Source organism: Tenrec ecaudatus, chromosome 13 (assembly GCF_050624435.1).
Source record: "Tenrec ecaudatus isolate mTenEca1 chromosome 13, mTenEca1.hap1, whole genome shotgun sequence".
In the NCBI taxonomy this organism is placed as follows: domain Eukaryota; kingdom Metazoa; phylum Chordata; class Mammalia; order Afrosoricida; family Tenrecidae; genus Tenrec; species Tenrec ecaudatus.
The window spans coordinates 82,569,642-82,713,820 of NC_134542.1; the positions used below are offsets into that span (position 1 = coordinate 82,569,642).

Consider the following 144,179-nt stretch of genomic DNA (forward strand, 5'->3'; position numbering starts at 1 on the left):
TGGCTGAGGTAGCAACACCTCTTAGCTGTAAGGAACTCACAATCTAATATGTCCGTATGTGTTGCTAACCTCAGTTTCTATAGCGTCCCTCTCTGATTCCATATATATATTTGCTGTTCCAGATTCTAGTTTGTTCTAGCTCCAAGTTAGGGAAAACCAAACCAAACCAAAGTCACTGCCATCAAGTCGATGCTGACTCACAGCAAGCCTATAGGACAGGGTAGAACTGCCCCTTCGAATTTCTGAGACTGTGACTCCTCAGGGAGCCACAAACCCTGTCTTTCTCCTGAGTTCATGAATGGGTACCACTAATCCCCGAAGCTTTAGATGCTGTCCTTTGAACTAAGGGAGTATTCTTGACATCAGCAATCCTCTCACAGCTTTCCTCAGCAGATTAGCTGCATCTCTTGGGGAAAAACACACTGACATAAAGTTCATTCCAACCCTTTGATAGCCATCCCGACCTTCCTCAGCAATGGGCCATCTTTTGGGAGAAATGTCATTACCCCAAATTCAGTTCATTCCAACACAGCTCCCCCAGGGCAGAACTCCCCCTTTTGGTTTCCAAGGCTGCCATCGTGGGTAGGCAGTCAAGAACGCGAACCAATGTGCCACCGAACCTCCTTGTCTCTAGAGAACGCTTTAGCAATCAATCTTTTCCTGATACCACCCTTTGCTACCCTCTCTTGGTTTTGGAGTGGTTGGGTTTCTAACCACAAGTCAGCAATTTGAAACCACCAGCTACTCCAAGGGAGAAAGAGGAGGCTTTCTACTCCCGTAGAAAAACATAATCTAAGAAACTCATGGGGCAGTTTTACCCTGACTTATTGGGGCCCCATGAGTCAGAATTGCCTCAATGGCAAGGAGCTGGCTTGTTCTGATGTAGCAACAAAGTTAATTCTTCAGGCCACAGCCCCGTTGGATTTCTGGTTCACAGAAACATAAACGGCAAGCTAAGAATGGAGCTATTTTGCAGACTGCCAACCTTCATTAGTAGGCTTCTCCGCTGTGTGATCTTGGGCAAGTTCCTTTGTTTCCCTGTGCTTCGCTATTCTAGCCTGTGATATGGGGGGAAACGCAGCGCTTCCTCAAAGATCGCTAGGAAGACCAGGCAATTAGAACATAGCACACACATGTTAGATAAGCACTTGCTAAGAGTCTTTTAAAGCAGGCAAACGAAAGGTTAGATTGCTAAGTAGGAAACAACTAGTGACGGCATAGGAGAGAGTTCAAGCCTCTTCTAGAAAGTAGCCCTATGTGGAGGAGACGGGATCGGCACCAGAGGGGCTATGCATCCCAGATAAAGGCCCTACTAGGTGTAGCTCTAGACACAACTGAAAGGGTGACACACTAGCAGTCAATCTCCAAGCTTGAGTCTTCATCCCTTACAAAGGATCTGAAACTTATTTTCTCAAGAGTGTATATATATATATATTTATATATAAGTTGAGCACCTACTGAATTCAAAGCAGATGCTGTGTGCTGGGGATGCCTTAATTCACCAGCTAAACATCATTCTAGGTCGGATGAAACTTACACTTTGATGGGCAAGAAAGTTATTATACAGCCAATTATATAAGTAGCTATTTAATCACAATTGTATAAAGTGCTTTGAAAGGGTGAAGATCATTTGTAACAGGAATCTGGTCCTATTCTTGTGGATCAAGGAAAGGGTCATTAAGGAAATTATATTTAAGCCCCAAAGCTAAGAATTTATATAAGCTGGTTAGACCAAAGGCTGGGTTTTGAAGAGAAAGGGGGCATTCCAAGCAGAGGGAGTAGTGTGGGGAACGGTTCTAGAATTTTTTCTTGTGGAAGAATGAAATCATCATTGCTAGCAGACGTCTTGTAGAATCATCTCTTTCCCCAAGGGCAGACTGCATTCGTACTATATGATTTTACAGGCCTCACCTAATTTTAACAGGGAATATGGAGATTATTCTGATTGGAGACTGGGAAACCTTTTTTTGAAATCATTGTAAGGTATTCAAGGATGGATTAAGAATCTGTAACAATAAAGTAGATTTGAGAATAGGACATTTTAGAACAAATAAATTACTCCAAACTTTTTTTCAATTGGCATTGACAATTTGATAGAACTTTATTTGCTTGATTTTTTCCCCCCATTTCTTCCCCAGAGATCCAGTGACTGGGCATCACATGAAATCTGCCACCAGAATCATTCCCAATGAAACTGTCCTGCTTACAGGTTTTGATAAGCTGTTTTTATTCTAAAATAAATATGAGACCCGGGCCATTGTCCTCTACAAAATAGCTGAGGTTTTACTTAAATCAAATCTGTTTGGAAATGCTAAGCTGGTTAGGCAGAGCTAATATGCCTCAAGGTGGCCATTCTCTCTGGATTAAAGCTGGGAACAATTAAATCTCCTGTTACAAGGAAAATAACAAAGGGCCATTATGAAAGGGGACAGAAATCTCTGTTCCCAGAGGGGGGCTGACTAGCTGAAAGTCCCCTTGTACATGCCAACACAAAAGCCTGATTGCCTTGGGTTGTTTGTTTATGTAAATTAAGAGGGTGTCATTAATTCTGCAAGTGGGACTGTGGAGCAAGGAAAAGCAGTGACGATTGGCTGGATCCATGCTCTCTGGCTGGTGGGAAATCTTGCAGATTCTGTTGCTTTTGCTCTACACTCTGCCTGGATATCTGTCGGAAGAGAAGTTTGTTATTATGCAAGGAAGTGATGTTTTGAAATTACTATTCTTACAGTAGAAGGTGGCATTATAGGACTTCCAGGCAAAAGAAGTCATCCAATCAAGGTTCTGCTCGCTCATTCATATAGTTTCCCTCATACATCATGACAGAGGTTCCAGTGACCTTCGGTGGGGCTGAGTGTAATGGAGATACACCACCTGAAAATGGGCAACAACCAACCACTAAAATCAAAGAGGAAGCATCCACTGCTGAGGGCATACCACCGTACCACAGCGTGGACCCTCATCTTGGAGATGAACCCTTAGAAGAGCCTCAGGGGGAAAGTGCAACATCACAAGGGCCTTGGTTGGTCAACTCATCCCTGGATGAGACGCTCCTACAAGGTAATGTATCCCTGCGCTCTTCAATTTGCGTGCTTCGATTTGTCAACTCACCTAAGGTTGCAGTATAACAGGAATAACCTAAATATTTTTTTTTAAGTTTAAAAACCATTTTCCAAATATGGGCCCTGATTTTTACTAAGGCTGAATAGGCTAAGGACTAAACCTCTGCCTTAGTCCAAATCTGGAATGACCTGTTTGATGGCTCTATGATACTAGATAATGTTCCTAGCCTCAGAAAGTCTCCATTTTCTCAAGATGAGAATGGTTTGTAGTGCTGTTGGAAGAATTATTTAATACTTATCCACTTCAGTTGTCTACATAGAGTAAGTGTTGGCTGAATGTTGATGGTTGGTGACAGTGGTAGAACTCTATTAGCGTTATGAACAATCTCATTATTATTTGAACAAGAGGGATTCACACTTTCAAATTCTTCAAAATGTATCTGAAGATGTCTGAAATAAGGATTCTATGTTTCATGTAGATATAAAAGGGAAATTGTTATCATACTCATAAATAAATAGAACCACTCAATAAATGAGTCAAAGATATTTTTAATCAACAGAATTAAAATGAAAATGTCTACCTAGAGTCCAAATTGATAATGTATTTACTAAACTATCTAAATGCTTAAATATTAATGCTGTGGTTTCTCGCCTTCCCAGAAAACAGAGAAGAGAACCTCTTTATTGTTCATAAGGCTATTGCAGACCTTTCTCTCCAAGAAACAAGTACTGAGGAAATGGCATTCAGAGAAGGTAACAGGAGCCACCATTTTGTACAGAGAAATTGTTTGAGTGGATTTGAGTGACAGTTTTTGCATGCAATGTGACATGAGAATGGATTTCATGAGAGCCATTTGGACAAGGCGTTAAAGGCTCACCAGGCTGCTGCAGGCAGATAAAGGAGTCTTGGCTTGTCTAGGAGTTCCACCTTAGAAAGCATTCCGGATGGTGCAAGGCTGACAGTGGAAAGGCTGGCAGAGCTGACCAGAATTCTCAATCTACCTCTGATTAAGTTGGTTCACTATGTCAGCATTTAATTTGAAGTCTTTAATGTCAAATGATACCAGGCACCTTGTGAAATGTAAATGTTTTTTTAAATCGGTTTATGGAGAAAGCTGGCCATTGTCAGGCAGTTTAAATTACTTAAAAAATTGAATCTATTTGCTTGCTCTTTGATAGAAGCCCCAAATGGCTGCCTAATTCTTGTCAAAGAAATTTCCCAGGATGAGAAAGCTCATTTTACTTGTGTCCTTTCAGAAAATGGGAGAACAGAATAAGAGCCACGAATTCTTTAGGAGTCTGTTCAAAGAAGATGTCTACATTCAAGCAGGTGCCAAAATGAAGTACAGGCTAAGATGTGCCTTATTAACCATTCATTTATTACCTTGTAGTCTTAAGCAACTTATCTCAAAATTAACCATTTTATTTAAATGGTTATTAAAGTTAACTCATCTCAAAATTGAAGCCAGCTTTTTTTTTATCCAGTTTGGTTTCATTAATATCAAGGACCTCACAGACAAAATATTGAAGAGATGATAGGTTGAGCATCATACAAAATAGGAAATGCCAAGGAGAACATGGATGTAATTGGAAATTTTCTGCATTCTTCCCTTTTGCATGGATGCTTCTTAGCCTGTCAATTGACCATAATCAAAGGCTCACTGCACAGTCTTTAAGGAAGAATATCGTGACAGCCTTTGTCAAATATTTAAGTTTTCAGAGACAATTGATAAGAGGTGTATGTTCCTTAAAGTTGATCCTAACTCATATTGACCTTGTAAGACATAGTAAATAGTCCATAGGGTTTCTTAAGCTATAATCTATAGGGGGAGAGTGCAATGGTTACATATGGGCAGCTGAAGGCAAGGTTATCAATCTGAAACCACCAGTCGCTCTGTGGGGGAAAGATGATGTTTTCTACTCCCATACAACGTCACAGTTTTGGAAACTCACAGGGACAGTTGTACCATGTTCTATAGGGTATTACGAGATGGGATCCGCCTGGTCTCTGCGAGTTGAGTTGAAAAGGTAGTGGATCATCAGGGCTTTTTGCCAAGCAGGTGAGCAGCCACGAGGTGTGTATATAACCACAGAGCACCTGGTGCTGCTTTCATAAGATTTCATGATCATTTTGTCTCAGTCTTCATGCTTTCAAAGTGTCACACTCTGAGAGGAAAGAATCTCAATATTCTAAGGTGTCACTTTCAAATTTCTGCTCAGAAGAACCCACTATGAGTCTACAACAGCTTCATAGAATGCAGCATTAAACTCTAATTAAACAGAGGAGAGCAGTCTAGATTTTTATATGTGTGTCACAAGACCACTTTGTCTTGAATTAGGGTTCCCTGTTGGTGTAGTGTAGTGGGCTCAGAGTTGGCTTGCTGAGCACAAAATCTGAAGTTCAAACACCTGGAGAAAGATGAACCTCTGAAGTTCAAACACCTGGAGAAAGATGAACCTCTCTGTTCCCATAGAGTTACAGTCTCTGCAACCCACAAGGGCAGGCTTAGTTCCTCATAGATTTGCTATGAGTAGGAATAGATCAATGGCAATGACTTTTCAGTTTTGTGAGAGGAAGAATGCTTTCCATGGATGATTGAGACATGTATTTTGGGATCTTATTATTATTATTGCAATGGCAAACAGCTATAAAATATTTAAAGAGAATACCCCTGGATTGAAAAATATGACGATTCTAAAAACATTGAGGAAAAAGCAATTTCATGTGTGGCAACCCAGGCTTGCTTGAAGCATGAGTAGGAGCAAAAAAGATCCATTTATTTGATTCTTGTGGGGAAAAAAATAAATCTTAAGATTTTAACAACTCTTGAAATGTATACTTATTTAAAATGTAAGGATCATTGACTAGGCTAGGTACTTACTACATGGTAAGAGTTCTGTTTAAGTAGCTAGTGGTATTAATCCATATGGATGGCGTGTATGTGTGTGTATATATTTTTTCCTCTGTAAGTTTATAGTGTAATCCCTAGAATCAAGGAAATGAAAAGAAAGCAAAAAACCTAGTATAAAAATGGATCTGTAAACATCTTTCTGTGAGACTAGAAAATTGTGAGAAGGGCCCGGAAGCAATGACCTCTCGCCTCATTTGTAGGTCATTGGGAGCCCTAGTGGAGTTGTGGGTTGTAAGTCTGGCACATCACTAGGGACTTCAAGGGAAAAAGACGAGGCTGTCTGTCCCCATAAAGATTCACAGAAACCCTGTGGAGAGTGTTTTCCAAACCCATTTGATTATTCAGCCTGTTTACTGTGTAACAAATATTAGTAACCCACAGAATACTGTCCCATGGCAAACATGTTGGGAAAGGCTTGTACAGAGAAATAGTTTGGAGAATAAAAAGTGGGTATTTTGGAACTTATACATGTCTTACTACTAATTGATTTTACTATAGGGCATCAGTGGGAGAAAATTCCTCTGAGCAGCAAGGAGCAAGAAATAATTCGACAGACGGAAAGGATTTGTGAACAACCTGTGGGAGAAGGAGAAGAAGCGCGGAAGAACACAGCCTACCAGGCAACTGAAACGGAATGGTTGGGATTTCAGAAACCTACCCACGTTGGTGTGTTGCCTTCTAAACATGACCAGGAGCAAGAGCGTTGGGATGAAGAAACTAATGACGGTGATGATTGCGATGAGGAGGAGGATGAAGTCCGAGTGATCGAATTTAAGAAAAAAAGTGAAGACGGATCTCAATTAAAAGATGACGGAGATGCAAGTGAGGACTCCCCTCCAAGCAGCCCTAGTTCCCAACCTGTGACACCAGAGCATCCAGCCTTCGGGAAGAAGAGTGACGTCTCCAGGAATGCCTATTCCAGGTACAATACAATATCCTACCGGAAAATCCGGAAAGGAAACACCAAGCAGAGAATCGATGAATTCGAGTCAATGATGCATCTATAAACTCGCTGGAACGGAGACATTCTCATGTGCTAAAAGCAAAGGCTACTTCTTCCCCAACCCCCTCCCCCACCCTCGGATGCCTTTTTCTGAGTAATCCTCTTTAAAAACATGGAAGCCTACTTCCTGTTTTGCTGTAAAATAATGTGGGAATAGCCCTAGAAAACAGTCAGTCTGGTAACATCCAATCAAGAAGCATTATATTCACTCGAGGCATTTGTTCTTAAAAATGTTATTAATATAACCATATGGAACAAACACTGACTTGTCAGCACCCCGGGGGCATCCCTCATGATTTGGTCATAAAAAGTGGCAAGGTTTGGGAATGTAGTCATCAGGTGCTAGGTAAGACTTCCTGACATGATCCCTGTCTTTCTTCTGAGGTCTTTCTTGATGGATGTCCCAGGCAAGGGAAGGTCCACCGTGAGGATGGCAATACACTTTTCAGAACATTTTAAGTGGGTTTCCTTGGCATCTACAGAGTGAAATTCTTCAGGTCTCCCAGGCGTTACCACACACTGCATTTCCTCGCTGTGAGGAATGAGCAATTCTCAGCAGGGAGAATTCTGTTCGCTAGATGTTGGCTTTATGCTCGCATGCTGAATTACACCATTGTGAGGCTGGTACAAAGGAGGAGCCAGGAAATTGGTGGGCAATATACTAAAAAGGTGTATCCGATCGTTTTGCTTCTATGACTGAAAATAAAATCTTGTCTGCAACAGTTGAAGTCACTCAAAATGAAAATGCCAGTCTTATCACACTTTTAAGAAAATACCCTTCTCTGTTACCATACTTGCCTTTATTAACAGTTTCTCAGAATAATTTTCTTTCCTTACAAAGTTGAGACATCTGTAGTCATAACTGTACTAGTTGCTATGAACATGGAAATAATTAGAATAATTTCAAAATAGAGTGTAAGTACGTATTTTGGGTGACAAAGTTCTGATAGTACTTGGGAATATTTAATTTATGGGACTTCAGCCCAAATCAAGATATTTTAAAATGTGGTCCTAGAGCTTCCCTCAAACCAGCATTTCAAATAATGTATATTTATGAAAAAGGAGAGTATATTTATATTCTTCTTACTTTGCTGCACAATTTTTTATTTCATTCTTTCATCTATATGAACTCTTGTCACCGTAGATAAATATATTTTGGTGGGCCTTTCAAATAGAAGGACAATTCCTTATTGTCTGAATGTAATAGGGTCATTGTGCTCTTCTACCCTTTGTTTATTTCTTTCTCATTTTGTGAAAAACCCTGGCTTATCCTTTCTTAGATTATTGCTTACTTATGTGTAACAAATCCCACACTCTCTACTGGCAATTTCTTCTAATTCTTCCTGGTCACTTAATATATTTCCACAGTATCATATATAAAAGACTCAGTTTAGAGATCAGGACCCAGCACTCTTTCTATGTCTTTAGAGAACTAACAAATGCGCTGTATAGAGATTGTTAACCCAAAACCTGTAGGTTTGATCTTCTACAATGCGACTTTTTCGAACGCATCCAAGGTCTCTACTGCCAAAATCAGGGAGAAGATAATTGCCTGATTAATACAGATCTTCTAAGTCCTTTCAGTTGGACATCCTAAGTTCTTTATTTGGATGCTTGATAACCCTTACAATTTTCCACTTCACTTCAAATTCGAGCCTGTGACTGCACCATATTGGCAGGCTAACCTCAATGCAATATGCATGTGGAGCTGTTCCCGTGCAGGTGGTGCATCCTGTAGAACTGTAGAGAGTTGTGAAGTAAGTCTATGCCACAGGAAAGCAACCCATTCGCGTGGGTTTTTAACACATAGCAACCCTGGTCTCTCTAGCTTTGTACTCTGTTAACTGATTAACCAACCTGAAACTGTCTTGTTAACAAATATTATTTCAGAGTATATTCAGTTAGTGAATGCTTAAGGCTCATGGGTGAAGCAATGAAGTTGGAAAAGACCACTGAAACTGTTCTGTGACATTGGTACTCATTGCCCTACTGTCCTCTTACTCCTTAAGTAGCGTGATGGCGACGGAGGCTGTTTGGTTGTTTTTAACCTAGGAACGACAAGAGGCTCCTTTAGTTGGCAAGGGGCATTTCAATTGTTTGAAACCCCATTGGGAACTTGGAAACTTTCGTTGTTCAGGAATGGTAAGAAGGACTCTCATGCCAGCTAGGAGTAATAACTGAGGATGGGGTTCTGCCATGTCCTTGCATGACTTTTTGTTTTCCTTAGTTGTTGGAGGAACAAGTATCAATAACAGTTCTATTTCTCTGGCAGGATAAATTTACCTTTTCTATAACATTATCTTGAATGCACAGAATATATGTATAAAAACAAAACTCACTGCCATCAAAGAGATTCCAATTCACATTCATGCATGCACATATGTAACACTTTAAGTAAAGTAACACTGTGTCCAATTTGTGTTCAATAAAAGATTGTATTCTTATTTGTGGCTTCTAGACTTTTTTCCTGTGGTTTCCTATGGATATTTAGGATTTTTGCATATCAGAGCCTACGAAGTCTGACAATGGATATCTTCTCAGAGACCAAGAGAACACTCTATTTTAATTCACTTGCATTATTTATTTTAAGACGTTTTCAAAATGATTGTACATGTGGTTATAAAAATCATTTCTGGAGCATTTATATAAGTTGCAGAGGTGCTGAGATAGTAGCTTCATGCGTCTTAACTGCCACCACTGGCCTCTGTCTCCGCAGGAAGGCAACCCATGTAAACCACGGCGACACGTTTGCCGCGATTGTCTCTGCGGATTTACCCTTGGTCGCACTTTGGGCACATTTTCACACGCAGGAGAGACGTTTACGTTTTTCAAAGTGATAGAACAGAAAACCATGGAAAGGAATGAAAGAGCAAAGCACCCTCAAGGAGAACTACGCTTGACCGCATGAGAAAAGCAACTGCTTTTACGGCCTGGGCTTTCATTGCTCCATAAAAACAAGACTGCGATTAAAATGTCGCAAGTTACAGCAATCATTTCCTAATATTAAAATATCAGAGAGTTGCATGACAATAGATATGAAGACAGCGTGTTCATACTGCTCATGAAGAACATGTGATCAGGCCATAAAATCAACACTAATACTAATATTGATAGAATGATGGGCTTCCGAAAGCTCCCAGGTACGCGGTAACTACAAAATCGATGTAGTAAGTCACTACCGTCTCTGGAGAAGTCTTAGAAATAACTGTAGAAAGTGGTCTGAATTTTTCCAGAAGTTTCATATAATCTATTTGGTTCTTTTAAAAAAATAATAACTCAGGTAATCAGAGGTAGAGAAATTGGGTTATTAAAAAATATTCAAGGGGGTTAACCGATTGCAATGATCGACACATAACACACACACACACACACACCCTTACGGGGGTAGGGGGATGAACAACAGGAATATGGGAGAAGGGAGACAGTCATTGGTGTAAGATATGAAAATAATAATAACTTATCAAGGGGTCATAAGGGTGGGAGTGGGGGGAGGGAGAGAAAAAAGAGGAGCTGATACCAAGGGCTCAAATAGAAAGTAAATGTTTAGAAAATGGTGATGACAACACATGTACAAATATCCTTGATACAGTTGAGGTATGGATTATAAGAGCCGTAAAAGTCCCCAGTAAAATGATCTTAATAATAATAATAAAGTTTTAAAGAGCAAAAAATATATTCAAGTAAAATATAATCTATCTTTATTCTGTTTCAGTCTAGTTCTTTTAGTAACAAATGCTTATCAAGGAAACACTAATAAAATTCATGGATTTGATGATTCTCTTATTTTCAAGTTGACCTCCTAATATGTACAAAATTAGAGAAATTTGGGCAACTGCTTGAAAGAGAAGCATTAATCCATGTGTATAATCCTAAACTAAATTATAAGTGTCCTGATAATTTAGAGTATCCAGAGCAAAATAAAATTTAATCCACTTGAAATATTTCTATCCAGAAGTTCAGAAGCAGTCATTTAAAAGAGAGTTAAGATATTTTTTGAATTCTCTATTTTCTTTGTTTTAAGTAGAAGCCTTTAGTTTTTCTTGCTCACAATTCAGTGCCTCAAATAAAGAAATAATCACTGTATATTTATAAACATTAATTTATGTTAAATTGTCAGGTAAAGACTATATTTGTGATATCAAAATAGTTTTAATATTTAAAGTATTGATATTTATAGATAGCTATGGCCAATATCATTGACTGGCAAATATTTATCATTAAATAATGTAGAAAACTTTTGTTTTAAAAGAAATTCTTTGTTACATACATGATACCAACTGCCATCCTTAGAATCTCAGCATGTTACAAGATGTCCTATTTGCTGGAAAATGAGAATTTTTAGTTATGCTTTGTGTGGGGAAGAAAAGATTCATATAAATGTGTGAAGAGTTCCTAACTGGAATGGTGGCTATTGTTACCTATTCGATGAAAAACAGAGGAATTCGTGTGATGACACTTTTTTTCCCCTTTCTTTCTTTTACACACAAACACTGCTATCACATGCATAACCATTTACTAAGCCTCATCAGGGATGTATGATATTTTATATTGCTTGTTCAAACCTGTCCACCACCTGGCTATTCACTAAAAATAAATGTTTTGTACAATTTTTTTGGTTTGTGTGTTTTTTATATATTCAAGACTTTTCGGTTTACAGCAATCATTGAGTTACTAGTGGAAAATCAAAATCATTATGGCAGCAATCTACTCAAGTGAACTTAAAAGTCATGGCTTGTGTTTTACATGAGAAGACTTTTAACTTTGCATTCCCACCTCTGTTCAACTTTAGCAATCTGTCAGCTTTGTTTAGCATACCATGAAAGAGTTGGCACTGCAGTTGACAGAAGAACAGCCTCCTACGGATCCTCTTCTACGTGTATTTTTTCCAGGAGATGAAAAGAATGGTTCCTACATCAAAGCCTTTAGAGACAGACCGTAACAAAGCTTACGCATCAATTGTTGAGTAGAGGGCTCTGGCTTGTGTTTTCTCTCTCTTCAGAATCAATGAGAAGTCACAGGTTTTGATTCCACCTCCTTGCATGACCTTGGATCTCAATATCAATAATCTGCAATTAAGGTGCTTTAACTGAAGTTACCAGAGTTGACTTGTGTATGCGTGTGCATTTGTATGTGCATCTATCTAATAGATCCAGACACGTTTATTTGTGGGTTGACTATCTTGTTGTCCAACATTTCGCATTTATAACAATTGTAAAACAAAATCTGCCTTGTTCACTAATGAAGTTTGGTAAAGGAACGTTGAAGTGCTAGATGGGGGAAGCAGTGACAGTAGGGGCTAGGGTGATATTACCAGCCTGGCTGGGCCATGATTCTCAGTGAGTTGGCAGTTACATAGTGATCTATTTGGCAGTCTGGCGGTGAAATAGTCATCTTTTGTGACTTTATGTTATCATCTATTTTTCATAACACTAATTGATCATTTTGATAAGTGAGGAGGAAGGGTGGATGTATAAGGGGCAAGAAATATTGTGGAAAATATAATGAAAAGATAATGGCATTTTCCCACAAACTTTTGAAGCCCCTCATATATATAAATCATAGTAGCATAGCCCAGTTCCCAAATTTCTCTTCATCGTTTTCCTGTTTATATAACCGGGAGACTGAAAGTTACTCATCAAATTGTGCAGAAAACTAAATACATAAAGTACCTACCACATAGTAAGTAATCAACTATAATTGGTTCCATTTAATTGTCCTCATTCCTTGGGGTTTCTTGGATTTGTCCAAAATAAGAGGGCCTTAATCTGAAGCGTGATTTATTTCCTGTGTTCTGAATATGCAAATTAGAGATGTTAAGACAATTAAAATGCAAAAAACCAAACTCACTGCCATTGAGACAATGCCACTCACAGTGACCTAATAGGACAGGATGAAACCGCCCCTCTGAGTGTCTGAGACGGTAACTCTTCATGGGCATAGAAAGCCCCATGTGTTCCCTGAGCAGTGGCTGGTGGTTTCAAACTGCTGGCTTCTGTGGATTGCAGCCCAACGCATGACCACTACATCCCCAGGTTTCCTAGTACAATGGCGATGGTGCCAAATGGTGCACCTTGGTCCCTTTCTTTTGCATGATCAATAATTCCAAGACATTTCATGACATCAAGATTGAATGGAAGTTTATTTGCTATGCACTATAGCTGATGTCCTTCCGTAATCCCTAAAACAGTGGTTCTCAACCTTCCTAATGTCGTGACCCTTTCATACAGTTCCTCATGTTGTGATGACCCCCAACCATAAAATTATTTTCCTTGCTCCTTCATAACTGTAGTTTTGCTACTGTTGTGAATCGGTTGACCCCTGTGAAAGGGTCGTTCGACCCCCAAAGGAGTCGCAACCCACAGGTTGAGAACCACTGACATAGATGATGCCAGAAGGAAGGCCTCTTACTCTCTAGGAGAATGTTTCCAGTATGGTGTGCTAAAGATAACCACGTTTTCTGGTCACAGCACACGGCAGTTTGTAGTTCTGCAAATGAAAAACCATTGAACGTCAGCCAGCAGAGTTGAGTAAACTTGATACTGGGGGTCAAATATGACTACCAACCAAAGCTGTGCCCTTTTGGGGGGCGTGGGGTGGAATCTCTGGGTAATTGTTGAAGAGAGAAAGGAGTTCAGCACACTGACAGGTCCCCAAACACTGTAATAGACGGTAAGTTAGCTTTTGCTAAAATCAGCCGTCATATTATCAAGACTGTCCACGTGTTCAAGGCAACAAAACAAACAGACACCTTTCCAAGAAAAACAACAACAATAAACCAAGTCAAGGCAGGAAAAGTTCGGCAGCCAATAGTACAGCTCCCTGTTGAAGACTATTAAAGGTCATATAAGGACTTTCATACTCGTGTGTACCATCTAAGGCAGCGGTTCTCAGCCTGTGGGTCGCATGACCCTTTCACAGGGATTGCCTGATTCATAACAGTTGCAAAACTACAGTTATGAAATAGCAACAAAAATAATGTTATGGTTGGGGCTCACCACAACATGAGGAACTGCATTAAAAGGTCACGGCATCAGGAAGGCTGAGAACCGCTGCTCTAAGGACGTAGCATCGCAAGTATCAGAACGCCTAGTGTCACTGCTACCTTGAATAGTCTTCCGAAAACCAAAATGCTTGAAAAAAAATGTGTGAGTGCTCTCAAGGTTAGGCTCATAGAGATCCTGAGCTCGTTATTAAATCCTTGCATAGAATATTGTGTAAATACATGGTAAGAGCTGTTTTTAACATTCTATCCAAGAAGAAATGTGTGATATAGGAGAAACACTCCTTTGTTAAATTGACAGTATCGCTTCAAACATAGTTTCATGTATTATACACACCGAGGTAAAGTAGAAGAGCCCATGCTGAGGAAATAATAGAACATTATTTTTGAGAAAAACATTACATTCTAAAGGTAAATGTTCCTTCAAAACACCATTCTGTCTTTTTTGAGCAGAGTTGGTGAACTAGTTCTGAACAGTTTTCATTTTGGAAAAATTCATTTTGGTTATAGTTTATAAAAGTGGTACAAACGTTTTTCATTAATTAAATGAAGAATTATTTATATTCAATTTGGTCAGTAACTCAATTAATCCTTTGGCAATTGGTTTGTCTTTCCCCCCATAATGGCTCTATTTGGAAACGTACTCTCACTGCATCATTCTCTTATCTCATCTGCAATGTCACTTATTTGATTAAAACATCTTAAACGCGATGCAACTCTGTGCAATTCTTTCCCTTTCCCATTTTAAGTTACTGCTCTTTTTGTGTGTAATTCCCTGGGAATTAAAATGTTATTGAAAACCGGAAGTCAGAACTCCAGGTGCTCAGGTTTACTTCCGCCTCCCTCAGCAGACCAAGAAACCGGTGGTGTCATGAGTGTATCACGAGACTGTCCTTGCAGGGAGGAGGGATGGGAAGTCCCACTTTCCATGTGGGGAACTTGGGTTAAATTGCTGGCCAATGCACCTCCTGTGCAGACAGCACCCATCTGTCCGAGGAGGCCTGTGCGTTGCTGTGATGGGAAACGGGTTTCAATGGACCTTTCTGAGTAAGATGGTCTAGAAGGCAAAAGCCTATGAAGACATCCTGAAAATCAGCCAGTGAAAACGCTCAGGATCTCAACAGTGTCTGCAGTCGCTCACAGGGGTGGCGCAGAACCACACAGGCTCTGGTTGACTGTGGAGTAACGGCAACAAATCCCTAAGGGACCCTCTGCACCAAAAAGGTTGCTGGCTCTCTTTCTTAGGAACCCAGGGAAGCACATTTGCTGGGGTCAGTGGCTACTCTGGAGACGTAAATTCTAATCCTGGTGCCATCACTAACTGGCCTGAGAGTTTGGGACAGTAATTTGTCTCTTGGTTACCATGACTTTTTTCTTCTTTTATTTTTGGTACCAAAAGGAATGTAAAGGATTAGCATGGTCTCTCCAATTCTTTGTCGTATGTCCCTCCCAAATCTAAGATGCAGGGCTCAATTTGAATCAAGGAAATATTGAAAGCCATCTTTGCACAAAATACTCAATGTTTTCATTGGGTCCACACCCAGTACTTGACATTAAAAAAAAATCATAATAAAGGTAACCTTTTTTGACCAGGACTTGGGTGGTTTTCTCCCAGCCCTTTTCCTGGCGGTTGTGTACTTCATTCTGTTTCCTCTCTTTATTTCCACTTTGAAAAAAACCCTTTAGGGTCAATGTTTAGCATACTTTGTTCCTATGATTGCTACTAAGTCTAATACAGTAATTTACTCGTTTCAGACAAAAGAATCTTAACATTTTTATGTGCTCTATTTCTGCTTTATGTGTTGCAACTCTTCCTGTTTGGTCCCATATTAAAGTTTGCTCAATGATTAAAATATATTTTGTTACTGCAGTATGTTGTGCCCTAGCCCTATATGTGTGTGTGTGTGTGTTGGTGTGTATAAATTTTCTTAAGTTTAGGACATTACTGGTGCAACCATTTTTACAAGTTTTAAGTATATAGAAAGCAAAATGTAAGGAGCTAAAGCAATGCCCATAGTTTGAATTCAATAAGCATTTAAGGGTGTCTTCTCAGCTTGGAAAAGAAAACTCTGCCACCAAGTGGGATCATACCAATATATTTCAAACAGACACAACTGTAGGTGGCCTATAGGATTTCACAAGTAATGGTCGGATGATGACGTCTTCTTAACCATTAAGAACCAAAGCAATTTTTGTTGATTGAAAAATAGCAAAGACCAGATTTTTTTGATGGTACCTAACAAGTTGGACATTATCAAACACTATCATAATGCGTATCTTTGTGCTTCTTCCATATGTATTTTTGTTTTAATTTCTAGTGTCCAGTTAGATTGTATGGAGAAACACACGGGACCAGTTCCAGAGGGTGGGTAGGGTAGGAGGCAATTCAAAAGGTCACACAATTCTGAAAAAAGGACCTTAGTCTAAACTTGGATTGCTTCTTTGAGTCGTAAATATTTTAAAAATTGCTTTTTGTGTCTTAAATATTATGGCATTTACTTCCATCTCCCATTCAAGCAGTGTTTAAATGGATTGTTTCGACTACTGCCGAGAAATACAGTCACCAAAGTTGCTATTATTTGCACAGTATCTAATGGGCTTATTAAATACCCGGCTGGTGCAAATGATTTGTGCTTGGCTGTTAACCAAAGGTTGGTGGTTCAAACCCACCCAACCACATTGCAGAAGAAAGGCCTGGTGATTTGCTTCTGTGAAGATTACAGAAAGGAAAACCCTAAGATGCTCAGTTCTGTTCTGTGGCAGGTGGGGTCACCGTGAGCCAGAATGCAGGGGTTCTGTGGTTGGTTTTAATAGGTTTTCTCGATAATAACAACAGGTCCTCGTCAGTTTTCATAATAGTTTTCAAATGTCCACTTTTGATTTGGCTTCTTTGGATCACAAGGAGCTGTCTTTAGGGTCTTCTGAGGAAAATTTCCTTCTAAGCACAACAACTGATGATAGTTTTCAAAAACAATGTGATTGGCCTGTAGAGAAAAGAAATCTGTGAATGAGTCACAGGCTGACATTAACAACTGAGATTTAAGGAAATATAAACCAATAAAAATAGGTAATTATACTTTTGATTCTTTGAGAATAAAAACAAAAGATACATAAATAACATAAAGACAGGGTATAAAAGGTTTGTTTGTCTTTGCCTCAAACTAAGTCTTCCTACATCTGTATATTACCAGAATTTTTAATCCTTTGAGAACAAAAAGATGAATTTGACACTATGGCTGAAAGTGTTGTTTAAAGGAAACAATTCTAGATGGCATTTACTATATTTGATAATGATATAATTTTAATATTTACTATATTTGATAATGATATAATTTTAATATTTACCACTGATAGTAGTAAACAAACAAAAGATCATGTATCATCATAAAAAGTGAATTAAGTTTTTAATTAAATCCAGGCCTTACACTACAAATGTGTATCACAAAAGCCTAGAAATTATGTGGTTTATTTATGAATTAAAATAATTCTCAGGTTATTTCAGAAGTTCTATAATTTCTTAAGACTTATTGAACAGTCTATATATGATACATCCTGTACCAAGCACTTTTTTATGACTTCATAACTTTTCTACCTATAAGTCACTGCTATTATTATAACTTCTTAAAAGATCATCTTAATTATAAATATTTAAAATAATTCATAATATATTTAAGAATAATTAATAAATATACAAATGCAGGCTGTTGTCACAACTGTTTTATAAGTGATGCTTTTATAAAAAGATTGTTGCCCTTGTAGAATTTTTGAATTATGATAAGGTTTTGTAAAAGAGCCGATCTTGAGCAAAACCGTTTTAGATTTTCTATAATGTTTTGCAGACAATTCATAAAGATGTAACTGCGTGACTTGTCTCCAACCTAATAAAATGTTTTTTAAAAAAAGAATACATGGGTAGAGATGCATTCCATGTCCCAAGTCCTTATAGCCACCAATTTGGATCACTTGTTTTTCCCTTGTCCCTGGGTTTGTTAACACCACAACCTTTCCCCCCACCTCCCCCTCTCCCATGTCCCCCTGGAACTGTTGGTCCCGTTGTTTTCTTCTCCAGTTATTAGTGTAAATTTTAACAAATCTTTGGTGTCCAGGATCAAATTCATGGGTGCCTTTCCTCCTCCATGATGTTCCAAAACTCTTAGTGTTTTCTAAATGGAGAACTATGTTGTTATTAGACACAGTGTTGTCCTCAATTTTTTTCTGTTCTTTAAGATTATGTATCTTGGGGACCTGAGCGAGTTTAGGATAAAGGCATCTGGTAAAATGAAGAAAAAAGAAAGTCAATTGTCAAGAAGATTTATGTATATGATATTTATTAGTATCCAAAGGCAGAAGTTGTTACATGTTACAGAGCCATCTTCTGTCTGTGAAGGCACAAACAAGGTCAGGAGCAGATTTCTAATTTCTACTACCTGAAAATGTCTTCTTTACCAGATAAACCTCATATCTAGGGGGATCAAAACTGGGCCCAAGAGGGAACTTCAAAAGATTTGTGGAAGAATTCCATTATCTTTAATTCCATTTCTTCCATGAACTTCGTTGGAACCCTCTCATATGAGCTCATTAAGACTTGAGTTCTCCATGGAGCCAAACCAATTTACAAATAAGCTCTGGATGATATGAGGGCTACTTGCTTCAAATTTTCAAAACTAGCCTGAGATCTTGACACACTTCTGTAAATGAGAAATATGTCCCTATTTTCTCTCCTTTTTATCACACATCTGGTACCCCTTCCACAGGGGTAAGGAGGAGATAAATATAATTTATTCAGCATATGTCAGTATGCATCTCCCCAGAGTATGCTAACTAAAATAAATACTTTATGTACATGTAATAGTTTATTCTAAGAATATTAAATTACCTGGAAGAAATTGAAATGGAACAGAGTTATCTCATGAGAGGAAGGTTAGAGAATGTGTTGCTGAAGCCTATGACTTTTAGGCCTGGGCATGAGAAAGCAAATATATATAATCAGAAGGAGTGGGGGTACCCCATGTAAAAAAGTTTGTTTATTTTACAACCAGTTCTGGGGGAGAAACACAAAGATCTCTATATATCCAAGGCATTCAGGGATTGACATGAAATTGCTGGGTGCAGCTCTTCTGTCCTTAGTCCTTGTAATTCCCACCAAATGAGTAGGTGAGATCATGCAAATCGGTGTGTGAAACACTACTACAGGGCATTGGTCAGTTTTGCCATTCTACTGTGTATGCAAATGAGCCAGCTAGAAGCAGGAAGAAAGAAACCCCTTGTCTATCAAGAAAGAAGAGCCGCTTCAGAAACCCCAGTAGAGCATCTGTGAGATTCCTGCCTGGTGTGACGGAGGCAGCGAAGAGACACTGGAGGTCATAGCTCCAATCCCCTGAGACAGAGCAGAGAAAAAGTGCTGGAGATGATGAGGCGGAGCCATGGGCTTCCTGGCTCACAGAACGGGGCAAAGGCCAAGGACTTGAGAGAGCCAAATCTGCCGGCATTGCTGGGAAGAAGTGCTGTGGACCAAAGAACCGTCTCCTTAACATTTTGTAACCTGCTGTTAAGGGTCTTAGTGTTAGTTCCGAGTCACCGTGACCCTGTGCACAACAGCAGGAAACGCAGCCCGGTCCCACGCCATCCTCACCACGGCTCTCATGTTTAAGGCCATTGTCGCCATCGGTCCTGCCAAGAGCTTCCCTCTCTCGGGCCACACTCTTACATTATCAAGCATGAGGTCTTTCTCTGGAAACTGGTCTTTCCTGATAATATTTCCAAAGTATGTGAGACAAAGTCTCACAATCATTCCCTCCAAGGAGCCTTCTGGCTCTACTTCTCCCGAGAGACTAGTAACCTAGTACCTTCTCTATCAACTCCACACTCATGAGTATTGTCTGTGAGATCTGCATGGCTAGGCAATGCATTGTCAAACCCAGCAGAGAAATCGAGTGCATTGGAAAGGGCCGGTTCCCTCAAATAGGTAAAGGAAGTTGGAAGGCGGAGGCATGTTTGACCTCTGCGTCCTAGGGCTCATTCTTGGGTAGATGTGAGTTGGATTCTCCTTCTCCTGGTGTAGTCAGGGTAGTTCAAACATGGCTTCCTACACGAGAGTGGGCTATAAGGAAATCTGGGAGGCAGGCCTAAACTGACACTCCCCACTCCGGCATCCTGTTCAAATAAAATTGGAAAAGACAAAAAAGGACTTTGAGAATGAACCAGGGTCTTCTGGTCAACATAAACAAGCAGGGTCTTCTGGTCAGCATAAACAAGTATATCTCTGGAGAAACATGCCTGACTTATAGCACTTACCACTTTCTGTAGCATGAATTCTCCCACCGTGACTATTTTTAAGTTATCAACCTGATATCCCTGTATGTCAAGTTGGGAAGAGCAGCACGCAGGGAGCTCCTGCCAGCTTGGGCCAGCAGGCTTCAATCCACCACAGAGAGCTTGGGCTCCTGGCAGCGGAGAGGGTGGGAAAGGCTCGCGATACAGCAAAGGAACAGAATGAAGAACTGGATTCACACTTCGTGAGCAGGACTTTCAGGAAACGTGCTGCTTACTGCCACAGCCTCTCCCTATATGCCCTTCGGGCACACAGTGAAAATTCTAGCAAAATCCTTACTTTTTGCATTGTTGATTGACTGAAGCAAATCCCCCTCTGAGACCCAGATGATAGCAATACAATGCAAAGAATCTGGAGTCCGTCATTTACAGTAACTGGTTTTAAAGACTATTCATGAAAGAAAAGAAAAAAACGACCATTTGCAAAAATATCTATTCGTCTCTCTGTGCTAACTTGTACGCTGCGCTATTGTCACAAACATATTTGAAACTTCTGACTGAAGACGTTGACAATGAGCATTTTATGTCCTATCTGGATGAAAGTTGAATTTGTGGTCAAGAAGCGGCACAGATATTTTGCTTACCAGTTCTGGTTGAAAGATGGATGCTGAGTGATGCCGCCATTGTAGCCCTTTGTCTCTGATATCACAAGGATGCAGCCCTGGGGCTTCTTGGTCAGGGAGGGGAGCTAGGCACCATTCTCCATGTTTGATCAGTCTTAACCAGGTGTAGTTAAATTGTTGGAACTGTGGGCAAATGCACAAGACAGGTCACTTGAAGCAGAAGAGCAATGGGCTTTGTCAATCATTTGCTTTAATTCTCTTATATTCAAATCCTATAATGGATGTTTTGCATTTAAATCCCGGGACTGACACTTTCAGTTCTAATACTATAGACAAATTATTTAGATGGTCTGAAGTCATTTCTGTCTCTAAGCAGTGAAGTCAAGACTGCCATGTGTTTGGCACATAACCAGCCCTCAACAAAGTACACTGTAATAATTAAAATTATTTAGTACACTCAGTTCATATCTAAAATAGATATGTTTCAGATGTTCTGACTCTCAGGCAACTCATGTAGTTGAAGAAATAGAAACTTTAAACCACCGAATGACCAGGGACCTAGGCCAAAGGGGGCTTAGAGTCAGTTTCCTTGTGGGAATTAATGCACTTTTTATTTTTGATTCAGGCAAACTTGACAATCGGACTCTAGAGGATTATTTTACTGGGGCAAAGATCTGTCTTTTCTGCTAGCACCGGGAGTCCTCAACTGCCCCACGTGAGTACCCCGCATGACGCAGGAATTGGTCTGGGTGAGGTTGTGAGTCCAGTTGGAAAGTTGTCAGTGTCTGCAATGAATACTGATATAGTTCCAGGAACTGTTGTGTTTTGTTTTTAATAAATTGTTTTACTGGTGGCTCTTACAGCTTTTAGAATAAGCCATCCATCAATTGTATCCAGCACATTTGTATATATGCTGCCATCATCATTTTCAAATTATTTTCTTTCCACTCGAGCCCTTGGTATCAGCTCCTCTTTCTTTCCTCCCCACCCTTCCACCCTTGTGAACCCTGATAAATTATAAATTACTGTTTTCATGTTTACACTGTCTGCTGTCTCCTGTCTCCCTTCACCCACATTTCTGTTCTTTGTGCCCGTGTGTGGTTGGGTGTGTGTGTGTGTGTTATACATCAATCATTGCAATCGGTTCCCTCTTTCTCCCCCTTCTTTACTCACCTTCCCCCTACCCTCATGGTATCACTACTCCCATTACTGTTCCTGAAGGGTTTATCTGTCCTGGATTCTGTATACCGAAAGCTCTTATCTGTACCAGTGTACATGCTCTGGTCTACCCAGGTTTGTAAGGTAGAATTGGGGTCATAAAAACAGTGGGGGGTGGGAGGAAATAAAGAACTAGAGGAACGTCGTCGTGTACTTTGGTGCTATACTGCACGCTGGCTGGCTCATCCCTTCCTTGTGACACTTCTGTGAAGGGATGTCCCATTGTCTACAGATGGACTTTGGCTCTGCACTTCGAACCTCCTCATCTGCATGGAAGGAACTGTGGTTCTGTTACTTTCATGTGGTGTAGTTGTTACTTACTGGGCGCGATCTGCATGGCCAGCAATTCAAAACCACCAGCAGCTCCGCGGAAGAAGGACGGGGCTTTCTACTCTCTTACGCCAGTACAGGGGTCACTGGGAGGCAGAGTTGACTCGATGGCAGTGGGATGTATGTGCTTCAGTTCTTGCAATCTAATACTATCTGCCTGTTGAATTCCCTTCAAAGGTCTCTTGGAAGCTTGCTCTTTTGCAAAGTCATGTGACCCTTTTAGGAAACATTTAGAGACTGGTGGGACGAAGACATGCTTTTACCTAGTCAGACATGTGTAATGGATTTGAGACGCACTGAGTCATTTATCATTGAGATTTAATTCTGAGAGTCAGACATGTTCTTGTCCTTTGAGTCTCTGCCTCACCCTAGAGTTTGTTAGAAATGCAGAGTCTCAGGCCCAACCATGGACCTCCTGCAGAGACTCTGCTTTGGAAGAACATCTCCAGGTGATTCAAATGCGCCCTAAACTTTGCATGTCTACTAAGAAAAGCTGCATGTTACTTTGACAAAAGATATCAACACTAATTTTAAAGTTGAGTGAATGCAGAGCCTTTTTAATTAAGTTGAGGAAGGGAACTTAACGGCTCAAGCCTAGGGTTTTCCTTTCTCTCGAGCGTTATTTTAGACAAATGCTGTAGTTCCTGGCTTGGTGTGATGCCTCATTAATTCTGCTGAAAATAAGATAACATCTTTCACGTTTCTTTACTCTTTATTACTCATACAAACCACAAGAGGCAGATGCTAAAAATGAGCAACACAACCAAAAAGGGAGCTGCAGTTTTTGGAAGATTGAGGCCGCATGATTCACACTCTTTTGAATATTCACATCCCCTAATGGAGAATCCATGGGGTATGAAGAACAGAACTGAGGTTTTTGGAAGAACGACTGAATTATCAGGTGCAAACAGCCACTACAATGCCCTAGATCTTGAGGAATCGTATTATCTAATCGTTTTCCCTTATATCTTGTGACAAAATGGTGGCTTTGTTCTACAATATACTACTTTATCTCACCTTTGGATGATTACTGAGCATGGTACTTTATTCCATTGATTTTTGATACTTTATATTCTGTCTCTAGTCTCCCTTTTCTTAAAATTAAAGAAAAAGTGCCTACATCTCAGATTTACAGGCCATTGCTGGATTAGGCTAACAGAGATCACGAAATGGCTTTTCCTTTCGGGGCTGTTTCTGTGAGTTGCGGTCCATTCATCCACAGCCATGCGGGCCAGAACAGGCCCGTAGAGTTTTAGGTGTCCTGACCTTTGGGAACTAGATGGTCAGTCCTGTCTTTCAAGACACTTCTGGGTGGCTTCTACCTCCCAACCAACTGTTCATGCCCAAAAGAAGAGGTTGAGATGAGAGATCATAAAACTATAAGGAATGTCATTAAGCGAAGGGAAAGCCGTTGAGGCTTGGTGAGTCTAGGTCATCCTCACAAAGAGATTTCTCCTCCCAAGAGTGATTTGCAAGACTTTGTTCCGATGCCATCATTTCTGCTTGCTATTCCTCGGCAGCTGAACAAGATCACTAACCCCCCTCTGCCCTCCCAGAACACAGAACTCTGGGGGACATATGTTGGGGTGGAAACTCAGAATGAGCCTCCAGCATCACAGAACCCTTGTTCTGCTCTCTCTGACCCTCCCCCCACCCCTCACCAGGGGACCCGAGTTTATCAGTATTGACTATAAAGTTGCCCGCCATTGATCATGGATTCAGGGCATGCCAATTACTCCTTTACGATGCAGGAGAATAGGGAACTGTGTAGGAGAGACTTCAATTGGTGCCTAGTATACAGATTTGATGATGACTTATCACTGATTTTGATACTATTATATCTTGATATGTTATATGCGATATGTTTCACACTTTTGTTTTTGTCATTCTACAAAACAGTAACTATTTGTGGGGTCCTGAGGCGCTCTCATGGCACAGCAGGCTGAGTGTTGTGCTGTTAAACTGCAAGGTTGGTGGTTCACACTCACCAGCTCCTCAGGAAGGATCGTCTACCTGCTCCCATAAAGATTCACCCTTGCAGAAACCCGACCGAACAACTTTTGCTGCATCCTACAGGATCACCAGGCAACCGAATCCACTCATAGCGCTGTGTAAGTGTCGTTTCTGTTCCTTAAACAGCTGCAGCGGTATGAGGGGGCTTCAAAGAGTTCTTGGGGGGGAATCGGTTTCTTTCACTTCTTTTACTATTCCTATTTAACTGTAGCTTAAAGACACCATGCTTTTATAAGTTATGCAGCCAGACTAGATCCTTGGTAAGCTGACTTCAGCACCCAACCTTTATCCCCTTAATCACTGCCTTGCATTGAATGTAAACTCCCTTATCACTAACCTTAGCATTACATAGATATTCAAACGTTCATTATGGTTTCTGTTTGGCAAAGGTGAACTTCTTGAGCGATGAATGACCTGGTGTCTTATCTTGCTTTACTAGATGAAGCAGAAACCCACGGGTTAGCATACCTTGCTGCTTCCATCACAGTCTTCCAGAAGAGCTGTGGTGTTCCCAATGGAAACGCATTTACCCAGGGCCACATTAATAAGCTGGGAGACAAAATGAAAGATAAAGAACGAAGAAAACAATCAGACATGTTCAGAAAACACATACTATAATACTATAACAAGGCTAAAAGATGGCTCAGCGAATACCTTGGCATAGCTTAGCACTGTACCATTGTATCGGTTGCTAGATCTCACAGAGGCATAATGTAATCTTTCTGGAGCACAGCTTCAATCTGTCCATTTAGGTCTGTGGTTCAACCACAGAGCCAACAAACAGAAGCTTTTAATTAACCCTTGCCTGGAATGCTGCATGGAAAATGAGCAAAAGATGGTATGAAAAGGAGTGATTTTCCTGTCTCAAGTTCTTCTGATGCATATATTAGAAGTCACTGCACATCCTCACAATCTAATCAAGCCGGTGGTTAGTTGCCAGCTCTGTTCCCTGGCTGACCCCTTCAGCTATTTGACTGCTTAGGCACTGAATCAAAGACAAATTGAGTCCTTCAAAGAACAGTAGATTCAGGCTCATTCCCTGTCAGAATCTTCCTAATGACTCGGGCAAGCTACAATTCATTACAGGAAAGTCATGAAAGCTAACCCAGAGCCAACTGGAAAGGCACTTTCTGGCAGGCCCCCAGCTTTTTAATGGATTTACAGGGTCAAACATAGAGGCAGGTTTCTATAAGTCACCTTTTAATGCAGAAAAATGTTGATTCTCTTGCTCCCTTTGACATTTCAGGGCAGGACTAATGAGGTGGTGGGTTTATAGTGCCATTTAGATGTCCAGAAGAGCTCTGTCGAGCTGAGTCTATATTATATGTGTCAGGAAGGCCTCCCAAGCTGGGAGGGGTCCGGTCTTTGTTCGGAATGGCACCCTGTGTGTCCCTTGCTGGGCTCAGTGGTGAGTCATACAGAACTCAGATTCCAGGGTGTCAACTGGATGCTGGTCTTGAGGCTCACACAATAGGCAGGTATCACAACAGGGTGGTCAGTGGGTTAGTTCTCATTTTCAAACCCATCATTTAGCTTGTTAAAAAAAAGGGGGGGCAGATCTCTAGGGACTAAATAAAGAAGGCAGAAAATCTAAGACCCAGAAGGAACGTGGTCAGTCGTGATAGATGGAAGGTTGGCACTCTTGTGAACACAGGACAATAGAGGCAGATGGAAAACAGGACTCCTTTCAGTGAAACGGTGCACTGTTGTTGGTTGCTGGGGAGTCAGTTGCCAGTCCGGCAACCCCCGTCACACACTAGAACTGCTCACGCAGATTTTCAGGACTGTGGCTTTTCGACAGCCCATGTCCAGACTGATCTTCTAAGGGTCTCTGGATGGTTTCAAACCACCAACCTTTCTTTCACTTGTAGTGGCAGCCCTTAACCTTCTGTGTCACCCAGAGACTCCTAAATGCTCTACTAGAAAAACCCAATGTACCTGTGAGCATGAGGGGGACAACAGGGACACTTGATTCCATTGTCCTAGTATCCCAAAGAAGCAGCCTCCCTGAGAAGGATGGGCCTTATACCAATCTTTGTTTGGGCGTAGGGATGCTGAAGTGCAATGGTAATATAGAAGAGGACCTCTCACTTTTCAGAAAGCAAACACATGTGGAAATAGTGCCAGGTTGGTTGCTTCTGGGGCGCCTGGCACAGAAACGTCCAACCTAGTCCCCGAAGGATAGAATGAATCTCCATCAAAAATCCTCAAAGGAAGCTTTGTTCCCTATTTAAATTTACAAACATGGGAGAGAAGACAATCATCCTCAGTCAGTAGGAGTGCTCACAACATGCAGGATTCACCCACTGAGAAATTTAGAGAGGAGAGTTGATAGAAATTCATGAACATAGAAGAAAATGCGGGCTGACAAGGGGAAGTGGTAGCCCAGTTGCTCTCTGGATCTTAACAGCAACAGACAGAAGTATTAGGTATTTGTGGATGACATGGGAAGTATTCTGTCTCTCAATGAGTTTGAAAAGCTCGGAATTCCGCACAGCTCAACAGCCCCTTCTCTGGAGCTTCTTATCAGAACCTTCACGGTGCTGCCGCGCTTCCTGTTCCGAACGAGGGAATGTAGTCTGCCAAACTGATTGGACCACGGAGTCTGACTTTGGCAGTACAACTAGTAGCATTGTCCAGAGAGTAACTGGGAATCCCTGCGGGAAGTCATTTCCACACCATTCCCTCTATGTAGTCCCCCAAATCACCTGCTCAAAGCACCGAGAGACATCGGGAGGAAAGGAAAACACACTCCATTCCCTGTCTACCCCTGTCCCAGTCAGCTGACAGAGATTTGACAGAAGTTACGAGGAAATCACTCCTGATTCATATAGAAATGATGTATGGAGTGTTAGGCATTGTTGTGATTCTCTTCCTGGGAATATGTTTAATCTCTTCCTATTTTTAAAATGTTATACTCATGCCTGCTACTGTAAATAATTTTAATAATTTAATAAATTTAATAATTTTTAAAATGTCAGATAGTGAATAAATTTTAAATAATTCATTTGAATCATTTCATCTTCTAACGTAAGGGGTAGAATGTCCCTGTAATTCATTACAGAATTGTTAAACTGTAAGTTGTTAGCTGTTTAATGACGATGCTCACTTATGAGCTTTAGTATTTGTAGTTCAATCAGATATTCATTTGCATAAGGACAATGACAACCACAAAACCATTCTGCAGGAGGGCTAGCAAGCGGTGCGTGGAGGACAGAACCTGGGGACACATATAGAACTACACGGTCAAGTTTGTTTGCTCAGAACTCTGAAGACTGTTGTTATCCATGGAATTGTGATGCCCAGGAGATAAGCTGAGGTCTTACATCCTGTAACTGTGATTGTTACTTTGTTTGGCAATAAGGTTGCGCTTATGTGACCGGCTGACAAGGACATGCAGGAGTGGGCAGCGTTCTATTCCTTTATGAGTGGTGTCTTAGGAGAAAGAAGAGCAGATAATGAATTGGATACCCAGGAGGGAAGCTACCTACAAACCAGGGGACCTCAAGAAACACCGTGGGCTACCAGACACTGGAAGCAAAGAGACTCTTCCCCTAGAGCAGTGGTTCTCAACCTTCCTAATGCCGTGGCCCTTTCATACAGGTCCTCATGTTCTGGTGACCCCCCAACCATAAAATTATTTTTGTTGCTATTTCATAACTGTAATTCTGTTACTGTTGTCAATTAGGTGACCTCTGTGAAAGAGTCGTTTGACCCCCAAAGGGGTCGCAACCCACAGGTTGAGAACGGCTGCCCTAAAGCCACTGGGGAGCTGAGTGCAGGCAGAGAGAGAAAGAGGAGGTAGGAGGAAAAGGGAGAGGGGAAGGTGTAGAGGGAGAGAGGGGCAGAGAGAGAAGTCTGGGGAACTGAGAACAGACCTTTATATGCCTTGACTAGACTTGTGATTCTTAGCTTACAAAAGGACGAGAAAATAAATTTTAGTTCTTTAAGGCTAGCCTTTGGTGGAAATAAAGACGTTAGTGACTTTGAAATATGGTTTAGTTCATCTTATTCTACATTTCCTAGCAAAAGCTCCCATTTCATTATTATTATTATTTTTAATGCTAAGAATGCTCCCTACTGGTTGTTTCAGAGAGGAGCAAAAGCTGTATTTACTAAAATTTGTGTAAGGGAGGGTAACAAACCAATAACGAATAAAAAATAAGCAACCTTTCACAGCCCTTTAAAAATATATTTACTTAATTTTGATACATTATAAATCAGACGCCAACAGAATGCTGTTCATTAGTAGAACTCCCGGAAAATTCCCAGGGAAGAATTATTTAGGACAGCCTCACCGTGGAAGCAAAAAGTGGTGCTTTAGTTCCCTCTGGTGGTTAAAGCTTAGTACTGCTCTCCTTGTCATTCAGTGCAGCAAAGACAAGCCACATTAATGCGAAGTATAATTTTTCCATGCCCAGGGGATGGTGTTAAATGTATTTCACTGTTGTATGTGGCCTGTTCTTATTTGAGCAGAATATGACTCCAAGGTGCTTTCTCAAATGAGTTGCATGGGATAAGACATCACCAGGGCGTCCCCCAAACTCCCTGCCTTTGAGTCAATGCTGACTCCTAACAAGCCCCTGTGGGTTTCCAAGACTGCAGCTGTCTAAGGGAGTAGCAAACCGAGTCTTCCTCCCAAAGAACTGCCAGCGGTTTCAAAGCACTGTCTCTGTAGCTCAGTGATTTACCTCTGCACCACCAGGGAGGCTGTTCTGGCATTTGAGAGAGTGGGTCTACAAAAGGATAGAACACATGAAGGAAGACAGGACCTTGGCTCACAACCTCGGTAGAAGCAATCTCTGGGACTCCAAACCTCCAGCTTCTTTAGAAATTGCCCACCCCCGGTCAGGGTTTGGTTGATAACTGCATGTTCTAGCTTGCCTTGCTTCCAACTCAGCACCAACCAGCGAAAGTCAGTCTTGCTTCCAAACCCACCACACAGTTTGCTTTGGTTCTACGTATTCTCTGCTGACAATCTCCAGCCAGGACACAGCCAGAACGTTCCATCTTCCCTACCATGAAGGTTTTCTTACTCTTCTGACTACCTTTGAATTTCTGTCAAGACTAAGTGATGGTCATGATTCCCTTGCTGCAGAAAACTCTGAATAAATATATTTCTATTTGTTTTCTTTTTAGGGCCTACATTTATTTCCCCGGGGTTTTGACATATAAAAATGGTTATTTCATACAAACAGGCCATATATATTTATCAGTTGGATTTTCTAAAGATAGAACAATTTTTCATGCTAGTCCGATTTTTAATACATCCTTCCAGGGGATCTCTCTAGGCAGAGAGAGAGAGAGTTCAGGATGGTTTGTACAAACGACTTGCTAGGAAAAAAAATCTAAAAGATAACAAAACAAAAATCCTCAGCCCCAGAGAGCAGTCTTCAAGAGGGTCAAGTCTTGAGAAAACATGAAACCTAAAAATAACAACAACAACAAACACAGCACTAAAAATATTTGTGACTAAAGTTAAACTGGAATGAAACAATAAAAAATATTTGAAATGAAAATGGCCAAGAAAAAGTGTAGGCCAAGACTTGATTCATCATTTCAAACCATTGTATTCCATGCCAGGGACCATGCAAGCCTCTTCAAATTAAGCCTCACTTTTAGAATGGAGTCAAAATGGCTTTCCTCCATTGTGATTTTTTTAGTTGGTTTTCTCAGCCTCTGACTCCAGGCATCCCCTCTCACTTGGCTTCTTTGTTTTCTGTGCATTTCCATGTGCTCTGGATTCTGTCCCCACTTTCGTCTAACAATCTCTCTTATTTGTCCCTTTTTTGAAATCTTTACAAAGCCCTTCATAAATTGTGTCATCTCACTGTTAATGCTGCCCAATGATTACTCATGAGTCTCTGATACAAATGAAAAGGGAGAGGGAATGGGAGAAAGAGAAATTTATTCTGCCTACGAGGACCAGTGTGACAGGACCCCCTGCCTCCCCTCTCTACCTTCCCCTGGTGCTCTACGACTCTCTACACCCACATTCACATGTTTACCAGTCCTCCCTGCTCCCAACCTTCACCCATCTCAGTGCCTTTGAGTGAGGACATCCTTTGCTTACATGGCACGCATTGCCTTTCAGACCTTGGATTTAATCTTTCCTCCCCTGAGGTAGTTTCTTGATTGCTGTGATTTAGAATTGATGGCTTCCCACTTGCTCTCTCAAGTGCAGTCCTAATGGCAAGGTTCATGGTTCAAACTCACTAGTCACTCCATAGGAAAACGTTGAAGCGGACTGCTCCCTAACAGCTGAATAGCCACAGAAACCCAATGTGAAGTCACGGTGGCTTAGAATCCACTGGATGGTAGTGGGCTGGGTTTGGTCTTTTGGAGAACTGCTGTATTTGCATTTTCACTTGGGTCTTAGCATTTATCTTCCCGACTCTGCTTTATGTTATCTACTGTGGGGGTCAGGACTATTCTACGTCTACCTTCTAATCCGGTACTGTAATACTGACTGGTCTGTTGATACTTAGTAAGTAGTTAGTGACTTAATTAATGACAGCAACCTCCTTCAAGGATGTGGACATATATTTAATCCTCAACCATGCCCTGCCCCATCCACACTCATACATGCGCTTAGCAAGTACTAATGATCCTTTCCAACACCCTTTTTGGGAAGAGATGCTTTCATGCAATGGGGTTTTCAATGGGAGCTTGGACTTACCACACCGTTAGCTCTTACAAGGGGCGCTTTCAAGTCCGGAAAAACGTTCTCCAAGTACCATTTGAAGCTTTTGCATTTCAGCCTCCTGCGAAGGTCCCTTTGCTGGGTGAGGTTTCCGGCATCGAAGTTTTGGTCTATGAGGTGATCGCCGTGGGCGTAGAAGAGCTCCTTGTATTCATCCAGCCAGACCTCAGCGACGCGCACCAAGTTCCGCTCCACTGTTCTCATGCGGTCTTTAGGGAAGGAGTATGGATTGTCATTTCGGAATATATGTCCAACTCGGGAGCACGGGACAATCTCAATTTCCCCACCGCACATCCACACCTGGAACAGTTGGAGAAGCATACATCATAGGCTGATTGTCCACAAATCGTAGGCCATTAATAATCAGAAGAAAGCATCAAGCATCCCTCCCCCAAACACCCGCTCTCAGCCTCAAAAACATGCTTTGATTAGGAAATATAACTCAACAGGGTTTATTTCTTAGTGTCGTCAGGTTCTGTGGAGTCCGTTCTGACTCCTGGCGACTCTCCATCCCGCAGGGTGACACGCTGCCCTGTCCTGCGCCCACCTCCGGAGGATGAGAGGTGAGCCCTACTGCAGTCACTGGGGTGGCTGGCTCTTTGACACTCTTTCTCTTTTACCAAGTTGGCTGTCTTTCTCCGGGCGCTTCTCTGACAGCAGGCCCCAGTCCATGGAATAAAGCCTTGCTTGACTCACTGCTGGTTGTACTTCTTCCAAGGCAAATTCCTTTATTATTCTGGCTTCCGTAAAAAGGGGGAAAAAATTCCAAATACACTGCCATCTAGTCTATTCTGATTCATAGTGACCCGACAATAGAATTGCCCCTGTGGGTTTCAGAAGCCAAATTTTTAAGGAAATGGATTTTACCCATGAAGTGGTTTCAAACTGCGAACCTCAGGTTAGCAACGTACAGCATAAGCCACACACCCCCAAATAACCAACCCCCCTGTCATTGAGTGGATGGTGATCTTATACTAAATGTTTCCATTGTTTGGAAGAAACATTTTTTAGGAGAGTTATTTTGTATCAAGTGTGAACCTCAAGCAACCTGCATGGTGCTGTCCAGTAAACATGGGACTGCTAACCTCAAGGTTCTCAAGGTCAATGATTCAAACCCACCAGTCACAACAGGGCAGGAGGTTGCAGCTATTGACTTCTGTAGAGAATCTCAGCCTCAGAAACCATATCTAGGACCACAAGGGGTCAACAATGACTCAATGGCAATGAGTTTGGAGTTTGGGTATGAATTCCAAAACATCATATTCTATGCAGAAATGATGTATTTATTCTATGCTTTCATGACGTATTTATTTTCCCAAATTTAACCTGGGATAGAAAGCCCCTAATCCAGAGACTGGAACCTTTCTGTGAAATTTCCTCCCAGATGCAACCATATATCAGTTAAATGAAACCATTTGAAGGCAACACCCCGTTCATTGTTAGGAGCAATTGAAACCCTCCATGATACCTTGAACGAGAGCTCCATGTTTTCTCCACCCCACACATCCAGCCCAGGGTCATATGTCCCAAGTTCAAAAAAGTAACTTTTATCAATAGAAAATAATCCACCGGCCATGACTGGACACCTACGGGGAAAAAAAAAAGAATTTAAAGTTGGATTTCATGGGAACTCAGCTTTTGAAACGTGGGTTGCTTGTACCCTAGTGGCAGAGTTGAGAGACTCTTTTTCAGAATCGCTGTGTCTCGGATGGAGCCACCATGGTCACATCGGTGATGAGCTCACAGACACAGGGGCACCGCTCACTCAGACTCAGGAGGAGGAGGCTGGAATTGGAACTGATATTCGGCCTGTTGAATCTCGCACAGCCCTCCAGCGAATTACTGGTGACTTCAGTTAGTACAAACAGAGTGGCAGGTACTAGTCTAATTATTTTAGATGTCGGAAGAGAGACTTTCCAATAAGCTTTTCAGGAAATAAGTACTATGATTATGAAGAGACTGCAATATAAGGAAAATAAGAAACTCCTCTGATGGTACAGACTTGAACATTTGTACACATTTAGGGTTCAAATGAAAAGAATCTGTAATGGCATAGTAATTAAGTGCTGGGCTGCCAATCGTGAGGGCAGCCCCTGAAATCGACCAGCCACGCCATGTAAGGACCATTCATCAATCTGGTTCCAGGAAGAATCCTGTCTTGGGAACCCTGTGGAGCAATTCTAACCTGTTCGGTGGGGTCTCTGAAGGTTGGGATCAACTTGAGCAGTAGGTTTGGTTTGGGGTTGGCATTCAAATATAGACAGCCTGGCTTGTCATGCCCTCCACTCTGCCACCTCTCTGCCATAGCTACATTTTTAGTGCACTTTATATACATGATATCATTTAAATGGCTTTCTTAGTTTTCATTTAAAAAATGAGGCAACAAAGTCTCCGAGGAATAAATTAACTTTTTTTGTGTGTGCTCAGACTGCTAGTAAGAATACAGTTGAGATTCTAACCAAAACAGTCTGACCACAGGGCCTTCGTAAATATTATTGATGATGGAGACAGAAATTAGCATGAAGTCAGCATTTAATGGAGGCATCGATCAGTTCCCCTGGTGGTCACTACTGTGGCCAGAGTAGTTTGGATGAAGAGTGCCTTGTGTCTGAGCATATACCAATCACAGGCTCAGGTAATTCTGGCTCAAACCTGCCTCTGCCTTATATATGCACACAGACGAGCTGTACGCACTAAATGTCCTTACCAGATTATCCAGAGTGCATTGTTATACTAAATTAAGTCGACTATAATCTGACCTCAACCACCATATGGGTCCTCAAAGTGGGCATCCGAATTAAGCAAAATGGTTCCTTAGGCGTGGGATTAGAGAAAGAATGTATATTTCTATTTAAGTCCCTATTTCCCATCTCTCTCCTAGAGTTAATGAGATGTTCCAATGATTGGCACCTATGTTTTGAAGAATTGTAGGACTTTAATTTTTCTCTTAGGGGTACTGCTTCTGAAGAGCTGGAATCTGGTAATGAAGAGGTATGATTTATTGAAGGACAATAGAGGAAAACACCATGAAATGCATAGACCGGCGTCTGGCTTTCTCTTGGGCCTTGGAAGCTTGTGCCTGCTTGGGTTCTTTTTCCAGTAGGATTCCTGCTACTCTGCTGTGGTGGGTTAAGGTTTTGTGTTTTGCTCTATGCTTTTAGGGAAATAAGAAGAAGCCCCTAGTTTTGACTTCAGATCAGAATTATTTCTTAACCGAGTCACAGAAGTCTTCATCCTTCCCATGGAACAGGAGGAATTAGATCATAAAAAGAGAGTCATAACAATAGCTATTATTGCAATCATTCTATTACTGTTAGTCACTGTATTAATTTCCACAAATGTTTCAATGATAGCATGTGTGTGATAAATAACACTTCCATCTAGTTTGTGTTTTGTAAGTGGTAAATTTAGGGTAATGGAGTCCTGGTGGCCCAGTGATTAAGTGCTCAGCTGCTCAGCGAAAGGTCCCTATTTCCAACTTACCAGCTGTTTCAGGGAGAACTGACGTCACCACGTACTGCTGTAAAGATTGCTCTCAGAAACCCTACGCTGGAATTCTACTCGGTGAGCCAGAATCAACCCAACAGCACACAATTCCCAAGTTAGGGTGAACGGCAATTGGGTTCTGCACTGAAACGGATGCAGGTGACCATTTAAGAAGTGAGGTTGGTAAGGGAAGATAACTTGTCTGAAAACATTGCTTGTTTTTCGCTGTCTAGCGACTGTAATCCTGATGTTATGTTAATAAGACACTGCTTCTTCTTTTTTTTTTGAGTAGCTTTCTATGTCTTATAAAAATGAGTTCATGATTATTTCTGTCTTGAATTTCACCCACTTACCTTATAACATCCGTTTCTTTAATTTTGTTTTTTGCAATGACGTCTGGTGGAATTGTTTTCCAACCGAAGTTCATGGGCCAGACAAAGACGCCTCTCTGAAAATTGTCCACAGTCATGTAACTGATCGAGGGAGAAGAGCAGATGTGCTGTTTGAGTCATATACATTTTTAAATTCTCCACCAACTGAACTCAATGTATTGTTACAATAAACAAAATAGAAATAGGTACTTATAAAGATGATTCTAGATTATTACAACTTGTAATAATTGTTGAATATTTATGAGTTAATTTGCTTATTTTTCAGCTTATCGTTTTCTTGTAATAATGCCCTAGCTATTTTTGAGGGAAAACAGAAAACAAAGCATGTAGCAGGCACATGTATGTTTATAACAACAACAAAGAACTAAACTTGAAGGAAATAAATATTTTTTGTTTCAGTAGCATATAAATAAGAAAGAACCAGACAGTGAGAATTTGGATATTTTGGCGTTGAGGATTAAGAATATATGATAACCAAATGAACTATGGTGTTGGTCTGTCCTTCCTTTAAGATAATTATCATGAATTTTAATTTGGGTTTAAGTAGATAGCTTGTGCATTTCTTAGCATTGAAACGATGGATTCTTTAACATTGAGATGGCTACTGTTTGCTAGTGGTGAAAATGGCCTCACTGTGAAGTTAGCACAGTTTTACCTCATATCCTTGTCATTGATGACTTCAATAACCGGACAGGCTACTTTCTTTCGACTTAAATAAACTCTTTCCAGGAGAGGCTCCAGCCAACCAACATTGCATTCCACGTGAGAATCTAAGAATGTCAGCACGTCACCTGGAGAGCAACAATAACCACAGCCCAGTCATCATTACAGCCCAGTCATCATTTACACATGCAGACTGGGCGGCCTACGTGACCCAAGGCATTGGTGGTGAAAGCAGTAGTCGGTACTTCTCAGTGAATTCCTGGTCCCTATAATTTCATCCTATAATGAAATTGATGGAAATTAGTTCATCAGGATTCCTGTATGCCAAATATCATTTATGTCAGGCAGAAATTGATTAGCTGCTTAGGATAGGTAGCAAGATTCCAGAGGGAATCCTTAGTGTTAAAGGTAATTGCTAATGTCTCTTCTAAAGAGGGTGAGCTTCAGTACCTCTGGGTGGCTGAGACTCCGTTTTGTGGAAGATCAGGATACCTTTGAAAATACAAGTTTGACTTTAGGGAAGACAAAGAGGATGCATTTCTTTACATAGCAAGAGAAATAAATTAAAGTAGAGAAACCCGCAAACCAGGAGGTGTGATAAGAACGCTCAGAGAAAGTTTTTTTTAAAGAAATCGGTCAGAAATGCTTCTTGAAAATACTTTTGCTTTTTATTTTCTGATAGTTGCATGAGATAATTTTTTATATTTACTCAGTTAAAATCTCAGCATCATCTATGTTGCTCTGAATATTTTTACACAAGTGGATTGTATGTGTATCTGTGTGTCAAGGGGGATCAATAACAACCTTCAAGAAATCAGTTATTATTTGCTAAGTGCTTACTTTATGAGAGACAATGTTTTAAACATCCTACGTGATTGTCTTATTTAATCCTTGGCACAAACCTAGAGGCCGTACCAGGTTGGCCACCTTCACTCCATGCCGGTCTCTGAGTTATATTCTCAGCTAAAATTCACACAGGGTGCTAAATCCCCTTGGAGTTCCCCACAGGCTTTGGTGATTTCCTTGGCCATTTGATGCCTCTTAGTCAAGGCTGTGGCTAACCTTACAGAGGAACACCTTTCAGCACCTCTCAAACCTGTAGGCATCAGCCTTCCACTAGCATTGCTTAAAGCAGGGCCTCCGATCCTGCTATTCGTAGTGAACAGAAATTAAGAGCAAATGTCTAAAGCTTCATAGGAAATTTCCAGAATGACTTATTGTCTATTGACTGTACACACACACACACGAGTAAGTAAAAGAGTTTTGCCATACAATCATAGACGTTTTTATTAAATAAAACCAACAACATATGATGTTACTGTTTCACGCATGTCCTCCACCTAAATCTGCACAGTTCTGGAATTCAGGAGGCAGTATCACCTGTCAAAGCCCACTGTCAGGTAAGCGCTGGACTGCTTGCTACGAGGCTGAAACCCACCAGCTGCTCTTCCCTGTGCGTTTGTTTTCACCAGCTCCTCTTCAGCAGGGAGACCAGGCTCTCTGCTAGCGTAAAGATGGGCAGTCCTAGAAACCCTGATAGAGGGTTGCTATGAGTCATCACTGATTTTTTTTCTAATCCTTTTCCCAAATTTTACATTTTTCCGTGTATACCACATCAAAATGACAGTTTGAGCATACTTGAGGGCCTCAAATGATGTTCTTTTTAACTGCTCCTTGAGTTTGGGAACCAAAAGAATTCTGAAAACCTGGGGTGCCCCCTGGATGGAGGAGGGCTCCGTAAAGAGAGTCTCATAAGATGACCCTTACTGCTTTCAAAGAGTAAGTAGGTGCCTTGCAATGGGGAACAAACCAAAAGCGCTTCAGTCTAACATTCCTGACCTTTGGTCACCAAAGTAGTTTTTGATTTTCTTTCTGATAAACCCTCATACTTGACCCGTGTCATTTGAGAAAACCTATCGAGATGGCCCCATTTGGGATTTCCCCCCGAAGAGTTGTTTAACGTTCTGAACTTATTACTTTGCTTTGAAGTTAACTGGCCAGCAGATCCTCGTGGAGGAAGACACGGTTTTCACTGGATTTTTAAGGCTCCCTGATGAGACTAAGACAAGTGTATTACTGAGAGAATTTGGCTATCACCACGTGTTGACCTCAGAGACGTGTACACATGCTTTCGTTGTAACAAAACCATGCTTGCATTCACTGGATCCCCAGTAGAAATATATATATATATATACATACACAGCATATGTATTATCATATATGCAACAAAGTGGGCTTTTGTTTAATATATATTTTAATTTATTTTCAGATAATTAATTTTCATTGTATTTATATTTTAAAGATGGTATTCACATATATATATATATATACATACACATGAATGTGTATGAGTAAAGTAGAATTAAAAAAATCCTCAGCCAGCTTGAGAAGCACTTTTCTTCTACATGAAAACAAAACTAAACAAAAGTATTTGCAGTCAGGTCAGGTAGAGGCAAGCAATTAAAATATACACAGCTGGAGTGTTTCAAATAGAAAGTATGACCTGATTGTGGGTCACTAAATCAATTTAATGCGATTGAATCGTGGTCAAAATTGTAAAAAAAAAAACGATAATAGAAAAAGAAGTATTTAGAATCTCACTGCCCTTGTTATTTCATGAGACCTCTCCATGTGTGTGGCCATGTGATCTCTTATCCTGTGCCGTTGTCACAACAGGATGGAAGTTACTGCACAACACCGAGTTAATGCGCTCAAGGTTCTAATTGGTGACACATTTACATGTCACAGGAATCAGAATATAAAGGAACGATGTCGTGGTTGAAACGAGGGCCATGTGGTGTAGGCAATTCCTTTTGACTGTGTTCATCACATCGCCTCTAAAGGCAGCTTCCAGAGTCGTCCATCCATCAGACTATGATGGAGGCGACTGCTAGCATGTGTTCTGCTTCCTGAAGGCATGGAGTGGATGTTTTTATAAGAAGCACTTTCTCTCTTTTTATTCATAAAATTTCTCCACATGAACATCTGTCATATTAGACTTACATAGGAAAAATCAGAACTCATTTTCAACCCTGAATCTTCTTCTCCAGTTATGGCTCTGATTCGCACTCAGTTATGCAGACATGAATTCTCAGGTTCATCTTGAAGCCCTTTCATTCTTACTGTCTTTTGCTTGTAACGTGACAGCTAGCCTCTAAGCTCCTCTGTGCCCTAAATCTGCTCACATTGCCCACCTGCCCTGGTAGCTCCCTAGTTAAAAGTTTCTAGACAACTCTGATAACCAACTAACTAGACAACTCCTCTTTCCATATCATTCTCAGTGAGAGGATTGAGGCTTACCCAAGTCTCCATATAATGACCAGAGTGAGTTTTTAAAATGTAAATATTTTACATTTTGTTCCCTTGTTTAATTCATTGGCTTCACATTTCACTGAGAAAACTGCCCATGCTTATTTAATACAGTACAAACGTTACAAAAACCTGCCCTGTCCATTCTTTCCAATCAACTATCCTACCATTCTACTTGTTGCCCACTCCTTTCATTCATAACAGTCTTCTTTCTTTCCCTTAAAGATGCTTAACTCATGACTACAGCAGGCCTTTCCACCCATTGTCCCTTCTCCCCAGGATGTTCTTCTAGATTCCAGCAAAAGTTACCTACTTAACACTATTGATTGACTTTCTTATGTTTGTATCATTGATGGGTCACAATGTATTTTCCAAAGAAATTTAGACATGGACTTCCACTGAATTTTTCTGATTAAAGTCTCTCATCAGGAATCTAAGCTGTTCCTGCAAGGCCATGTTATTATTTTTGTTTTTTTTTTAACACATTAAAAGAAAAATGCAATAGCAATGGCGTCACTAGACCTCTTAATTTGGGTTTAGTTCCAAGGAAGTAAGATTAGGTGTGCAGGTAATTTGCCACCAGAACATGCTCCGTTCCAAGCTGGGGGTTCTGTCATGCCTTAGCCTACAGGTCATAGCAGAGCAACGGTGCAGCTCAGTGTTTCCTGACAGCATCGTGTCTTAGACAACACTGCAGGTTCTTGAGGGTGAGTTCCAGTCATGACTCTAACACTCAGTGACTGGGAGACCTTGATCAAAACATAACTTCCCTGCATTTCCAGATCTGTGTCTGTTGAATGTAGATAGTAATTGTCTTACCTCCTAGAGAGAAGCCCTGTCGACCCACTGTGTAATGGCTCTGCTGGCTAGTGGTTGAACCCACCAGCTGCTCCGCAGGAGAACAGACTTGGTCATCTGGTTCTCCAACAATCTCAGCCGAAGAAATCCATAAGTAGCTCTACTCTGTCTCATAGGGTCCCGTGTGTCCAAATTGAGAGCGAAGCCTTGGTGGCCATTGGTTAAGCACTGGTTATCAAACCAAAGGTCAGTGATTTGAACTCACCAGTCACTCCACCGAATAGAAGACCTGGTGATCTGCTCCTATGAGGCTTTCAGCTCAGGGGACTTATGGGGAAGTTCTACTGGGTCTCAGGGCTACTGTGGGTGAGCATCGAGTTCTTAGCACACAACAACAATGGTAACCTTGGAGGACTACTAGGAGAATTAAGGCCATGAATAGAGAAAGCACTCAAAATGGCACTTGCTATATAAGGTCAGCTATTCTTACAAGGACCTAGCTTCTTCCACAGAGGAATGTTAAAAATGAAACCAAATGTATGATGCTATTTTTAGAATACTCGTGAACACAGAAGATTCACCTCCTTCTACTCAGATACCAGCATCCATACATAACAGAGTGGAGAGGAGGGGAAAGGAAGGTGCCGTGCCCTTTGAAAAAGCATAACAAGCTCTAGAAAGAGCAGATGTAGGTCAGGGAAGAAGCATTAGTGGGAGGGGAGAGATTCAACAGTTAATAGATTGTGAACATCTAAAATACCAATTGGGTCAGGCCACAAAGGCCCTGGCTTGAAGGAATTCCCAGCTACCAAAATATACATTGGCTTTTTTTTTAAACTACAAATCTATAGTAATGAAAAATGGGCCTCGGTTCAGGGGGAGAACACACACATACCCAAAGAGAGAGAAAGACAGGCAGACGGACAGATAGACAAACAGGCAGACACACACACACACACACAGAATATGAATCTGTCTAGAAAAACTCTTCTTTGTAATTAATAAAAGAATTATAGGAGTAGGGGAAGTTTTTTCCACAATTTTTCAGACCTAAGTGCAATCATTGCTTCAGGCAAGGGTCACCAACGAATGCAAACCATTGAGTAAAATGGTGCAGGTAAACCAGTGCAGTCACGAGAATCAAGATAGCATCCCAGAGAGCACTTCTTCCCGCCAAGAAATCCATATGGTCTTCAACATCCTAACCAAGTACAAAAAGTAGTGTCACCAAGAATGTAAAGTTTAACATCTTCTGTTTCTTGATTTGAGACCATCAGAAGTCAACAATGTATATCATCTATGTGGTGAACATCCAAAGACATGAAGCTAATATGAAGAAACAATCAGAAGAATTTTAAATGCTGTCAGTTCTACCAAACAATTGTCTTTATTTAAAAAATATGTGATAGAAATATTTTACAGAGTGATGATACTAGATTAAAAGAGAAGAGACACAGTTTGTGTATCTTAATCATATCCTATATTTTGAACAGAAATAGAGGAAGAATGACAAAGAGAGAAAGAAGGAAAGGCATTGGTTTGAATCACACTGGGAGTGGCTCAGGAGACTAGAGCAAGGGACCATACACTAGGGGATGCTCAGGTTTGAAATGTGTGCTTATGTAAAGGAATGTTCTTATTCTTCCAAGATGTTTGCTGAAGTATCTAAGGATACAATGCTATAAAATCCGTAAATTCCTTTTCAAAGCTCCAGGAAACCAAAAATAAGTTTACTTCTATCACAGTATGTGTCCACATGTGTGTGATAAAGGAGATACAAGGGGGAATTCAAAAGATGTGTGGAAAAATTCCATTATCGTTTTTTCCAAACCAAAGACCTCACATACACATTAGTTATCAACAACTTAGTGTGGAAGCATAAAAATCAAGGAAGAAACCAGATGTTTCCCATTACAAATTGAATTCATCAGACAGTGGCAAAGTTTTAAACTCGGTATGACAGTACGCCAGTGGATGTTGGTAAACGCTGTGTGCCATCCCGTGGGCAACGCCTTGTAGACTCAGCTTGTAGACCAACCTTGTAGACCCAACACCTTGTAGACCCAGCTTCTTTCCCCATGTCTTCCCTTGGAATTGTGCCTGATCTTATTACCAGTTTCCATTCAAATCCATTGTGAATGAATGACTCTGCTTTTGTTTCCTGGCCAGGAATTCCAGAGAGTCTCGGGGGAAAAGTCATTGTCAGGGCAGACGGCAACTGCGCTCCAAGCAATCTTTTGCGCTCTTTGTCGGTGGACTTCTGAAGCCTTCTCATACTACAACATGCTAAAAACTGGTTACGCTAAGTGATGGATATATGTGTGTCACTGTACTGCAAAATTTGCTAAATGCTTGAAAATATATATATTTTTTAAATGGAAGAGAGAAAAATTCATGGCTTCTTACCTGTTGCATTCTGGGCTCCTGCCAGTCTGGCTCTTATCAAACCATGTCTCTCTTTGAGGTGAAGTATCCGGACTTTTGGAAACTGAGACATGTATTTATCCAAATTATCTTTTAGGTAGGCTGTGCCAGAGGGAGGGAAGAGAAGAAATCACACAGAAGGGTGACTAAATCTACAACATTGTAGGAATGCCGCCCTCGCGTCAAATTCGACCCTTCCTATTGTTGCCGAACTCTATTCCACAAGCCATGATTTATTTTCTGATCTAATTTTCTTCCGTGGATTTACTTGGGCTCCATACTATAAATGACCTGATTTCCCAAACCCCGAATCTTTTCCGTGTTGCCGAGTTGGGCTGAGGAGAACCCACCTTATCTGAGTCGAGACTCTCCCTCAAACCATAGACCGTTCAGGCGCAATCCCCACCCCACCCCACTCTATCCCATGTCTCTTCCAAGACCCAAGCAGGAGGTTTAGAAATATGCACCGGCTGTAAACTCTGTGTGGAGCAAAGGAAGAAGGAAAGAGAAACATCTGTGAAGAGCAATTGCTTACAACCCATGCACTTGCCACTCCGGGCACCAGCCTTGATCAATCGCCCGTCTCTTGCTGGGTGGCTATAGAAGGAGCCAGTGAACGGAATATTTGAGGGGGTTATGGGCCTGTTTATGTGCCACACAACCACTTTCGTGTGACTAATTAAGCTGCTGACAGCTTTCCCAGGCAGGAATGACTTCCAAGAGAACTTCTGCTCAGTTTCCTGTCAACTGTGCGTGCTTTTTCCAACAGAGGGTCCGACAACTGTATAAAATTCAGGGCCCACCACACCTGGCTTTGCCTCTCATAACATAGCTTGGCAACTGGATATTATTTTCTGCTTAAACTTTCCAGGCCACTTAGAAATTTAAACTCGATTTCCTTTGGCGTCTCAGTGCCCCTTAGCCTGGCGTAATCCGGGAAGGAGCTCTGTGGCTCAGGAAACTGGCTCACCTCACTGCTGTCACTTAAGCTCTTCTGCTAAGGTTGTCATTTTCTTTTCCTTAGAGCTTTGTGTAGGGCGCAGGGCGTTGGGTTTGGGACAGTTGTAACATAGGAGGGCATGGACCCTGTAAGACCACCTAGATGCACAGTTGACTTGACAGCCCAAAGAGTGACCGTCCTCACTGCGATAAACAAAATTTCATGGAAACACCTTGAACTTTACTGGAACTTCCCTCTGGTCCCAGCGGCAATGTGACTGCTCAGCACTTGATTGGATATGTGATAAGCCTTATGTTGAGCAAGAATCGCAGGTCTTCTGTTTCTTTGTTTCTCCTAGAGTATAACTCCAACTCTAGTGATTTCTGGTAGGAAAGGCTTACTATTAATTGTGAGACATTTGCCTAGTAGATTGTACTCAAAGGAATTCATGAAAGTGTATAGGGCATTCTTGGGTCTCTGGCACTTCAAAGTCCCCATCTCGAAAGAGTACAGTTAGAAAATGGAGATGACCTGGAAGATGAGCCACAGTTCAGGAGAAGCCTAGGGCAACGGGTCGAACAACAACAACTTGGGATGAATGTCAGAGCTGACTGTTACATCCGGTGTACTGTTACCCTCATCCCAAATCCATTGCCAAACCCAAATCCATTGCCATCAAGTCGATTCCAATTCCTAGTGACCCCATAGGCAGAACAGAACTTTCCCACGGTGTCACCAAGGCTATACAATCTTGACAGAAGCAGACTGCCAACTCTTTCTCCCACAGAACAGCAAGAGGCTTTGAACTGCTGACCTTTGGGTTAGCAGCTGAGTGCTCTAACCCCTGCCCCAGCAACGCTCCTGATGCTCCATCCAACAATTGTACTCTTGGCTTCCAAACTGCGATGGTCTCATACTGGTTTGATTTCTAAGTAGAAAGTGTGCGTAGTCAGCTTACCTTTGGTGCTGAAGTCATCCACCAGCAGAATCTCCCGGATGAGATGTGCGGGTGAACGGTTAAGGACGCTGTGCACTGACCTCAGAAGAGTGGACCACACTTCGTCCACAAAGCACATGATCACACTGGTGGTTGGAAGGTGATTGTGAACTAGCTGTTCTGCACACCTGGACCAGAACAAAAGTAGAGGCTCAAAAAATGTGCTCACAAGACCCTTAAGATGTTTCAGGAAAATCACCCAGTGGAATTGTGTACATAGATCACTCAATGTTTTAATTGGGGTGTGTAGGGGAGTGGTGGAGTGGGAGGTAGAAGGAAAATAAAAGAGCAGAGAAAGAACAACCAGTGATAGTTGTTGCCACAATAGGATTAGGGATACTAATGCTGAGAACCACCTGTGGAGACTGCATTCTGTAGTGACAAGAATGTGGGCTTTTCTGGTGGTTAGACTCCCCTTTGAATGCCGCCTGCAACATCCACAGGGCGTTATCTATTGATGGCTACCGAATCTCAGTCTCATTCAGTTTTCTCATGTCTAGAATGAGGTATGGTTCTTATTTGATAGAATTTGTTGAAGCTCATTGATAATACATATATAATATTTGAGGGTTAATCTACCAAAGGGGAGTTTTGTTATTGTGATTAAATTCTACGTCGCAAGGAATCATTGTGGTTTATTTAATGACATAAAGCAGTTCATGGTTGCTCTTCCAACTGGCCATCTATGTACCAAAGGGCATCCCAGTATTCTTTCTCCCACTCTGCGTGGGGAGGCATTGGTGGCGCCCTCAGGTCCTTACTTGGATGTCTTTTGCTGAGATTCTCTCTCTGCTACAGAGGATCCTCAGCTGAGAGCATTTCCATGGCAGAGAAAGAAGAAAAGGTTACAGTGTGTGTTTGCATTCAGATGGTAGGCCATTGATGTTGTTTGTTTTTTCCCATAGCCTGCATTTCCTACTGCCTCACTGACTGTACTCCCGCCTCTGACACCCTCCACAAGGCAGTGCCAAGAGGACCTCACAAAGAGGATTTTCCATCAGTCTAACACGGCTGTTAGTACGAGCCCCCAATAAAATGATTTTTTTTAAAGAGAGAGAAAAGTCAAAATGACGATGTTCTAAATAAACAGTATAGGCACTCTAAATTATTTTAAATACCTAAAACTCTCCCTTATATATTTATATGAGTTTCTGTGGATTTGTTTCTCTAGAGTTTACTCGCACTAACATATAACCCAAAGCCACCTACAACCATCTTTTACTTTGCCTAGAAGAAAAATCAAAATCCTAGAGAAACTAGCTATGAGTCTATTATTAAAACATGGCAGGCTCGGCACTTGAACTGTGGTCCATGGTGATTCCACAAAGCATGAATTCCATAATCCTAAGGGTGGCTCTCAGAGCCACCGCTTCTGACAGATAGCATCTACATTTTGCGTAGTGTAGAAAGAGAATGGATGGGAGGAAAAGCCATCATAAAACCAGAAGCCAAAAATCAAACTATGGGCAGGTCCACATTCTTTCTGGAAGCCTCAGGGGAAATCTGTTCCTCACTTTGTGACTGTATCACATGAATCTCTGCCTCCATCTTCTCTCCCTCTATGCTTGTGTCTGTGTGAAACCTCTCTCATATCATGAGACATTTAACTGTGCTTATGGTCTATATGCATAGCTCAGGATACAAATCTTTGCAAGCTCTCTAACCTAATCACAGCTTCCACTCTATAAATTAGAATTCACTTGCTAAGTAAGGCAATTTTCACATGTTTTAGAGGTTAGAAAGGGATTATATCTTTAGGGGTGGATATTTATTCTGCATACCATGCAGGTTTAATAAATAACAGCAAGAAATTGGCTTTTCTGGAAAGATGACATCTATTATTTCCTAGTAGGGGAAGACATTTTTATTTACTATATTTGAAGTTTCTTTAATGTTTTTAAAATTACACATTGACATCCAAGAACATTTTTTTCATTATAAATGATTACATTTACATATATACAAGCCTATAGCTATACCTCAATTAAATAACCTTTGCCTCCTACTTCTTTCCTCTATTTCCTTTTATCTTCCTCGTGTCCCACTATCATGATCTCTATGGTAGTTACACAATCTGATGTCAAGTTGAGACTATTAAGAGTGAAGGGGTGGAGTTCAGCCTGTCAATCAGGTCGCAGCTTGCTGACCTCATTTGGGAGCACTAAGGAGATAACTATATCACTGGAGGTCAGACCAGACTCTCTGCTTTATCTTCTTGCTAACAAGACACGTGGAGCTAAGGTAGAGCCCTGGAGCAGGAGGAGCCATGTGGAGACCCCTGCCCATGCTGAAATGCTTCCACTGCCACTGGATTCAGAAGATTTTCCACCCACTGGCCTGTGATCTTCCTGCATTCAGCATCATTGCATGGCTGTGTGAGTCTAAAGAGAATTAATGGAGTAGTATTGACATATGGAGTAATTTTGGACTTATGGACTTGATCTGGACTGGGCTGGGATGTTTTCTTAATGTCCAATTGCTCTTTGATACACATGAGTGTTCTCTCTCACACACGAGTGTCTCTGGATTTGTTGTTTCTCTAGTCAACCCAGACTAACACACTACCCTCATTTCAGCTCTTAGTAATTCCTCTTTGATATATTTCACTTGATCAACCCCCAGCAGTCATTAGACCCCTTCCTCACCATCAATTTTAGATTTCTTGTTATTCCCTTATCCCTGTGTTTGTTGACTCCCTCTGTGCCTCCCTGCCCACTCCTCTCTCATGTCCCCTCAGGAAAGCCCGTCCTGTTGTTTTCTCCTCAGGATTGTTTGTCCTGCCTATATTATATAGATAGACATAGGGCAAAAGAAAAAAAAAGAAGAAGACATTTGAGATCTGTCTGTTGACCCTTATGAGTGTTTTCTAACTGGATCTGATGAGGTACCAAGCCCTGACCCCCGAGTCAGAAGCCTATTTTCAGGATTTCTCAGGGACTTTGTTACTTTGCTCCCCTTGCTGCCCTGTTGCACTCTCTTCATGTATCACCCCTCTCTGTGTGTGGCAGAGTTTTTTTTCCCACTTCCCCCTCTCTTTTGAGTAGAAAATGATACAATCATATTTATGAGTTTTAAGAAAGGCTCATGAGGGTAGAAAGTTGTAAAAACTGAGCAAGCCAGTGCTTGACAAGATTTCTGATGGAGCAAGGTCTCTCTACTTACATACATTACTAAACCTTAAAGTAACAGCAGATTCAACTGTCCAGTCTGTTGTTAGATAATGCCATCTAGTCGTCTCTGACTCAGCTAACAGAATTAAATGTTGCCTGGCCCCGCGCCATATTCATCATGGTTGTGCCTATTGTGTATTGACGCAATGGGAAGTTTCCTTCATTTTCTAACCCCCTCCCTTAATAATCATGAGGCATTTTCTAACAACTGGTCTTTCCTGATGACACATCAAAAGTCAACAAGCTGAAGTGGTATCATCCTCCCTTCTAAAAAAACATGCTGCCTGCATTTTTTCTATGACTGGTTTGATGGCATTGAGTGTAGGGTGCTAGTAAGGTAGGGGAATGCATTTTTAGTCACTCTAGTTGAAGTTTCTTTAATGTTTTGGGAACTGCACATTGAAGTCCAAGATCCTGTTAATTGAGAATAGCAAATTATAATATTGACGCAAAATTATAAAGAGGAAAATTGACAAAAATTTGTTTCCTGAACTGAGAAAAGACATTTCTATTCTTTAAAGCCACCCATTTGAGATAATTCATTATGACAATTCTACATGTCTGAACTGCAATCTTGATTTCACCCCACCCAACCCAACTAATTCCCCTGGATTTTCCTCTTACTCGGTGGTATCATTGTCTACTTTGCTGTCAAAGTAGAAAGGTGGATGCCATCCTAAACTTCACTTTTTCCCTGTCAGTAAAACTAACCAATCATAAACCTCTGTTCAGTGTCTTACCAAATATGGTTCTTGAGCTTCCAGCATCTTTCTCAGGTACTTTGATAAAGTCCCGTATTTCTCTTTTTGTCCACATCCGCATCACTCTCCTCTCCTGTCGTTATAAGTGAATTTCTAAGGGTTATGCTAAAAATCCAAATTTTATTGTAGCCAAAGGACCCAATAGTACGTGTTCCTGCCCCATCCTTAGGACAGCTTGTCATTCCACTTTCTCCTTACACATTCCAGCCAGAAAGGTCTTCTTTCAGTGCCTTGGGGGATGTAAAACTTCCAGGTTTTGTTATTTTCTTAACAATGTTGCTACTCTTTCCAATCCTATATGACTGGCTTCTATTAGTAGTAATGGTTCATTTCTATCTTACCTTAAGTATTGGCTCCACAGAGAAGTCTTCTCTCATCACCTAAAAAAGTCCTACTGCTTTCCGATGATTATTTTTAGTTATAGTCTGTTCTAGCCTTAAGTTATTGATTGTACTTCCTTATAATTTGCACTCTAAATGTCTTGAAGAGTTTGACATCTCTGCCTGGCTTACTGTAGAGCTGCAATCATTTAGTACAATTGCAAATGATAAACATTGGATGACTATGTATTGAATGAGTAGATAAATGAATGGCAAATGAATGGAGCTTAAAATAAGAGCTCAGATCTTGAGAGAAGAGATATTTTCAGACAGGAAGTTGAAAGGTGGGGTTGTACATAGTTAAGTTTGTGTATATGGGATGAGAATCTGAAAGAGTTTGCAGCTGATGCTGGAGGTAATATTAGTTTTGACAGAAAGGATAGGGGATTGGGGATGGAGAATATTGAGGACAAATATTAGAAGCAATTGGGGAAAGTGCTGCCAACTACATGTGAAAGGATTTTTTAATGGGGCATTAAACACTTTCCTTCAGCTGGAGACCCCAAAATATTAGTCAAATGACAGGTATGTGATTTGCTTCAGTAGTGTCTGACAGTTTGTGTGTAGAAGGCACTATAGTACGCTGTTGACTTAATTCAAGTCTAAGGCTCGTTAGGACAAATGTGGTAGAGAGAGAAGTGATAAAGAACTTTGAGAGCATCTGGGTAAACATGCTCAATGGTCAATTGTGGGGGTCTAGGTTAGGAAAGGCAAAGTAGGGGTCAGAGGTGTTCATAGTCTGGGGGAAAGGAAAGGTGGGACCGTATCATTGACTTATGACAGTTCTTCAAAATTTATAATATAAATTAATGGGAAACACTCAATTCACACTTAGACATTATCACAACATTTGGTCCTGAGAAAAGCAAAGCAAAAACAACCAATTCTTAAAAAAGCATCATCTGCACCAATTCTGTATGAGTGTCTAAACCATCAAGCCTAACTGTGAAATCCCGAGTGTTACTTTATGGTTAATATTCGGTCACTTTTTAAGAAACTTCCAGTGATAGGTAAACATACATAGGGAAGAACTAACCAATCAGATGCATACAAGTGATTTTTCTCTGCACTATAGAGCAATAGGAGAGAAAGACATGGCTAACAAGCATTGTAGTCCAAGCCTGAAAGTCGAGATGGGAAAAGCTGGCCGCTAAAGAGCAGTGAGGTGAGAGATTTGGTGAAGGCTACTCCGGCCGCCACATTTCTTTCTGATTTCTGTCTGAACTCCCCAAGACGCCATGGTACCTTTATTCAACCATTAAAAACTCAATGCATAGGTAATGCAGGTCTCCATTAGAAGCTAATGTTCCAGGTATTAAATTGTACCTTTGTCGATGGTTTACGTACATACTCAGGCGGATTTCAGAAATCGTCTCCAAGATGACAATGTGGAAGAGTATGTTGCACAGAGCTTACCTGTGCCGGGCAACAGAGGCAGTGTTAAAGGACTGGGAGGAGAGGGACAGAGGGAGAGGTTGGAAATTTCACATGAAGGTGTTAGAAATGCTTTGTTTGGGTCATAGCCCCCCCTCTAAGTCTGGGTCCTTGCCCCCCTTTAACAGTAAAAGCCTCCCAATCTCCTGTACCATGTCTGCAGGCTTCTAGGAAACACGCACGCTTTGTTCATCAAAAAGCACCATGGGTCAGACTAAAAGGGCTTTAACGTCATTACATTTGCATCGATCTGATATTTTTAGAATCATCTCCTTTCCACAGTTTGTAAAAACTGTTTCAAGTTATTCTATGTTGACCCAATATCGTGCTTTATTTTTTCCAACTTAACAACTAGAAATGTTGTTTTGTGCTATATCGAAGTATAAAGTTGTAGCTAAAGTACGGTCTCATACAAGCATAAGCTATTCCTGGGTGTGTAACTTTTTTGAGGTTATGAAATCAGATTTTGATTCTATAAGCCCATTCATTACAGAAATAAGGTATTTAAATATAGAAGTTCCCTCTTATACTTGGAAATTCAGCCTTTCCTTATTTTGTTTGTTTGTTTGGGGGAAGTCCAAGTACGTTGAAGAGATGAGGGCTCTGAGGCGGAGTTTTCCATGTATTCTAGCATAGCTGCTAACCTACTGTGGCAAGATGGAAAGACTCAGAATTTAGGAATCAATTTGAAAAAAGAAGATTAAGGAGTATATTTTGAATCCTTTCTGCCACGCCACGTGACCATAGCAAGTGACTAAACCTTCTCCAGTGCCTCAATTTCTTCCTTTTCAGATGAAGATGACAATGCTTTTGATACAGAAAGACTGCAAAGATTTGATGAATGGATATCAAAGAACGTTGGAAGCTTCCTGTGAAGACCTATTCTTGTCCACAACACTAATACCCATCTTGTGACTGGGCACACTGCCCTTTTGCCTGGCACTTCTTTGATCTGAATCTACCCAGGGCTTGTCACTTATCGACTCTGAAGCTGATGTGTTTCACCCTGTGTGTTCTGAAGGCTCAGTCAGTAACCTGGTTTGAAAGGGGTCTATCAAATAAAGAATGTTTCAAATCAGAAGATTGGGAGAATGATAGCATTCTCTCATTTCTATGAATTTTTCATTTTATTCCAATACAGTCAAAATGTGTGATGTGGGTCAGGTCTCAGTCTTCACAGGTTTAAACAGAAGGTCACGGAGAATATTTCTCAACTTCTATTTGCAATTCAACTACCACCGGGTGTAATCCTTCAGGGGTCGCCATGCCCAGAGCTCTCCTATCTTCAGGAGGATCGGGAAGAGGCTGCAGCATTTAGCTACAAGCCCTGCCTTGAATTGTACTCTCTTTCTTTTTCTTAGACCTTGGAATTATTGGAGCTTTCGTTTCCTTTCACTGAGAAGAATGTATACTTATATAATTTTTTTAGTTTGTATTTATTTTACTTTTTATGCTTTGTTTTGCTTAGGAGAGATTATCCCTGGCACTTAGTGAGACTTAGTATCATTTCAATCACCCTGGCCACCTCTCTTCCAAAGGTGCCGGCCCTCTGAAACTATGGTTTCTGCGGTCCTGTAGATCCCTCAAAGCTGCTGGATTTGGGCTTAGAAATATAAACCACCCTCATCAACTTCCATACTTTTACAATTGCCTGCTTTGAGTAGGCAGCTGTCAGAGTGAAGTGGCTAGGGGAGGAAGAAAAGCTGGAGGTGGTAGGAAGTAAAGGAAAGAGCAGGGGGAGGACACTGTGAGAACAGTTCTGGTTTTTTCCTGCTATGCATGGCCTTGGCTGGGTTATTCCCTCCTCAGGCCTTCTCTGTGCTATTGAGTGAGAGAGTTTTTGAGGTCCCGTCTGGTATTAATAGTCCAGAATTCTCTCTGCAAATTGTAGGCACCTTCCCTCTGAAGATTTTTCCCCTGAGTTATGCTGTTGTTCCTGCTGGGTCCACACCAGTGGGTTTCCAACTCTTACCAACTCTCCATGGCACAGTGGGATTGTCCCATAAGATGGTCTAGTCAGGAATCTTTGCAGAAGCAAATTGCCCATCCTCCCCACGGAACTGCAAAGTGGATTGGAAGGGCCAGACTTTGCTGCCCACCTTTCTGTTAGCAGCTGAGTGCTTAACCACTACCCCACCAAGGCTGCTTTTCTGGATGATGAGAGCTGAGAGAAAGAGGCAAATGAATTTCACTAGGGTCTCCACATGGAAAGTAAGACTTTCCCCCAAAGAACTACACACTCACAAACACACATAATCTACATCAATACACACATGCACATACTGACACTGACACATCCCACCCCCCCCCAGCCCCATTCCCACTTTAGGGGCATCTTGGGAAGTGTGCCTGATTTAGGTGGGCCAAGAGAAAATATGCAGTGGAATGAAACCATCTAGTCGTGGAACTAACTGGGATGTCAGCTTCCTCTCTAAGATTCACCTTTTTCTTACATAAAGCTAGAGAAGGATAGCATTTACCTGGAAGAGGTGCATTGAGAAGGCAAGTGCTGAGGGCTCTGAAAAACGACGTGTCATTTAACTTCTGCGCACACCTGTCTACAAGTCAATGTTGTAAATCAGGCCAATTGAGAAAGCCCTTTAGTTTGAAATAATGCAAACTTTTTCCAAGAAGACCTTTCATTTTGAAAACAAGCAACAAAACAGACTTTCTAAGAATTATTCTTTTCCCTGAATTTTCTGTGCTTTGAGCCCAAAAGAAAATCGTTCCCCTCTTGAGGCTCTGTTTTGTCTGGGTCACTCAGAAAAACCCAACAGAAAGTTATTTGCTGGAACAAGAGTATATTATTGTAAAAATTTAGTCAAATTAAGCAGAAGGTTAAATTGAGCCTTGAATTAGAGGTGTGAACAAGCAGCGTGATTACATTTACTAATTGTGCTTTCCTAGAAATCTTCCCGAAGTCTTGGTAGGATTTAGGAGGCAAAGCCATTGATTTGCTGTAACACTTTCTGGGGTTTACATTAATTAGGAACTGTTTGACAATTTCCCGCTAATTCAAAAGCAGAAATGTGCTTTGCATTTCTCTCCTCTGATCCTCTTCCTCTCTGTTGTTCTATAGTTAGGGGAGAGGGGGGGGGGGGACAAGAGTAGCTAAAGACAATGGTCTTGTCCCTTGGCCGTATTTAACCTTTGTTATATTGTGATTGCCCCTGGGTGGCAAACATGATTAAGAACTTGACTACCCACTGAAAGGTGAATATTTTAAGTTCACCCAGGGGGACCTTGGAGGAATGGACTGCTGGTCTACTTCTGAGAAACCGGCCATTGAAAATTTCATAGAGCCCACTTCGATAATCTCACATGCTTGTGGGTTCTTGTTCATTGGACCACATCTATATTTTTTTGTTTGTAATCTAGCTCCAACCCACATTCATTGTCATTGAGTTGTTGCTGACTCGGTGAACCTATAGGGCAGAGCAGAGCTGTGCCTGTGGGTGTCTGAGATGGGAACTCTTTATGGGAGCAGACAGTCTCAGGTCTCAACTGCGCTGGTGGTTTTGAACTGCTTGACCTTGAGGTTAGCGGTTCAACTCATGACCCACTGTGCCACCAGGGCTGTGTTCCTAAACACTTCCACTTCCTGCTTTCTTGCGTGGCTTACCTGACTTTTCAGTGAACTAGCACACCATGCCCTAACACAGAAACATATTATTCAAAAGGCACCATTGCATTGCTTTCACTCATTGGGATGAAAAGAGAACAATCCTTTCCAAATCCATCACAATAGTCCTCCTGCCACCCTCCTCACCCAAGCGATTTCTCAGGGAGGTTTCAGAGATTTCCCAGTTTTAGAGAACATCTTCCAAGCAATCATAATTTACGGTAAATGCAATCTCATCATTGAAACGATCTATCCCAGGTTTAAAAAACAAACCAAAGCCCCCTGAATTCGTTTAACTTTCAAACGCTTCTCTCCTTCCCGGCGTGGTAAACTTGTAGAGCCCTGACGTTACAGAGAATCTATAGTTTACTGCTTCTCGCCCAGCTTCTCTGCCCCCAGGAACTCACAATGGCTCACACTGTGTGTTTGCATTTTTGTGTTTGTTTTTGCTCGGCTAGGATCGGAAGGGCAGCCGAGGGATGAAAATTAAAGTTCCAGAGAGGTTTTCTTCTTTCCCCTTAGTAATTTAGACTGGTCTGTGGCAAATATAAGGTACTATCTTTTGCCTTCCTCTATGCCAAAAGGAAACGCTCTTTAGCCGTGTAGGAAACAAACATTTGGTCAACATTCCAGGCTCGGGGCTAAGAAAATAAAGACCGATTTTAATTGCTCCACTAGGGAGCTTGCCGGCATTCTATAGGAAAAGCAAAGTACTCAATTAAGCAATGGAGCCAGGCCATGAGGATGTGGTAGTGGTACAGGAGAAGGCCACCGTTTCTTTTGTACTTCAAAGACTACATTTTGGCGGCACAAGCTTCTTTGAGTCATTTCTCTCAAAATGCAGATCCAGAAAGCACACTCTTAAAATAAGTTCATATTTGCAGTTCCATCTTAACTATAGTTTCCGACGAAGCAGTAAGACTTCTCTGAGAGGAACAGCCCCGCATTTTCAGTGGACTAGACAATGTTGCAGTGAAACCTGTGTGTATGGGTAATCATTATTGCTGACAGAAACAAATTTCAAAAATTAAGAGAAAAACTCTAAGGATTGGCTTTTTATAAGGAAAGGGCAATTAAGAACTCTATAATGACCATCAAGGAAGTATGTTAAGTATATTTTTAGCTCTAGGCAAACAACGAAGTTATATTTTGCTTACTAACATAAAAATTATTTTAAATAAAATATTTTTCACCTCTTAACCATCAAAACAATAAAAGTAAAAAGCCCCCAAAACAAAAATGTGAACTACGCTATACATGTGATTGATGAATAGAGTACACTGCAGGAACAGGGTGATTTACCTTAAAACAGATACTAGTGTAAGGTCAGTTTTCAAAGTACATAATAAACTGGGAAATCATTATTAATTTGTAAAAAAGATGCAACTTTCATTTGAATACTTCTCTTCCTCATTTTTAAAAGTAGTATTCGTTTCCAAACATCATTTCAGAGAAGCCTATCTTTTAAATCCATATTGTGTAAACTCGTGTAGTATCTACATAATCTGGTGTCAATTTAAGACTGTTATGAGTGAATGGGGTGGAGTTTATTCTGTCAATCAGGTTGCAGCTTGATGACCTCATTTGGAGGCACTACGGAGATAAATAACTCACTAGAGGCCAGGTACACACTCTCTCTGCTACACATTCCTGTTGACATGGCCCATGGGGACACACTGATGGAGCCAGAGCACTGGAGCTGGAGGAGCCACATGGAGACCCACGCCAGTGTTGAGATGCTTCCACCGCCACTGGATCCATAAGACTCTCCACCCATTGCCCTGTGATCTTCCTGCATTTGGCATCATTGTATGTGTTGTGTGAGTCTGAAGAGGAATTTACAGACTGGTATTAGACATATGGGCTGATATTCGACTTATGAACTTGATCTGGACAGGGCTAGGGTGTTTTCTCAGTATACAATTACTCTTTTATACAAACTCTTTCTTATACACATCAGAGTGTCTATGAATTTGTTTCTTTAGTCAACCCAGACAAACACAACTGCATCTTGATTACACAGTACTGTGCACGATGAGAAGGGAGTCGAACATAAAGTGGCAAGCTTTCTCTCCTTAAAAAGCCTATCAATTCATCGAGAAGACAAAACAAGCTTCTCGAAGAGAAGACAACAAGGAACATTCCAGTGACAAAGACCACTGTGCACAGTAAGGTTTTTAGAATTTAGAGCTTACAGTAAAGCCAAGGCTCAGTGGGAGGCAGGGCTGCAGTTGATTTTTGAGCCTTGTCAGATTAGAATGTATGGGAGTGGTGTGGACCAGGTAAGGAGAGGGTTCTGGAAGTCTAAGGGAGGCAACCAGTGAATAAAAGCTACACTAGATAGTCATGACCAACTATGCAGAAAAGGGTAATGAGACTTTTCTAGGCAGAGGGCCTGTGTTGGCAAGAATGTGACATACAGTGTATAAAAATTGCGCTGCAAAGAGCAGAAACCTGAGCGGCGCTGTAGAGAGGGGATAATGTGGGTGATGCTTGTCAGGATTTCTTATCATGGAATTGAGTTGTTGGAGATACCACAAGGTGGCATGTCACCATCTTCGAGGTGTTTCATCACATAGTATATAGGAGATTACCCTTCACCTGAGACAATGCAAATGAAATTAAAGTCAAGTTCAAAAGGCAAGTATGGCATCCAATCACAGTAGATGGTTACTGAAGCTGTCGACTGGGAAAACATTATACAGAGTGGTGAGAGGGTATGAGAGAATTCTTTGCATTTCCCTTGCAACTTTTCTGTAAATCTCAAGCAGCTTTAAAATATGAAGTGTATCTAAAAAACAAAACCATGCAATACAAGGAAGAGAATAATGTGGTAGTTACATAATCTGTTGTCTAGCTGGACTAACACAGAAACAAAACAAAAATAAACTCAAGAAGGGAACAACCGCCACAACAAACCCAAAGTAGACTAGATCTATTGCCTGACAATCAATCTGAAAGTAGTCACTGCTGAATTCATATCAAACCGATCGGGTTTAGTGAATCCTTTTCTCTTGCTTACAGTGAACCTTAAAAATGAAAGAATACAGACCAGCCGAGAGAGATGCCAGAAGTTCCTTTAAAACGTGTAAAAAAAAAAAAAAAAGACTGGGGAAGTCCCTTTTCTGAATGTGTATGCTCACTTGTGCAGAATGACATTTCTCTACAGGGTCTGAATGCTTCTACAGTAGTCATTATCGAATATAAATCATGGGTTCCCTTTCACAATGCCCCTTCCTACCACCTTGACGAGAAATTTGAATAACCCCGGCTATGTCATCAAGGACGTTCCAAAGAATGTGTGCAAACACTACTTAATGAATGCTTAATTCAACAAGTTAATCATCTCTGATGTCTTTTTCCTCCACTTTATTTCCACTACTCACATCGCCCTGCATTTTCATCTCGTCATGTTGGCAGGCTGGAGTGCTTTGATAATGGAGGTTATTTAGAAAAGCAGAGAGTCTGGGTCCCATCTGCATGCATGTTGGACAGTCACTGGATACCTTTGCATATAGGCCTGGCATTGCCAAACCTGGGGGTGAGGGATGGCCGCGACTATGTCATATAGACTATTTCAATAGCACAAACGGAATGTCATGAGGCCTGGCTTGACGTGGCTGCCGCGTGATGAGAGAGAGGAGACAGAGGGGAGTGGGAACTTGGAGGCCCAAACCACGGTTTACTATTATCCAGGTAGGAATAGAGAGAAGGCAAAAATGTCTCCACAATTCTGAGTCTGAGTGTTTTGGAGAATGGCAGGAACACTTGGATAGGTTGGAGGGCAGTGCCCAGCAAGAGGAAAAGAAGAGCATGTGTGAAAGAGAGAACCTAGTTACGGAGCTGGTGTAGGGGAAGTCATTCTGGGATTCCAGTTTGTCTCCTCAGTTAGTTGCTCCAGAGTTGATTCTGGCTCACAGTGGCCACATGTGCATCACAGTAGGACTGTACTCCCCAGGGCTTTCAGGGGCTAATAATTTGGAAGTAATTCACCAGGGCTTCTTTCTGAGGCACAAAGGCCAACCTTTGGATCGGCCATGGAGTTAAGTTGAAGGGCATTAAGAAGAGCTTGAACCACTCGGGACCTCCACAGACCCGCTGCTTAGAGCCAATATCATCGCAGCGTATCAACTACATCTTCCTCGAGAAGATCGCATGTACTGTATGGCCTCCTTGTGTATAAGCTGAGTTTTTCAGCACATTCTTAATGCAGTTTTTGTGGTAAAATTAGGTGCCTCCACTGGTATTCGGGTCAGGTTACACTCGAGTACATACAGTAGCTAGTTATTAATTAGTTCAAGAGGGTAAGGGAACTTAAATGAACATAACAGCAAAGACATAGGTTTATTCTTTGGTTTATTATTACTTTCTCAATCTGTCCTCAATGAGCACTTGTGATATTCCAGTTACTGTGCTGATCAATCTCTAACAGTGGGTTTTGGGGAAACACAAAGGGCAGGTAGGGAGTTATTTCCCTGAGCTCTTAAAATTTAAAGGTTGAAGGGAGCTGCTAGTATAGCTAATTTTAAGACCAGCTCTCCTGGGTTCTTATAGATCTCTCTCTCTCTCTCTCTCTCTCTCTCTCCTTCTCCCTCTCTCTCACACACACCGTTTCTTACTATATATTCAAACTCCTCTATGCTGATTTGTAACATCTATAACTTTTAAAAATCTGGCTGTACGCATTCTTATAAGCCACCTCAGATATTTCTGAACAAGGTAAAACACAAATAAACTCTAAGCTGAAAAAGCTACTCTCCATTCCTGCCAGCTCAATGAAGCCAATGCTTTTCATTTGTATTCTCTTCCAAACTTATCCATATAGATACGTAATTTCCACATATCTAGAGTGTGAAAATATAGACAGAAATAAAATGATTTGTCCTCTTTCTGAGAAGAGTGGTTCTCAGATACAGACTATCTAGTGATTAAGCTGTGTGCTTGAGCCTGCAGGGGAAACGGAACATCGGGAAGGAGGCTCTAGCATGCCTGTATTTAGCTAAGGTGGATTGTGTGATCAGAGGGAGGTGTCCTGCTTGGCCCCAAGCTCTGAGTCACTCAAGCACACGTGTAAGTTTCTCCAAAGATCCTGGCAGCCTCCATCAGAAGATAGAGCCCCACTGTAACTTCCCTGTGCTGTGACTTTTTAATACTCCATAAATTAGGGACAAATGCTGGGAGCCACCTTTCCTTCCATAAATCACATTAATGTTAGCACCAAATTTGCTTTTGGACCTTACCCAATTTCACTTTTCTTGGTTGGGAACTATAGCCTATTCCTCTGTTCAGCATCTGAATCTTACTCCTAACTTCCTAAGAGCATGCTTGCTCGATAAAAGGTAGTTAAAACTTGAACAGGCGATCTTGTGAGACACATCACTCCAAATCACAGGAGCCCCCAAAGAGTTTTTTGGATTCCCTTTTGGCAGGAATCAGCAAGGGGTGGAAAAAAGAAAGCACAGTGTAATGTTTTAACATGGGTTTGAATTGGTTCTCTGCAATCACTAGCTCACTGGCCACAGACAGTTTAAGTTCCCAGGGTCTCAGTTTCCTCTCCTTTATTTTGGGTAGGCTTTTCTATTCTCCTTCAGGATGTATCACCAGCGTGAGGTGTATGAATGGCTCATCACAGTGCGTGGTCCAAATAAGCCATTAGTACGTAGCTGAGAACCACGTACCAAAGGCTAAAGAAGCCCCGGCTCTCCCGTGGGCTACTCACTACAAGGGTAGCAGTTTGAAACTACCAGTTGCTCCCTGGGAGAATGATGCCACTTTCAACTCCAATAAAGATTTACAGTCTCAGAAACCTGCCAAGGCATTTCTACCCTGTCCTTTAGGGTGTCAGCGAGTAAAAACTGGCTTGAGTTGAGTTGAGGAAAGCTGAAAATCATTTCATTTTACCTGCTTCTGCAAGATGCTCCTCTAGTTGATAAAGAGAAGAGGGCGGGGGAGGAGGAGAGAAAGAAAATGAAAAAGGTTTATCTGTATCTGCCTTCTTCCTAACAACACTGACTGAAGTATAACAATGAAGAGTTTTCACCAGAAGCTAAGTGAAGCATTGAATTGTCCCTCTAAAACATGTACTGAAACCTCCCTGTACCTAGACAGTCACTCTGTGGAGAAACAGGGTTTCTTTAGGGATGTTAATGTGGCAAAGTAAGAGAAGCGTGGGTTGTAAATTGCATCAGTTTGGAGCTATAAGACAGAACAAACCAGACACAGAGATGTATACAAGGGAAGACAGATGCTATTGAGTATTCTCCAACCAGCAAAATAAGTCTAAAAATTGTTGGCACACTGGAATGTAGGGGCACTACACAGAAGGATTCAGTACTCCAACAACCTAGATTTAGACTTTTAACTTCCATAACTGTGAGAAAATAGTTTCCTTTCTCCAAAGTCCCCATTTGAGGAATTGATGTTACGGCAGCACTAGGTAATGAAGAGCACAAAAGACCACTGGTTCATGACCGTGATGTTCAGTTTGAATCATGACATTCCCAAATGTTGTCTCCCAGGACCACATAATTTTGGAGATCAAGGCACAGAGGGAGTGGTATTATCAATTAATGGATAAAGGATGTATAGTTACAAAGTGCTTGCATATAACTGTGCCCCAAAAGGATAAGAACCCCAAATAGATCAGCATCAGATAAAGTATTTTGGATTTGATGCAGATTTTTTAAGCCATATAATGCCTGCATTTTTAATTTCAGGAAATGTTTTTGTTCTTTACTTTCACAGTTATCTATATCTATATCTATACACACACACATTTAATTAAATGTTATGAAAACGTCATGCTCAGCGTTATAGGGTTAGAAATACTAAGTGGATTCTTTGAATTACAGGTTCACGAAAGCCCTTTGAGTGGCTGCACAACCGTGGGAAAGTGATGTAACTTTTGAATACGCTCACATGTTCATTTGAACCCATTTCCTACTACCTCTTTCCTAGTCTCTCTGTCAATGGTAAGGCTCTGCAAAATGAGGGGAAGATTACTCTGCTGACCTGGGTCATTTCTAGCTACTGAATGGCACTTTCCAACATTATTTCTCCTGTATAAACTGAACACCTCAAATGTCTGCTCTTCCTGTTGACAGAGGATACACAAGTGTAAGGTATAAAAGTCACTTCTACACATTATCCTGCTGACAACTACTCGTGACCAGGCTGAATCCTGCTTCTAAAGATAAGACTCCAACTAGGCATTGAAGGTCTTTCATTCATGCTCCTTTCCAAAAGAGATGCCTGGCCAACATCCTAGTAATAATGATTTCAAAATTCCAGTTCCTTCTCACTGCCGTGCTACAGTGGAATACTCTGCACATGGTGATTCCTTGAGCGAGAATGGACTTGACAACAGCTAACAACCACAAACAATGCATGTATCCTTTAAGCTGTACCCTTCATTTATGCCAAATTATGAATGGAGTTCATTTTATCACCCTGAAACTCCCCCAAACCCACAGCCATCAAGTTCACTCTCACTCCAATGAGGCTTGAGCTAATAGAGGTGAAGGTCAAAGTCTCAGAGAAATAAGTGTTGAAAGGGAGGCCTAATAGGTATGGTGACATCAGAAATTTTCTCTCTGTGGTGGTTGTATATCTGGGCAGTGTCTACTGATTAATGTTGCTTCATTCTCTAGGCACCCAAAAACCTCACAAAACTTTCTAGAATTAAATAACTACATAAAAACAACCCCCCCCCCCCCGCCAAATTTCCTGCCATCAAATCGATTCCAACTCATAAGAGACAAAGCACTTGGGAGTTGAAGAAAGAAAAGAGAAATGGATCTTACCCAGCGGGCCTTGTGTCCTCAATGGCTCTGTCCACTGGGATCAAATCACTAAGGTAGACATTGAAGTTTCCTTCTTTCCATCGTCGCTGTGCCTCTTTCTCCTTCCCACGGGGAACAAGGACAGGACGTCCAAACTGGCCAGGAGCCTTGGGATCCCTTGGAGAAAGTGTCTCATCAATTCTTAACACCTGGTGCATCCCATGGGGTTCAGGTAAATGGGCTTTTATATGGCTTTGATTCTGCACTGCAGGCTGGGCTTGGCCTGTTAAGTTGGCTTGCGCCAGTTCCAGCTCCTTAGCTAAGGATTGGTCCGTTTGAGACAGCCTTGAGAAAGCCGCCTCACTTCTATTGCTGGAAATATGTTTCCCTTGATTTTCACCCAAAACTTTCGGAAATATAGTTTGGATTTTAGAATTCATGATGGCTTTGGTATTTGCCTTTAACTCCTCTTCCTTCGTTATGATCACAACATGGCTTTCAGAAAAATTGAATATCTTCCCAAGAGCCACTTTGGCCCCATCAGCGTTTGGCAGGCCTCCCAGCTGTGTCTCATTAATGGAGTGCTTCTTCAATCGATTTGGGTTGGCGATGAACTTAGAAAGAAGAAGATCCTTATTGGCTTTGTGTTTTTTTGTGTTCAGTTCTTTGCGTTGAATCTCGGATTTGTTTAAGGCTGGAGTATCCCCGGATTTTGGCACCACAAGCAGTGTCGTCCTCTCATTGGTCACTGTGTGTGAGTGCTGCTTTGGTTTTTCAATATGAAGATTGGCAGTCACATTTTGGTCCCCATCCACTGCCTTTTTGGATGGATCACTGCTGAGAGCATGGCGTTTTTGGACCTCCTGGTTTACACCAAGAAGTCCTGTGTGGATAGACATTTTGACCCATGGAGCTCCTCTGGCTGCTGTGGATGGGTTTTCCTGAGCCCCCTGAGCTGTTTGGGTTGGTCTCACTGGGTGAGAGGAGGTTTCCTGTTGCATCGCTCGCTCCTCTGTCTTCTGCTTGGCATGAGTTATTGGGAGGGGCTGTAGCTGCACGGGGTGCCACAAAGGTGCAACCTTGTCCCTCCCTGGGACGTCCTGCACTTTTCTTTCTCTTTGAGTTTGGTCCAAATCTTCCCCCGCGTAGTGCACACTCTCCTTCGTCTTTTTAAAGTTCTCTTTGCCCCACATCCCCTTCCGATGTCTCCTCAGGGCGGGGTGCGGGTATCTGAGGCTACCGTCAAACAGGTTCATTTGGTTTGACTGCACTCCGAATCCGATCTGCTCCCTCCGGGCTTCCTCTTTGCGGACAATGTGAGTGTTGATCTCGCTGAATGAGAGGCGGAGAGCTGCCATGTCAAAGAGCAGCCAGACGACAGAAGCTGCGAATATAAACGCCAGGACTCGCCCGCTTCCTCGGAAAAACTTTCGGATCTTGTTCATCGTACAAAGGCGTCTCTTGCAGCCTGGCCCCCCTTGGAGCCTGCTTACCTTGGATGGAGAGGTGTAGAAGTGGGGCCCCAGCAGCAATCGCAGTAGCCAGCAGCGCCCCCTGTCCCCCCACCCCCCTGAATACAACACAGCAGGAAACAGCAGTCCAAGGGGAGCGCTCAGCCCCAACTGCTTGTCACTCTCTGCCTGCGTGGCATTTCCAGGCAGGGCATCCGTGCCTGCTCCGCTGGTCCTGGCTGAACCTCAGAGAACACAGGCCTTAGGTCACGCAGGGAGCAGCAGACTCCGGCCTCAAGATAGTTCCCCCATCCCTGTCTCCTACCGGGAGCCGAGCACACCTTCCTTTAAGTGCAGGGGAAGGTGGGGGCCGGCGGGGCGGCTGCTTCTCTCCTCCCAGTTCTGGGCTCCACGCAGACTGTAACTCAACACCGCGTCTCACAAGGAAAGCATCTCAAGCCAGTCCCCAGAAAACTTCCTTCAGTGCTCACCTTCCTTGAGCTGTAAGCGTGAGTACACACAGAAGAACTGTAGTGAGGGGACTCAGAGGGCACAGGCTTGTTCCTGGCTCCGGTAACCCCACCTAACCCGCGCTTTAACCCTGTTTTATCCAGGTGGCTCCCGGACCGGCCTGAGCAATGAATGGAGACACCTGGTGTGAGAGTTTTAGGAGGGAACCGCTGGAAGGAACCAATCACCGGGATGCTGACTCACAGTCACCTGGCAGGACAGGGTAGAATTGCCCCTTTCCGTTTCTGAAGCTGTACATCTTCGTGGGAGAAGGGTGCCTCGTCTTTCTCTCGGGGAAAGGCTGCTGGGGTCCACCTGCTGACCTCAGGGCTCCTCAAGTCAAGAGGGGCCCTAGCACATTCTCATGGAAGTGGTGGACATTTTCCTAATGTGGAAGTCTTTTTTTTTTCTTGGCGAGGGTGGTGGGGGGACAACCTACTGCCATCAAGTGGGCTCGTACTCAAAGTGGGTGTTCAGAAGATAATACAATCGCGCCTTCGGGTTTCCAAGACCGTGAATCTTTACAGGAAGAGAGAGCCTTATCTTTCTCCCAGACAGTGGCTGGAAGTTTCTAACTGCTGGCCTGGCCAACATTACCGCCAGGGCTCATGGGCAAATGTGTCTGAGACAACACGGAAACTAGCACATCCGCTTCTAAATGTTCATTCGCAATTTTGGCTGTTAGCTTGTCACAGACCAGTACCAGATGTTCTGAGGAATGGACCAGGTTTTGGATCACACTTTGATGGTTCGACGGGGCTCCCACGCAGGCTTCTCTGTAGAAACAGGAGAGAAGAATTCTCCAAAGTTCTGACTGATGGGGATGAGGAGGGATGGTTGATCTTGTACTTTATAAAAGCTTCCCAGCTTGTGCAAGTGTGTAGCCATCAGAAACACTGCCCTACAATGAAACATCTTAGTCTTTTGGTTTTTTACCCCCTCCGTTTTCTTAAAATATATGCCCAGATGTATAAAATAAACTTAGCAAAACTATACAGTCCAGAACAACCGGATCAGAATCTTCCTTCTTTCCCCCCCCCCCAACATCTGTGGTTACAAAAGTTGTGAATGGAGGTGGAGAACACTGTTCTCAGAGGAACTCTGAATGTTTACCTCCATGCACGAAGGGAGTAATTTAGGTCTGGGAAGATGTAGGGAGGGGTACGAGGAGAGACATTCGTGATGTTAAAAATTCTTATCTGTGACCTTCTGTAGCATTAAGGTCTCTAATTGTGTGGTTTGTCCCCAAAGAGGGAACCAATATGAATGCATCTATCGAGATGTGTTTCTGAAATCCCGGGTTCCTTTTTCTATCCAGCGCCTTCTCACTCGTGCATGGACCATTGACGCGTATAGCAGCATCGGTAGCCCCGCCATGTATTCATCATTTCTTCTAATACGTCTGCTTTGACGCATCCATGCAAAGCTTATTCAGTATGGTCCATGTCAGAGTGCCTGTGCTGTGGGTATTGAGTGACAGGGTAGAGTCCTTGGGTCTCACAGTCTGTTAGTGGGCCCAGTGAAATAAGGCAAATACATAAAACACAACAAGTAAAAGGAGGTGACCACAGCCCAGATTCTGTGGGAGCACAGCCTAGTTTGGGGAGGCAGGGGGTGACCTTTGAAAAAGCGATTCTTTAACTCAAAGGATAAGAACATGGCTATCTATTCTTCTAATGTGGTACAAAAATGGACCTATTAGTTGGATGGTAAGAGGTAGACAAAGTAACAGAATTATGAAATGAGAGAGATAGCATGGTAGCTTCGGAGAGGTGCACGTTTTCAAGGTCCAGCATGGTGAGATGTACAGATTTGGTGACAGTCTGCAATGCAGTCTCTGAATGTTTTCATATGGATATATGGGCCAGTGCATTGCTAAGCTCCTTCCATTGATAACCTGACTCAGTCTTCGCAACCTTCCTATGGTGAGCATACAGTGAATGATAGCTCCCGTTTGGTGGTGGAGGAAACATAAGCTTAGAGAGAAACCAACTCGCAGCAGTGACAGAAAGAATTGGATTTGGATCTGGACTGTAGAGCTGCGTCACCATACAGTCATTTACTTACATACTGAGCAAAATTCATTCTCTAGCTACCTGCTTTTGTACAGTAATTAATCTTCAGTGGTTTTGAATCTAAAATAAGAAAAAAGAATACCTTGCAGGTTAATGTGAAGATTCAAGAAAAGGATTCATCCATATTCCAGGCATATACTGTATGCATGATAGAGTCTGTCCTTGATAGTGTTGCAGATGCTTTGCTGTGGCAGGTGTGTGGGGTGCATGTAGGAGGCATGTGGGGTGCGTGTAGGAGGCAATGTACCAGCTTTTTCCAAAACTCAAATAGCACATGGGTGACTAACATGATTCTGGCAATAATTCATTGTCTCTGATAACATTTTTTTCTTTTTGTTCCAATTTGCTTTTATCATGGGCTCAATCAGTGAATAATTGATCCCCAAGAACTCATAATGTGCCTCAGGCAGGAGATGGTTGGTATCGTCTCAGTTTTAATGACCTTCACACTGAACTGAGCAGAACATCATCAACCTGAAACACAGCACAATGATTTGTGACTAATGATCTGGAATAAAGTAAGAAATGCTCTCCCCTACAAAAATGCTTTGCCCTCAAGTCCCTTCTACTCACTGTTACTCCATAGAACAAAGAGAATGGATTTCTGAGACTGTGAATCTTACATCAAAAGAGTTTTTAAACATAAAGATGGAACATTTTACTCTGCAAGACCCGTGTCTGTAGAACCACACTCCCACCCCAAATGGCAGCTGGAATCACTCAAACTCCTGTTAGGTAAGTCAACACGTGCTACATCTTTTCTATTGTCGACAGCTTTAAAACATTGCCCGGAAGATACTCTGACTCTTCGACAGTCATTTGCTCAAAGGACAGCAGTTTCCTACTTTCTCTTTAGCTTGACCTTAGTAATCAAAACAAATGATTTGACACAAGAGAGAAAATTATCCAGACAATTAAAGGGAGTCTTAGCTTATCTACTCCAGGTAACGTTCCTTGTTAACTCAGGTGTATTCTTCATGTCTACCTGTTACTGAATTCAGAAGGAGACCCAAAGAGTCTCCAAGATAAAAATCAAACTCGCTGCCTCCAGGTTGTGACCCTGTGGGACCAACAGCACTGTCCCTTTGGACTTCTGAAGCTGAGACTCTCTTTATGGGAGGAGACAGCCCCATCTTTCTCCCTTGGAGTGGCTGGTAGATTTAAACTGACAACCTATGGCTAGCAGCCCAAAGCCGAACTCACGAAACCCAGTTCCTTAGAAAAGCTAGAAGTGGCTTGGGAGTCAGATCAAGGCTAGCATACTGACTCAATCTGTAGTAGTCCTGTGACTATTAACAGGCATTTCTCTCAGGAAAGAACTCTTTTCACCCTCAGAATTGGAACCTGTGGAACAGACACAAGTTGGTTACAATGAACGCTACAGCCTCAACATTTTGAAACTTCAGGGAGCCAGTACCAGATTCTGGTGAACCTGTCAACTATATAGCACTCATACCTACATGTCTTCTTTTTCTGGATATGTCTGAGGCTTTACATCTTAGATTAATGATAAAACATGAACAGAAAACAGGAAACATAGAAGTTCTATTTGCACATTTGTATGGTAAATAAAACTGCTTTAATGCAAGAAAAAAGAAAGCAATAATCATATGTAAAACATATGTTTTAAAACAACATACTAAGAAGTCAATATACAAATATTTTCATGGTACATAATACAGTTTCAAAATTACATAAATTAATTTCACTGTTAGTAATAAAAAATTAAACACACACATGAGTTGGTTGTTTGAGTTACTCTACAGTTGCAGAGCCTGACATGCTACCCTCAGTGGAGAAATGGAGGAAGCTGCTTAAATTTCTTAAGAATCTCTAGTTAATTGAGGTGGGTGAGTTTTAAAATCTCAAATTATGAAATGATCACTGGGGGGACTTGTAGGGATTGTTTGAATTCAATCTGATATTAACTATGTCCTAAAATTTGTAAAAAGGGGTGTAGAAGGGTATAATACTATACTGTCAGGATAATAATATTAACAGAAACCATTTATTGAGAACTTACTGAGCATCTGTCACTATACTTGAAACTTAATTTGAATTATCACCCTTACTCCTCCATATTTAATGCTCTCAGGCTGAAGTATAAACACGAACTCTGCATATCGTGAGAGTTGAATCTCATCATCCCTGTTCTACTGCTATTTCAAAATCCCCAAATAATGTTCATTGATAATCAGCTGTCATCATTGTGGGGTGCCATTGGGTCAGTACTGACTCATAGCCAAGCTGTGTACAACAGAGGAAACATGGCCCAGTCCTGAGCCATGTTCACAACTGTTCTTATGTTTGAGTCCATCGCTGCAGCCACGGTGTCCGTCTAGCTTATCCAGGGCCTTCCTCTTGTTCACCATCCCCTCTACCACACACGATGGCCTTCGCTCCCATAAACATGGTTTCACTTGTCTTCTCAAACTTCCCCGAGGAGAATACAGAATCCAAAATCTGGAGTCAGTCTTTAGGTCAACCTGCGTGAGCAAGGCGCTGTACAAGACCTGTTGTCACAAAAGGAAACAGTTATTGGGCAAACAACATACACTCAAATACTCAAGAACTATTCCATATCTTTAGAGAGTATCTCAAGATGCAAAATCTGACCATGAGAACCATTGCTTCCAGATCCAGAGGAAAGACAGGAAGCAGGATAATTTCCTGTTGAAAGTATAGGGCTTTGTTAAAGAAACAGACTCTTAGCTTATACCGAAACACAGACATGTATAAATATCCAGGCTTCTCTTTTTAAAAATCTAGGATGTGTTCAACATCTCAGAAACTGCCAAAACGTTTTTCAAGAGTACTTCTACCATCTCACCTTCCCAGCAGTGGATAAGCGTTCCAGGTGCTCTACATCCTCACCATCACTTGGCTTCTTCATTTCAGTCATTGGGGTGTGTTCTTGTTGGTATCTAATTGTCTTTTTAGTTTACAATACCCTAATGATTTTGAGTAATTCTCATACATCACCCCTATACATTCCTGGGTACATTTTGTATATGAAACAATGTGTTTAATTAATTATATTTATTCATATCATTGAACAGCATTTCAAAACACAAACTTTTGAAGGTGACAGCTATACTCTTGATCGCAGTGTCAGCTTCATAGATGCAGGCATAAGATCAAAATTTATCAGATTCTGTACTTATACAATGTACAGTCTGTCCCTTATAAATCAATAAGATTGCTAAAATAAAGCACAAAAGGGAAGACTAGAGATGAATTTTGCACTAGGGGATAAGTTCAAGGCCCTCCCTTTCTCAGCACCCCAGGCAGGTGTGCTGGCAGAAGTCACGTGGGTGGGATCATTAGCAGAGCTTTTGGTGCTGAGAAATTAGGTTCCTCTTAAGACATTGCAGTAGTATACTGGGTCTCAGTCCAGCCAGTGCAGAATTTGCAGTGTGTTTTCCCAAGTGACCCTTTCTAAGAATGACAGAGAGTCTTTACAAGGCAGAGATTTTATAAGGTGAGAGTGGAGAAAGAGGGACTACTCCGTGGTTAGTGGAATTTGGTCACCAATCAGACCTTATCAGTATAAATGCAATTTTTTTACTTTGGTGACTGGGTAAGTACGATGTTATTCATCAGTCATTTTTTAAATTTGAGCATGAAATAGAATCACTACAGAACTACTGGGATCTATCCCCAAAGTTTCTGATGGAGTAGATGAGGAGTGGTGTCTGAGTTTGCATATCTGACAAGTTTTCAAGTCAGGGTGATGGTACACATCTCAGGACCACACTCTGAAAATCAGTAGCTTTTGCTGAGCTAGTGGAGAAGAGAAGAGATGCCATTGGGTGTGGGGAGACAATGACTTATTCTAAACGTGTTGAGTTTGAGGTGTCAATGGAATATTTGATTAGGGATCAAAAACTGTAGTTTGGATTGTAGGAAAGAGGCCATGGCTCCAGGCCTTGGAGAGTCAAAAGCATATGAGGGGACTTTCAAAGTTTGTGAAAAATACTCTATTATCTTTTAATTCCATAAGCTGTTTGAGTCACCCTATATATCTAGTATTTCATACTAGATACATCATAAGATGAACTAGGTATGGGACATAACACAAGACATGAGAACAACTGAGAGGACCCTACAGAATGCTTATGGAGAAGCAGAGGAAGTATTAAAGGGAGGGTGAAAAAGAACAGGTAGGAAAGAGGAATGGAGAAAATAAAATGATGAAGTCCTAGGGAGGAGAGCGTAGAGGACAGTCAACAGGATCAGATGTTTCTAAGAAGCTTAGCCAAATGAACTTTAAAAATAATCTTTTGTATTTCTCCATTCTCCAAGATTTCACTGGTGGCTTATAAGCGAAGAGTTTTAAGAGCTATGGGGAAAAAAAGAATGAGAAAGATTAGACATTTCTCTATAAGACTTCTCATCTATTAGGCAGTTAATTATATGTTTAGTTGTTTAATGTCTGGCCTCTTACTACATTTTAAGTTCCAGGAAGAAAAGTACTACATTTATTTTTTTCACTTTTATGTCCTAGAGCCTACCACTCAATGAGTTTTTTTCCCCTGGCATCAAGAATAAATTAGTGGTGATATCTGAGGAATTCCTGTTCTTCTGTACTTCATGTTCTAGTGGAGAAAGACAAAAAGAACCAGAAAAATATTATAAATTCAAGTAATGATGTGTCCTAGACAGAAACATAAATTAGGGAGGCCTTTTTTTGAAAAGTAACTTCTGAACAGAAAACTAAATTAGATGCAGAGACATGAGAAAATCTTGAGAACAAGATTCTAGGTGGAAAAAAACAGAAAGAGTTAAGACCCTAAATTGGAAATGAACCTAATGGCTTGAGAGAGCAAGTGTACACACATGAAGTGAGAAAGGTAGTAGGAAGAAGGACATTTGGAGAGGTAGGTGGGGATCTGATATCATAGCAAATTTATTCTCTAAATGATTGGACTTGCTGAGAGTGGGCTAACACTCACAGCATTGGGCACATTACCACATGCCGTTTGTGTTTTTAAATCAACTTTAAAGTAGGTGTTCTTATCCCCAGTGAGGTGGCCGCTCAGAAGTTACACAGCCAGTAAAGTAGGGGTAGATTCAGTGAGTGCACCCGTACTGTCTGGATTGACTACAACGGTGTTCCTCAACCTCGGGTGTATTATCATGCATTCCTCTCCCAAAGAAAAATTAAATTAAAATTCCCCCTTACAAGAGGAATTCACTACTAAGGAATCCTCCTTTGAAAAGTATGGTGCTGTGACGGAGGGCTATTGTAATAGTCTAGAAATATTGGTCTCCCAAGAACCAATTTTTTCTCCATTTTAGTCTCTATGTGCAGTGCTACTGGGGAAGAATGAACTTTCCATGAACCAAAATCGACATGATAGAAATATTTTTGTCTTTATGGTGGTGGCGGCGGCGGTGGTAGCTCTAGATAATAATGGGTAAAGAATGAAATCCCAGAGGTGACAGCAGAACTAGACGTAATCATGAAGCTGAATTGTTTCATTCATTTCAGAAAAGCCTGGAGCCACCCTTTATTGGGAGACTGGACCTGTTCCAGGGATGAGTGCAGATGGAAGGAAGGGAGGATCAGAGACTTGTATATGATGGCTTTCAGTTGTTGCTTTTTTCTAAAGAGAAGGCTGTACAGGGCTGCCCTGGTGGGTCATTAGTTAAGCAACTGGTTTCTAACTGAAAGGTTGGCTTTTAGAACCAACCCAATGGCTGTAGGGGAAAAATATATGAGATTTGCTCCTGTAAAGACAACAGTCAAGGAAAGACTATGGGGACATTCTGTTCTGTCCCATGGCCTAATTATGAAAACAGACTCCGGAGTTCCTAACCTCACACAGCTGACCAATTGCAGAGAGATGGGGAGGTGGCTCTGAGTTTGGAATCAATTGTTAAGCGTGAAGAAGGGACATGGCTAACTCTGGAGAATGAGGTCTGTCAGGAGCTTTGAATCCTCTGATGTTTAACATGATGTGTCCAATGCAGGAGAAAGCAGACTGAGTGACAAGGGATAGAATGACGTAAAGGTGTGGAGAGTCACACAGGTGATGTGGGAGCAGATCGGTGGTGAAGATCTCAGACCGGCCTGTGAGGAGGTGGTCAAGACAAGCGTCTTACAGGAACTGGAAGAGCCGCGTCTTGAACCTTTAGTAGAAATTCTCTGGGTTTCAGTAGGAAGTAGGTCCTGGGGTTGTTTGTTTATCTGTTTTGTCTTGGTGGAAAGAGATGGTCTTTCATGGCACAGGTGCGTTAGGATTTGTGCTTTGGAAATCTGTGTGTTAGTAATGCTAGAAAAAAGACTTCCCCTGTCTCTTTTGGCGGACACAGGTTGAATCTTAAGATGCTCTCTGACATGACTTAAAATATCTAAAAGTTGCCACGACTCTTCTGTACAACCTGATTTGAGAGAACAAATACTGAGGCGAGACTCTGAGGGGAATGGGTAAAACCGTTACTTAAACTGAGTGATCAGCGCCTAACCTCCACCTTGTTCCCCTGGCCAGCCTCTCAGGGCCCTCATGTTCTCCCAGAGCATCCCCAGGAATACCCCCTGAGTTTTGTTGACCAGACCTGACTCTACTCTTTGCTCTCATCCTCCCTAACACGGCACCGTCCTGTTTTCATATGCCCTTTGTTTGAACAAAGAGAACAGAAGGAAGAGGAGCAGGAAAGGCGGCATTGTGGGAGGGTAGACAGCAGGCGCGGTGGAGGGCATTTGAGGGCACGCTTGCTGTGTGTGAAGAAGGGGGATGATATGAACGCCATTCGAATAAGAACTGGGACCCTGCTGCATTTCTCCCTCCACCACACCTCCAACCCCACCCCTGCCCCCGGAGAAAGACCAAAGTAGCTTTCTGTGGGATGAAATGACAACAACCCATTTAGATTCTAATTACTTTATCATAACCTGGAAACATCCCTGCTAGTTGAGGCTGGCTAAGAGTTTGCGCTCTGAAACTCAAACTACGGTGAGAAACTTGAACGGAGTCCTTTAGACCTTTCAATAGCAAAGGAAGACTTTGTTGTTGTTGTAATCCTCCTAAACAAAAGGAAATGAAGCAAACAAGCTGTAAAATGACTGGTAATGTGGAGAAACAACATCTAGTAGAAAATGAAATTAACAGAGAGAAAGACAAAAATGAGTTCTGGTGTATGCCAGACTGACAGCTATCCCAGGATCTGACTTCTGTTTACAGTAGCATATAGTTCAAGGTTATTTAGCTTCTCTGATGTGAGATGTCTGAGGGGTCTTACTATCGTTGAACTCTGAGTATTGATCACTCAAGGCTTGCACACAGATAATGGGAGTTTATAAGTGTCTACCTACTCCTGACCGAGCGAATAATCCAATACAACTCTAAAGCACCCTTCTCAATTTTAGAGAGAAGAATCAAACCTGAGAAAAGTTGACCTCTTCCCATGTCTGAGAGTAAATTAAAAACCATTGTCACACAATTATGGAAACCTTTCTTAAACAAAAGGAGCTCTGATGGGCCTGTCAGGTATGTATTGCCTATTAACCTAAAGGTCAGCAGTTCAAATGAACACACTGTTGGAGGGACAAGGATGGGGATTGCTGGTCTCCTGGAGATTTACTCCTTCAGAAACCCTGTATATGGTTGGTATGAGATGGAGTTTACCAGATAGCAATATCAAATGGTAAAACTATTGTTTCCTGAAATATCTTTCCTAGGTTTGTTTATTTGTGAAGTTGGGGCTTCCATCCCTCTAATTACTCCTAGAAGAATGTGAACTGTTTGATTTACATTACAACAAAATAACAGTTTTTGAAAGCCTCAAGAATTCAAATTGTGTTCCTTTGAAATATTCTTTGAGCTTTAGAGAAACGAGAAGTCTGACAGAGGAAGATCAGAGTCTTAGTGTGGATGATGTAAGACTTACCAAAGAAATAATCTTAGGACAACCGTGATACCCTCAAAGGTGTATTAGTCTAGGTAGACTAGAGAAACAAATCCAGAGAGAGTCTCATAAGTGTATAAGAAAGAGCTTTATATACAAGAGCAGTTGAGTATTAAGAAAACATCCCATCCCAGTCCAGATCAAGTCCATAAATCAATATTAGCCCATATGTCAGATACCAATCTGTAAAGTCCTCTTTAGACTCAAAAACACATGCAATGATGACGAATGCAGGAAGATCACAGGCCAGTGGGTGAAAAGTCTTGTGGATCCAGTGGTGGTAGAGGCATCTCAGCACTGGCAGGGGTCTCCATGTAGTTTCTCCAGCTCCAGAGGTCAAGCTTCATCAACATCTCTCAATGGGGTCTCCACGTAGTTCTTCCAGCTCAGGGAACAAGTGTAGATCCGTGTGTCTTGTCAGCTGCACTGTCTCTCTGGAAATGAGCTGAGGGAGTGTGTCTGCCACCTCCAAGGAAGAATACTGGAATTCCCAGAATCCTCAGGAGAAGGCCATGCCCACACAGTGGCCTTATTGGCTATCACCTGATTGACAGGCTTGACTCCACCCCTTCACTCTTAATCCTCTCAAATCGACAAATGATTATATAACTACCACAACGGGAGACAAAATCCTCAGTGCAAATTTGCTGATCTTTTTCTTACGAGTGCATTTTTTAAATTATCTTAAAACGTCTTCCTCATAACCCCCCTTGATTGTCAGGTGTCCTTGGAGAAACATCTCTCAAGGTAATTCCTTTCCAATCCTGTCAAAACACTTGCCATAAACGTTTGAATGGACACCGCTGCCTTGCATTGAACGGGCCCAGTAGAATTCCCCAGAAGTCACTGTTCTGATTAGAATTTGGGGGTCGGGGCAGGGGGGTGGGAGAGGCACTCTATTAAGACTAAAAGAAGTGTGTCACGGAGAGAAATTGTCTACAACTATTCACTGATTGCACAGACATGGTTAAATATATCTTGGAATAAATGAATAAACTTGTGCATGTGTCTATCATAGCGGCAATACTTTTGGACCTCCCCTTGTATTGGGGATGGGTCCGACTTACACAAAGAGCATGCGGGAAAGAAGGAAGGACATGTGCAGTGTGTATATTTTACATGCGTGAAGGTATGTCTCTCTCTATAGATGTAGTTGCTATTGTTGTCACTTGCCAACAAGTCAGCTTCTCCTTAGGCAAACCTTACAAAGAACAGAACAAAATGTTGCCCAGTCCTTGATCACCTGTGTGATTATTGATAAATTTGAGCCCATTATTTTGGTTATTGGGTCACTGTATAAACAACAAACACACAAACAGTACATGGTTGCTGTCGTTGTTTATGTGTGTGTATGTATGTATATATGTGTGTTTCCCAGAGAACACTCACATAAATAGGAACCTAGAAATATAAATTTGAACTCTGTTTTTATTTTTTTTAAGGTCTCACCCAGAAGGAAATGAAACAATGCTTTTATGGACAATGACCATTTGACCAGCTATATTATATTTTTAGGGCATATTATATATTTTGCATTTATTTGGGGCAAGAGGATACTTAGGGCCAAATTAATAACACCTTCAGATTTTTTGAGGAATATAAGGTGGGTGAACAATTAGACCCAATTCGTATGGTTACAGCAGGTAGAACTGAGACGGAGGCATAGTAGATTTCTGTTCTAATGAGAGCAGCTTTCTGACAATTAGTGGCATATGTGGTTGGGAAAATTATTTAATATGGGTTTCTTAACCATAATCTTTGTGATTCCCACCTAATGACTTTTCTTCTGATGGATATGAGCAAGACAAGGTGAGGGAGAGAGAACAGTGGGTTTACTGGCCAATGAAGCAAATACTGCTGAGTACACAAATAAGGCTAGAGGCTTGCTTGAAATGGGGTGCATCCATGCCCTTAATTAGTTGATCTAGCTTTCCTAACCCACGGAGCTAGACTGGAGTACTTTTGGACTGCGGCAAATGGCAAGTGGTGAACACTGTGGGCATTTCTTGACAGCCTGAATAGAGCTTTGTATCATTGCTGGAGCAGAGAGAGCCCATTCGTTTTTGTGACTGAAAGGCCAAAGACCAGAGAGAGGACTGCCCATGGGCAGACCAAACAATTGTATCTTCAATCTTTTCCTTATTGTTAGAAAATCTCATCTTTCTTTCAAGGAGCAGATGGTGGTTTCAAACTGCTGACTGTTGGGTTAGCAACCCAATGCATAACCACTATGCCACCAGGGCTCCTTCATCGTCAACATTTCTGATTCTGAGTTATAATATGTTAATTTGTCTAATAAGCCCCATAATTGTGAATATTGTCTGTGAGTTTTGTGTGGTCATTGCAATGAATTATGGAACTGAGAAGGAGAGAGTCCTGTGGGAGTGATGGCTGATGACAGATTGATAAGAAGGTTGGCAGGTGGAGACATGTCTGACCGTTGCCTCATAGGAATAGATCTTGGGCTGGTTTTGAGTTGGATTCTTTTTCCCTTTAGGGAGGTCAAAGGAAGTTTGTCAAGACCTCCAAACCATTTTTAACACTATTTTAAAAAATATGTATGAATATTGTCTAAACGAATGATCTCCCTCCTCTTGGAAAAGGCATGAGGCAGATGCTGAATGGCCATCTGGTACTGAGGTTGTGGGGGAAATGTCCTATTTGGTGGAGATTTGTACTGTGATTATAAACTGGTCCATCTCCACTACAGCGTTCAGTGACTCTAAAATAAAGAAATAACTTTCGAGGCAAGGTAAATCAGGTAACGATTTTGGTGTCTTGACTACCTTTATTTTATCCATTAATTTATGAACAGCTAACCCCTGGGTGATGGCTAAGGTTGTGTGTCAACTTCTCTGGACCATGATTCTCAGAGGCTTGGCAGTTTTGGTGTTGTCATCCCCTGTGATGAAGTCTGATAGAACGTCACCTCCATGCTGAGATCTGCTATGAGCAGGCAATCAATGGAAGGAGAGTTTCCCCCCGGAGTGTGGCCTGCTAGCCAGTAGCTAGGAATGTTGGGGGAAAGTTCACTTGCTTGATGCTGGATCATGGGCCTGCATCTGCCTCATCATTAGCTGACTGCATGTTCTTTGGGCTTGAGCCAGCTGCCTGCTATATAACCCACTAATCTTTGGAAGCTTTAGCCTCTGCTTTCTGTGAGTTAGCAGCCTGCCCTGCCCTTTCATTTGCTAATCCACCCATCTCGGCAGACAAACCTGACCTGCTGATCTTGGGTTCCCTAATCTCTGTAGCTATGTGAGTAGAGAGAACTCCCCAATCTGACATCTGACCCACAGATTTGAGCTTGACAGTCTCTACAAGAAAGTGAGCTATTTCCTTGCGTTAAAGAAACAAATATGCATTTATTTATATAAAAAATGGTGTGAGACGTTGTGTTTTAGTAGATCCATAGATGAGTATTGATTCTGTCTTCCATATGAGTTCTATTTTCCCCTTTTATTTTTCTTATGTTCAGTTTGTTATATTTTCTGTTCCTTCCTCTCTTCTTCATGCTACCTGGTGCCCTGCTTCTTTATATATAAAGTATAAACTGGAAACGAGGATTGAGGAGAAAACAAAATGAGGGAGAAAATATTAAATGAGCTCAGATTGCTTTTATTTTAAATCCTAAATGTGTAGATATATACTATGTGTAGCTGTGGGGCTGTAGCTATACATACTGGTTTGTCTGTGAGAGAATGTGGCATGTGTCAGTACCCAGGGAATAAGCTTGTAATCTTTTTAATAATTCTGCTTCATATGGGATGTTTAGAAATACCGCTGTTTGGGGAACATTTGTGGATGTCCTAATTTCTGAGACCAGCTGCTGGAATTTAGTGGAATATAGGAAGCAAGGTCAAAGTCTTTGCATGTAAAGGACTGTACCTGCACATCCGATCCCAGGTTACATCAAAGGAAATGGTAATAGAGCCCTCTTGAGGAACACCAGGTAAAGGGTTTAGAAACAGGCTATCCAGATTTGTGTTCTGATTCTGCTGTGTGAGTTTTGATCTTGGACAAACAGCTTACCCTTTCTGAGATTGTGCTCTCTCATCTGTGAAATTGAGGCAAAGAAGAACACTGACCTCACAGTGTTATGTGGGGATTAAGTGAATTATTAAAAGTCACTTGTAATAATTGAGAAAAGCATTGACAAATAAAACAATCTCAGCAAGGATGAAAATAATCTCTTTGGATGTATGTGTTATCTTCTATATTCATTGATTAGTTTTTAGGAAACGGCACCATAATGAACTGGTATTCACACATGTGTGGGTTACTTGAAATTAAGGGACTGCTGTCTTGTCACCATGGACAATGTGTACCCTAAGCACTGACAAGATAAAATTGCTCTTTCTTTCTCCTCTACTCACATATACAATCATATGTACAACCATTTCCTAACAGACACCAACAGTTATAATTAATAAAATGTAAATTTCTTTCAAGTCACGTTACTATTTATTTTCTCTATCCGTGATACTAAAATTCATTAACAGTGTGCAGGACACTGGGATTTGACTATTGGTTATACTATGATGACTTCCATGTTGCTATACCGCTAAAAATTATCCCACCAATATTTCAAATATCATTAGAATCATCCATGTTGGACAAGTTTCAGCGATGCCTAAAAGGGTCTGACAATCTATTTCCCAAAGTAGCCAATGAAAACTCTATAAAACACAGGAGTCTGTCGTCGGTATGGTACTGGAGGATGAGCCTCGTAGGCAGGAAGGCATTCAAAACACAGAGTGGCTACAACAGCGGACTCAAGCATATTAATGTTCACCAAGATGGAGCAGGATCAGACAACATTTTGTTCTGGTGGACTTATCTCGCCATATGTTAAATCCAGCAAGCTAAAAATGACACATCAAATTTTGAACAAGGCTTTTCTTACATTTCTTATTCATGAAAAAGGTTGTATTTCATACAACAGACTGATCTAAATCCTACAATGAATGTTATTTTATATTTCTATATGATATTATCATTTTCCTAAGATGGACTCAGAAGGCAGTTCAAGATTTTACATCCAAGAATCATAATCGTGGACTTGTAATAATCACTCACCATAAAACAGTTCTAAAATCACATTTTCTTAAGCAGAATCTGTTAAAACATTATAAGTCCATGCAGATTGCTTTTATGAAAAAAATCCCTGACATTAGCTTGTTTACTTTTCATTTTTAATCTATTTTATGTAAACAGTCAAGATGCCTCATAATAGTGTATATTTTCGTATAATGAAAAATGTTTCCAACTGATCTTGTTTAAATACTTTTGTATTCCCATTTTTCCAACTCATTTGGAGGGAAACATGAGTTCATATGACAATATGTGGACTGAACTACACAATCCCTAAATGATATGATTATTGTATTTTTCTATAAATATTAGGAAAGCGCTAAGCCTCTTCTTTCCTTTCATGTTTATATTTCTTTATGAACCTCTGGCACCTGTGAACCAATATATGCTGAACCCCACAAATTCTATGGTCAAGGTAAGGACAGTTTATAATTTATTAAAATTCAAATACCAGTCATTTTCCATTTCTTAACAAAAAGTAAGCTAACAACAACAACAAAACACTAAATACACCTGCTCATATGCAAACAAAGAAACCTCTGTAGGGAGTAGGCCTGATCAAATAAACGGTAGGCAGGTTTGAGATCACCAAATTTAGGATGCAGGCTAAATTTCAGCTTCATCCCTTATCTTTTTAAAATCATTTTATTGGGGCTCGTACAGCTCATCACAATACTATACATATATCCGTTGTGTCAAGCACATCTGTACATATGTTGCCACCATAATTTTCAAAACATTTTCTTTCTACTTTAGCCCTTGGAATCAGCTCCTCATAATTTTCCTAACTTTCCCTTCCTCCTTCCCCCATGACCATGCTCTGGCCTAGCCAGATATTTCAGATGGAACTGAGGTCATGATAGTGGGGGGAGAGGAAGCATTAAAGGACAGAGGCAAGTTGTGTGTTTCATTGGTGCTATATTGCACGCTGTCTGGCTCATCTCTTCCTTGTGGCCCTTCTGAAAGGGCTTTGACTCTCCATTATCCTCCCACTCATTCACATTGATATCATTTTTTGTTGCTTGTGTTAGGTCTTTGATGCCTGATACCATTGGTACCCTGTGATCACACAGGCTGATGTGCTTCTTCCATGTGGGTTTTGTTGCTCTTCAGCTAGATGGGCACTTGTTATCTTCAAACTTTTAAGACCTCAGATGCTATATCTTTTGATAGCCTGATACCATCAGCTGTCTTCACCACATTTGCTTATGCACCGCTTTGTCTTCAGTGATCATGTCGGGAAGGTGAGCATCACAGAGGGCCAGGATAGTAGAACAAAGTGTTCCTGCATTGAGGGAGTACTTGAGTGGAGTCCCAATGTCCACCTGCTATAGTAATACTTTATAAATAAATATATGTGCATAGATCTATTCCCCTATCATTATATATACATGTATATTCATATATAAATGCCTGTATTTAGAGCTCTATGAATGTCCTTTGCCTCTCAGTTCTTTCCTCTATTTCCTTTTATTTTCCTCCTGTTCGACTATCATGCTCGGCCTTCATTCGGGTTCAGTAATTCTTCTCGGCACAAAAGCAAAGCAAAGCAAAACATAACATAACAAAAGAAAACAAAAAACAAAACAGTAACAACTCAAAAAATTGAGGGAAAATAGCACAAAATAAGAAAAGAAAAGAAAAGCCTTCAAACAGTTCCAGGTCTGTCCATTAACCTTTAAGGGTGTCTTCCAGTCGAGTCTGCTGGGTTGCCCACCTTTGGCATTCCTCAGGGACTTTAACTGCTTTGTCCCCCCTGCTATTCCACTGCATGACCTTAGTGTTTCACCCAGGTGCAGTGGGGTAGGATCGTGCACATCTCCCTCACCATGTCCCCAGTGCTGTCCCTCATAGAACTATGGGTCATTGAGGGACATCGTGTCTCTTGGTGGGGCCGGCCCTGTGATGCTCTCTGTGTATTGGCTACACTGAGCCAGAATATTGCCCTTGGGGCTTGGTGGGCCAGATGTGTTCCAGTCTCTCTCCTTCCCTATTCATTTGCTCCTGATCAGAAGTGCCCTCCTCCTGACAGGCAGCTTCAGTACGGGCCTCTGAAGTATATTCCTCTGGGGTGGGAGTTGGGGTGTCCACATAGTTGGGATTAGGGCTGGCCCTGCAATCCTTAGAACCCTGCTTCATGCCTGTCTGTTGCATTCAGGTCTTGGTACATCAGGCTGAAGTCTGGTCCCTTTCTTACTCTCTTGTGGAGATATAAGAAATACCCTGCACCCTTGGGTGGGCTGGTGCCCTGTTAGCCTGTAACCCATGTCTCGCTCTCTCTTTTTTTTTTACCCTGTCATTTTTAGTTGGCTGCCATATGTATCCCTGGGGAGGGTTTGGCCCCTACTACAGTACCTGGACCTCACCCCAGGAATATATGTATACAGTAGCTTTTCCCCTATACACCCTTTGCATTTTTAAGCTTACCTCAGTGGACTCATGTTGTATTTGTCCTTTAGTGCTTGGCTTACTTTGTTTATCATAATTTCCTCCAGTTCTTCCTATGTGGCAATGTGTTTCATGCATTCATCACTGCTTTTTAACGATGCATAATACACCATTTTATGTATGTGTCACAGTTTTTAAAACCATTCATCCATTGATGGAAATTTGGGTTGTTTCCAACTCCTTGCAATTGTGAACTACCGCGATGAACAGTGGAGAACAGATGTCTGGATGTGGTTTGTTTCTTGTCCTTCTGGGAATATACGCCCAGTAGGGGTACGGCTGGGTCGTATAGTAGCTCAATTTCCATCTGTTTTAGATATCGCCAAATCAATTTCCATCATGGCTGAACATACCTACAGGTCCAGCAGCAGTGGACGAGAGTTCCTATCCCTCCACATCCCCTCCAACACTTGTTACTTTCTGGTTTTTTGAACTGGGCTATCTTTGAGGGTGTTAGGTGGTATCTCATAGTTGTTTTAATTTGCTTTTCTCTTATGGCTCATGATCTAGAACATGTTCTCATATGTTTATTGGCCATCTGGGTTTCTGCCTTTGTGAAACTTCTGTTCAGGTCCTTTGCCTACCTCCTCAGTGGGCAATTGGTTATTTTCTTATTGTGGGTTAGCACAGTATTGTAGATTTTAGTAATAAGGCCTTTGTCTGATGTGTCATTCCTAAAGATATTTTCCCATTCCGTGGGCTCTCTAATTACTCTTTTGGTGAATTATTTCAACATACACAGGTGTTTTATCTTCAGTATATCCCACTTGTCAATTTGTGCCTCCTCTGTGTTTGTGTCTTTCCCTATTTCTGATAGCCTACGTATTTTTACACCAAAGTTCTCAGAATTGTCCCAGTTCCCTCATTGATGGCCTTAATAGTTTGGGGTTTTACTTCAAGGTCTGTGATTTACCTTGAGTTTATTCTTGTGGATTGGGTGAGGTAAGGGTCTTGCTTCATTTTTCTGCAGATAGAGATCCATTTATTCCAGCATCACTTGAGGAAGAGGGCATCCCTTACCAATGTGATATTTTTGGGGTCCTTAACAAAGATCAGTTGTCTGTATGCTGATGATTTATTTCTGGGTTTTCAGTTCTTTTCCCTTGGCCTGAGTATCTATCATTATACCCATATGACACTGTTTGGCCACTGTGGCTGTATAATTGATGCTAAAATCAGGTAAAGCAAGCCCTCCCACTTTGTCCTTCTTCTTGAGGAGTTCTTTCCTAATTCTGGCCTTCTTCCCTCTCCGTATGAAGTTAGTAATCAGTTTTTCCAATTCTTTGAAGAATGATGATGATATTTGTATCTGGATTGTATTAATTTATATAGAGCCTTGGGTAGAACTGACATCTTTACTATATTGAGTCTTCTGATCCACAAGTAAGATAGCTAAGGTTTATTGTGCCAATCTTGCCAATAAACATATGTGGGATGAATTGAAGGGCAGAGAGATAAATGGCTCGGTGAGCTTCACCTTTCTTGTTATCAGGTCTCTTGTTCTCTGATGGGCAGACCAGGTTGCAGCTGCCTTAACCAGTTCCCTGCTTCAGCTGGCAAGGCAGACTTCCTGTGACACATCTTTGAGAAAAGCCACATGGACCTACCCTGATGCAGTTCTGGGTGCTGGAGCAGCCATGTGGAGACCCCTGTCAGTGCTATGATGCTTACATGCTCACTGATTTGGCTTTCCTCCTGCAGTTGGTGCCATTGTGTGTGTTTTGCGAGATTGAGGAGGACATTGTAGATCAGTGTCAGACAAATGGGCTAATGTTGGACTTATGGGCTTGGACAGCACTGAGTTGGATGCTTTCTTAATGTACACTTACCTATTATATAAAATTCTCTTTTATATACATATGAGTTTCTGTGAGTTATTTTCCTGTAGTCTACCCAGATTAAGACAATAAGCATGGGATATCCTTCAATTTGTTGAGGTCCCTCTTGGTTTCTTGCACTGGTGTTCTGTAGTTTTCATCGTACAAATCTTTTGTTTCTTTTTCTAGTCAGGTATATCCCTAGATATGTCAGTTTGTGCTTGGCTGTTATGAAGGGTACTACCTTTTTAATGTTCTCTTTCGTGGTCTTGTCTGATGTATATAGCAGTCCAATAGATGTCTGTCTGTTGATCTTGTATCCAGCCACTCTGCCATATTCCTCTATTGCTTCCAGCTCCCCCTTGTGGAGATTTTGGAATTTTCTATATAAAAAATCATATCAGCTACAACTAAGGAGAGTTTCACTTCTACCTTCCCAGATGATACATTTGATGCCTTTTCTTTGTCTTATACTTTAGCTAAGACTTCCAGTACAATGTTAAATAGGAATGGGGAAAGGGGGCTTCCTTGTCTGGTTCCCTGTTTCAGAGGGATTGTTTTAGTGTTTTCTCTATTGACTACCACATTGGCTGCTGGTTTCATATACAGCTTGTATTATATTGAGGACTTTTCCTTTCAGTCCTATCTTCCTGAGTGTCTTACACAGATATTAGTGTTGGATGTTGTCGAATGCCTTTTCTGCATCTATCAATATTATTATGTGGTTCTTATCATTTTTCATTTCAATGTGGCAAATAATATGAATGGTCTTTCATGTGGTGAACCATCCCTGCATCGCTGGTATGAATCCCACTTGATCATGGTTAATTATTTCTTTTATATACTTTTTTATTCTATTGGCCAGTATTTTCATAAGGATTCTTGCATCAATGTTCATTAGGGATATTTGTCTGTAGTTCTCAATTCTTGTGAGATCTTTACCCAGTTTATGTATCAGAGTTATACTAGCTTCAGAGTTTGGGAGTTTGCCAACTTTTTCTATTATTGGGAAGAATTTGTGTAGGATTGATGTCAGTTCTTCCCTGAATGTTTGGTAGAATTCTCCTGTGAAGCCATTTGGTCTGGGAAATTTATTTGTTAGTAATCCATTTTGTTGGTAATCTATTTCTTCTATTACTATGGGTTTGTTGAGATTTTTAACGTCCATCTGGATAGTCTTGGAAGGGAATGTTTTTCAAAAAATTTGTCCATGTTTTCCAAGTTGTTGAATTCATAGAAGTACAGGCCTTTGCAGTACTATGTAATTATCCTTTTGCTTTCATTGGGGTCTGTTGTAATGCCCCTTGTTTTGTGCCTCGTTTTTCCTTCATTGTTTGGTTAAATTTACCAGTGGTCTGTCGATTCTGTTTATGCTTTCAAAGAACCAACTTTTAAAAGCATTAATTTTCCCCATATTTTTCTTATTTTCCCTCTCATGAATCTCAGCCCTGATTTTTATTATTTCTTTTTTATTGCTATTAGTAGGATTTTCCTGTTGACACTGCTCTATTTGCTGTAAACAAATCTCTCTTCCTTTTTTATGTATGCATGTATTGTTATCAAACTTCCTCTGATAACTGTCTTTGCTGAGTCCCATAAGATTTGGTACATCGTATTCTCATTCTGTTGGTTTCTAGAAATTTCCTAATTTCATCTCTGATCTGGGCCAGAACCCACTCCTTTTGCAATAGAGAGTTATTTATCCTCCAATTGGTTGCCTTTGTTTTTTTCATCATCTTTTTGTTGATTTCCAGCTTTATGACACAGTGGCCAGAGAGAGCAGTCTGTATCACCTCAATGTGCTTGAATATACACAGGTTTGACTTGTGTCCCAGAATGTGATCTATCTTCAAGTATGTGACATATGTGACATGGAGGCTTAAAAAGAATTTTTTTTTTTGGCTGCATTGCTCTGTAAGTATTTATCAGGTTAAATAGTCTAATTGTAGAGTTTAGATCTGCAGCCTCCTTGTTAAGTTTCTTTCCCTGTGATCTATCTTTCTCAGAGACTGGTGTGTTAAAGTCACCTACTGTAATTGTTGAGCCTTTGATTTCTTTTCCCATCTTTTAGGGTATTTGGTGAATTTCACAGGTCTGCTGTTCAGTGAGTATATATATGCTTAATATACTCACTGTTTCTTGGTCTACTGTTCCCTTGAGCATTATATGATATCCCTCCTTATCTCTTATGGTTTGCACTTTGAGATAATTTTATCTGAGATTGGGATTACTATTTGCTTGGAATATTTTCTCCACTCTTTGATTCTCATCCTATTTTTGTCTTTAATCTTGTGATATGTCTCCCATAAGCAGCAGGTTGTGTTTTCTATGCCAGTCTGCCCCAGCCTCTAAATTTTAAGGCCTGAGTTCATTCCATTGAGGGTCATTACATCTATCTGTGGATTCTGTGATGTCATCTTGTACCTTTTGTGTTGGGTGCTTTCCAACCTCATTTCTAATCCACGAGTGGTGCATGTGTGTATGTGTGTTTCATTCTTGACTTCTTTCCCTTGTTGATCTAATGCTCTCTTGGGGGCTGTTTTCCCTTTGTTGACCTCTGGATGATGCTCTTCTATGTGGTGATTTGTTCTTTGTGCTTGGACAGTGTTGTTCTTCTGCCCATATTTGGTCTGCAAAGATCTTTTGTAGGGCTGGGTTTCTTTTAAAGTATTCTTTGGGTTTTTCTTTGTCTGGGAAGACTCTTACTTCTCCATCAACCTTGAATGAGAATTTGTCTGGATATAGTTTTCTAGGGTTTGCATTATTTTCCTTCAACTTTTTGAATACATTACTCCACTCTCTCCTCTTCTTCATAATGTCTGCTGATAGGTCTGAGCATATACTTATTTGGGTACCTTTATATATGACTGCTTGTTTTTCCCTAGCTGCTTTTATGATTATCTCCTTTTCCTCAAAGATGGATAGTTTAACTATTATATGCCTTGGTGACTTCTTCGTGGGATTCAGTCAAGCTCATGTTCTTCAGCCTGCTGAATGATTGCTTGGTTTTCATTCATTAAGCTGGGGAAGTTTTCCTCCAAGAATTCCCTCACTATTTTTGCCCTTGATTTCTTTGTTCTGTCTTCCTCTGGTAATTCAACTATTCTGATGTAGTACCTATCCATAGCATCAGACATAGCTCTCAGGTTTTCTTCAGCATCTCTGATGAATTTATTTGAATTTTTTTCATATTTATTAAAGTCCTATAGATTGGACTGCCCTATAGGTTACAGATGCGGTTCTCTGACTCCTCTAGGCAGTTCGTGAAGTCCATGAATTTGCTACTGTTTTTGTTATCTTGTCCATTAGCTCTTGTAGTTACCTTTGGTGTATGGCTTTTATCTCCTCTAAAATCTCATCCTTTTTCTGTATTGCTTCCCTCATATCCTGTATAACTCTAAGCAATATTCTGAAGATTTCTTTCTGTGGGAGGTCAATGTCTGCCTCTTTTATGACTGTTGTTAGGTGTGGATCATCCTCTGACACTAGATTTTGTTTCTCTTTTCTTGTTGAAGCTGTTGAAGCAGCTTGCTGCTTCCTTTTTGATTTATTGGAACTAGGTGCCATTTTCCAAGGAGTCACTGATCCCTGGGCTCTCTCTTTGGGATGTTGGTGTTGATGCTTCTACAGGTGGCCTATAGCCAACTGCCCTGAGTTTTTGTGTTCCACTTTTGTCCCACTGGGGTTTCGCTCTCACCCTAGCCTACTAGGAGTCTGTTGTTTGGAGGTTGGGTGCTCTCAGGTTTGCCTGTGTCTGGCTCCAGGAACCCTTAGACCTCTGTAGGTGCTGTTTGTAGCTGTGCTTCCTGCAGTCTGTTAGAGGGGTGGGAAAAGGAAGAAAAGAAAATGCTGCTCTTGGAGAAGATATCCACTAAAACGCAGCAGAAGTGCCCTTGATATTACCAAACTGGTGCTACACCAGTTCCGGGAGTGTCCACCCTTTCTTATAATGCGAATTAGGTTCCCGAGTATCCTTGGTGAGTGTCTGTTCTCTTTTGTGAGAATGGTAGATGATACCCTTTATTGTTTGTGATGCTGTGGGAATTGGAGATGATGAGTATAAAATCGCCTACCTCTCTGTGTGGCATAGAACAGACGTTGATTGCAAGGTAAATAAACATTAATTATGTTGTTATTATTAATTTCCTCTGATTTGGTTTGATCCATAGAGACTCTATGCACAACAGCATAAAGCGTCAGGTCCTGCATTTCCTTACAGTTGTTCCTATGCTTGAGCCCATTGTTGCAGCCACTGTGTCAATCCATCTTATTGAGGACCTTCCTCTTGTTCACTGCCCCTCTACCAAGCATGATGCCCTTCTCTAGGGACTTGTCTCTCCTGACAATATGTTCAAAGTAAGTGAGATGAAATCTCACCATCTTTGCCTCTTAGGATCGCTTTTGCTATATTTATTACCTTGTGTTGAAGTTTTTTTCTAAAACTTTAAAATATAACTTTTTGTTATTTGTTTTCAATTATGTCACTCTAGAATAGTGCCTACAACAATGACTAAAAATGCATTGGAGCCTTTGGGAAAAGGCTCAATAGTTTGCTATATAGTAAGTCAAAGCCTACAGTCCCCAGACAGGTACAGGCCATAGACTTTAGGGAAAACATAAAAGAGTGTTAATCCATATAAATGAAATGTATGTGAAACTACTTAGCATGTATCTGATTACCTTATATTTTAAAGTTTCCCATCTCTAACTAATAATGGATTGTGATACAGATATGAGTTCCCAATGAATTTTAGATTATATGTATGTAAAAGTGTGTAAATGTGGATTAATTTACAATCAGAATTAGACAAAATTAAGTTTATTAAAAGAAAATAATAAGAAAGGGCACTCTAAGTCTATTTAGCAATGATTCATTTTATGACCATAATGTGCTAGATACTATGTTATATGCTAGGAGTAGAGAAATGGAAGTGAATAAAACACAATCCTTAAAATCAAGTTTCTCATACCAATAACCCCACTTGTCTCTCTGTGTGTCCTACCATTGTGGCTTGTGAGTGAGTTTGATGCTGGGAACGATGCCACTGGTATTTCAAATACTAGTAGGGTCATCCATGGTGAACAGGAACCAATGGAGCTTCCAGACTAGGAACTAAGTAGGAAAGAGGAGGGGTAATTAGCCATTGAAAACCTTATGAATAACTGCAGGTTTTTGTTTGATAAAGTGCAAGAAGGTAAAACTCTCAGGATGGAAGGCATTTAGAATTCAACTAGGGAGGCACTACCTCCTCAAGTTAGAGTCGACCTTAATGACATGAAGCAAAGCTTTTAAGACCTTTATTTGCCAATGGGACATAACTAAAAAGAAGGAACAGCTCCATACAGCCCTTAATAATTAGAAAGTGGCATTATGAAGTATTAATCTAGGTAACGTGGGAGCTGTCAAAAATGATCAATATCTTAGGCTGTAGAATTGAGTCCATTGCCATAGAGTTGATTCCAACACATACAGACCCTATGTGGATTTCCAAGGCTATAAATCTTCATAGGAGCAGATAGTCTTGTTTTCTCTCTTGGATAAGCAAGTGGATATGAACTACCAACCTTGTGGCTAGCAGCCCATTGCTTATTTGATAGCACCACCAAGGAGAACACAACTGTGTTACTTACATAATCTTATGTCAACTTGGAGACTTATAAATGGGTAGGGGTGGTATATGACATGCTGGTCAGGACGCAGCCTGATGGTGCCTCCTTGTGGGCCAGGCCTTCTCATAAAGAGGCTCAGGGAACCTCCCAGATCTACGGCTTCATCTTCCTGCTTGCTTGTCACCCTGACAGCAGCTGGAGCCCTGCCATGTTTTCCACCAGCCTAAGGTCTACACGACTTTTCCCCCTCCAGCCTATGATATCCCTGCATTCTGCATCACTGCATGTGACCGCATGAGTCTGAAGAGGGACTTATGAATAAGTATACGACATATGGACTTGAGTTGGACTGGGCTGGGATGTTTTCTTGATGTATAATTACTTCCTGATCTAAAGCAAATTCTTACACATATTTACATGTCCTATATTTGTTTCAACAGTCAACTCTCCCTAACACAAATCCCAGACATTGGTGATCTGAAATAGACTGGTATTAGCTGTTTGAATTGTACAATCCTATTGTGTACAGTGTCAGGAATGACACATTCAAATAGAATGGCATTGCATTCAATGTCAAAAAGAACATTTCAAGATTGATCTTGAAGTACAAGGCTACAATGAAGGCTAGTTGACACAATTATTCAAATGTATGTGCCAACCAATAACGTCAATGAAAGTGAAAAATTCTGCCAACTTTTTTAGTATCAAATTGATCACGCATGCAATCAAGACCTATTGATAATCATTGGTGATGAGAATGTAAAAGTTGGAAGCAAAGAGGAAGTATCAGCAATTGGAAAATAATGTTTTGTACATACTGTATGTATATATGTATGTATGTATGCAAGTATGGTAAAATTTTGCAAGACCAAGGACTTTTTCATTGAAGAAAACTTTGTCCCATAACATACATGGATACTGTACATGTGTGACTTACCAGATGGAAAACACACAGATCAAATTGTCTATATCTCTGGGAAGAGATGATGGAAAGTCTCAATATCCAGGTGACATATGTGAAACAGACCACCGATTGCTCAAATGAAAATCCATTTTGAAGATGAATAAATTTAAAACAAGTCCTTGAAAGCCAAATATTACCCTGAGTACACTCCACCTGAGTTGAGAGAACATCTCAAGAACAGATTTGACATATTAACCTTAATGATTAAAGATCAAAGGGATTTGGGGATGAATGTCATACTAGAAGAAAGCAAAGGCTCCTTAAAAAGAAAAGAAATGAAATAACAAAGTGATGTCAGAAGAGACTCTGGAATTTGCTCTTGAACAGAGAGTGCCTAAAGCAAATAGAAGAAACCATGAAGTAAAAGAACTGAACAGAACATTTCAAAAGTCAGCTCCATAGGATGAAGAAAGCATTATAAAAGTTACAAAAACCTGGAGTAAGAAACCTCAAAGGATGCATATCTCAAGCTGAAAGAATTTAAGGAAAAACGCAAGCCTCGGGTTGTAAGACTTAAAGATTTTATGGAAAAAATATTGCACAACACACGAAACATCAAAAGAAGATGGAACCGATACATAAAATCACAGTACCAAAAAGAATTAGTTGACACCCAACCATTTCAAGAAGTAGTATATGATCAAGAATCAATTATATTGAAGGAAGAAGCCCAACTAGCATTGAAGGCATTATCAAGATTCTAAGAATTAATGGAATGTCAATATGATTGAATTATTGAATTGTATGATATGTGAATTATGTATCAAACTTTAAAATATATAAATATATTTCAATGAGCTGATACAATGCTAAAAGCACTCACCAATCTATGCCAAAAAATATGGCAAACTTGCCATTAGTGATTCATATATACTTAGTACAAAGAAAGGTGACCCAACAGATTGAAAATTATTGAACAATATTATATGTATAATATGCAAGTAAAATTTGTCTGGTGGTAACTCAAAAATGGTTACAGCAATACATTGACACAGAGCTGCAGAAACTCAAGCTGGATTGGGAAGAGGATGTGAAATGAGAGATATCATTACTGGTCTGATGGATCTTAACTGAAAGTAGAGAATACCAGAAATAGGTTTATTTGTATTTTATTGCCGATGAAAAGGTATACAAGTGTGTGGATCACTATGGAAAATATTGCTAAGAATGTAATTCCTGGGACACTAATTGTGCTCATGTGAAGTTCATATATTGGTCAAGAGGAAGTCACCCAAACAGAACAAGGGAATAATACGTGATTTAAAATCAGGAAAGGTATGCATCAAACTTGTATCCATACATCTTAGTTATTTGATCTGTATGGTGAAAAATTACCTATGAAATTGGGACTGTATGGAAAATAATATAACAGGATTAGAAGAAGGTTTATTGACAACTTGGGGTAGGTAGATGGCACCAGCTCACTTGCTGAAAGCCAAGAGGACTTGAAGCACTTTAATGATGAAGGTCAAAGATGACATGATAACTCAATGATGTGAAGAACACAAAAATCTTCACAATTGATCCAATAAACAACATCTTGATAGAGGTGGAAGAATTGAAGATGGAAAGGATTTCATTTCATTGAATTCACGTCAATACTCATGGAAGGAGCAGCCACGAAGTAAAGTGATGCATCGTGTCGAGCAAATTTGTGACACAAATATAAACCCTTAAAGAGCAAAGATGTTACTCTTCGGGCTAAAGCGTGTCTTACCCAAGCCATACTTTATATTCACTCACTCCATATTCATATGAAATATGGACTATGAATAAAGAAGACAGGAAAAGAGTCTGAATGATAGTGTTGGCAAAGCATTGTGGAAGGAGAACAGATCCTGCAAAAGAACATCATTTTCGGGAAAGCAGAGGGTCAGCAAAAAGAGGAAGACCCTTGACTAAATGGTCAACACAGTGACCACACCAATGTACGCATGCCTAACAGTTGTGCAGATTGCGAAGGCCTGGAGTACATCAGGCCACTATGAGTCAGACGTGATTCAATGGAGCTTTACAACAAGAAGACAATTATGTCTTCCTGTCTTTGAGTTGGCTGATTCCTTGGCCTATTCTTTTCACAATGTTTCCATATATTATGGTGGGATAGTATTCTGCTGGATAAATTACAATCACATTGTGTATTCTAACTAAACTAAACTAAAATTTTCTTGGTCTTGACTTTAGGCCAGAGATTACATGTAGGTGGGTTGAGAGTACTATGATGATTTATACGTTGAGATTTATTTGTCATGATTATATGGTTTAATTTGTAGGAAAAATAAATTTTGCATGTAGATTTAACCTTGCCCATATGATTTATAAAATCCTTTGAATACAATGACCCTTCTTGTAGACAGACACTGTATACACCAGGTTTTTTTAGCAGTAAACTGAGGATCATAGCCACTCAAAGTTAAAGGCTTGTTTTCTGCTTTATTACGTAAATTTTATCAGTTTGATTTCTTCTAATACTTAACTACAGATGCTTCCTAGACAGAAAAGATATTGTTCTGCTTTTGCCATTTTGGAAATTTTCCCAACACTCAAATTAGAAGCACAGTATCTTTAAGTATTGAAAATAGAGCCCTTCTTACTATTTTAAAGTCAGAGTGGTATAAATCTAATCAATGGGCCTTGATATAAGGACAATAATATAAAGTTCTTTTCAGTGCAAATATAACTGCATGTGTTGTAGAGAAATATATATATATATATATATATTTGTAGAAAAAACAATTCTATCGTGCTTGAAGTGGGGATATTTGACCAGGCCAATAGAAACAAATGTCAGGAATGAAATCAAGAGCTCAATGTTTAAAAATATAAAGAGGATTTTCATTAAGGACTCCTGAAAATAATTTATGGATGATCAACTAGCCAAAAGAGCTATGATGAATAACAGATTTCATTCTAAAAATTACTCAACATTTACTCTCTTACAAAAATAATAACTTTTAAAAATGAAAGGGCAATGACATCATCATTAATTTCTATTGAAAAGTTAATTTAGAAGTCTTTCTAATACAGATACATGCGTTTTTCTTTTCTTTATTTCTTTTTAAAATGAACTTCTAATTTAATTTTAATATAGAAATAGCTACCTTATTTGATGTCAGGATATTGCATGTGTTGTACTCTAGAAAGCTGAAAGTCTTCAGTCTCTGTATATTTATTCCATCATTGAGGAGGAAAATTTTATTATAGGATATAGTTTCATGATCCTTGAATATCTTGAGAATTTTCTTTCCTTGTATACCCTTCCCATTAATTCATCCACAGGATCTATGCACTTAGTACTGTGTTAAATGCTTCGAATATGAAAATGGTCCCAGTTACCCAGAATTAAGGAATGTGGACACTTAAAAATCAATTCTTAAATAAATTCAAAGGAAGCTTGACAATAATGGATTTTTGAATTACTGAGAAACAAATTCATAGACATTCATATGTATATAAGAAAGAGGTTCATGTACAAGCGCGATTGAATATTGAGAAAACATCCTAACCCAGTCCAGAACAAGTCCATAAGTCCAATATTAGCTCATATGTCTGATACCAATCTATAAAGTGCTCTTCTGACTCACAAAATACATGCAATGATGCTGAATGCAGGAGGCTCACAGGCCAGTGGGTTGGAAGTCTTGTGGATCCAGTGGTATTGTAAGCATCTCAGTGCTGGCAGGGGTCTCTACATGGCTTCCCTAGCTCCAGAGGTCTGGTTGTATCAGAGTAGGTCCATGTGGCTTCTCCAGCTCCCAGGGCATAGCACCATGTGTCTTGTCAGTAGCGAGTCTCTCAGGGAGTGAGCAGAGAGGGAGCAGTGTCTCCTGTCTTCAAGGAAGAAATACAGAAGTTCCCAGAATTCTCAGGAGAAGGCCATGCCTGCACGGAGGCCTTATTGGTTATATCTTGATTGACAGGCTAGATTCCTCCCCTTCACTCATAATCCTCTTAAATTGACACCAGATCAGGTATCTACCACAGTCAGTTTGTCTATACTTTCTGGTTACTCGCTGACTAAGTGTTTCATCGTTTATTGTGAATTATCCACAGGGATTAATCTTATTCTTTTTCCAAGAATTCTGCCCAAGCTTTGTGATGCTGGTTTTCAACAGATTCTCCTTTATCATTTTCCTACTGTTTCAAGTTTAGTATAACACAAGTAAATGGATGGCACACAACAATCAAAAACAACCCACTGTTATCAGGTTGATGCCAACTCATAGCCACTCACTGTAGGGTTTCCTAGCCTATAAATCACTGGAGTAGAGAGCCTCATCTTTCTGCTTCAGAGTGGTTGGTGGGTTTGAGCCATCAAACTGCAGTGAGCAATCCCAGCCAGGCTTCACCAGAAATACTACCAGTGTTCCTTAAATGGAGAGCCGTCATCTAGACATCACTTAGCTAAATGAAATCCAATTAAACAAATATCAAGCAGACCTGCTTTATGAATTAAATTATAACAGAAATGCAGAATGGGGATTTAAAAGTAAAGCTTTGGAAAATATATATAATCCTAAGAAATAGTCACTTTCTCAATCATGTTTCATACTTAGAACATAACATCTGATAGAAAATAATCTGATTTAGAATCTTGGATACATTGTTGTTAGGTGTCATCAAGTCATTTCTGATTCTAGCAACAATGCACAACAGAGTAAAACACTGCCCAGTCCTGCACCATCCTCACAGTGGTCCCTATGCTTGAGTGCATTGTGGCAGCCACTGTGTCAGTCTGCCTTGTTGAGGGTCTTCCTCATTTTTTACTACACCTTTTAGTAAGCATGATGTCCTCTGAGGGCAGGTATCTTCTGATAACATGTCGAAAGTATGAGAGATGAAGTCTTCCCATCCTTGCCTGTAAGGAGCACTCTGGCCTTTCTTCTTCCAAATAGATTTACTTGTCCTTTTGACAGTCCATGGTATTTCAATGATCTTCTCCAGCACCACAATACAAATGCATCTATTCTTCTTCAGCCTTCCTTATTCAATGTCAAATGCCCACATCCATATATGGCAATTGATAACCATGGCTTATAAGGTTCACCTTTGTCCTCTTAGCAACCTCCATATTTTTCAATACTCTAAAGAAGTCTGGTTCCTTTTCCAAAATGAATAACTTTGAGCAAGTTATTATTGGGCTTTTGAAAAAAAGAAATAATATACGTAAAAGATATGCACATTGAAAGCACAATAGTTGTGGGCTATTATTTTCTGATTGGCAACATGAGAAAATAATGTTTAGGGATGGAGTTTAGAATACTCACTTGGTTGGTGTGATTTGAAAGATGCATTTTAAAGATGTCCCCCTGCAAGTCTATAAATTATATTTTGAAGTTCTAATAAGTGTGCTTCAATCAATTATTAGCTCTAAATTAAAGCTTTTTCCACACTTACTATTCTAATCCATTAATCCATGCATGTATCCAAAAGAACGAGTCAACATTCCACCTTTTCAGGAGGTAGCACATGGACAAACGCCAATGGTGATGAAGGAAGAAGTTGAAGCTGCTGCATGCATTAGTCAAAAACAAGGCACCAGGACTTGATGGAGCACCAAAAGGAATGCTTCCACACGCTAACGCAGCTTGTCTCTTTTCTCTCTATGCAAGACAATTTGGAAGACCACGACTTGGCCAACTGACTGGAAGAGATGCATATTTGTACCAATTCTAAAGGATGACATAACAGAATGTTCAAACTATAGAACATCATTGTCGATACCCCATTCAAGTAAAAATTCGATGAAGATCATCCAACAATGGTTGCAGCAGTATGCTGACAGAGAACAGTCAGAATTTCGAAGCCATATTCAGAAGAGGACAAGGAACGAGGGATATCATTACTGATGTCAGATTTATCCTGGTACAATGTAGAAAATATCAGGAAAATGTTTACTTTTATTTCATTAACTGTGCAAAAGCATTCAACTGTATAGACCATAATAAACAATGAATGACCTTGAGAATTCCAGGGCACTTAATTTTGCTCATTTAGAACTTAGTAGTGAGAACAGAACAAGAGAATAATGCATGGTTTAAAATCGGGAAGGGTTGTATCCACTCACCGTATCTGTTCAATCTGTATGTTGAGCAAACAATCAGAGAAACTGAAGTATACGAAGAATATGGCATCAGGATTGGTGGAGGGCTTGATAACGATCTGCAGCATCCTGATGACACGACTTTGCTTGCTGAAAGTAAGGAAGAATTGAACCACTTGCTAATGAAGATCAAAGAATTTAGTCCTCAGTATGGATTATGACTCAATGTAAAAAAGTCAACATCCTCAGAACTGGACCAATAGATAACATCATGATAACTGGAGAAAAGATTGAAGTCATCACGGATTTCATCTTCCTTAGATTGACAATCAATCCTTATGGGGGTAGCAATCAATAGTTCAAAGGGCATGTTGCATTAGGTAAATTTGCTACACAAGACCTTGTAGTCATTATATAATATGGTGTCAACTTGGGACTTGAGAGAATTAAGAGTGAAGAGATGGAGTTCAGTTTGTCAATTGGGTTATAGCTAATGAGGCCTCTGTGTGGGCATGGCCTTCTCCTGAGAATTCTGGGAATTTCTTTATTTCCTCCTTGATGGCGGGACAGACTCTCTCTTTCTGTTCACTTCTTGCCAGACATCCCTGAGGAGAAGCCACATAGACCTACCCTGATGCAGCCATGGGTGCTGGAGAAGCCATGTGAATATTCCTGCCAGTGCCAAGATGCTTATAATACCACTGAATACAAAGACTTTTCACCCACTTGCCTAGGATTGTCCTGCATTTGGCATCATTGCATGTATTTCGTGAATCTGAAGAAGACTTTATACATTGGTAGCAGACATATGGGCTAATATCGGACTTATGGGTTTGATCTGGACTGGGATAGGATACTTTCTTAATGTAAAATTACACTTTATATTAAACTCTCTCTTATACACATATGTGTTTCTATGGATTTGTTTCTCTAGTCTATCCAGACTAATACAAGCTCTTTAGAGTATTGAAAAGCAAGGAGGTTACTTTGAAGACTAAGGTGCATCTGACCCAACCCATGCTATTTTCCATTGCCACATATGCATGCAAAAGTTGAACATTGAGTAAGAAAGACCTAGGAGAATGGATGTATCTGAATTATGGTGCTGGAGAAGAATATTGAAAATACCATAGACTGCTAAAAGGATCAATAGATATGTCTTAGAGGAAGTAGGGCCAGCGTGCTCTTTAGAGACACACACGGTGAGACTGTGGACATAGTGTCAGGAGAGACCAGTCGCGGGAGGTCATCAGGCTTGCCAAAGTGGAGGGGCAGTGTAAAAGAGAAGACCTTGAAAGATACAAATTGCAACAATAAGCTCAGACATAGAAACAATTGTGAGGATGGTGCAGGACCAGGCAGGGTTGTGTTCTATTGAGCATAGGGTTGCCGTGAGTCAGAACCAACTAAATGAAACCTAAAAACCATGGCAACAATTCGTTAGCTATGCTTATTAGCACAGGGAACAAAAGATTCCCTTGAGAGTCACATGGTATGGATTGAATCATACTTCTCTTTGCTTCCTTTATCAGTACATCTATTGAGTTTCCAAATCCTGTACCTGTGCAAGGATACCCTGGTGGTTGGTGGTTAAGTATTTAGCTACTAACTAAAAAGTTAGAGGTTTGAACTTACTGGTGCATAGGAGAAAGGTGTAGCTTTCTACTTCCATAGGATTTCAACCCTAGAAACCCCACAAGGCAGTTTGACTCTGTTGGCAATGTTTTCTTGACGGAGAAGTGTGGAAATGTTTGGTAGCTGTAATTGTGACCTGGTTTGGGGAGATAGGGTTTCCTTTTTATGAGCTGGGCTAGAGGAGGCTACACCAGAATAGAATGAGTAGTAAATGTAATAATAAATTCTGCATAGTGCCTGATAAAGGGAGATACAGCCACAGATAAGACACAAAACAGAAGGAAGGCAGATGTTGTGTGATAGCTATCTATCTATCTATCTATCTATCTATCTATCTATCTATCTATCTATATCTATTTAATCTCCCCCCAAATGTCAACAATTTCTGGCAGCTACTGAGAGGCTAAATGAGACAGGGGTGTACCTTTTTGTAGAGCCAATACCTTAACTTAGACATCCAATAACTATAAGGAAATAAATTTCTACTCCTTAAATATACAAATGTGCTTGACACAATGGATATGGATTGTGATGGGTGTTGTATGAGTCTCCAATAAAATGATTTAAGAAAAGCCCCAAACTACCCATTTGGTGGTATTTTGTCATGGAATCTCTGACACCATGATACCTTTTCCACCTTCCTGTGACATAGTTGACAAGATCACGGTGGGGCCTGTAGGACAGAATTTTAAAGGACATTCAAGGCTAACTTCACCTATAGTACAATTTTATAAAAGGTAGTATGTATTTGTGGGAAACAGAAAGATTTCTCCCAAATTTCTTTCCCAAATACGTTAGACTTAGGATACTGATAGCAGCTTATGGTGAGTTACTTCCCTTGAGGCAGTCAGCTCATCCCACCATTGGTGGGCCTGCTCCCTGCTGCTGGGGACAATGGGCTAAGACTTGTGACCATTAATTTGCTTCCTCTAGGTGGGGTTCACACACTACTGATAATGGTTCCTATGGAGATCCAGAGGAACTAGATTCAGAGGTCAAACTGGCTCAGTTACATCCAAAGTTAAGCTGCCATCCTGAATCTAGGATCCTCCCATCTTGTTACATGGATACTCCCAATCCCTCCTCTTTCTATTGGGTGTATGTATACTCATAGACCACCCCCTTTTGTTACTATATTAACTATAGCACAACCCCTTCCTGTGACTTTTGTCTTTACCTGTAATTAGTGGGCTTGCACGCCCCCAAAAGTATATAGGCCTGGGTTAGCAATAGAGATCTCTCTCAGCTCCTCCCTTGGAATTCCCATCCTCTAGTGCTTTATCACCCTTAGACCTTCAGAGAAAAAATGTATGCCTATCCGGAAAGGGTACTTGAGAAGTCTGACCACCCTTTAAATGAAGGGGTCTTTTGGAGTGCGATTGTGTAGAAACAACAGCACCCCCACATGGAATTAGAAATTGAAGGGCAAAGGTTTTGCAAATCTGGATTTGGGGTCATTTCCTTAAGGCATCCACAGGGCCTAAGACCCACCCATTAACTTCCCCTAAATCTAGCACAGAAGGGATGAGTGAAGTGAATCAAGACAGAAGATTGCAAGATTGTAAAATCATACAGTGTAAAGAGCCTGTAACCTTATTAGTAAACTTGGAGAAAAAAAATATCTGTTTGGTAAGTTACTTCAAGAACAGCTGAATAAATTTATTATGAATTTTTTCAGTCTTTCATAGTATGGTAAGAAGTCTTCCCAATTAGTCATCTCTCTTGGTTCTCTGAGAGCTGGGAACCTACATTTACATAACAATAGCAAGTTAACTGAGATTGCTAGCAATGCTTTAAAATCTGAATTGTTAAAACAGAAGGGGGAGAAGAGGAAACTTATGTGTGACAAAGTTCATTTAGCAAATTTAACTAAAAAATTTTTCTCCTTACTAAAAGCTTGTGACAAAATTAGGGCAGAAAAATGCATTTTCACTTCTACAGAGAAAGCTGATCCTAAGAAGTCCCATGAAGACGGAACTCGCGTTTGGGATCCAGGTCCATTTGTCACCTGGAGAAAAGGCCATGCATTTATGTTTTTGCAGAATAAAGCTGATGGACTCCCCTTAGAAGGACACAACCATGTTTTATGAAAGATGGCCATGAAGGACACGATGGAACCACAAAAGCCTAATCATAATTCCTTTTTCAGGTTAATGACAGCCTGGAGAGAGAGGCTATTTATTTATGCTTTCACAGGCAAAGGAGATAGGTGGATTTCTCTTCCGCCAACAAGGCCCAGAAGAAAGGAAGGAAGCTGATGAGTGACCTGACCCTATCCTGTTACTTAAGTTATTCCAAACATCTAGAAAACCTTGCAGATTCCTGAGAATGGAGATTGCTGACTGCTGAGATATTTTTTCCATTTGCTGATGCTAAGGGACATCCTGGGACTCTATCATAACTGAACATTTTATACAATAGCGACTGGATTATTACTACAAACGGTTATTCTACTGAAAGATCAAGATGTTGGACTTGCCAATTAATGCTAAAATGTGATTGGAATGTAACTGATTTTTTATAACTCCTTACCCATATAATAAGACATTGCATGATTGGGATTTGACTAGGAAACATTTGCAAGGGTTTGAGGGAAACATTTCATTAGATCTGATTTAGCTAAAAGTTTATTTCCTATACATTCAAGGGTCGATTTAAGGCATTCCACTAGCTGAGGTATTTAAACAAATGGTGGTTGGCATAGAAAGAGGCTGGATCCCACATGCTTGGGCTAAAAGTATTGCACATAGCTTAAGGTCCAGTCTGACGGTTGTTTATTCATCACATTTTTGATGCTCGCAGTCTCCTGTCACTTCTTTAGGAAGCTAAGAGGTATGAAGAGAGACCATGTTGCCTCCGCGACACTATTGAATCTTGAACGTAATGCAGAAAGGGGAAATGTGGGATACTAGCACTAAGGGAAATAGAACTGGGACTTACTGCTGACTGGTACAGAGGGACTCTGGAAGACTAGTATTCCGTAGCCGCCACTCTGATAGTTGGAGATACAGCCCAGGTACATGTTCCTGTGGTTGTCTATTGTTCCCAAAGTTTCTCCCTTAAAGCTGTGCTGCCTTAAAGTGAGCACATGGTTAATTCATTCTCCCGACAGAAGCAGACATTCCTATTTGGCTCTATTTCTTCCCGCCGCAGTATCCAATCTCTCTCCTACCTTCCTCCAATAGCAGATGGGCTTAGGGGGGTTTATCCCCAGCACCTAGATTCAAAATGTTTGCTATAAGCCTGAATTTTTGGCGGTATTCATTGGATCATGAAGTTTTGCCTTGACAGCTCTTAATGTATAGAAAATAACCATGTCACCCATGTGGCTCTATTGAATTTTCTTTATAAAACAGAAGGGGGAATTGTGGGCAACCGAAAGATTCCTCCCAAATCATCTCCTCCAAATAAGTTACACTTAAGACACTGCTTGCAGCCAATGGTGAGTTACTTCCCTTGAGGCAGTCAGCTGCCAGACTGCTGTCTCATCCCACCATGGGTGTGCCTGATCCCTGCTTCTGGGAACAATGGACTAAGGCTAGCGACTATTAATTTGGTTCCTGTAGGTGGGGTTCACACCCTACTGATAATGGTTCCTATGGAGATCCAGAGGAACTGGATCCAGAGGTCAAACTGGCTCAGTTACATCCAAAGTTAAGCTGCCATCCTGAATCTAGGATCCTCCCATCTTGTCACATGGATACCCTCGTCCTATTTTGTGTATACTCTCAGACCACCTCTTCTGTTACTGTATTACCTATAGCACAACCCCTTCCTGTGACTTTTGTCTTTACCTGTAATTCGTGGGCTTGCACGCCCCCCAAAGGTATATAGACCTGGGGTAGCAATAGAGAGCTCTCTCTCAGCTCCTCCCTTGGCCTCTCTTCAGCTCCCTCTCCTTCCCTGTTCCCTTTCCTCTTGTCCTCCTTCCCTTCCCCCTCTCTCAATATGTACCACCAAGTGAGGCTGAGGTGAGCATGCTACCATGAAATGTGTCTGACTCCATTATTTCTCTCTCACTTCTATCTCTCATGCTCTCGATGACTTTAATATCATCCTTACTTATTACCGCTGTACAATTGAGCCTACCAGACCTGTGATGATATGTTAGGGGCAGGTACCCTGACATGTATTTGCCTCTAATTCTTTGTATTGTGGGCTTCATAACTAAACCAAGAACCCATGAGCACCCACCCAAACTAATCCACAGATGAATTCCCAGTTCCCTAATATAGATGTCTTTTGAAAGATTAGGAGATGATTCAGTCTTGGGGAATGTATTGCCTAAGAGACACACACTTTTCTTTAGACGATTATAGGTCATGTAAAGGAGAGCTACTCTCCTTATGAAAAACAAACAAACTATAAATTTGGAAAAAAACACTAAAATTAAAAAAATGTTTCTTGATGCATGCTGTAGTATGGGTGGCACATTATGAGTAAAAGAAGTCAATCACAAAAGGACAACTATTGTATGACCATATTTATAGAAAATGTCTAAAAGAGGCAATACTATAGAGACTAGAGTTTATTCATTGTTACCAGGGAGGGAAGGAGAAAGTGTGTGTGTACATGTCAGGGAGATTATCACTATATATATTACTATAATATGGGTTAATGAGTTTGGGTTTACGGTGATGGAAAAATCACATTGATTAAAGGCAGAGTTGCACAGATGATTAATGTAATTGCTATTAATAACTTATAAAATTGAATTGGCAAAATTTATGTGATAGGTATATTTACAAAAATGATTTTGTTTTAAAAAAATGTTTTTTAAAGTAACTGATAAGACTGCTGCTTATAGCCAATCCCTTCAGAGAATTTGTGTCTTTGGTTTGGAGGCTTTGAGTTATTATTTTATTGGCCATCCCAGTTAATTTCCCTAAAATTATATTTAGTGCTCTTGTACTGTTTTACTGTTTTTACAGTGTTTTATAGTCTTAAAATCTTGAAAATTACCTCCTAGGTACAGAGGAAGAGGAAGAGTCAAGAATAGAAAGAGGAGATGGCTTGTTTGGCTAACTGTCCTCATGAATAACTGCTCACTTTGCCACAGATTGGAAGCACTGCACAATGCCCGACTGTTATCACTGAATGCTTTGATCAACGATTGCATGAAAGGATTCTTATCAAAAGGGTAAAATGATTATTAGAATTACAAATTCTCGTGAAATCTGGATTCATAGAGACTGGGTGAACCCAATAAAACTATTAACCTGAGATAATCTATAAACTTTAAACCAAAAATGTCCTTTAAAATCTGTGCAAAACCCAACCAGAGGTTTGTTTAACTAGTAAGGAGTATTTGATCTGAGCATAATGCTCAAAGATCCAAGTTGACATCAGAGACTTGAAAGGGTATATAGGAAACTTAGCAGTGAATTTATGTTAATGAGAGAACTAGGAAAAGAAGGGTAAGAATGGATGCCCAACTGGAAGAATGTAATTGATATTGAATTCTGCATGTAGACATTGTTGAATTGTTTTGTCTTCTGTTGTGTACATTCAGTGTAGCAATGATAATTAAATAATTAAAATAAAGACAAATTATTTTGAGGATAACGAGATAGAGACAAACTAGTGGTAGCATGGGCGAAAGAGTGGAGGCAGGACACAGACAATGAGGAAGGGGTTGGAGATCGTTTTCCCTGTGGACATTTGCTAATTGCTGAGGGAGGCCATAGAAAACCTTTCAAGGTATGCTCAGAGAGATGAAAGAATAGATTATATTGGAGAAAGGATAAAAAGACAGAGGAGATATAGCGAGAGAAACAAACATATTTAAAGTCTAACAGAAGAAAAATGTTGACACATAAACAATAACTGAATAGATAATAGATGATAATTATATAAAGTCAATAAAAGACAATAAGGCAAAACTTAAGAAACTCTACAAATCCTAATTGAATATAATGAGATGATATGCACACCTGAAAAAAAATAATGGTAAAACTGTAGAAGTCTACACACAAAATGAAATGATTAAATGGGCTGTGATAATTACATAACCTGGTGTCAACTTGTGGAGGAGTGGAGTCTGTCAGTCAGGTGGCAGCTTGATGACCTCATTTGGAGGTGCTAAGGAGATCAATAGCTCGCTGGAGGTGGGACATTTAGATACTCCCTGAGAGACATTCCTGTTGACAAGCCGCATGGAGACACTAGTGGAGCCAGAGCCCTGGAGCTAGAGGAGCCACGTGGACGCCCAGCCCAGGGCTGAGATCCTTCCTCCTTCCACCGCCACTGCAACAAGACTTTCCACCCACCAGCCTGTGATCTTCCTGCATTTGGCATTATTGCACAGCTCTGTGAATCTAAAGAGGATTTTATGGACTAGTAATGGGCATGTGGGGTAATATTGGACTTTTGGACCTGATCCGGACTGGGCTGGGATGTTTCTCAATATACAATTTGCTCTTTTATATAAAGCTCTTTCTTGTACACATATGATATGAGCGTCCATGAATTTGTTTCTCGTGTCTCCCCAGACTAACACAGAGCTGTTTTCAAAGGAGCAATAGTTGGAGATGGATTTGGAATAGGAAATAAGAGACTAGAGAAGAGTGGATTGATCTTGTTAAGGACTTGCCAAAACAGCAAAATTACCACCACCCAATTCTGTAGTCAATGAAAATAATCTGCAGAAGAACCTAGTCAAGATGTGTTCCAATGTTCAATAAAACAAAACTGAAGCGAATTAAAACCAGGAGATTCACATCACAGGATATCCTGCACAGAGAACAGCAGGAAAGGAATTCTACCGCCCCACCCCTCCCACCAGCTTAATGACTCAGAGTAATGAGCAGTGCAACTATAAACTGTATGTAAATCTAAGTGCAAATTGACTACGCAATAATGATGATGATGTCTTGTAGAACTTAGAGCACAGAGAACATTAAAATGTAGAATAGTAATAGAACATAACATGGAAGAGGCTTTTATTACATCTTCAGGCTTCTTTGTATTGTTTAGAAGAGGGCAAAAATACAAGTTAGATTTTGATATATGAAGAGTACATGCTGTAGATTCTACAGTAAACACTAAAAGAATCTTAAAATATGTTGAATAATAAATCATGGGATTAGGGGAAATAAGAACAATGTAAATGAAGGTAAAGAATACTAAAAAATTAGGTAAGTGACATATTTAAGCAATAAATTCAAATAATTGTATTAAATATAAGGAATCTAATGTTTTAATTAAAAAATTATTTCAGATGATAACAGGCAAGCAATAAGTTGTCCACAAGGCACATAACTTTATACTATAATTCAAGTCTCCAGGACTTTAAAAGAATAAATTGTTATAAAATTGATTTGAAATGATTGAGACAGAAATCAATAACAGATTATTTGGATTATTGTTCTTTGTTTGGAATCAGTATTCCAAATAGTGACTACATACATTAAAGAAAAACAAGTGAAATGAAAAATAAAAAATTTACAAATAAATTATGAAAATATACATAAACATTGCAGGACACAATGAAAACTGTGTTTCACAAGTGATATAACATTTAATATGCATATCTTATAAAAGAAGAAAAGTTATTTATGAAATATCAATATAAAAAATTAAATGCAGTAAATTTAACCTGATAAAAGTAGATGGTATCAAATAACAAGATAAAAGAAAATAATGGAATAGGAAATAATCTCCAACAAAGTCAAGTTTTGAAAGGAACTAAGAAAGACCTAGTAAGAATAAACAAGGGGAAAAAAGTAAGAGAAAACAGATAACTAATCACTAAATTAAAAAAGAAAAAGACCTTATTACAGGCCCTTCAGAAATTAAAAATATTGAATAAATTATGGATGATTAGATATTAATAGGAGCCTCTGTGTGGTATAAATAGCTAACTCACCTGACTGCTGAGTGAAAGGTTGGAAGTTTGAATTCACTCAGCAGATTTGCCAAAGGCTTAGTGATCTATTTTTGAAAACTCAGCCATTGAAAATCCTGTATAAGATCACAGTTCTATCTGATGCACATGGGTTACAGAGTGGATGATAAGTTTCCCAATGGAACTCTTTGGAGGAACTCAAACCGAAGCCATTGCTACTCAGTCAATGTTGACTCATAACAACCTAATCAGACAGGGTAACCTGCCTCTCTGAGTTTCTGAGACTGTGACTGTTTATGGGAGTTGAAAGTCCTGTCTTTCTCCCACAGACCTGCTGGTGGTTTGGAACCAAGGAGCTTGTGGTGAGCAACCCAATTCATAACCAAACCACTTCTTCCTGGTCCTTGACGAATGAGCAGGTAATTGTAGTGAAAAGAAAGAAGTGCCCTGTCCAACTTTTTCTGGCCTTTTTCTCACTAATGGCCTTTTTCGATGATTTAAAAATCTTCTTAAGAAGCCTCTAATGATCTTCCTGTGTCCTTTGAGAAAATCTACTAAGAATACCCTTTGGGGGTCTTCAAGAACAGTTACATTCTGAGCTGGTCATCTGTCTCAACTAACTGGCCCAACATATTCCTTCAGCAAACACTGTTTTGATTGGCTTATTTGTTTGTTTTTAAGGTACCCAATGAGGGAAACCCTAAGAAAACTTATCTGCAACCATCCAGTGATCACAGAGACGTTTAAACCTTTTGTTTGGAACAAACCCATACTAGAGCCCTAAGAGCAATCCTTTTAACGTATCCTTGTATTGGTAAACCCAATACAGAAATAGTCAAGAAAGTCAATACATTATCAAGTTGTATTTTTTGTAATATTGCAAAAATTTTATCATTGAAGAAAACAATCAATATATTTCGTCAAATGAATAAAATATGAAGAGATATTATGGTGATTTCTGTAGGTATAGAAAAAAACATGCCAGAATTCAATTTTTATTTGTGATCAAAGCAAACTATAAATAGAAGGAAACATTCAATTTGATAAATATTGTACTTAAGGGAAGCGCTGAAAGCTTTCTTTTTGATTAGGGGAATGGAACAAGATGGATGGAAATTTGCCACTTTTATTCAGCATTGTCTTAAAGTGCTCAATCAACACAGTAAGCTAAGAATAAGGAGCTGCAGGGTGGATGAAATAAAATATGAAAATGGCCTTCAAACATTCTAGGAAAGGGTATTCAAATCTAATTCAGCTTTTCCATGAACTCTTTGATGTCCCCTTTTACAATTTGTCATTTTCAGATGCTATTTGTACATGCAGACCAAATTTGGAAAGATTATAGATAAATTATTGGAACTTCTGTTAATTTAGTAGAATATCTGAATACAAGGTGAATTTTGCAATGTCTTTTTACATGCTCCGTATTAACACCACCAGTTGCCACTGGGTCCACTTCACGGATGGAGCCCCAGGTAAGAAGAGAACTGCGCTCCCCGGTGCTGTTGATGGTTGATTTTCTGGGAATGCTCACCACCCTGCTCTCCCCAGACACCTCTGTGTAGACTCTAACGCCTGACATTTGGGTCATTTGGGTTTGCTGCACTACCCAGAGACTGCTACATACTATTTGGTCTGAAATAAACTTCATAGGTAATTATTTGTTAATATGATCACGTAGCTAATCAAAAAAATAATTAGCCACACTCAGAAACAGAACTAGTCACAACCCCAATGAATCTGCAGAGTGATTTTTATCCCCGATGTTTTTAAAATTCTCTGAGGTTTCTTTCTCATCTGCCGTTCCCTGCAGAATCCTCCAGGAATAGTGATAGTTATTGGGGGAAATAAACCTATTTCCTGGGCACATTGATTAACAGTGTCATGCCTCCCTCCCTTTCCTTCCCTTTTCTCCTATCAATGTCACAGTGACCAACGCTGCTATGAAAGTCTCCCAGGGAAAGCAATCCTCAGGAGTTAAATGGGATTTGGTTCTGCTACATTGCCTCTCTGCCTTCTTCTCAAGTGTCAGCATTGCCTCGTGAGCAGCCTCGCTTTCCAAGGCCTCCCCGTGTGAGCCCAAATGTTACTGATCAGCTGGGCGTAATTCTTTCCACTAAGATAGATCCCTGCCAATGGGATCGCACCATGAGCCCAGCCCCCTCTGCCTGGTGACATACGCATTTTCTTCTCAATCTGCGTCATGAAGCTCTGTGGGTACATGTAGGTGGTAACTCACAGATGCCTTTTTTTTTTTAATTTCCTTTTGTCATTTGGACATCATGGTAGAAAAACAAGAATTCCTTAGTTTTAAAGGGTTCAGACTGAGTATGTTTCTCCTCTCCCTCACTCTCCTGCCGGGTGTATTCTGCCAGATTAGGGAAGGAACAAGAAACAATCATTTTGCAGTTCATTGTCATCTCCTCATGCCTACTTGTTTTTCTCCAGCTGGGCCACACTCACATCGCATGCGTGCATTGTTGTAATTAGTTGTGGTCAAGTTTGCATTCCATGTAAAACAGAATCCACCACTCTGATTCAGCCATTCCTAGGCTAACGAAACAGGAAGGCAAGAGAGGCCTGAATGGAGTCTAGAACTATAAATATAGCATTCGCTTCCATCCTTATGGTAACTAAAAATGTGGTTGATACTAATAAAAAAACACATGAGAACATAGTTGTTATAAATAATTTATTTTAAAAATCTCTTGCGGTTTGGAAAGAACCTGGGTTAAATTAAATTCTAAAGTAAACAGCAAGAGCCATAAATATATAAACTATATTTTCCCACTTCTTTTCTTCCAAATGGATAGATAATACAAAGTGATTTTCCATATCATTTTGAAACTCGTTCAACTAGATAATCAAGATACTGTTTTCAAAATGCTATTAATATTAGTTAAAAATAAGCTTTAAAATGACTTTGAAAATCAGGACATGTGTCTCTTTAGATGTAAACAAGAGCACTTGAGAACTCAGAGCTATGATATTTGGGTGGGATCCAAAATTGGAAAACTTGGTTTAGAAGGGTCAACTGGATTTTTAAACTATTGAGAGGTACGTGGCTCAGAGGGAAAGTTTTCACCACATGATCAAGCACTTGCTTAGGTTCAAAATCTTTCCACCTCTTCTTTGCAATTTGTATTTGGATCTATGGCATTCAGTTTTCAGAATTGGAACTGAAGACCATCTTAACCTCAAATGTTTTTTAAATTTTTGTTTAAAAAGAGAGAGAGATGTGGCTTGTATTCTTTATTTAGTGGGTGCTTTGTATTAAAGCAAAAAAGGTTATCTTCAGAAATATAAGACTTAAACTGAATAGTCAATTATTGGACTTTGATCAACTCCTGTCAACTGATGCTTACCCGTAGCTCTCTTCCACTTGCTTCACTCCCACAGCCGCACTCTCAGCTCCTGCTGCAGCCGCTGCCCTTTCTTCCAGCTTTTGCCAGCAGTACCAGCAGCATATCAGGCGTGGAGTATTGATAGCACTACGCATGTTAGAGTTTTCCAAGACAAGATGTTCGGTTCTATTTTAAGCATAAACCTATAACTGCCAGAGATTTTTCCGTGGAGTCTTAAAAAAAAAGAGTTAGATGTTAGAATCTTTCACAATATATATTTGTAGCTTTTAAAGCCCCACCCCCCCCTTTAAAATCATTTTATTGGGGGCTCGTACAATTCTTATCACAATCCATACATACATCCATTGTGTCAAGAACATATGTATATTTGTTGCCATAATCATTTTCAAAACATTTGCCTTCTACTTGAGCCCTTAATATCTGCTGCTCATTTTCCCCCTCCCTCCCCACTCACCCCACCTCGTGAACACTTCATCATTCATAGATTATTATTATTTTGTCATATATTACACTGTTTGATGTCTCCCCCTGCCCTCTTCTCTGCTGTTCCTCCCGCAGGGATGAGGCTATTGTAGATTCCTGTAATCAATTCCCCCTTTCTACTCCACATTCTCTCCACACTCCAGGCATCGCCGCTCTCATCACTGGTTCTGGAGGAGTCATCTGTCCTGGATTCCCTATGTTTCCAGTTGCTATCTGTACCAATGGACACCCTCTGGTCTAGCCAGATTTGCAAGGTAGTATTGGGGTCATGATAGTGGGGGATTAAAGCCCTTTTGAAAATGGTCCCATTGCCTAGAATACATGGTGGTTTGGTCAAGACATTAGGATCATTGTGGAAGGAAATCTCACTTGTCCAGAAGCCCTTCCCAGTCTTTGGCAGAGCAATGTACAATGTTGACACATTTCACTTCATGATCTCAGCAAAATGCCCCACTTAGCTACTTCAATTGGAGTCCCGAAACCCAGAATGACAGAAATTCCATTCACTTGCCTTGAGCTCAGCTACTTTAAGAAGTGAGCACTCTTACCACGTCAACTTTTCGAAGGGGAGATTGCCCTGACGGCTTCCATGTCCTCATTCTGCCCTCCTTCCACTGAGTTGTTGCCTTCAGAAGGTCCTACTCCAGGCTAATAGCAACCCCCTTTTCATCCATGTGCTCACTATCCATGGGACAAGCTATATGTTCTCCAAACACCGTATCATCTTATCAGTCTGATTCCCCAAACTGAGCCTGAGGATTGGCACAGCTTTGCACACATGCCACTGGGATGTTAGATGCCTGCCTGATGTGCTTGCAGGCCCGCGATTGGTTTGTGTACAGAGACCAGATCCTTTTTCCCCTTCAGGATGGGAAAAAGGGAATAAATGGCACAATACCTCTATTTAGAGAACCCATTTTAACATTTTCTTCTGATTAATTTTTACTCTTGTATTGACATGTAATGAGTCATACTGATTGGCAAATCCACTAGATGAGTTCTTCTGTCCTGGATTACGTCTAGCACAGGCACGTTCAGTAATTTTCTTCAGAAAGCGAATCTACTTATTGTTGATTCCTTTCACTATGGGGACTGCAGCTGAATTTACAACATAGTAGGAAACATCTTCCATCAGCATCTTATTGCATTCCTCTATGGGATGGTTATTCAGTAATTGGAAAATTAGAAATTTTCATGGTTTTGAAAAGTTCTCATTAAGCAACTGCTAACTTCTTTTTTCTTTTAAACCATTTTATTGGGAAATAATTCCATAGTTCAATCACATCAAGCAGTATTATTGTACAATTCCGACCACAATCAGATTCCAAACATTCTCTTCCTTCCTGAGCTCCTTGACATCAGCTCCCTTTTACCACTTCCCCAACACCCCTACCACTGTGAAACCCTTATTCTACTTACTGTACATGTTTCTGATTATATTATTGCTGTGGACTTAACCTTTAAAAATAGCTAGATATATATGAAAAAGAAAAGGGAGTGAGATATTCCCCTACCCCCACCCCCCATTCTACATGCCATTTACTGTGTCAGGAGATAGGTGAAACCTTGCAGCTAACTGATGAAAAAATATCAATTCAGTTGAATTTGTGCTACTTCAAAATTGGGTATAGAATATTTCTCTATAGAGGCTAGAAGATGTCTGGAAATAAGTGACTCAGGTGACATAAGGTGCCTCTTTTTCTTCTTCCTGGAGCTGAAACCAGAGATATCTACCAGAAATAATCCAAGAAGTCAAAGCCGGAAGAGCCTCCAAGCTAAGCTCACTGATAGAACTGAAACTCAGATGCCAGAAGCAGAAATGAATCCAGGCATCATTGATCCAGAAGACTGGGTCTCAGTAAAGGAGAGATGAGAGAACAATCTAGAAATAAGTAGAAGGAGGTTCATGGAAAATGCCATAAACTTCGGTGAAGATACAAGGCCGACTCTAAAGGTCTGTAATGTATGTATGCATTTGGAGTAGGCATTGATTTATAGAGCCAACTGTGGTATAGGTGGAAACCTTTTCTTACTTAGAAGTCATTTCTTTGTGGAAATCCAAGATGCCTAAGTGGTGAACACATCAAGGACACGTGCAATTCTAGCCTCTCTTCAAGAGTTTGAGGCTATATGTCTAAGTTCCAATATATCTTCATTTTGCATTTGTGATTATTCAAGGAAATCTATTATAAGCACAACACGCTCTCTGCGAAAACAACAATAACATACAATATCGCAAGCCTCACTGAATCCAGAAGCAGATATTTGGTCACACTCTTGAACCGAATTGTGAACCAGGGAACAAATGAAAGTAGTCCAGGGCTTATGACTATTAGTATAGAGGACAAGCTGGCACATTTTCAAAACCATCTGCAGGCCTTGGTGCATAAAATAAGGCAGTAGATGAGAAGGCATACCACAATAATGGTCTCGAGAAATAATGGCTGATTCTAGAAAGCTGGTTCATGTAAAAAAAAGACAAGTAGCTTGGGGTCATTTCGTATAGAGGAAGGGGCCCACATGCTTCCTGAGTTTCCAGGAAATCATCTCATAGCAACAGTGTAATAGTTAATCATCAAAATGAAGACCCCAAAGTTGCTCTTACAGAAAGGTTAAATAATTTTCTTCCCAAAATACTTTTCAAAAAGTGAGATTGTTAAAGGGTTTGTTTCAGTTTTGTGGAAGAATATTTGCTCCATGAGTCAATTTTTCTGATGATGCTGAGTACATTAGAGTTTGCCGTTTGTATTCAAGATAATATTTTTGGATTTCTGACAGCTTGGTTGGAAAATGGTATATTACTAACAGGTAAAGTCAGAAACTCTGTCTACTCTTCCAATGGAATATGCCTGTTACATGTTTGTGTTTGCAGTGGAGGTCAAGGGAAGGGACTACAGCTGCTGTGGGGGCTAGAGGAGTCTATTCCACATTGGAAACATGAAGATTTACATCCCTTACCTATGAAATCTAAAAGGGCCAGATTTGCCATTATCAGATTGTTAGTCCAGGTAGACTAGAGAAACAAATCCATAGAAACTCATATGTGTATGAGACAATTTTATATAAGGGTGATTGTACATTAAGAAAGCATCCCAATTCAAACCCATAAGTCCGATATTAGCCTATATGTCTGATACCAATCTATAAAGTCTTCAGACTCATGGAATACATGCAAGTACGCTGAATGCAGGACGGTCACAGGCCAGTGGGTGAGAAGTCTTGCAGATCCAGTGACATTGTAAGCATTTCATCGCTGGCAGTGGGCTCCACATGGCTTCTCCATGTCCATGGTTCTGGCCGCATATGGGTTTATCCATGTGGATTCTCCTCAATGATGTCTCACAGAGAGGGAGAAGAGAGAGAGAAGTGTCTTGCACCTCCAAGGAGGAAAAACAGGAATTCCCTGAACTTTCAGGAGAAGGCTATGCCCAGACAGAGGCCTTATGGGCTATATCTTGATTGACAGATGCCAACCCTTCACTTGTAATTCTCTCAAATTGACACCAGATTATGTAACTACCACACCAGAAAATAGGTGATGCTTGCTGAATTTTGAGGCATGTCTCCTTCTTTATCCTGTGCCTAAGTTATGGAGGCCATGGTTGGGGGGCTATATTGGAAAAGGGAGCGGAGCCAGAATGCGATTCCAAGGGTCATTTCCTCCTAGAGGAGCTGTTCGCCTTGGGACCTACTGGGATATATGGAGGTCCGGCAGGTGTTCTGGATCTCAGAGGAGGCGTTAGTCTCTGAGTTCTGAACAGCAAGAGTAGTAGTAAGTTTCATCTTCTTGCTTTCACTGCAAATGAGTTGACAGACAAATGTGGGGCTTCAATGTTGCCATCACCTTTGGCCACATTTGAAATTACATAGCTTTTCGTTTGTTTCTCTCTTAATGGATTGTTTAATTTTTGAATGCTTTGTAGAGTAACATTGGATGTAAAACTAATGTGAAGACTTCCATTCACCTCTTGGAAGAGAAAAGAAAGGAATGAAGAAGAAGGAAAAAGTTGGAACCTGCTAAAAGGAAAAGGGAAAAATTTAAAAGGGGAACATTTGAGATACAATTTGAGATAGTACAGGGATTATGGTTATGAAAAACAATGTTATAAAATAAGAAATGAAACTTAGAATTTCTCATATATTTTAAAGTAAGTATCAAAAGGCACCAAGATTTTATCTATTTAAAAACAAATTTCCCTGGGTTATGATATTTCATCCATGACAGCGCACCAGGACTGGACTATGGTGAGAGTACCCGGATCTAGGTACACTAGTCCTCTCACTCATGCGCGACTGACCTGGTCCCCAGTGAAGCACAATGACCTGGGTTTTATGACTTTGGGTCTGATTATTGCATAATATATAATTATGATGGAGCCTTTCCTCCCCTTTTCTCTCTCCTCCAGCAAAAGAATTTGTCTTTCCCTATGGCCCATGTCCAGTTTCTCTCATTTGCATGATATATGGGTATGATATATATTTTAATTCTGGCTTTGAGTTTCTGAGCAACTGCAGGATTATGATTAGTGTCTTGCTTTGGTATTGTAGGTATTAGATTTAAAGAGAGGATGTTGCATAGGATGAAATGCATGATATAAAAGGAGGTTTGAACTTTTTTTAAGAACTGAAATTAATATGACTGTAACCTTTACTGATGAAGTAATTTCAGTAAATTTTAACTGGAGTAGAATTATTTTCCTACACTTTCAAGACGGCAGTGTTTCTCAGCTCCACTGACTTGATATAGGGGATTTTAGCCATGATTATTTTAATAAAACCATGGAACTTTTCATAATGAGAATGGGACTTATTTAAAGGAAGCCAAACTACTGCTTCCTAATTTCATTTTTGTACTTCAACTTTCTAGAGTGTTTCCCAATTTCTTTTCATCATTCTTACAGCTTCCATCTTTTGAATTATTTTAAGTATTTTCTCTAGGTCTGAGAAAATCCAATTGTTGCTCAATTCTAACAGTAAAATCATTTCAATAAAGACATAAATGATATAAAAATGTGCAAAACACGAAGGAATCAAGAATTCCAAGCATGATGTCATACTCCTTCAACCTTTGTGCCTAACTCTTTAGGAGGATGCCCTCATTTCTATCTGAAAATCATCATTTCAAGAAAATCCCTAGAAATAATTATTCTGCAGGATGTGTGCGTGGAAGTGCTCAACTGTTTGATTTTAAATTTGGAGGTTAAAAAACCACAGATATAATCTGAAAATTGGGTTGGCAGCAGGGAAGGCCAGATGAAGATTAGTGAGCTGGATGCAGACAATACAAATATATCATGACCATGGAGCTGTGCATTTTACTGGTTTGCATTTTAGACTTTGATGTTGGACCAAATTACTTTAAACTTCAGTGTCCACAGGAATTAAAATGAGATACAACATGCATTCATGCCAGAGGTCACCTGAATGGCAGATGTCCTACTGTAGCAACAAGGAGCTTCTGTATTTGAACCAAATGGGCAGTTGTTATCTTTCCTTCTTTAGTTTAAGTCACTTTTCAAAAAACTCTTATTTTCTTCTTGTAAACAGACTTTGGTGAATCTGCTTGAGCAGTCCTTCAGTCATATCTCATAGACTTGATGCATCTACATCTTCAGGTGAAATAACTTAGTGAATGATGTGGCCGATAATGATTAGCTACTATATGATTCATTAAGGCTTTGAATTTTATTCTTGCTTACTCCATCTATTCCTTTAAAAACTTGATACATACATACATATTTCATATTATGATTTGACATCTATTTTCTTATACATTTTACATACAATAGTTTGGGGTAAAAACACTGAAAATCTCCAACGTGTGTCTATGTTATCCAATCAGTTAACTGAAGGAGGACTAAACTTGCATCTTTGCAGGATGGCCTTAATGCGCAACGATATCTAGGAATTCCCCCCCCCCCTTCTTCAACACCATTTTAACTTGGAATATAGAAAATGGACAGTGATGTTAATACTAGCATATGATTTTGAATATAGGTGAATGTATGTATATGAGTGTGTACTTAGAATATAAAACAAGAATAACAGCATTTGCTGCCAAGTTCATTCCCACTCATGGTGACCCCATGTGTTAGAGTAGAACTGCGCTCTACAGGGCGAGTGCTTGCTTTTTGAAAGTATTTCACCAGACCTTTGTTATCACAGACCTCTGGGTGGGCTCAAACCTTAACTTGTGTACCATTCTGTGTACCTTAACCTGGGTACCACCGATCTTAACTTGGGTCCCTAACCTGTGGACCACTCTGAAGTTCCATTGGGAGAATTGTTGTTTGCTGCCAGCGAATCAACTTCAAGACAATCAGAGAACTAATTCGTATCAAAACAATATGCTTTTGTCATTTGCTAAACCCCCCCTCCATAAAAACCCTGGGGACTTTAGGGGAGATGGCGACCAAGTGGCACATACCAGAGGGTCCGCAGAATTCAGCCCAGGAGAGTTGCTTAGAGGGTAATTCAATGCTGCTGGAATGCAGGAAGAGCATCATAAAGATAAGTAGGCACAGAACAACGGGGTTTTGAGGGGCTGGGGGCTTTTGGCTTACCTCAGTGGAAGCCATCTGGGGCTTAACCTTGGCACCACCACTTTCTCTTCTGGAGGCGATACCATTTGGAGTCCATAGGGGGGTTTGGTCTCAACACAGCCACAGTTTGCCGCTGCTGCCTCGAGGCAAGAACTGGACCCTTGCAGCTGCATAAGCAAGGATTGGAGTTCAGCTCCATTGTTACTTTTATTTCCATCTCTGCTCTCTATCACCCCACAGTCTTGGAGGTTTGCGCAGAGGCTTTTCCCCTCAAATCAGCCACAGCTTGCCACCACTGCCTTGCAGCAGGGACTAAATCCTTACAGTTCAACAGGCAGGAATCAGGACTCAGCTACATTGTTGCTTGTGTTTTCCTCTCTTCTCTATATCCCCACACAGTCTAAGCAGACTTATGATTTAATTTTTTTCTCCTCTTTGACTCTTTCCTGTTCTCTCACACTCCACTGCTGACCTCCAGACCACTCCCCTTAGCCTAGGGAATTTATGCTTGTGCCACACCCAGCTAGGTTAGCTCCACCCTGTGTAGCTAGCCCCCAGGCTAGGGAAAGCCCTGCTCACCTCTCCCAGGGGATACTCTGCTCAACTTCTTACTGGGGAATTCCTGCCTGTGTACCTTGGCCATAAGGCAGCGTTGCCAACATTCCAAGCTGCTGCAGGAACCTCTGCCCAACCTCCGCAACACCAAAGCAGGCAACCCACCAGCGATTTTTGTGGCACTCCTCTGAGAGGGCAGCCACAGTAGGATAAAGTAGTAGGTTAATTCCACAGTGAAATTAGCTGTAAGCAGTTCAAAGAAGCATTCTTACAAGTCTCCCAGAGAGAACCAGTGCTCTTCAACTCCCTGGAAAATGGCACTTGGCTCCTCTAAAACAATGCAACACAAACAGCCATCAGCCCCAACAACCTCAATGAAAAAAAACAGGATAAACAAAAGGCAATGGCAGAATATATCCCGAACATAAAGACCTGCATAGAAGAAGCAGATATTGAGCTGCCTCAGAAATAAATTTTCAGAATGCTGCTTGGAGTCATACAGGATATGAAGGAAACAATACAGAAAAAGGATGAAATGATAGAGGAGATAAAGGCAATATACCAAAGGGAAATACAGGAGCTTAGGGAGGAGATAACAAAAACCAGTATCAGAAACATAGACCTCAAGAATCAACTGAAGGAAGCAGAGAACTGCATCAGTGACATGGAGGACATCCAAGCAGACTTTAAAAACAAAATCTAATAAGATTGAGCAAGAAGCTGAAGAAAAACTAAGAGCTATGTCTGATGCTATGAAGTGGAACAACACGAGAATTATTGGCTTACCAGAGGAAGACACAACAAAGGAGTCATCGATAACAATAGTGAGAGAATTATTGGAGGAAAGCTTCCCCAGCTTAATGATTGAAAACCAGCCAACCATTCAGGCGGCTGAAAGAACATAAGCTAGATTGAATCCCTACAAGAAGTCACAAGGCACATAATAGTTAAACTATCCTACTTTGAGGTAAAGGAGAAAATCATGAAAGCAGCTAGGGAAAAACAAGCAATCACATATAAATGTTCCCAAATAAGGATATGCTCAGACATATCAGGAGAAGCTATGAAGAAGAGGAGAGAGTGGAGTAACATATTCCAAAAATTGAGGGAAAACAATGCAAACCCAAGAATACTCTACCCAGCCAAATTATCGATCAAGATAGATGGAGAAGTAAGAGTCTTCCCAGACAAAGAAAAACTCAAAGAATATGTTAGAAAAAGCCCAGTCAGACAAATGATCCTTGCCGACCCAGTATGGGCAGAAGAACAACACTCACCAAGCATAAATAAGAGACCGCCACATAGAACAACCTCATCCAAGGGCAACAAAGAGAAAACAGACCCAAAGATAGCATTGGCTTAAGGATGGAAAAAAGTCAATAATCTCACACACACACACACACACCACACTAGTGAGAAAGGAAAGTAGGAAAACACCCAACATAAAAGGTATAAGATGACATCATAGAGTCTGCAGATGGAGATAATCACCCTGAATATCAATGGCCTGAACTCAGGTATTAATAGACTGAGGCTAGAAGACTGGCTTAGAAAACATACCCATCAAATGGCTGCATACAGGAGGCACATCTCAAGGCTACAGACAAAAATAGGCTGAAAATCAAAGGCTGGAGAAAGGTATACCAAGAACACAACAATTCAAAAAAAGCAGGGCTTGCAATTCTAATCTCAGATAAAACTGATCTCAATGTGAAAACCATAAAAAGATAAGGAGGGACACTATATAATGCTCAAGGGAATGGTAGACAAAGAACCACTAGGAATTGTAAACATATATTCCCTGAATGAGAGACCGCTGAATACGTCAATGAAACACTCCAAAAGATGAAAAAACAAATCACAGCCTCAACAATTATAGTGGGTGACTTCAATACACCACTCGCAGAGAAAGATAGATCACAGGGAAAGAAACTCAACAGGGAGACTAGAGATCTAAACACTACAATTAGACAATTTGACCTGATAGATATTTACAATGCTTTTCATCCAAATACAGATGAATTCACATTCTTTTAAAGCCCACATGGCACATATTCGAAGATAGACAAGATGCTGAGGAATAAGGCGAATCTACATAAATTTAAACACATTGATATCATACAGACCTCTCTCTCTGACAACTGTGCCATAAGGCTGGAAATCAACAGAAGGAAGACGCTGAAAACAAGAGCAAACAATGGGAGGAAGAATAACACTGTATAGCCAAAGGAGTGCATACTGGCTCAGATCAGAGATGAAATTAGGAAATTTCTAGAAACCAATAAGAATGAGCACATGATGTACCAAAACTTACGGAACACAGCAAAGGCAGTTATTAGAGGAAGTTTCATAGCAATGCATGCACACCTGAGAAAGGAAGAGAGATTCATGATTGATATACTGGCACAAAATTCACAGCAACTAGAGCAGAGTCAGCAGACAATCCCCCAAATAGCAAAAGAAAAGAAATAATAAAAATCAGGGCTGAGATTCAGGAGTAAAAATATGAAAAATATGGAAAAAAATTAATGCTGCCAAAAGTTGGTTCTGTGGAAGGATAAACAGGATTGACACAACACTGGGAAACCTAACCAAAGTAAGGAGGGAACAAATTTCAATAGCAAGAATAAGGGATGAAAGAGGGAGCATTACACCAGACCCTAATGAAATCAAAAGGATAATTACACAGTACTATGAAGGATTGTACTACAATGAATTCAACAATTTGAAGACATGGACAAATTCTTGGAACAATAATCCTTCCCTAGACTATCCTCAATGGACATCAAGAATCTCAACAGACCCATAGCAATAGAAGAAATAGACAAAGTTATCAAGGGATTACCAACATAAAATCGCCTAGACCAGATGGCTTCACTGGAGAATTCTACCAAGCATTTATGGAAGAACTAATACCAATCCTACACAAACTCTTCCAGAACATAGAAAAAAACGGCAAACTCCCGGACTTCTTCTCCCAATATCCCTAATGAACATCGATGCAAAAATCCTTAACAAAATACTAGCCAACAGAATACAAAAGTATATAAAACAAATAATTCACCATGACCAAGTGGGATTCATATCAGCGATACAGGGATAGTTCAACATACGAAAGACCATTAGTATTATTCATCACATTGACATGAAAAACTATAAGAACCACATGATTTTATCGATAGCTGTAGAAAAATCATTCAACAACATCCAACACCAGTTCCTGTTTCAGACACTTGAGAAGATAGGAATGGAAGGAAAATTCCTCAAGACAATACAAACTATATATGAAAAAACAAGAGCCAACGTGGTAGCAGTGGAGGAAAGACTAACACAGTCCCACTGAAAAAGGGGACCAGAAAAGGATGCCCTTTTTCTCCACTCTTATTTAATATCATGCTGGAGGTTTTAGCTAACAGCATAAGACAACGAAAAGACATCAAAGGTATTCGTCTGGGGAAGGAAGAGATGAAACTATCATTTTTTTGCAGATGATATGATTTTATATATGGAAAATCCCAAAAGTTCCACAAGGGGAGTACTGGAAGCAGTAGAGGAGTTTGGCAGTGTGGCAGGATACTAGCTCAACAAACAGGACTGTTATATACTTTGGGAAAGACCACTGAAGAGGACATCCAAAAGGTGGTATCCTTCCCAATAGCCAAATATAAATAGAAATATCTAGGGATATACCAGAGTAAAAGAACAAAAGATCTATATGGGGAAAACTACAGAACACTATTACAAGAAACCAAGAGCGACCTCAACAAACGGAAGAATATCCCATGCTCATGGATTAGAAGACTCAATATAGTAAAAATGTCAGTTCTGCCAAAGGCACTATGTAAGTTTAATGCAATCAGATGCAATTACCCTTATCTTTCTTCAAGGAAATTGAAAAAACTGATTACCAACTTCATATGGAGAGGGAAGAAGCCCAGAATTAGCAGAGAACTCCTCAAGAAGAAGGACACCGTGGGAGGGCTTCCTTTACCTGACTTTAGCATATACTATACAGCCTCAGTTGTCAAAACCGCATGATATTGGTACAATGAAAGATACTCAGACCAATGGAAAAGAATTGAAAAAGCTGAAATAAATTCATCAGCACACAGACAACTGATCTTTGATAAGGCCCCAAACATATCCAATGAGAAGCACATGCCCTCTTTAATAAGTGGTGCTGGAAAAATGGATATTTACCTGCAGAAAAATGAAGCAAGACCCTTATCTCACTCCATGCACAAGAATAAACTCAAGGTGGATCACAGACCTTGAAGTTAAGCCCCAAACTATTAGGGCCATCAATGAGGGAATTGGGACCAACTTGAGAACTTTGGCATAGGGAATACATAGGCTATCAGAAATAGGGAAGGACACAAACACAGAGGAGGCACAAATTGACAAATGGGATATACTGAAGTTAAAAACCTGTGTACATTGAAAGAATTTACCAAGGGAGTAAACAGAGAGTCCGAGTACTGGGAAAACATCTTTAGCAATGACGCATCAGACAAAGGCCTTATTACTAAAATCCACAATACTCTGCTAGCATTCAAAAAGAAAAAAAAAACTAATTGCCCACTGAGGAGGTGGGCAAAGGACTTGAACAGAAGTTTCACAGGGGCAGAAATCCGAATAGCCAACAAACATGAGAAAATATTCCTGATCTTTAACTTAAGAGAAATGCAAATTAAATCAACAATGAGATACCACCTAACGCCCTCAAAGATAGCCCAATTCAAAAAATCAGAAAGCAACATGCGTTGATGGGGCTGTGGGGAGACAGGAACTCATCCACTGCTGGCAGACTTGTAAGTATGTACAGCCACTATGGAAATCAATCTTGCAATATCTAAAACAGATGGACATTGAGTTACCATACGACCCAGCAATCCCATACTGGGCATATACGCTGAAAAGGCAAGAAACAAGCCAAGCCCAGACATCTGTGCTCCAACGTTCATTGCAGCACAGTTCACAATTGCAAGGAGTTGGAAGTAACCCAAATTTCCATCAACTGATGATTGGATTAAAAACCTGTGGTACATACATACAATGGAGTACTATGCATCGCTAAAAAGCAGGGATGAACGTATGAAGCACATGCTGCATGGGACGAACTGGAGGAAATCATGCTAAATGAATTAAGTCAAGCACATAAGGAGAAGTACAAAATGAGTCCGCTGAGGTAAGCTTTTAAAATAAAATGCAAAAGGGGCATAGGGAAAAAGCTACTGTATACAAACATTCCTGGGCTGAGAACCAGGTAATATGGCAGGGGCCAGACCAAATACAGTGATACACATGGTAGATAACTAAAAAGGAGGTGGGGAAGAGAAAATAATAATAATTTAAAAATTGGTAGTGGAGGAACAGGGCACTAACCCACCCAAGGGGAGGTTATTGTTTATATCTCCACAGGGAAAGAAGGACCAGACCCAGTGCTCCAAGATGTGAATGCAACATGCCGGGGTGGAGTAGGGAACTAGTGGAGAGGTATGGGGGGCCAGCTCCAATCCCAACTACTAAGTGGACACCTGCTCCTACCCCCAGAATAATTTATTTCAAAAGATGACATTGAATCTGCAGCTCCGAGAGAGGGACATATCTGATTGGAGCACACAGGAGCAGATGATGGGGGAGGCGGTGACAATGGAACACACCTCCTGGCCCAGCAGGTCTCGAGGATGATGTTTCCAATTAGAGCAGCCAGTCCACAGAGAGGACCACATGACCAGCCCCACTATGAGACATGATGCCCCCTCACTGACCCACAGCCCTACAGGGGACAACATGGTGTGGGAATTGCACCCGATCTGATCCTGCCACACTGAGGCAAAACACTAAGGGGGTGTGACAGAAAAGCAAGGGATTGGAGCAGCGAGGTCCCCAGGGAATCCTGAAGGTGGACTTTGGGGCCAGGGCATGGTGCCCCAACAGATGGACTGGAAAACATTCCTAAAGGCCAACAAACAATCCTTGAACTAAATACAAGCTTTTCTTTCTTGTTGTGTTTTGTTTCTGTCATGGCTTTGTTGTTGTTGTTTTGTTGTATATTTTTGCTTGGTTTTGCTCTGTCTTGTTTTTGTGCATGTTATTATCTCTGCAGGTCTGTTTAATTAAGATAGGCTGGATCAATAATCTGGAGGATAAAACAATAAGACCAACAGTTCTGGGGGGACGTGGGAGAGGGGAAGGTGGGGGGGGAAAGATATTGGTGTTAACAACTCAGGGTAAAAGGAACACTAGTGATCCAAATCGGTGGTGAGGAGGGTGGGGGAGACCTTGTAGGGCATGATCAAGGATAATGGAACCAAGAGCATGATCATTGGACAGGTGAAAACTCAAGGAAATAGAGGAAAGAGCTGGGAGGCAAAGGGCATTTATAGAGGTCTAGATAAAGACATATACATATGCAAATATATTTATTTATGAGGATGGGGAAATAGATCTATGTGCATATATTTATAGGTTTACTATTAAGGTAGCAGAAGGACATTGGGCCTCCACTCAAGTACTCCCTCAATGCAAGAATACTTTGTTCTATTAAACTGGCATTCTGTAATGCTCACCTTCCCGATGTGATCTCTGAATATAAAGTGGGTGCATAAGCAAATGTGGTGAAGAAAGCTGGTGGTGCCTGGCTATCAAATGATACAGCATCTGGGGTCTTAAAGGCTTGAAGATAAACAAGCGGCCATCTAGCTCAGAAGCAACAAAGCCCACATGGAAGAAGCACACAAGCCTGTGTGATCATGAGGTGCTGAAGGGATCAGTTAGCAGGCATCAAAGAACAAAAAAATCATGTCATTGTGTGCTCATCTCCATGATATGATCGCTGAAGACAAAGCGGGTGCATAAGCAGATGTGACAAAGAAAGCTGATTGTGCCCGGCTATCAAAGATAAAGCATCTGGGGTCTTAAAGGTCTTAAAGGCTTGAGGGTAAACAAGTGGCCATCTAGCACAGAAGCAACAGAGCCCACATGGAAGAATCACACTAGTCTGTGCGATTTTAAGGTGTTGAAGGGATCAGGTATCATGCATCAACAGAACAAAAAATTCTTATCACGGTGAAGGAGGTGGCCAGTATGCAGTGGAGACCCAAAGTCCATTTGTACGCCACTTACATCCCCTTACAAAAGGGTCTCGGGGAGAAGATGAGCCAGTCAGGGTGTGATGTAGCAACAATGAAAAATACAACTTTCCTCTAGTTCCTAAATGTTTCCTCCACCCGCACTATCATGATCCCAATTCTACCTTGCAAGTCTGGCTAGACCAGAGGATGTACACTGGTACAGACAGGAACAGGAAACACAGGGAATCCAGGGTGGATGATCCCTTCAGGACCAGTGGTGAGAGTGGTGATACTGGGAGGGTAGACGCTGGGTGGGTTGGAAAGAGGGACCCGATTACAAGGATCTGCATGTGACCTCCTTCCTGGGGGACGGACAGCAGAAAAGTGGGTGAAGGGAGATCGGACAGGGCAAGATATGACAAAATAATAATTTATAAATTATCAAGGGTTCATGAGGGAGGAGGGAGTGGGGAGGGAGGAGAAAAAATGAGGACCTGATACCAGGGGCTTAAGGGGAGAGCAAATGTTTTGAGAATAATGAGGGCAATAAATGTACAAATGTGCTTTACACAATTGATGTATGTATGGATTGTGATATGACTTGTATGAGCCCCTAATAAAATGATTTAAAAAAAACCCCTAAAAATCTACTGCCCATTAAGTCAATTATAATTCACGATGGTATAGGCCTTAGTGTTTCTGAAACTTTACACCTTATGTGAGCAAACGGTCTCCTCTTTCTGTGGCAGAGTGACTGGTGGGTTAGAACTTCTACGCTTTTGGGAAACAGCTCAATGTGGAATCCACTACACTACTGTGTGTTTTAATAAAAAATAGTTAAATACAAGTTTGAAGACGCAGTCGTGCACTTTCATAATTTTTTGGATTGTCGTAGAAATAAACTTATATCCTTGTCAAAGCAAAATATTTTATACTTTATATATGTGTGTGATAATCTTTCATAGTATTATAGAAGATGAATTTAATGACAAGACTTTTCAAAGCCACTTATTTTCCCTTCTTCAGTAAAGTTTTACTCAAAGATCTGCAAATTAATCTACTATTTATTTAATTTAAACAATGATTTATGGGTTTGTTTATTTTTGTGTGTGTGCCTAGAACTCCTTCAATACAGCACACAAATTGACAGTAGCACGGTTTTCCTCTTTATGACTCTCATAACAATGAATAAAGTTTTTATCAAAAAGTATAGTGAACATCCGATGTGAATGAAAATAAAACCAAGGCTTAGGGATTTGCACAGAGGTAGTGTTTCATTAATATGTGTTTCACAAAAGCAGGTTGCATTTCTAACCAAGACTTTAACTGTACAAATGAGACATAAAGTGTGCACTAAGTTAATTAGATAATTAATGGAGAAGACTGCTTTGTACAACATTTCATAGTCAAAGTCATTTTTCTACAATTGTTCAGTATAATTTGCCTCAGAATGTTATCCTTTGGTAAATTGTTACAACATTGTATGATATATGTAGCTTATTAACAGTTTCATTAATTGCTATTAGAGGGTTGAAGCTCTGAAAGCTGGTGCACATGCGAGCAAATGTTGAGGCAGATGGTTGAAATTAGTGTAACATGATCAGTTGCTTAACTAGTTTACTTAATTAGCTTTTTACATCAAAATAGTTCAAGTGAATTTGTCAAGTTATATTTGAGGAAACTGAAATTCATGGGAGTACCATCACTTATGTCATAGTTTAAAATTAATAACAGAAGCAGTGAGGAACTGTGGATTGAGAGATTGCTGAACCACGTAGAAGCAGTGGGAGATTTCAGAGCGGGGGATACCCAGCTACAACGACATCTTTTCACTGTCCATAACAGGGAAAGCCGAGGGAGGAGAGCTAGCGGCGATGGGCCACTGCCCACAAAAGTTCCTCAATGTTAACACTTCCTAGTGAATAATTCTCAGGCAATTTGAAGTGGATTTTGAGAATGGTAATGTCACAAAGGAACTCCACTTTTGGTAAGATTTTGAGAAATTTCAAGGCTTCAAAAATGTAATAATGTTATTCAATGATTTTTTACTTACTGAGGTTTATATATATTTGGAACAATTTATCACACCTTCCCATAGGAACAGTTTTACTGTTTGCCTTTTGTAGGACACGTTTTTGAACTTCGTAGCAGGAGTGGCAGACTAGGCTATCCGTGTATTAAAGGCTCCAGTCATAAAGCTGTCCCCCACTTTTCCACACACCTTAGAACTGAGCTTGTGGTGATCACACGTTCCCTGCATGGGTCCCAACAAGAACGGTAAGCACGTGTGTGCTAGAGCTCTCAGCCAGGAGCCGTGTCAACATCTAGGGCATGTGACATGATTCTTTTTGCTGTTGTTAGTGGATACAGTTCCCCAGGAACTGCTACTCTTGTTTCGGCCTTTGTAACCTTCTATATCTTTATCTTCATATTTGGGTCTGGGGAAAAAAGGTAGGAGTAAGCTCATTTTATCCATTGCACATTGCAGGCACGGCTCTAAGCAGCTTTGAAAGGTTCAAGATACCACATAAATGGTGATGTGGCATTAAAGTTATTTCTATAATATGAAAATGAAAATTTTGATGACATGTGAATGTCTAGGGGTGGTTTTAGGAGACCTGGTAGCAGCGTGGGTTCTGGGTTGCTCTGCTAACACAAGGCCAGCAGTTGGAAACCACCAGCCTCCCCTTGGGAGAAAGAAGAGACTTTCGATTCCTGCAAAGGTTGGCAGTCTTGTCAACCCACAGGGGGCGTTCTGCTCTGTCCTCGAGGGGTGCTGTGAGTCAGAATCAACTTGAAGGCAGTGAAGTATGTGTCATTTTACTGCATCTTTGTGTCACCATGGGTTGTGTCGGGCTACTAAATAAAAGGCTGTTAGGTCAAACCCAGCAGCTGCTTCATGGGAGAAAGACGAGGCAGTCTGCTTCCAGTAAGGGCAGAAACCCCATGAGCAGTTCTGTAGGTCTCTGTGAGGTGGAATACACAATTTGACAGGGAGTTCACTTTTAGCTTGGTTACATGTAGTTTAAAAAAAATCGCCCATTGGTAGTCTTTTATTTTCAGCTTTTCTTTGTGTGCTGGGTGATAATCAGTTTTACATTCAATAGATCACACATGTTTTGTTTCATCTCATTTAGCGCAATTCCCTCAATGTAACACTCTTTTCCTGTTTCCACTCTGCATTCTCTGCTTCCGTTCTTTATTTATGGGGGAAATGTTGCACTTTAATTGCCAATAGTTACTGTAAGGAGTGTGTCATCAATCCCTATAGATCTATTTATCGTTTGGCTGAAAATTGAGCGCGGGAGGTGAATTTAGTTTGAGATCTGAAGGGTAACTTGTCTCAGTTACCTTTATGTCCTCTAATACTAATTTTGTTTGTGATTTTGAGATTTGTTTGACATTTTTGTACCACTTTTTCAAGGAACTTCTATTATTGTTTCCTTCAGTGTGGTTGGTAATTTGTGACTACTGATGTTTACATGGTTAGTTAGTCCACTGGACTAATTGTTCCCTTGTATCTTCAATTTCCATAACTATTCTTTCCTTTGAACAGAAAGACACCAATAATTATAACTTTTATGGATGCTCATGAACTTTTAAGATTTTGGGTGCTCTTCACCTAAGTAGAACATGGTTCTTGAGGTGAAGAAGAAGAGGTTGAGCTGAACTGAAAACAGTTGCCCAAAACAAGGATCCAGGAATTGGTACAATATCCATTAAAGCGTTTAAACAAGCTCATAAAACTCTGGAAGCACTCAGTCATCTATGCCAAGAAATTTTGGGGACAGCTACTTGGACAATTGAATGGAAGAGATCCATATTTGGACCATTCCAAAAGATAATAAATTGTAAATACCATTAATATCACATGCAAGCAAAATTTTGTTGAAGATCATTTGTGGTAGTTACATAATCTGGTGTCAATTTATGGAGGGATGGAGTCTAGTAGATTGACAACCTCATTTGGAAGCACTAAAGAGCTTCCAAATAGCTCACTGGAGGTGGAACACACTCTCCCTATGAGACATTCCTGTTGAGAAGACACATGGGGCTACGCTAGAGCCTTAGAACTGAAGGAGCCATGTGGAGACCCCTGCCAGCACTGAGATGCTTCTACTGCCACGGGACCACAAGACTTTCCACCCACTGGTGTGTGATCTTCCTGACTCTGGTGTCATTGCATGTATTCCATGAGTCTGAAGAAGACTTTATAGATTGATATCAGACATATGAGCTAATATTGGACTGATGGACTTGATCTGGACTGGGCTGGCATGTTTTCTCAATGCTCAATTGCTCTTGTGTATAAAGCTCTTTCTTATACACAGATGATAGCCTTCCTGTATTTGCTTCTCTAGTCCACCCGGACTAGCACATCATTCAACAATGGTTGCAGCCACACATTGAGGGTTCTACAGGGAGCTTCCAGAGGTTCAGGCTGGCTTCAGAAGAGAAGATGGGACAAGGGCTATCATTGCTGATGGTGGATCTTGACTGGAAGCAGAGAATACCCAAAAGATGTTTACTTGTGTTTTACTGACCATGCACAGGCATTTCACTGGGTGGATCATAACAAAATATGGGTAAACTTAAAAAGAATCGGCATTCCAGAGCACATCATTGTGCCCTTGTGAAACCTGCACATGGATCAAGAATCAGTTTGAGGAACAGAACAAGCGAGTAGTGCATGGTTTAAATCAGGAAAGGTGAGGAGGACTTGAAGCACTTGCTGATGAAGATCAAGGACTGCAGCCTTCAGTAGGGATTACAGCTCAATGTAAAGAAAACTAAAATCTTCGCAGTGCAGCCAATAGGAAACATCATGATAAACAGAAAAGCTAGAAGTTGTCACGTATTTCATCTTGCTTGGATCCACACTTAATGCTCATTGAAGCAGCAGTCAAGAGATCAAATGATGCACTGTATTAGGTAAATCTCTTGCACGTGACTTCTTTAAAGCATTAAAAAACAAGAGCGTTACTTTAAGGACTACGGTGTATCTAACCCAACCCATGGTATTTTCAAGTGCCTCATAGGTGTGTGAAGGTTGGGCATTGAATAAGGAAGACAAAAGAATTGATGTATTTGGGTTATGATGCTGGCAAAGACTATTGGAAGTACCATGGACTCCCAAAATAATAAGCAAATAAGTCTTTGAAGAAGTAAAACCACCCTGTTCTTTAGAGGTAAGGGTTAGAAGACTTTGCCTGATATACGTTGAGCATGTTTCCAGGAAAGATCAGTGTCTGAAGAAGGATATGATGTTTGGTAGAGCGGCAGTGAAAACGAAGGCGACCCTCAACGAGATGGATTGACACAGTGGCGGCAACAATGGGCTCAAACAAAAACAATGGTGAAGGTGATGCAGGAGCAGGTAGTGTTTCATTCTGTGGGAACAGAGTTGCTATGAATTGGAACCAATTTGACAGCACCCAAAAAGATATTTTTATAACCTTATACCCTGTGTACACCATCGTATTCATGGATATATTTGCAGTAAAGATAAATAAATCATGTACAAAATCCCCTGTCAGACCTTTATCTATTGGTGGGTATATTTCCACTCTCTCACACCTGCTCACCCTGTGTGTCTGTCCATGAATCTATTTTTAGGTTGCCATTCATGAAGGCTTGTGTGATAACAGTACTTAAATCTCCTGCCTTAAACTTTAGCACTCCTTCCAGTATTTTCTCTTGCCTACCTAATTTTATTTTTAAGCTACTCCTTTTTGTATCGCCTTCCCATTTACCAACCCTCCAGTCAGTGACTTATCCCCCCTTTATCTCCCAGTCCTGGCCAATAAAAAAAGGTGGGGTTAATTGAAGGGCAGAGGGATAAATGGCTTGGTCAGCCTTGCCTTTCTAGTTCTCGGGTTTCTTGTTTTGATGGTCGGACCAGGGTGCAGCTGCCTTAGCAGTTCCCTACTTTAACTTGCAAGGCTGACTTCCTGCAAGACACCCCCAAGGAGAAGCCACATGAACCTACTCTGATCCAATCCTGCATGCTGGAGCAGCCGTGTGGAGGCCCCTGCCAGTGCTGAAATGTTTACACATTTACTGACTCAGGTTTCCTCCTGCAGTCGGCATCATTGCATCTGTTTTGTGAGATGGAGGAGGACTTTGTGGATTAGTGTTGGACATATGGGTTAATGTTGGACTGGTGGGCTTGGGCAGCACTGGGTTGGGATGTTTTCTTGATATGCACTTAACCTTTATATAAAAGTCTCTTTTATACATATGAGTTTCTGTGGATGTGTTTCTCTAAAGTACCCAGACTAACACAGCCATAAAAGAATGTTTCTTTGTGTATTAAAGTCTTTCTTGATTTTCCTACAATAGTGATTTTACATAATATTTATCTTTCAGGATTGAATAATTTCACCCAGAAAAATGTCTTCTAGGTTCATCCATGAGCAATAGGTAGATATAGTTTTCTGTCTATCTATAAATAAACACACATGTAATAAATAGATGTTTTAAAATATTTGCTAATTTTAACCTATGTTAACTTACAGAACAGACTAAAATTAATGATTGAGAACCTACTTCTGTTCCACACAGTAGTTTTCCATTCTACACCTTGCATACATTTTGATTCCTAACATTGATTGCAACTCCTACCATGTCATTGTGCTCTTTCCACGTCTTTCCTGTGTTGAATACTTCCATTCATCCCTATTTTCTTCCATTTCAAGCTCTATCCCTGGACAAATGCTGGCCTTTGGTCTCAGAACATTGGTTGTTCTATGGAGTGTGTATCTCCCTGGTTCACATCATAGACCTGCCTATTATTTGGCAGAAAGTTGACTCACGGCTTGAACAGTTTCAGAGTAGCTAAGGGCAAATCTCTATTAGAGCTTTCAGTGAGCCTGGCCTTCTTTTATTAGTCTTTTTCCCGTATATTCTTTCACTGTATCCAAGGCCTCCTATTGTGAACTCTTTCATAACTGTTGGCAATAGTAGCTGTTGGCAGTAGTAGCTGGGTTCTGTTCTCAAGGTCCTGGAGACTGGGGTTTATGTGATCCATTAGTTCTTTGAACTGATTGTTTCCATCTGGCTTTGATCTTCTTCACTTGTCTGTGCTTTGGACACGGAGACACCAATGGTTGCACCTTATATGCTTGCTCACAAGCTATTAAGACTGCAGTCACTACTCAACAAAGCAATATGTAGAATATCTCCTTTGTGGACTATGTCATACCAGTTGATCTTGCTGTCTCCAGAGACTATAGTTATGAGTCCTCAGGTCAAACAACTCATTCCCTTAAGGTGTTTGTTTGGCTAAGAAGTTCTCAAACTTTTACCCTCTATGCTGTATTATGTTCATGGATATATTTAAAGTACATATAAATAAATATGTAGAAATATCCTCTGTCAAACCTCGACAAATACATATTTGTGGATGTAGTCCAGTCTCCTTCCCAAGTCTATTCAGGTTACATGCGAATGTATGCATTTGTAGTTACTGTTAGTACTGTCATTGTATGATTGTCTATCTAATAGTACTTATCTTTGTTGCCCTTCAGGTTGTGCTTCATCCAATTTCTTTCTTTTCTTTAATCATTTTATGCTGAATTACCCTTGTTGTGTACTGACTTTCCCTTAGCCCATATTAATGTGTCCACTTTCTGGTGAGTGATTTACCCGCCCTCCACATTCTACCTCTGGTAACCTTCAAGGAATGTTTCTTTTTCATGGGTCAACTAGTTATTGAATTTTTAAAACAGGAGTCATCTCTGTCCTTTGGTAATGGACGGTTTCACTCAGCATAAGGCCGTCTGGGTCCATCCACGGAATGAGGTGATGCAGAGAGCCGCCATTGTTGTGAACCGTGGTGGTATCCCACGGTGTGTTTGTGCCACCGTTTGTTACCCGTTCCTCCCCTGCAAGGCATTCGCCTGTTTCCACCTCATTGCCTTTGTGAAGAATGCTGTCATTGACAGGGAGACACAGACAGAAGGTTTCAAAACGCTTGTGGAAAAATTCCATTATCTCATAATATCAATTTTTTATTTAATTTTAGAATTCCCCCTTATTTATCTGTTTCTGATTCATCCCTCATTTACATAAGACAGAGTAGGAGAAGTATGTGGAACAGAACGCAAATTCTTACTTTAAAACATAAACAGACTTATGAACATTACGGTGCAGAGGACTTCCTGAGACTATCACTGTGTGATATTCTTTAAACCTAAAGCCCAAGCCTGTAGCAAAATAGCAGAGTGGTGCAAAAAATAAGGAATATGAACCATAGATTAATGCACTACTTTTGAAACATCATTATGTGACCAAAAGTCGAACAATTGTTCCAAAGCAAAGATGAGGAGCCAGGAAAACCAAAGTAAAGAAACAAGATGTTAGTATACAGTGTGATTGATGTGAGATGGCCTAGCAGTAGACCGTTAAGAAGGGTAGGTAAACTTGGATTTGACTGTGATGACTTTTTTCAGTACTAGAATACAGATTTTGGACTTTACCCTTGAGACAATGAGAATTCATTTAAGCATGGAAGAGGGGAGAAAAAGGCAATGATTTAAAATTCTATTGATCAGGACGCTCTTTTTAAAATGCACTTTTGAGAATGCTTTCCTTTATTAAAATGTAACCGAGGTATCAAAGTATCATGATAACTGTTTTGAAGTATAATTTACCTCCCTAAAAAGTAACTCATATGTTATATAGTAAGAACCTTATGGCTTTAGGCACAGTCCAAACAGTAGGAACTATTATCATTTGTGTAAAATGGTCTAAAAGAGGTCTCTGATCTTTGGGCAGTATTTTTAGGTTCAGTATTTGTGTACTATATAAATATGGGATTGAACGTAATGTAAAAGGAAACTGTAATGTAAAAATGTGTCATCCTCAGTGAAACTATTTTCCTGGTTCCATTCTTTTACTCAGTAAAGACAAGATGCATCTGTACTGGAAACTCAGCAGCAACCTACACAGCCTCTCAAATCTAATATCTTCATAAAAGGAAGAAGGTAAGCATGATGCTATTTTGTTGGAATTTAGGACTGAAGTTCAGAAGGCTCAGAATAATAATTTTTTTAAAATAAAGCTTACTTTTATTTGTTTTAACAAATTATGAATTCTGCTACAAAAAGTCAAGTGCATGTGAAAATTCTTGGGATAAATGTATATCTTAATCTCAGTAATCAAATAAACTAAACAACTATTCTCAATATTTAGCCATCCTGGACTAGAGCTAGTTTTAAGCAAAATTTTAACTCAACATTATAATTCAAATTGATGATTTCATTTCTTAGTGGAAAGAACATTGCTACAATTAAATTGTTCTCAATGAACTATTAAGTATTAATTGTTACACACTCCAACCAAACCCACACACTACACTGTAAATGTCTCACAAGTAGAGACAGCCTCACTCCTCATCTCTCCCATCACTGAAAAACCATGGAAGCTGACAGGTCCTCAAAGACCATTTCTTATTGCAACAGTATTTTTTATCCTCAGCGTTAAGAGGATTAGAGAAACACATTTCTGTTTCAGAGGTAGGAGGCTCAACTCCAGCAACAAGAACAAAAAAGGGACAGTTGGCAAAGTCACAACAAGTTTGAGCTTATTGAGTTGCAAAACACAGTGAGCACAACAAAAGTTGCTTTTGGCAGAATACAAAGGAAAGAAATGACAGCCATTACATCAGATAGGAAGAAAATAGCTTATTTTTAATAAATTCTTAGAAACCAAATATGGGTAAGCATGACAGTTTAGAAACTTGAGACGCCTGTTATAAAGGATTGTCCAAAGGTTTTCATGAGAAGAATTGAAGGCTCAACAGAAGACCCAGATGAAAATCCTTTGGTGAATCAGGTATGTGGGTGATTATTTTGCTCAAGGACTGTTGAAATGCTCAGTTCTGCTATGAATTATTATCTTTCATGTGGAATCCAAGGTGTCTCCACCACATGTGAACCTTGCTGGATAGAGTACACAAGAACTGAATGGATTACATCTGTGGAAAGAGACAATGGAAACCTCAATATTACTCAGAACAAGGCAAGGGGCCAACCTGGAACAGACCAGCAAGTACTCGTATGCAAGTTCAAATTGAGGCTAAAAAAATGAAAACAAGTCCACAAGACCCAAAATGTGGTCTTAACTACCCACCAAGTGAGTTTAACAACTCTATCTCAAGAATAGAGCTGGTGATGGAATACTAATGGCCAAAGGCCCGATGAATTGTCAAAGATGCCATACCAGAAGAAAGCCAAAGGTCATTAAGAAAACAGGAAAGAGTAAAAGGACCAAAACTGCTGCCAGAAGAGACTGAAATTTGCTCTGAATATAGAGGAGTTAAAATAAATGGAAGAAGTGATTAAGTAAAAGAGATTTCACTGGGTAGCCCGAGAAGACAAAGCCTTAATAAAATGTACAATGACCTAGAATTAGAAACCAAAAAGGCAGACCAGATTTGTCATTTCTTAAGCTGAAGGAACGGGAGAAACCCTCGGGCTGTGGACTCACAATCTTGAAGAAACACTCATGGTTCAGCAGTTGACCTGCTCAGCTACTAAAAGGAAGGTCGGGATTTTTAACCCACCAGAGGATTCCCTGGAGAAAGAGGTGGCAGTGCACTTCTATGAAGATGTACAGCCTAAGAAATCAGACAGGAAAATTGTAGCTCGTCCTGTAGGGAGGGTCCCAGGAGTAAGAATACTCACTGGCAGTGATATGGGAAAATATTGAATGATATAGGAAACATGAAAAGAAGATGGAAGAAATACAATCACTGTTCCAAAAAGAATTGGTTGGCATGCAGTGATTTTAGGAGATAGCACATGATTAAGAAATGAAGCCTTGAAGGAAGGAATACATGCTATACCGAAGGCATTTGTGAAAAATAAGATTCCAGGAACCGATAGAATATGTTCTGCCTCCTACTTTGGTGAGGAGAAACTGGGTTCTTTAAAGCTTAAGAGCAGTCCTTGCGGGGCAAATATTGTCTCTCCCTATCCAGTGGACACAGTTAGTTCAACGGACCAATGGACTAGCAAATATCGGTCTTCATGACACTGAGACCAGAAGAACTAAATGATGCCCAGCTACCACTACTAGCATCTACGAAAGGGTTCACGTTAGATGTCCTGGACAGAACAGGAGAAAGACGTGCAAATAACTCTAAATCATAAAAGAGACCAGGTTGACTGGTTGGACAGAGACTAGTGGAACTACCAAGACTCTAACCTGTAGTTGACTTTCAGTTCTGCTACTGAAATCACACCCGTGGCTCAATTTTCAGCTACACAATATATATGTTTATCAAGAGAACATTACCAGTAGCAAGGTAACCTTAGAATACCCAAACAGTTGGTATCAAAAGGTCAGCATTTACCCAGAGACAAAATTCAGAAAGTTTAGGAATGAAGGTGGAATGGAAACAGGAAACAGAAGGAGGAAGTGGGATAAGTGGTAATACATGGAGATTGTTGAATGTAAAATTGATGATCTGCGCTTTAACTTTCATCCGACAGTAATAAGTTTTAAAAAGTAGTTCTGGCTTTGCAAGATGTAATATCACTGTGATTATGTACAAAAATGTGTCCCTACTTTGAGATGCACATTGACATAGTTTGAGCCTGAAATTACTTAATTCTGGGTAAATATAATTGGAAAATATATTAATCAAATACATAACAATGTTCATGGTCATTGCGTCAGGCTATGTTATCTCACTCAAAACTCACTGCCATTGTGTCGATGCCAACTCATAGTGACCCTATAGGACAGTTCAGAAGTGGCCCTATGTGTTTCTGGGACTGTGATTGTATGGGAATAGAAATTCTGGTCTTTCTCCCACAGGGCAGATGGTAATTTCAAACTGCTGATGCTGTGGTTACCAGTCGATAACCACTGAACTATAAGTCAGATATTAGCCCATGTGTCTGATACCAATCTATAAAATCCTCTTCGACTCACAAAACACATGCAATGATGCTGAATGCAGGAAGATCACAGGCCAATGGGTGGGAAGTCTTGTGGATCCAGTGGCATTGTAAGTGTGTTAGTCTGGGAACTTTAGAGAAACAAATCCACAGAAACTCATGTATAAGAGAGAGTTTTATATAAAGGTTAAGTGCGTATCAAGAAAATATCCCAACCCAGTTCTGCCCAAGCCCACAAGTCCAACACTAATCCATATGTCCAACACCAACCACAAAATCCTCCTTCATCTCACAAAACACACACTATGATGCCAACTGCAGGAGGAAAGCCAAGTCAGTGGATGTGTAAGCATCTCATCGCTGGCAGGGTTCTCCACAGGGCTGCTCCAGCACCCAAGGCTGCATCGGGGTAGGTCCATGCAGCTTCTCCTTGGGGATGTCTTGCAGGAAATGAGCCTTGCAAGATGAAGCAGGGAACTGGCTAAGGCAGCTGCGCCCTGGTCCGACCATCAGAAAGCAAGAGACCCAAGAACTAGAAGGCAAGACTCAGTGAGCCATTTATCCCTCCGCCCTTCAATTAACCCCACATGTGTTTATCAGCCTGGTTGGCACAATCAACTATCTACCTCAACAGTGAGATCTAAGGAGGGTCATTCTAACCAAGAGATTTCTTGCTTGTAAATCAATTTTGCTTTTATTAAGACATTCTTAAGCAGATCTTAATTGTTTCCACAAAGAGCAGAAAGAAACATTTATACTAGACTTAATACTAAAGCTATCTTCCCTTTTACTTATAGTTATTTCTTTAAGTATGCTAGCTGTAAATTGGCTCAAAATGAATTTTTGACTATTGTAAAAGTTTTATTTAACAAAAAAATTGAACATGAAAAATGTACATAGCCTCATTTTCACACTGTAGTAAACGGGTCCTTTGGAAAGCGGGGTGCGTGGAAACGACTGATGTCGACTATGGAACGTAGCCATTATACTCGCTCCAAGGCCTCTAACATGATGACACTGTTGCCTCTTATCCCCACCATTCCACTATTGTTCTGTTGTCCACCAGTTGCCATCTCCACACATTCATCTATCACAAGATTCATAAAGGGATCAAATCCCCGAAGTATCCCTTGGACATGACTGCCACCATTTAATCTCAATAACTTCTTGTCCATGAATTTTTTCAACTCGGGCAGATGAGCTTTGCTCGTTGTCTCAAAATGAATTTTAAATCCATTTGTTCTCATCTTTGGTCATCCATCTCTCTTATTTTCTCCAGTATGTCAAACGGGTGGACTTAGATGGTCTTGTTCTGCTGGCCCATGAAATGTGGTCAATGAACTGAGTAAATACCAAATTTTAAAAACAAAATTATGAGTGAATAATTTAAATGTGTGTAAGTTTTTTTCCCATTGAAATTAATTTTCTCTTTGGTATGACAAAGGCCTGAGTCATAGCAAGTAGGTCTATCCTTGACATGGACACTAAAATATACAATCAAACACAAATGATGTGACATTGGAAATTGGCTTTCAGTGAAAAAAGGGACTTCCGGTCATATTTCCTATCTTCCATCACTGGTGACCACATTGGCAGTCAGTAGTCCAATCTACGTTCTCTTCTCTGATTAAATTGTCTAATGGATGACAGCATTGTAATGTTGGCTCCTCGTTGAACACGACTCTAACAAGAGAACAGAAGGGCTCATTTGTTAGAAATTCTGGTGAACAGCTTGCTGCAAGTTTAATCAAAACAAGTTTCTATTCAGACCAAGCTCGTCACTCTTGGTACACAAGGTGATAATTATCAATGGGCTTCTTGGAGTCTTAAAGGCGAAGCTTAATGGAAATAAGGGATATTCATTTATAGATATCTGGAAAGTTTACTTTTTTAATCTGCGTATTACTCATGTCTTATGGTGAACTGATGCTTTTCATCTTTAAATTATCTCTTGAAAACTTTTCAGAATGTAGTATCAAAGTTTCATGATTTGTTCTTTATTTAAGATGATTTAAACATTTGTAGCATACTCCTTTTAAAATGTACTTATTCTGTTGTTGTTATTGAAAATCTATACAGCTAAACATACACTGATGCTGTCATTTCTACATGTAACTTTTAATGATATTGATTACAGTCTTCAAATTCTCACCCTCCTTGCCTGAGTTATTCCTTCTGCAGTAGCATAAATTCATTGCCTCCTAAGGTTCTTTTCTATTCTTTTAAGTTATTCTTGACAATTTGATCTCTAGAGATAGCTCTTTAAAAACATAACGCTTAAGGTAGACATATTTCCTTACTTAAGCTAACCTACTATTTGATTTTAAAAGACTTTAGGACATTTATTTGATTTAATATTTCAATATTATCTTGGGGCAATAGCTTTAAGATTTTCATCCAGCTTTATAACTCTAGGAAGTCTGTATACTCAAACCCACTGCTATCAAGTTGATTATGACTTATGGCAACCCTATAGGACAGAGTGGAACTGCCTCTGTATGGTTCCAATTCGAATTGTTGATAAAAATAGAAAGCCTCAGCTTTCTCCCTCAGAGCATCTTGTGGTTTCACACTGCTGACCTAACAGTTTGTACCCATTTGTAATCACATTACCACTGAGGTAGTTAGTTTATTGTGCCAACCTGGCTGATAAGCACATGAGGGATTAATTGAAGGGCGGAAAGATAAATAACTCAGCAAGCCTTGCCCTTTTGGTCTCTTGCTCTTTGATCATCAGACCAGTGTGCGGCTGTCTTGTTTATTTTGTGCTTCCATTTGTAAGCTACATTACCTATGGGACACCTAACCCGTGGTCTGTGTCGCTGTAATTTGAGGTTCCTTCAATACCTGCTTCGCTATACCGTTGGAATTTTACATCTCTTGAGCTGGGGACAGTGGGACCCTGTCATCTGGATGACTGTTGGTGACCTGCCTTGCTGTTTGCTGCCTGTGCCCGAATAGCCTGAATTGCTCTACAGAGGATTACCCGACAGCCCTCAAGACTTGAAGGACTGCTGGTGTCTCATAACTGTCTCATGGGAGTGAGTGCACTAAGCCATTTTTAATGCTTTATAATTTAATTATCTGTTTATTTCTTATGTTATATGTCTATCTATCTGTATACATACAGATAAAATATATATACAGATAATATATATATACAGATTATATATATATAATTATTAGCATTTGGTTTTCTTTCTCTAGAGAACCCTGTCTAGCACATTTGGTACCAGGAGTGGGTACTGGAGAAACAAATGATAGGATGGAGAGTAGATGTTTGTTTGACCTCTCCCTCGTGATAGTTTTTCTTCTTTGTCTAGCTAGAGGTTAGATAAAGTCACGCTGTTTACTCAGTTGTTTTATGGGGAAAATAAGGGAAATATAAAAATAGAAAGCTTGTAAGCCCATTTACTTTCAGCCACTAACATATGATCTTTAGATGGGTTTAGGCCATGCCTGCAAAGAAAGCTTTGAAAAGATATGACCCACCCAGTCCTTTGGAGTACTCAGGAACCAGTAGTCTTTGTCAAAAGCTGGAAAAATCTGGAACCATGAAGAAAACTCCTCTCTAGGACTGAATGTTAAAGGGAGCCTGTGAGCAAGCTGAAATGCCTGCTAGGTGACCACCTGGATCTACTTGTTGAGTGGAAGTGGGAGAAATCAGCAATAAAGAGACAGGTTGAGTTTGGTCACTGACACCTGTGGACTGGTTTTCAGGAAAAAGAGAAGACGAGAGCAGGTTGACTGGTGTAAGTTTCATGACCTAACATGAGGGGCCTAGGTTTGTTGAGTATTGGAGAGAGCCCATAGTTTAAAGGCAAGGTGACTAGTGGGAACTTTGTGGAGGCTGAGTGAGGCAGCCCACACTGAGTTGACCAGAACCTGACAAGATGGAGATTTTTGAGCCTGTGGAGCTGGTGCATGTTGTTGCTGACTTTATGGATGATCTGTCTGGATTTGACTTTGCTTATGGATGCAGACTTCACAAGGTTCCAACTGGGTTGAAGATTCTTCATGTCAAAAAACATGATTGTAAGTGGACAGTATAGAAATTGGATAAAGGCATAAAGTGGTTGGCCTACAAACTTTCATAGGTGGGGAAACATGGGTAGGCGTTGGAGTGGGTTCTGAATTGTGAGACTACAGAATGATTTACAAGTGTCAAGTTGGCAAGGGGGAGATTGAGTTACAGTTAAAGTTTATTGTGCCAACCTGGCCAATAAACACATGTGGGGTTAATTGAAGGGTAGATGGATAAATGGCTCGGCGAGTCTCGCATTTCTAGTTCTTGGGTCTTTTGCTTTGTGGTGGTCGGACCAAGTTGCAGCTGCCTTAGCCAGTTTGCAGCTTCAGCTGGCAAGGCTCACTTCCTGTGAGACATCCCCAAAGAGAAGCTGCATGGACCTACCCTGATGCACTGGGTGCTGGAGCACCCATGTGGAGATGCTTTCCAGCACTAAAATGCTTACACATTCACTGATTCGGCTTTCCTCCTGCAGTTGGCATCATTGCGTGTGTTTTGTGAGATGGAGGAGGACTTTGTGGATTGGTGTCAGACATCTGGATTAATGTCAGACATCTGTATTAATGTTGGACTTGTGGGCTTGGGAAGCACTGGATTGGGATGTTTTCTTGATGTGCACTTAACTTTTATATTAAACTCTCTCTTATACATGAGTTTCTGTGGATTTGTTTCTCTAAAGTACCCAGACTAACATACCACTGTAACAAATTGCTAATAGCAGAACAAGGGGAAATAAAACTTTAGTACTAAGATTCAAAATAACATAATTCCTAGTTTTGCTTTTTGTAAAAAAATCATACGCTCAAGTATAAACTTGGGAATGAAGGAGAATTGCACAGAAAAACCTTAAACAGTTCCCGTTAAAAAGGTATATCACAAAAAGTTAAAGGTATAATGGGAAGTTAACTTAGAAAAATATGGTTGATGTGATTTAATCCTTTGGAGTTCTGAATAACTATTATCCGTGATTACTAATCGAATATATTTTATACATTTCCCTCTGCCCTAGGATATTATGGGATGTCTGGAAGCATATTTATTTGTCAAGTGTCAAACATTGTGGATGTAGTGCATCAAACATATTCAAGCAGACATTCCTGTGTCTTTTATAGATGGAAACCATGAAGCTAAAGGAGTTTAAGATGTAGTTTGTGGCTCTTGATTGGGTGTTAATCTGAACAACTATAAAAAATAAATTATGACATAACAGGGGATATTTGGATATTAACTGTAAATGTGACAGTCTTGTAGTTTAGAGATATATGCTCAAATATTTATTAATAAAATAAAATTATGCCTGGGATTTACTTATAATAATCCAGATGAGTAGGAGAGGAGAACAAGGCGCTTATGAAACACATTGCTGTTACTAATATATGTGATTTGAGAAACATCCTGAGGATCCTGTTTAAGATCCTTTCTTCTCATATGTGTAAGTCATCAAGCTCTTGTACATGGATCCAGTTTACATGGGTTGGTTGGCCTAGTGTAATTTCTACCTCTCATTTGCCTCCATATTTCTTCCTGACTTGAGTCTCCGTGGTCTCACACTCTTCTAGCTTTTATCTTACATTCTATGCGTAATTCACCGAACTGTATTTGGTTTCTGTTTTTCATATCAGAAAACCCAGCTGGCTTTATTGCATTTTCACAATCAAGGTCAGTTTCTTCTTCTCAATTTGCTATAGTTTTCACTACACCTATAGAAGATGGAACAGCAACAAAAATAATCGCTTTTCCTACATTAGTATTAAATTTATTTTGAAAAATATTTTCAAATATGAAAACACAACTAGAAAATTGTTTACATACTCACAAACACACATGTAAACAATGCACTAGGGAAAGGTAATACTGTTTAGGTATTTAATGATAAAGATACTACATTGGAAATTACTGAATTTTTAAGTAGAACACTATCAAAGTTCATTTAATCAAGTTCTTTGTATTAATGAGAGGACAGTCTTAGGCTGAGTGACTTATCTATAAAATCATTGAAGTTAACAGCCAAGTTGAAATGATAATTAATATTTTGCTCTGTTTCTCTACTTATAAACATAGACTATTTTAAACATCACCTTATATCTCAATTGCATTGAATTAATTTAGCAAAATATAAATAAATTAAAATAAAACACAATCTCCAGTTGAATGATGATAAAATTTAAATAATGGAGTTCTAAATTAATGACATTTTACTTAAAGTGGATGACATACAAATTTCACAAAAGCGTAAAATATTATTTCCATTTATTATCTCTTCTTACCTCAAGGAATTAAAAATAATAATACTTAAGTATGCTAGCTTATTGGCTATAATTTCATCATGGTCCTGTTTCTATTTGGAACCCTTATTATGGCTATCAAATCTTTACACTATGGCATTTCAGTAGTTATGTGTTGGGCTACTAACCTCAAGGACAGCGGTTCAAAACCACCAGCCCTTCCCAGGAGAGAAAGATGAGACTTTCTACTCCTCTGAAGAGTTACAGTCCCTGAAAGCCACAGGGGCAGCTCTTATAAGCTCTTATAAGGTCGCTATGAATTGGAATCAACTCAATGACAGTGAGTGAATTAACTTCTTTTATTTTCATTACTTTAGTTGTCTTAAAACTTTATTTTCCCAAGCAGAGAATTCTGATAGGCAACTAGCTAATGTGACAGAATCATTTAGGTTGCAATGTTACCAGATGATAAAACCTCGTTTGCATGTATTGTGTTTTTTGAAATACGGAGAAGAGTAGTGTGGTCACTTAGGCAGTCCTCGTGGCCTGGGGTGACTAAGGCTATTTCTAAATGGTCAGAGGGTGACCCTCTAGTGAGCCTCATGTAGTATGTCTTAGGACACAATCTCCTCAAATTTAGCATCATTTAATCCCAACTATTGCGCAGTATTTCTAGATTTATGGGGCAGAAGTAACTATATTGTGGTTCAAATCATTCATGTGATCAACTTTTCTGCCTCCAGATGGAAGTGCAGATGAGACGTTTGCCTGAACTGTTCAGAAAGTCATTCTTTTGTTCCTTTTACTATCATCGAACACTGGGAAGGACAACTTTTGGTTCATTTCCTTCAACATAGTTGCAAGATATCTTCCATTAAGTTTAACTCAAATTTATACTATTATCAACAAGGAAACTATTCTGCATCAGATAAAAGTGCAGCTATTATATTTGCCATGACTATTCAGAAAGTTATATTTTCCACTTCACATCACTAAGATGTGAAAGAGAAACAGCTATATCATAAGATTAATGTACTCTTCTACTGATAATTTTATATTGTTTTATTTTGTTTGAACTTATATAATTGAGAAAATGGAATCCTCCTTGTCTATCGATTTTTTTTCTTTCTTATTTTTCTTTTTTACTGTATTTACTTGCATCTCCTGTTGCTGGGTTGAATTTTATAATTTTCAGACCGATTGTTTTAATAAACATATTTTCTTCTAGTTTTCATAAATTCCCTGAACTTTTAGTAAAATGGTTAATACATATCTTCAAAGAAGAATTCTTTCATCAAAGTCTTAATTAGAATGGGGCCAACATCTAATTTTAAGTTAATTTCTCAAGACTAATTGAAGTTAGACTAAAACTAGTTTTAATTGGATTTCTCTTTTGCAGCAAAATTGGGACAATTTATTTATGCTAACAATGATTTGCTGTCATTGTAGAGTTTAGAAAATGCTGTACATAAAATTAAAGTTACACAAGAACTTATGACTTGTAATTTGGTAAAAAAATTCTTAAAATAAATGATAGCAAATTGATATTCTAAAGCTGGGCTGGGATCTTTGGTAGGACAGAGGACTTGGGTAAGAGCACCAACTATAGTTGAAGAGAGCTAGTGTTGGTTTCTGACCTAGGAGCTCTGGTGACTCAGTGGCTAAAGCGTTTGGCAGCTAACTCAAAGATGAGTGGTTTGAAGCCACCAGCTAAATTACTGTTTAATTGTAAAACAATTTTAGGAACTTTATTTGGTTTAATATTTAAATATTATCTTGGGGTAATACCTTTAAGGTTTTCATCTAACTTTATAACTCTAGAAAATCTGTATACTCTAATTCACTGTCCTATGGCAGCCCTGCAGGACAGAGTGGAACGTCCTCTGTGTGTTTCCAAGCCTCAGCTTTCTTCCTCAGAGCCTCTGGCAGTTTCAAACTGCTGATCTTGCAGTTTGTACCCATTTGCAATCACCTTACCACTGTACCAAATTGCAAATAGTAGAACTAAGCCACAGGATAGCCACAGAAGAAAGGTATGGTAGTGTGTTTCCAAGAAGGCATACAGCCTTTGAAGCCCTGTGAGTTAATTCTTTATATTTGGAATCAGTTTGGCTAAGACAGCCACTGAGATACTTCAGTTTCCTGATCTATAAACTGGGAATAAACAGAGGTAGGCTGCATATTCAAGAGATGGGCTAAAATCCCTGAAAGCCTTCTGTGAAAATCAATCTACAGTTAGTTTTAATGCCTTTGTAGTAAAGATTATTGTGTAAGTTTTCTCTCTGTGGGAGGAAGATGAGTTTGTCTGCTTCCATAAAGATTTAACCAACAAACCTACATAGGTTTGTTATGAATCAAAATCAATCAGATGACAGTTTTGTTTATCTAGTGAGGAAACATTCAGAAATGGCGTCGGAGGGGTTAGGAAAGGTTATTTTATACTTCCCTCTGCTTACCCATCTCTCGTCTTCTATTCATCCTAACTAGGCTTGCTCCCACTACTAGAACCTGTAGAGGGTTGTTAAGATGTACAGAGTTGGGAGCTACTGAGAAAAAACCATCTAAATCACCATCTCAAGAGGTCATCCCGGTGAACCAGCCCGGCTATCCCAGGGGAATGAGGTTTGAAACTGTGTAGAGGAGGGGTGGGTGGCAGGCTCTTGATTCAAATACTTCTTCTGTTTTGCCCTAGCTCAGGGAACTTAAACAGTTATTTACCTTTTCTGGACATCAGTTTTATCAGCTGTAAAATGGGAGCAATGATAAAATAGTAGTTAACTTACAATATACCAGGGGACTACAAAAGAATTGTGGGGAAGCTCCATCATCTTTTATTTCCATTTTCCACAAATTTTCTAAAACAAAACAAAAACAGAAACAATGATATTCAGTAGTACTTTAAAGAGAACCCCCCCCCCCAAAGAACAAAGCCTATGGTTGTTCACCCCACATCTCTTGTGCAAGTTCTGCCAGCAGACTTATTAATATTTAAGTAATTCTTCTCTCTTCCACTGTTCTTTCTTCTTTATATAGAAAGTAGTTGGTATTATACAAATACCAATTTTTTAAACCTTAATTTTGCTCACATAGATTCAAAAATTGCTTGGAAAAATTCCTACTTGAGAAATGACTGGCTATATTTCTAATTTAAGATGGTCAGTAGGAAATTCTTCATTAATAAGACACAAAGACTCAATTTTCTGTTTATGGAAATAAATTCTATTTTTATTTCAAAAATTAGAAAAGTTCCCATGTCATATGGCTATTCTCTGCTAGGATTTGTAATCTTGAATCATCTCCGTATA

The 144,179-nt window shown here is 40.3% G+C and overlaps 2 protein-coding genes and 1 pseudogene across 3 annotated transcripts; 1 reads left to right on the forward strand and 2 right to left on the reverse strand.

Moving 5' to 3' along the window:
• The first annotated feature begins 2,816 nt into the window (after positions 1–2,816).
• On the forward strand, positions 2,817–6,978 carry ERMN (ermin). 2 transcript variants are annotated; one of them, XM_075530308.1, is made up of 3 exons: positions 2,817–3,057; positions 3,720–3,812; positions 6,470–6,978. In XM_075530308.1, the coding sequence occupies exons 1-3, from the start codon at positions 2,817–2,819 to the stop codon at positions 6,976–6,978; spliced, it is 843 nt and encodes a 280-aa protein (XP_075386423.1). The 2 variants fall into 2 exon arrangements, with proteins under 2 accessions (XP_075386423.1, XP_075386424.1); XM_075530309.1 differs by having other exon boundaries at positions 3,780–3,812.
• A 9,129-nt stretch (positions 6,979–16,107) lies between these two features.
• Positions 16,108–62,799, reverse strand: GALNT5 (polypeptide N-acetylgalactosaminyltransferase 5). Its single transcript, XM_075529012.1, has 10 exons — positions 61,310–62,799; positions 44,102–44,268; positions 42,186–42,305; positions 35,665–35,800; positions 34,971–35,090; positions 32,600–32,717; positions 31,108–31,431; positions 24,897–24,977; positions 20,889–21,050; positions 16,108–16,958 (listed from the first exon to the last, which is right to left on the reverse strand). The coding sequence occupies exons 1-10, from the start codon at positions 62,731–62,733 to the stop codon at positions 16,818–16,820; spliced, it is 2,793 nt and encodes a 930-aa protein (XP_075385127.1). The 5' UTR covers positions 62,734–62,799; the 3' UTR covers positions 16,108–16,817.
• Positions 62,800–135,605: 72,806 nt separating this feature from the next.
• LOC142424661 (small nuclear ribonucleoprotein G pseudogene) lies at positions 135,606–135,824 on the reverse strand (annotated as a pseudogene).
• Between the last annotated feature and the right edge of the window lie 8,355 nt (positions 135,825–144,179).

Excerpts from the sequence above, each read along its gene's own strand:
- ERMN (XM_075530308.1), top strand. The coding sequence starts at position 2,817 with ATGACAGAGGTTCCAGTGACCTTCGGTGGGGCTGAGTGTAATGGAGAT. Across the intron at positions 3,058-3,719 it reads GGATGAGACGCTCCTACAAG|AAAACAGAGAAGAGAACCTC; the intron begins GTAATGTATCCC and ends TCGCCTTCCCAG. Across the intron at positions 3,813-6,469 it reads GGAAATGGCATTCAGAGAAG|GGCATCAGTGGGAGAAAATT; the intron begins GTAACAGGAGCC and ends ATTTTACTATAG.
- GALNT5 (XM_075529012.1), bottom strand. The coding sequence starts at position 62,733 with ATGAACAAGATCCGAAAGTTTTTCCGAGGAAGCGGGCGAGTCCTGGCG. Across the intron at positions 42,306-44,101 it reads GGATGACTTCAGCACCAAAG|CCTACCTAAAAGATAATTTG; the intron begins GTAAGCTGACTA and ends CCTCTGGCACAG. Across the intron at positions 16,959-20,888 it reads CCATCTTTCAACCAGAACTG|GCCAATCACATTGTTTTTGA; the intron begins GTAAGCAAAATA and ends TTTTCTCTACAG.